The 144,179-nt window shown below is 29.7% G+C and overlaps 2 protein-coding genes across 3 annotated transcripts; both read right to left on the reverse strand.

Moving 5' to 3' along the window:
• Nucleotides 1–17,375: 17,375 nt before the first annotated feature.
• LOC142322449 (uncharacterized) lies at nucleotides 17,376–99,015 on the reverse strand. Of its 2 annotated transcripts, none has more exons than XM_075361549.1 (12): nucleotides 98,554–99,015; nucleotides 89,219–89,421; nucleotides 65,497–65,623; nucleotides 59,632–59,785; nucleotides 57,790–57,919; nucleotides 54,349–54,524; nucleotides 50,790–50,943; nucleotides 43,957–44,456; nucleotides 39,216–39,338; nucleotides 34,870–35,124; nucleotides 27,075–27,298; nucleotides 17,376–18,514 (listed from the first exon to the last, which is right to left on the reverse strand). In XM_075361549.1, the coding sequence occupies exons 2-12, from the start codon at nucleotides 89,367–89,369 to the stop codon at nucleotides 17,509–17,511; spliced, it is 3,000 nt and encodes a 999-aa protein (XP_075217664.1). In that variant the 5' UTR covers nucleotides 89,370–89,421; nucleotides 98,554–99,015; the 3' UTR covers nucleotides 17,376–17,508. The 2 variants fall into 2 exon arrangements, with proteins under 2 accessions (XP_075217664.1, XP_075217663.1); XM_075361548.1 differs by lacking the exon at nucleotides 98,554–99,015 and adding an exon at nucleotides 91,368–91,482.
• A 6,281-nt stretch (nucleotides 99,016–105,296) lies between these two features.
• LOC142321317 (T-box transcription factor TBX15-like) lies at nucleotides 105,297–133,136 on the reverse strand. The gene is made up of 7 exons (XM_075359309.1): nucleotides 133,052–133,136; nucleotides 124,931–125,093; nucleotides 119,312–119,431; nucleotides 117,255–117,417; nucleotides 111,794–111,955; nucleotides 108,537–108,604; nucleotides 105,297–105,722 (listed from the first exon to the last, which is right to left on the reverse strand). Exons 1-7 carry the CDS (start codon nucleotides 133,134–133,136, stop codon nucleotides 105,365–105,367), a joined length of 1,119 nt encoding a protein of 372 aa, XP_075215424.1. The 3' UTR covers nucleotides 105,297–105,364.
• Nucleotides 133,137–144,179: the final 11,043 nt, after the last annotated feature.

Below are 144,179 nucleotides of genomic sequence, written 5' to 3' on the forward strand. Positions count from 1 at the left end.
TATTCTTGATGAATAAAACACGCTTTACCAATAAACTTTATTAAGAGAAAATAAAATTCATCAAAGTTTGTAAACTTATTTTAAAAATATAAAAAACTAATAGCGATAAAAATTGCAAAACTGTGGAATGTTGTTTTTTTATTAATAAAACATTACTGCAGTTTTAATGATGACATAAATGGATAAAAAAAGAAAACATCTGCTTCGAAATTAGGGTAGCTTACCTCTATAAGTTTCATTATTGTCTCTTCTTGAGCTATAAGAAATATTGGGAATTAAGAGACGAGTGGAATAAACAAACAGCCATCATCATTAGGGTCTCTTCTATAAAAAAATGTTTAAAAATACATTAAATATATATTAATGTATTTCATTATACGTTTGCAAAGGGTTCCATTTACATAAAAAAAAGTAATTATACAAAAACACCTCCTTCTTCCATGTAGTCTCATGTTTTTGTTTGTTTATATTTAAGGATTCCAAACTACAAACGTAAGTAATGTTTGTTAATCTAAATACAAGTAACAAGATAATTATTTATCTTATAAATTATTTCAAGCAAAGGAAGCTTATACATAATATCAATTAAATTAAAAGTTTTTAAAATTAATCTATATATTTAAAATAATAATGTCGGGTTAGTCTAGTGGTTAAATTCGTCATCACAAAATCCACTGATTTTTGAAGTCGAGAGTTTGAGGTTCAAGTCCTTGTAAAGGCAGTTGTTTTTATATGGATTTGAATTCTAAACTGTGGATTCTTTGGTGGTCGGATTTCAATTAACCACACATCTCAGGAGCGGTTGACCTGAGTCGGTTCTAAACATTTACCATCTGCATCTAATACATTTACATCTGCAGCTATGTCAGGCCTGGCAAGCCAGTAGCAGCAATTGAATTTGCCTATACACTCACATCCGGCAGTCGCTGGAAAACTGATTGGAGAAAACAAATAGTTAAAATAATGTTATCTATATTAAAACCAAAGTAAATCAGGTTGATAACTATAAAAACTTAAATTTTTTACTTAGAAGGATTGTAAACCAACACTTAATAACTTACGTCAGGTCAATGCGACCCGATTAAATATTCTTTATAATCACCTTATTTTATTCAGTTTTGTTCAAGTGGAGACAACCTTCAAATTAATCCCCTATTGTAAAATATTCTTTTGATCATTGTTGCTTGTCTGCATGGATTGTAGTTGTCTGCTCAAAAATATTGACCCAATGCAAAATTTACACATACAGAATTTTATAGCTGACCCATTACAAATGCTGTTAAAAAAAAATTAAATATAAGTGGAGCTTCAATTAGATATATGTTACCTAATAGTTTATTGGCTCATTGATATAACAAAAGGAAACAGCAGGAAAATTCTTATTAACAACCGCTAAGAATTAGCTCTTTTGCTGTTGCACGCTAAATTAATTCTTGTTGATAAAATTGGAAAAGATTATGTGGCTGTTCCACAGGATTATATTATGATCCATTCATAACAAAGATTATACAAAGGTAATGTTATTAAATTAAAAAACATGACGTTTAGCTTCATCAACAAATAAAATTTGCATCATATGTGGTGGCCACATTATTTGTCTACCGATTCTTTTACTACTAAATAAACAATTACGAAATGAGAATAAAAAATAAACTTTTTATCAATTTAAAAAAGGATTAGGATCGATTCAAATTACAATACTGAAAGAATGGTCTCCTATAAATACATTTTTAAAATTGTAACACATTTTCTAACAGTAACACTTCAGAGTTAGACTGAACCAATATGATACTACTGTTTCTGTAGGGGTTTGGTATATACAAGTAAATACAGGTACAGTTTACACAAATACTACAGATACATAAAATAGTGGTACCAAGGAAATAAAGTCATGCGTATTAATATGCTAAATTTCACCAAAAATATGACAACCACCATATTGGAAAAGGTTGTCTGCAGATTTCTTGTGAAGGGGATTTTGATGGAGGAAGGTAGAAATATTTACATAACCTTTTTTCATCAAGAGCTGGAAGCAAAGCATGATGAGCCAAACTAATTTAGGTTTTATTACACTGTCCCCTAACCTGCTTTGAAGAAGAGGATACAAGCGTGTTTACTTCAGAATATCCAACAATAAATATGTAAGAGTAACCTCACTACCACCGCAAAAGCAGATACAATCATGATCCAAATTAATCAATATTGTTGATATTAATAATTTAGATTAGTGATTTCCAAACTGTGGACCGCGGTGCCTAGGAGAGACATGGCTCTTCATAGGGGCACCATGAAATATTGTATATTCATAACTAATTGAACCAAGACATTTATAATCATTAATTTAATGTTAATAAAGTAAAAAAATAATGAAGATACACAAGTTTTATTTATTTTTATCTCTTACTTACAAGTAGTTATGATTTTACTTACGGTAGGGCACCATGGAAAAATTTTAATTGAAAAAGGGCGCTGCAACTCGGAAAGGTTTGGGAACCACTGATTTAGATCATTGTTAAACACACCAACAAAATCAGTGGCTATAAATTTAGTCAGATTAGCTTTAGACTATTCTAACTACCTTAATAAAAGTACATCCAACCTTGACATTTTTTTTTACTTATGACTGGTTCAGATAATTTCAATTTATAGACAAGAAGTTTACCACATGAGAAGGATTGATTCACTCCTATTTGATATAGATAAATCAGGTTAGTTCCATCCAGTAATATAATTTTACATTTAGATGAAACAGAATTAAAATCTATGCCACTAAAACCAGTGTATAAACATCAAGTTTATAGAAAAGATCCCAACAAAATAAAAGCATGCCATAACACCACGATTAGAGGAAGGAAATCCTCAGGAAGTTTTTTTTTTTTCATTCTGCTAAAGGCGTATAACTATTGGTGATGTATATTATTTACCAAATGTTTCACAATCATTTAAAAGAATTATTCACATTATATGAAACATAAATTAAGTTTTTCTAACATGATAATGTTGGTAAAGTACAATTAGATATAATATAAACTGCTTACCAATATATTACTTGTTTCCCTCAAGCTCTTTCGGCTACCCTGGTATCTTCAGGAGGGATTATAATTTATAATTGAAATACATAAAATTTTAAAACTCACATTTTAAATGTACATAATAATTGATTGTCATTTTGTAAAAGTCTTAAGTTGAAGTAAGTGCGTCTGTATTGTAATAGTATCACAATTGTTATCTTGTAGTATAACAATTGTGATACTATTACAATACGGACGTAGTTATTTCGACTTAAGACTTCAACTTTTACAAAATGATGATCAACTGTTATGTATACTTAAATATGTGAGTTTTAAACTTTTATATATCTTAAATATAAATTATCCCTCCTGAAGATTGCAGAATAGCTGACAGCGTTTGAGGGAAATAAATAATATATTAGTAAGCAGTTTATATTATATATAACGTAAATTATAGTTGAATAATCTGTAACAAAAATAAAATAATTTTCTAATAGTATAGTGCATCTACACTTTTAAATTCTTAAATTGAATGCTCTGAGGAGTTGATTTGTGCAAAATGGTCACCTGCAGCCTGGTGAAATTTATATTATCATACTTCTGTCGGTTAATTTTTCTCTGTCATTAAACAAGTAGAATCTACAAGAGTAGCATCTTGAAAAATTCACTCTTTAGCAAGGATATACCAATTAATACTGTATGCACTGATTTGTTGCGCAATATTTAACAAAATCATTCTTAAATAAAGTTAAATTATGCTAGAAGAAATTTTCTTTTTTTTACCAGTGACAAAAATATTATGGGAGAAATTAGAATCGCTAATGACGAAGGAAGATGCATAAGAAGAAAATAAAGTAAATAACATGTGAAAGCGTAATATAAAAAAGTAATACTAAAGATAAATATTTTAAATGTGGATATTACTAATAAAAAAATAGTTAACTATAAAAACAAGGATGACTTTTGCAAGCAGTTAGAAAACTGTAATCATGCAGTCCTTCAATATCTATTTTATAAAGACATTATTTAAGCTCATTTCAATAAATTTATGAACACAATAACATTTTTATTAAAGGAAAAGGGAAGCAACATGAATGGTGAAAAATAAATTGTACTAGAGACTACACTGAATCACATAAATTCAGTTAATTAAAAAAGATTTTTTACCAATGAAAAAAAGGATTTTTTTTATAAATAATTTCAGACGAATACAAGTTATACTTTTGAAAAGAATAGAATGATTATAATGTAAGAAATAATTGTCAAAAACATGGTTATAGAAGAAAAAAGATTGGAAGCCAATTAAGTAATGCAAATTCATAATACTTTTCTTTAATATTTGTAATGCTAGAAATATTCTAATTAACAATGTATAAAGTGTACATAAAAGATAATAGATTAAGTGATACTGAAACACATATAATGCAAAGTGAACTTTTTTAGATTTAAGTTATTCTGTGGAAACTGGCAATATTGATAAATTTTTGTTTATAAAAACCAAGAAGGCCGTGAAAATATGACACCTTGAATGTGGAACGAGTAAAAATAAAAACAGTAGATAAAATTTCTAAACTCCTTCAGTACATGGATTGTTTCTTACCCTCCAGTAAAATAATTAGTCATATTAATTAATGTAGTTCTATACAGATAAAAAAAATAATGTAATGAACAGCAAAGAAAGCAACTAATCTTTTGTTTTGAACTGAGCAAGTAATCATTCAATACAATATCTTTAACCTCTATTATCAAAATTACCTTATACAGTCAAAGGCATCCCTAGTCATTCTAATACCACTCTTATTCTAGCATTAATCAGGTTTCACTGTTCCTGAAATAGCTTTATCAGATGTTTTCATTAATGTCTCATATAAATTGCAATGAAATTTCAGTTTTCAAAATCAGCTGATTTAAATGTTTTTGTAAATGCTAATTCTAATTAATTGTTTCAAGTACAAATATATATATATAAAGTAAATCAAACTTATAACAAATTAGTTGTTTAACAGCTGATTTTCTTAGGTGAAAGTTCTGAGGTTCAAATTCCAGTAAAAGTTAGTTGCTTTATACAGATTAGAATACCAGATAGCAGAAACCAGTGTACTTTGGAGTCGGGGTTGAATTAACCACACGTTTCAAGAATGGATGACCTGAGTCTGTATAAGACTACACCTCACTTACATGTCTTTATCTCATTGGGCCAGGGGGAGGATTGCTTATTGTTCACTAGCTTAACAGATTTCAACATACACATTAGGAAAATAAGTAATTAATTAAATATATGTATATATATATATATATATATATTTTAATCAATTCATTATTATTTTAATTTAATGATGTAACTTGAGTGAAACTAATTTCTTTGAAATGTTTGTGCTAGCAAAATAATATTAGATTAAATGATTATTTAATTATATAAATAATTATGAAAAAAGTTTAGGAATTTGGGGAAAAAGGTATTAAACCTAAGAATAAAGATTTTTATACATAATTTATTAATAGTAATTAAACATTACTGATATTACTATTATTGTAATGAAATATTAATAAATTTTAATAATTATCAAAAAAATTTGAAGAAAAAACAAAAATAATCTTTACAACTTCTATTAAAAAAATAAATTCATATATTACCAGCTGCGGATGTGTAAGAAAATGCATATACTATAAACATCATATCATCTTGTAACTCAAAAACAATGCATAACGCAATACCAAAGATTTAGTAAGAAATTATGGGTCTATATTTTTCAAAGGGTTGTAAGTTCTAATACTGGGATGCAATTTTTGGTCTACCTCTATTTTTAATACTAAAAATAATCTACATTGTGACAAGCTTATATTTGCCACAATGCAGATTACACGTGGGGGGGGGGGGGATGAGTTTAATAGCAGAATAAGCAATGTTGTACAAGTGTCATGTCCATGTAAAAATTTTAAAGTTATGTTATGCAGTAAGTAATTGCAACATAAACAATTAAATCTAACCTAAAAAGCAACCAAATTAAGTATAAATGTTTATAAATTACTTATCATTTTTAACTGAAATACAATTAATTATAAAATAAAGTTTAAATAATAAAATAAAATTTAAATAATGGATATTTTTAAGTGAATGAATGTCCTAAATATCTGAGACCTTCCATCTGTCACCAAAAAATTGATTATTAATTTTTTTTTACTCTAATAAGAACAAAAATGATTCAGGATGATCTGGAATTTTAGGAATTCAAAACAAAAAAAGTTGTTTATTTTCATATACTACCATTTTACAATTCAGGAATACTTTTTTAACAAAATACTGGTTTTCTATCTACACAACCGAATATTTTTATTTTATTAATTTCTAATCTACTCACAGTTTATATTAGAAGCTAATTAATAAATTATTTATATTAACTTCACATGAAATAAAAATTAACCTTATAGTTTCAAAGCCAGCATCATTTTCAAGTTATAAATATATTCATGCATATATAAATATATATATTTTTTTAAAAAGAAATAAGCAGTTATAACAATAAATTTGACATTATCTTTTTTTTTATTTTTAAATACAATAATAACACATTTAGATGATAAAGTTAATGAATGCATTTGGAAAATTAACAAATATCTAATGAGACTATATTTAAACACAAAAATCCTTTCTATAGAATGATAAATCTAAAATATATTAAATTTTCACCATAACAAAATAAAATGTATTTACAAAAACCTTTTTAGAGTGATAATGTAACAGATTAAAAAATATAGATAACTAAACTATAAAAAAAAGAAATAAAACTTGCATGAAAATTGTACAGCACAATCTCAATTAACTTGAACTGAAGCTTTTCTAATAATATTTTAGAAAGTAAGGATCTACATAGTCTTAACAATTTTCATTATCTCATTATTAAAAAAAATTCTACAAGATTTTGACTTTTTATCAAGTAATTATTATATTTTTTTGATATACAAATATTTATTTTATTTGTTAATATATAATGAATGTCACCTAAAGTAGGAAACAGTAAATGTAGTTTTACCTTTTTTTTCCCAGGAAGAATGTGTTTTGCATAAGTACTCTATCTTCGATAACTTTTCCTGCATCCAGATTTTAAAAACTCTGTTTAGTAGTATTATATCTTGTTGATTAATAATACAAAATGTACATTGATAAAGACTTTTAATTATTTGATGGTTCTATTATTAAAAAAAAAACTAGATAAAGGGGACAAAGCTGGATTAATACTCTGAAAACATGTTCTTCCCGTTATGCTAAAGAGAGTATTAACATATTTAATTAACAAATTAAGTTAACAAGCAGTAGTTTTAAAAAATTAATATATATATATACAATCTAATTTTGTATAGTAATGTGGTTGTGCTCCAAATATTAAGAAAACAAATAAACTTTAATTGTACAATATTATTTTTAAGAATAATACCATATCAATAATCTATACAGAAAAAAAAAATTATGACTATAAATAAATCAATATTAAATATAAACCAATAAATTTCAGCAATATATATTATATTAATTAAACATTAACAAAAAAAAATAATTTTAAAATTAATTTTACTAATAGACAAGGTGAGGCACATTAGATCTGGAGAGACAAAATTAGAGAAAATATTTTCCCATGTATGAGACCAAGTGGAAAGAGTCCCTAAAGGGTCTCATGTGTGGATTACATGAAACTCTTTATAAAAATATCTTGTTGCTATTTTTTTTTTATTATTTTTTTTTATTAACAAATTATTGTAAAAAAATAGTGTTTTTCAGTTTTTTTTTAATATATGTTATTTATTAAAATAGCAAAACGCCGCTGGCACCATTGGAAAGCTGAGAAATTTCTACACAATATTACTAGTGAGCTCTTTTTTAAGCAGTATTTATTACTCAAAAAGCCGCTTACTAAGTAGGCGCAACTGATGCAGCAGTATACATGCCATAAGTCGCACATGCCATAAACAAGTGCCTGTAACTTGTGATTTATTTGAGAAATTCAAAATGGCATGTGCGACTTAGACTAAACAAAATTAATTAATCATATTTTGAAAGTATTTAAAACATTTGAATTCCTGATTTTCTTCTTTAAGAGTCAAATTTTTCAATTTACTGATTAAAGCCCTGTATTTCAAAACAAATTTTAAAAAAACTAATAAGTCACTATTGTAAGTTACACATTAATAGAACATATGTTTATCTACAACTTTACAAAGATTAAAATAAAAATCTATTTTCATTATCTTTTTACAATTTCTTTACAGCAATATTTTCATCTTTTTGGAGATTATTTTAACTTTTTGCTAATAAAACTCACAGAAAAATTAAAGTTTTATTAAAACCGATTCCACCATCTGAAAGTATGTGTTTTACCTAACTCATAACTCCTAAATCAATTTTAAATCTAAAAGATTACAATAAATAGCGATTGCTTTTTCTAATTGGAGAGGATAAGATACAACTGAAATAATTTGAAAAAATAATAAATAACCTTTAGATATATTCCTTACAGAATTAATAGATAATGGCCTTGAAAAGACATTACAAACATGAATTCTTCGTTTTTGAAATCTGTTTATGATTACACGGCTTATATTAATATTAACAAATTGCAAAATTTAACACTTAAACAATAAAACCGAGAATTCAAACATTCAATATGATAACGTCTTCAGTACTTGTATACCAAATCGTCTTGGTACTTATATACCATTTTAAATTTCTCAAATATCTTTAATAAATCACAAGTTATGGGCATCTGTTTATGGCACATGCAACTCGTAAGTATATACTACTGCAGCAGTCGTGCACCTACTTAGTGAGTGGCCATTTGTTTATTAAATACTGCCAAATCTAGTGATCATAGAAAAAAGTGCTCACTATTAAAACTGTGTAAAATTTTCTCAGCTTTTTTATGGTGTTAGTGGCATTTTGTTGTTCTAATAAATAATTTACATATTAAAAAAAACAAAAGAAAACTGAAAAAAATAATTTTTTAAAAATTTGTTAATAAAAAAAGATTAGCACCAAGTTATTTTTATAAAGATTCATACGTTAATCCAAATACTTACTTTTACGAGCCTTTTCCACATGGTCTCATGCGTGGGAAAAGTTTTCTCCTATTTCGACCCTCCAGATCTAATATGCCTTATCTATAAATAACTGTTGAAAAATGCCATTCCATCATAATTAAAAAGATTTTTAAAATTTAATTTTATACTAATTTTTAATGTTTTCCCTCAATAAAATCTGACATTCTTTTTATAGTTTTTAAATTCTATAACTAAGAATTCGCTTTATTGCTTAAATAAATAGTTAAATATTACTTTATGGACCTTATAATGATTATATGCTGATTTAAGTTGTTTTGAGGAGAAAAAGTAAAACAAAATAAAGAAAATAAATATTTGATTGTTAAATTTTTCAAGGTCAATTTTGTTTGTTTTTAAGTAGCAATCAAAATATATATTTTAGTAAATTCCTAAAAAATATTTAAAGTATAAAAAGAGAACCTTAATTTTAGATATTGTAAGTAGTCTCCAAACATTATTTCAAATAATAACCGATAAAAATGGGAACTAAATATTAATTATAAGTAAAATTAATAATGATAAAAATGTTCATCATTTGTACTTGAAAATATAGATTTTATTATTCTCTTACTCTATATGAAATAAATATAAGTTTTTTCTTTAATTTGGCATTTTAAAGTTGAACATTTTGGTTGAAAATGAACAATTTTTTTTACATAGAATGTACAAAAGTTTTTAAAAATATATGATTAAAAAACAGAGATCTTTTTTAAAAATGTAAAACAAATATTGCTACTTTCTTTCTTCTATAAAAAACTCAAATTATTTTTGTAACTTGAAAAAACAACTAGTTAAAAGATTAATTATGAACCTGGAAAGATCAATCTGTAATGTCGATACTTTTTCCTATAAAGTTTAAACTTATTAAGTTTTGTTAAAATACAATTTATCTACTAAAGATTTTTCAAACCGGTGAGAAAAAAACATTGACTAGCTTAGTTAAGGAGTTAAGCTTCAAGATATTGACATTCATGATATTACACATGTTAACATACATGGTGAACAGTCAATGTGCACAAAGAATATGTGGAAAGTAATACCCGTTCGTGAACTGTAATCGTGATCCTGGTTAATTCAAGGACAACTAATCTCAACACTGTATTTCTCATATTCTGTACAAGTTTCATTATTTTAGAAGCTTATGTAATCAATATATGTAATAAAGGACTTACATCAAACTCTTGATGACATAAAAAATTTCCACATGTTTTCCCACCGTAACCCATGAAACTGTCCTGTTTATTTCAAATAAATTAAAATCTATGTGTGGTACTAAAATGCAATGCTATTAATCAATGTAGTAAAAAATACAGACGCTGCACTGTTATTTTTTGACTAATTCAGAAAGGAAGGAGATGAATATTTTAAGGACATCATGACAGGTGAACAACATTACTTTTCTTACGTTAGAAAGAAAGCAGTACACGTTAGTCAAAGAAATGGTATCACCTTATTTACCATTCTAACTTAAGAAGTTTCAGCAGAAGCTCTTGACTCAGAGTCTACATTTTTTTAGGATGCTTAGATGTGTATGTGAGGTACTAAAGCAATAGCAGAGAGATATTAAGAAATGCAAAAAAGGACTACTTGTCATACATTAGCAAGATCCTCTAAGATGAACCATCACCCCTCAGAAACAAAAAGACAACTTGATTATTTAAAATGGGATATTTTTGATTGCTCATCTAAGACTTGGACATGACCCTTCATAAGTGATTTTCACATTTTCATCAAACTGAACAATTGATTAGGAGTGCTTCAAAATAAATGAATAGCTGCAAGAACCACTCACTAGCTTCAGAATGGACAGTGTTGAAGAAATTCGGTGAGAGTATAAAAAAATTTGTTACCATTACAGAAGGTTCCAAAATTTTCAGGATGACTAGATGAAAAAATGGCATAAGATGTACTGAGATAAAGTGAAAACTTTCATTAAGAAATCTTTAATCGGTTACTTTATTATAGAAATGGTAATAGTGCTTTCTAATATACGACCCTCAATAACACAACTTTGTGCTCATTAGATGATACTGTAATTAAAGTACATCAGAGTAATGACTAGCTATTTACATCAACATTGTTTATCTATACTGTTATGATATGGAAAAAAAATCCATGAATTTTTCCATGGCACAGTAATGCCAAACTTTTGTGTTGTTTTATTTAATTCATAAAATTGTAACTAATGTTTAATTTTGTTATTAAGGATTGTTGTTATAATTGATAAATATGTTTATCCATAGTTCAATTCTTTAAGGTGAATTCACATTCTGAAAAACCCCCTTACCTTTCCCAGTCTACAATGCACAAGAGTAAATAGAAATTACAATCACTGAAATGCTTTCTATTTTGACCAAAGATAACACACAAGATTTCTGAGAGTTACTAAATATGAGATCAACTAAACAGCTACTTTAATTCAAACAAAATTTAAACTCACAAGTAAATCATATGTACAGAACACAGCATTACTCCAGTTAATTATTTCAACATATAAGTGTTACAACATAATGTAGAAATTAAACAAAATAAATCACTTAAGCGAATTCTTTAATGAAACAATTAAAAACTAATAAAGAACAGTTCACTTAAAAGAGAAAATTTATTAAAAATAAGTGAATTATATTGAAAAATAAAATAAAATAGAGACATTCCTAAAAAACTTAGTTAATAGTGTTGAAATTTGCGGAATCTATAAACTAATATTCAAAATAATCTTAGGCTTGTAAAATTATGAGTTTGCAGTTAATAAATGACAAATTTTGAGACAATGACAACAAAAAAAATCTTTTAAATAATTAATAACAATAACTTAGCTCAATGTTTATTAAAATTACCCATATGCCAGTACTTTTACATTTATTTATAACATAACTTAATAAAAAAAGAAAACTATTCTTGACATACATTACTTTGAGTAAATTTACAATAAATAAATAATTTAATAATAAACACATAAAATACAAAAAATCTCACACTTAATTCACATAAAACTCGATAATGTCACATAATATAATATATTGCTGTGACATATTACATAATATAGATGTATTGCATCACATAATATAAGGGAACTAAATACACAATCCTGCCAAGTGTAAACCAAGCTATGTTCTGTCCAAAGTAAAAAGCACCAATAAACAAATTGATTAAGCAGAATATATAAGTTTATACTATTATTACTCCTTTACAACAAATACCATCAAAATGATTTTCATATGTTTGTTTTGATGGCAATGCCATATTTTTGAAATAAAGTTACATATGTTACTTTAATTTTTTTCTAAAATTAATGAGAATTTTTCTCATAATTAGGAAGGATGTTCAGAAGGGTTAAAGAGAAATCCAATATACAGACTAAGATTACATTATACTATGCTAGTTAAATGCAATTTCTTATTTAAAGGGTTGTGGCAGCAGGAAATAGACAGACTTCTATAAATCTGGCATAAGTAATATTAACTTTAATCAGAGATTGGTTGAACTGCTAAGTAAGGTCCAAGCGCCAAAGCTAAGAAAAATTTTACGATCGGTGAAAAAATTATGACATTTATTAAAAACATATCTTGTTCAAAGTGCACACTGAGATCAAGCACAACACGAACATGTTACTTGATGTTCAAAATTAGTGAAATATATAGATATGAAAATTAAATGAGCAACTGATTACAGCAGTAGAACACGTTGTACTATGTTTCTGTACTCACCAAAGATGTGCTACAGTAAATTCTCAAACTCACAAAATTTACAGTAAAAACATTAAATAACAAATTACTTTTTTACAGTCAATAATAACAAATATCAAAAAACAATTGCTAAAATTAGTTATGTTCTTTAACTTTTTTTTTTTACAGAATATTTATTTTTAAATAGTTTTTTCTAATATAATAAAGTAAAAGGTCATACAATTTTAATTACAGCTGAGATACATAAGTTATCCACTGTTATTGTTTTAACCTTTTAATTTTAAATTCTGAATTCCAAATCTATTCACCAAGATGTACAATAGGAGGTCTGTTCAAAAAACTCTCTGAACTTTATTTAAATAGTGCTCCAACATGAAGATGTAGAAATGATTGCTAAGTGGTACCGTATAATGGTTTCCTTCATGATAAATGTCATTAGTTACATTCTCCCACTACTGTTTTTCATTGAGAAATAGCAAATTTTTCATGTATAAATAGAATATGGTTTGTGATACTCAAGAAAGCAAATTATTCACGAGGAGCGAGAAATATTAAATTTTGCTTGAACTTAAAAAAATATTGAAGAAGATTAACTAGTTGATGAACTAATCTTTAGAAAGTTTATGGTGACCGATGCACGAGAGACTGCATTTGTTTTGTAGATGAAAAATTTAGATGCACCTTAAATTCCTGTCACCTTGGATCAAAAAAAGTTTTGCCATGATATTATGTTTTAAAAATTATTACTTTTTAAATCGAAAATAATTCTTTGGCTAATTAAAAAGATTTTTGAAATAATAGGTATCAAAGTAACAGGGTACACCAAAATTGTTCTTTTCAATACAAAAACATCTAATGAAAATGGATTTTTTCATATAAAAAATGCTGAAAATAAACCTAAAATTTTATATTGTTTAAAAAATTTAACATAAAATAATTCAACATTTAAATAAACAACATTGTTTCAAAAGTCTTAGATGCATGATACAGTAATACTTAGAACATACATAATACTTAAAAATGAGTGTGTACATATATCTTTTGACAGCAGCAGATTAAAAAATAAATAAAAAACTGTTGAGATTTCCTTCTTCAGAGTTTCTATTAGAATAAAGTTGTAATTCAAATAACTAAAAAATATTATACCAAAACATGCAATGATAAAAACTTAAAAAAAAAAAACAACAAAGATTAGCACATTAAAAAAGATTATGTCACTCTTCATTAATAAAATTTGATAATTATCTGATACCAATCTTCCAATTTAATTAAGATCTTGTAGGAATGAGTGCCATAAGTTGCACAACAAAACTAACATTATATACAAATTAATGTGTTCTACAGAGGTTTTAATCTATAACTACCGAATGTTGTTCTGCTCAAATCGATTTCCTCCTTCAACTCCAAGAGACAAAAGATTGTCTATTATTCTACCTTCACTTAACTCTGTAAAATAGTTAAGAGGAAGGCAGAATTGTGATTTTATAAACTTTGGAAAGTAAACTCAAGAAAACATTCTGAGACAATCTCTTACTTTTACATGACGTTACATTAAACTTACATTAAAGTCAAAATAGTATATGGGGATAAAGTAAACTACACTTAAAACGTTAGTATAATTCCCAAATCATAGTTACCAAAATACTAACAAAGAACTGATAAATCCAGACGTTTTTATGATCTTATTCATGAATCAATAAGATGTAGCAATTCTAAATGTTAATACAATTCCAAACAAGCAATTAAAACATTGGGCACAATTTGATTAGATGTAATGTCTAGCGTACCTTTCACAGTTTTTCAGATTATAAAAATATGGAACAATATTATTAATAGCTACTGCAAAATCCAACTTATCTAAACACAGAGTTTAACATTTCATACCATTATAACTAATGTTATGAATAGCAATTACACAACTTTACTATATTTGTTAAATTTTTCACTTTTCTTAATCATTCTGTTTCTCCCAATCAAACAATATTACTAGCTGAAATCTAAAAAAAGAGTATTTTAATCTAATGATAAAAGTAATTCTATTTAAAAAACTAACTATTACACAAGATAAAATCCTTTCATCCCTGATACTGATTAGAATAAAACAGGCGACTGAATCCTCTAATTTGTTATACTGATATTTAAGGTACAGGCAACAAACATTACCAGATGTACTAGCTTAACACCAAACTTTATAAATATTTAACTGAATGAAAAAAAAAGGGTTATAGATAATTCAGGCTTAAGATATTTTTGTCTTTAAAATGCCAGAAACATTTAAAGTAAAAAGCTACAAGAATTCCACACCAAAAAAAAATGAAACGTATGCTATAAAACTTACACTTGTTCAGCCAGAAACTACAGAAACACTTCTGAATAGCTTTATTTAATTTGTTCCAAGATGATGTCGAGTTAAAAACAAAAAAAAATATTGTTCAGGTTATTTATTATATTCCATGATATCCTGCAGTCATTCAATACACCATAAACGGATTCTGCATAACATCCTTTAGTGTTGAATGTATTAAGCAATAACAACTTATGTCCTACTATGTAATGATTCCATTGCATATGGAATACATAATGAAATAACATCACATAATTATACTAACAAGATATTAATTAAAAATGTAAAACAAAATTTTATAAAATTGTTCCTAAAGATTGGCAAAATTAAAAAAAAAATAGGTCAATATTCTCATTAGGTAGGAGAGCGACTGTTAATATTTAAAAGTTAATGACCACAGCAGTCAATGCTACTTAAAATAAATTAACAATATGGTTAAATAAAATAGCAAAACAATTCTATAATAAAAATTATTTTCATTAGTCAGAAGCAATTATTTTCATGATGGATTTTTAATTTACTACAAACTTAAAAAGATACGAGTGAAGTAAAATTTCACAATATTAACATTCTTTAGCATGTACACACTCACTGCATTAATTAATTTACTGAAACTATAAACAAAATCATGAATCATGCATGAAGCATTTTTTTCTTTTAAATAATTTCCATTTTAAAGTACCATTCTAAATAATTTTTGGATCAGAAACACACATAACATTTGACTATAACAATAGTGAACCTTTGGAATGTAGCAATGCAGTTGTATCCTCTCATGATCTATTTACATTGCATGCAAAATTAAAAATACAGCAAACCAAAAGCTGTAATTTGTTTTTGTTGGAAAAAATTATTATGCTGCATTAATTCACGGGTAAATTTAATACAGCTATGAGCCAAATATTATAAATGAAAATAATGTCAAGACTACAGCACTGTCTGTTATGAGGAGGAGTTAATTTGTTCAATAAGGAAACTTTACGTTCATTATTTTCTTGAAACTCAAAACGAATTTTACATTTCCAATTTCTTGATTACGGGATCACAACTGATTCATAAGCGGTAAAAAAACTACTAGAAAATATTCACAACTAAAGATACAGAGAGCTTCAAAAGTATTATGTTTTTGCATGATAATTTTGCACAAATCTTTAATTGCTTTTCCTATGGCCCCTTGAATCAAGAAATCACATTTTTCTGTATTTTAAAAAATGGCTGTAGAATTTTAGAAATTATGAACTGAAACAAAATAAATGGATAGTTGAAATCACTGACAGGACAATTTTCTGAATATGGCGTGTGAAGAGGCTAGTGAGATATATACTTAAATCAATTTTTAGTTTTTTTTTTCATTTTATTTTTAATTCAAAATGTCCTTACTGAAAACATTTTTGCTGCTTGATTATAGTAAATCTACAGGGAAAATCCATTCAAATTCAGTTATTTTTTAATCATTGAGTCTGTTAATTTAGTAAAGGAAAAATAATGTATTCTATGTGTTTATTCAAAAAGGTATAACTACTTTCTTTCATTATAAAATATATTAAATAAATATATTTGATATATCAGATGTATTTAAAAAATACATCTGATCTTTGATGTACAAAAAAAATTACACTTTGGTATTAAAGTAATGTTGTATCATATTTAAAATAAATAACTATAATTAACATTTTTTTAAAATGCTGAATGAAAGTAAGTTGTAAATAATAAAATAATCACCATTTGTCTAATGGCTAAATCAATACAAAAAACCAGATGGTTTTAAAAGAACATAAATAAATTTAACAGATAATAAATTAAATACTAATACTCATAATTTAATTTATGAATTATTTTCTTATAAAATTTACATTATAACACTCATAATAAATAGCAAATTTTGCAAGATTGCAAATTAATTTTAAGCTTTTTTATTTTATTCACTTTCCTAGTGCTTCAACTTATTAGATCTGCATATAAAAAAATTGTAAAATCCTTTTTTATAAGTTTATAAAATATATAACTGCTATCAAAAAAACAAATAAACATACAAACATAGAATCAAATACAAAAAAAAAATTAGATAATACACTCTTTTTACAATTGTTTCATTGGACAAAATTTTCATTTGACTAAATGTACACAAACATACTTATGACAAAATTATATAATTTCTCAAATACATATTTATGTATTAACAGTATTAAAGAAAAGCTGTTATTCTCAAATAAAAGAAAAATGACATAGAATGACTCACTGATCCAGAATACGAGTAATTAGTTTATTTTTTAAAAACTATTTTCATTACTACTTGAATGACAATATTTAAAAATAAAATGTTAAGATATTTTACACAACTATATCTTTTTGTTTAATTTTTTTTAACAATAATGACTTACCAGTTATTAAAGCGTGGTCTCCAATTATTGTTTCCTCTAAAAAAAGGTCTAGGTCCCACATTATGTGTCTGTTGAAAATTTCCTGAAGGAGGACCGCCGCCAGAAGGTCTGAACCGAGGTGGCATCCCTCTTCTAGGACCTCTCCATGATTTAGGACCAGAACCTCTTGGTCTAAACACAGGGGGTTGTGAAATTAATGGTGGTGGTGCATTAAGAGGAGGAGGTGTATTAAGAAGTGGCATCCATGTTAAATCCTCTATCACACCGCCATCATCCTGTTCATCATTTTTTATGTTACTCACTGGATTATTTAAGTCCAAAATTTGGCAAGCAATGTTATTACCTTGTTCAACATTAGAAAAACCTGGCCCGGGCACTGGGTTCGGAAATCTTGGTCCTGCATTATTAGGACCACAAAACCTAGAGTTTGTGTTTGGAAACTTTGGTCCTGAACTATTATTTTGAGGTACAACATTTTCATCCTTTTTTGTAAGATGCTGTTCCGTTTTTAATTCAGGAACTCCTCTTTTATCATCTTCATTGGGGAGACGATTCACAGATTTCTGACTAGTGATTTCAACCCCGATGTTCCCTGGATGAATTTCTGGTTTAGTTGACATTGGAGGCAATGGAGGTGGCATTATTTCACTGAGTTCAATAATATTTTTTGGAGGAGAAGGATTCAACTTATGTAAAGGTAATTTCTTCTTAGGCTCTTCTTTTTCTTTCAAAGGAGACTCTGTTAATATTTTATTTGCTACAGATATATTAAACGATATGGACTGGCTCTGCCCACCAGTAAGAGGTTCCAGTGGACTACGTAAATCTGATTTATGAATTTTTCTGTTCAGCTGATTTTTCTGCAATGATGTCAACAATGTGGGAGGTGGTGGTTTTAATTTTACTGATGTAAAAGACCCTGGTAACTGAGGATCCTCTTCATCACTCATCTCCATATCAACACTTTCAACTATGTCTCTATTATCTGGCAATGGAATTTTCCTAAAACAGATAAAAAAATTTATAAATCACAGATTAATTTCAATAATCATGAAATCAGTTTAGAAATGAACACCTAATAAAACTGGCCAATAATATCATGTATACATGCAGTGACTTCTTTGACTTGAAAAACATTTGAGGTCAATTATCATACATCATACAACCTGCCATCTCAGCAATTACAAAGATAAATAGTATATAATAATAATTTTTTAAATAATTTTCAATAACCTTCATTTCCAGTAAAACATTTATATAGTAAACAGATCTTCAACAAGTCTTACTAAACTAATTTTATTAATTTAATTAATAAATTATAAATCTTCCTAAAACAGATGCCCATTTAAAACAAGCTTTTTTTATATGGTCCCAAAATAATTGTTACATACAACCAAATCTATGTTATTTGGAATAAAATGAAAAAACAGAATTTGCCAAAAGTCTGTCACAAAATTAAAGCCTACACTAAAATAGAATTTGGATCAAGATATTCAAGTTCCTCTCTTATCAATAATATAGCCCTTGATTATGGAAAGGTTTCAACTCTATATAGATTTCATAAAGACGGAGTAAACTTATTGTTTTAATGCTTCTAAAATGATGGTTTTTTTTTTTAATTTTACAAGTCAAAATACTGTTAAACAAAAACAAATTCCATTTTATAATTTGCACATTGAAACGGTTTTTTGTTATTATTATCAATAATAATAATAACTAGGAATTGACTTTGGTTATCAGTTTGTGTTTGCTACAATATAATCAGATTAAACAGCATTTAAGTAAAGGTACTTTTACATAAATTACACATATAAATACTATGAAGGCCAACCAGAAAATGGTACCAATTTTATGATAAAAAGAAAATCTATCAAATTTTCTGACCGGGGCAATCCTGTATCATATTCCTGTGTTCCCAGTTCACCAAGATAGTAGTCACTGTTTTAAGTCTTATCATTCTCTCCCAAACATTTTCCTCCAAAAAAGGTCTTTCAGTTTGATAAACAAATGATAGCCACTAGGGGTCAGGTGAGGGGGTACAGGTTGGCCGATTGAAAATTTCCTACTTCAGTTTTAAAAGCAACTGATGTATTTTCTTATTGGTATGAGACCATGAAATGTAACAGAGGAACAAAATGCTGCTAGACAACAGGCTTCTCTACAATTTCAAACAGTCTACCACAATTTTGTTACTGTTTTACAATGTGCATCAGTATTTACTTATGCTAAATGGACCATAAACTCAGCAAGGAAGGACGTTTTTGGTTCCAGAAGACAGTAGTCGTAACTATTCAAGTACAGACTCCTACTTAAATTTGTTTGGTTTGCATGGTGAACAAGGTAATCATATACTGAAGTTTACTCTCTGGTATAAAAATTCAGCTTTCATTCCCAAAAGGGTGATTGCACCCAAAATGAGCTAAATGTAGTATTTAGTTATTTCAGCAATTGAGAAGTTTTTCAAGGCAGCAGCTCAGAGGTAGAAAAGACAAAGGCCAAAGGTTGTTCGCAAGATAGAATGATAGGACCCTTACTCTAGTTTGTTGAATTCGATTCTTTGATGTGGTTCAGATTAATCAATGGGTTTGCGTCATCACTTATACAGATGATGAGCTTTTGTTAGTTAAAGAAATTCATGGAGTGAGATAGAGTTCAGGGCTTCTCAGGCTTGTAACATATTCCAGTTGTGAAGATAACAGCATAAGATGGTGTTCAGCCCAGAGAAAACTATTATGATATTGCTCAAAGGGTGACTGGTTGCTACACAACAAGCTTGTGTATCAATGTCATGTCATCCAATTAGGTATGTCCTGCTTCAGAAGTATCTACATGTTATCCTAGATGAGAATTTTCAATTCAAGAAGCTCTTTCAATATGTTGCCAAGAAAGTGTGATGCTGCTTTCTTTGGTATTTGTAGAGTAGCACAATTGGAGATAAAATTTTAGAACTAAGCATGATCTTTAAACAGTGTTTATGAGGCTATAATGCTGTATGCTGCACCTGTCTGGGCTCACCAAATGATGTCTGGGGAGCCCAGTGTCTCTTATAATTGTCAGTAATTGGTGGCTATACAACTGCCTCTTGCAAGGCAGTCCTTGTTATTCCGGATGTTAAGACTACTGATATCCTTGCCACTGAGTGCTAACTACACTATGATGCCAAAAAAGATAGGCCCCATCTGACCTCCAAGCACAAATGAGAAATTGAGAACCAAGGTTTCTGTTTGAACAGAAACCCATTCCATCCTCAAGGTAGGTCAGATGGGATGAATCGTCTAATGGCTGTCACGTTCATGGTATTTTCCTGTAGAGTAGTCATCCTGTATATCTGTCCAAATTACAAGTCTGTATGTACTAGAGTAGTAAGGGAACTTGCAAGAATTAATGCTGATTTGCAAGTTATTTGGAAAACCTGATGGGAATCGAATATACTTACTTAGGTTTCTGACCCTGCAGAGGATGGCTGAAATTTGATGCTCTAATAGCTAGAGCAACCTGGGTGGCTAGGAACCTGCTTGGGTGCTTTCTTCGCCAAGATAAGCATTTTTGACCAGGCATCAAACCCTGGTCAACTGAACTTATCATTTTCAGGATGAAGGTAGATTGTGTTAGGAACTCTGTGAAGACATTTGACTCGCTCTCAAAAGTAGACCAGCACAGAGAGAGATGGTAAATACGTTTTGTTAGAATTTCATTGAATTTCTTGTCTGACGAATTAAGAGTTGGATTTGGGTATCTATCTGTAGGACAAAATTGTTGTTGCAATCAACATTTGTTTAAGGGATATGGAATTAGAAATTAGATGTTTCTAGTAGATTGAAATGAATAAATTTTTTTGATAGTACATCTAGTTTGAAATTTAGTTATGGGAAATGGTTGTTTTGTGTCCATGTTAGATATAGGCGCGGAGATCGCATTTCCATAAACAGTTAATCAGTTAGTTGAAAGTACTACAAATTAAAGCAAGTGAGAGAAATTGGAAGAAGCCTAATGCGAAGATGAGAGCAGAGTTGAGTAAACACACAGATGGAAATGTTTGCTGAGGCATTTGCATTTGCATCGGTGACATTCTGAGAGAGGCCAAACTGATGACAGTGTTATGTAATCAGATTTAGAAGCTCTAAACGATGACCTCCGGTAAAGCCCATCAGTGCTAGAAATAGAGAGAGTGGTGTGTGGCAACTGGGATTGTCATGGCAGGAATCTTCTCTTACAGGGGTCAAAATGTCATGATATGTGCAAAGAATTCATCTCCATCTTTTGCATAATGATTAAAAAATTACAATGCAGCATCTTAATGGGGATTTTTAAATGTTTAACACCAAGTCTGCAAGAAACCAGCATAAATTTTTTTACAATTGAGATGAATAGTGACAATTCCATGGATAATGTTGGAAGAAGCAAATGAAAAATTTTCATTGATTTCATCAAATAAAATGCTGATCCTGTTAGATGAATTCATCAACATAGCACAACAAATCATTTATAATGGTGTCTTCAGCATAAACTTTCTAGATTTAATGGCAAATACCATCAACCTTCAACAATACGGAAGGTATTGTAGAAGGAAAACGTTCTACATTAGCGATTTTACAGTCTTTTAGGACCTAAGATGTGCAATGCACTATCAAGAAATATTACAAACCTACAGAACAGAAAAAAGTTTTGGCATTATTTAAAATATAGGTAAAAATTTAGACAGTACATTTACAAAAACTGAATAAATAAATACATTGGATTATTGGACATAATTTTTTTGTTCTTATTCAAAAATAACTTTATTTTATTTTAACCAACATAAAGAGGAATGTTCTGATAATTTAGCAAAATTACAATTATGTATTTTTTTTTCTGGATTAAATTTTATTATTGTATTTTTTTTTCTGTGAAAAATAGATATATTGTGGATTACTTCTTGTACTAATTATATTTCCATACTTGGGGCTTAAAATCTAAACTGAAAGTTACTTCAAAATTTAATAATAATATTTACATTATGCGTGTGAAAAATGAACATATCCACGTGTATATTTATTTATAAATCAATATTAATTGAATAGTGAATCCACCTACGCAGTAAAATATACCAAAGTATTCAAATCTTAATAATCCAAAATATGAATCCAATTAAGCAATAAAATGCAACAAAATGTTCTTACCTTATTTTGATCCATTATTTAATTGTAAATTAATATGGATTAAATTATTAAATAGAAACAGAGCTATGAAATGTTAAATAAAGTCTGAATGCTATACACTTTTATTTGCATACATTATTGTTGTATACAATACAATAATAATCTATTACATATATTACTGATGTACACGATACATCAATAATAGCATCAATTACAAAAATGGAAAATGTATATGATTCAGACCTTTTTTTTAAATAATTTAGATTGAAATATATACAAAAAGTCGAAACTTTAAACCAAACTACACTATAAATCTTTTATTTTGTAAAAAAATTATAAAACAAAATTAACAATCCACAATAAGTAAAAGAAAAATAATTAAAAGCTTACTTAAAAGCAGTGAATTAAGTTAATCAAGTTACATAATAATAAAAAATATAAAACTTTCATATTAATAACCGATTATAAAAATGAGATATTTAAACAAAATTTCATTTTATAAATTTGCCAATTAACTTGTAAAAATTATCTGGGTGTTTCAGAAAGTAACCTCCATTGTAGCTTAGCGCTACTAGTAATGTTAGTGGTGCCACTACTGAAACATCAGCGTACTCTCTGAATAAGTGCGCTTCCAGCTGTGTTAGTGTGAGCCGTGTACTTCAGCACGTTTGATTGTTATAACCTAAAAACATGAGCACTGCAATAAAAAATCCTACAAAATACAAGGTACATGCTATCATAAGATTTCTTTGAGCACAAAATGTTTTGCATCAGACATCCATCGTCAGTTATGTACTGTGAATGGCCCAAACGTTATGAATGACGCGATGTAGTGTGGCAATGGGTATGATTTTTTAAAAACTGTACCCCCTTTTTGGATACATGGATGTTTGTTTGAAAGACAAACATCCAGGAAGAAGAGAAGTGTGTTAGGCTTTCTATAATGTGAATGATGATCTTTTCAGTGAAACTGATGAAAAAATGCATCAAAATCGAAGATTTAACATCTCTGAACTTTCTGAACAATTCCCGCACATTTCTTGTATGGATTTGTACAAGATTGTCACCAATAAATTAGGCTACTGGAAGTTCTGTGCTTGGTTCCAAAAAATGCTCACAGAGATTCATCGAACCAAACAAATGGGCTCTGAATTAGACTTCCTTTCAAACTATGACATGGAAGGAGAAAGTTTTTTAAAGAGAACTGTGACCGGGGGCGAAACTTCAGTGGCCTACATGAACACCAAAACAAAACAATCGACTGAATTTTATGAAGGGAAGATATTTGTAAATTAGTGAAGCGCTATGACAAATTCTTGAGTCTAAATGGTGAGCATGTTGAAAAATGGTTAAAGTTGTAATTTTAAGTTGTATATAATAAAATATTTTTATTTATACAGGTTTTTTATATGTAGGTTACTTTCCAAATCATCCTCATACTTATAAAAGTAGGACGGTAATATTTTACCATTGGAGAAGAAATCAGAAAGAAATATTTGCTAACAATAACGCAAAAACAAAGCATTTCTGAAACTATATTTATAGAATAAGTAAACGACATGAATCCTTCCCATTATTCAGAGGCCTTAAGAACTTGCCACTACGTCATATATATTTCTATAGAATACTAATGACATATTATTAAGGCTGTAAACAGGATAGGATCCTTGGTACTCTGGCTATGAGGCCTTTGCGGCAAGCAGTTAGACTAGTTCCTCCTAGGCCAAGAATTGAATTATTTAAACATTTTTATTCATAGGTCCAAAAATATTTAATCACTTACCCAGGGAATTTAAATCCATAGAAGACTCTAAAAGGTTTTCACTATCATTTTATGATTGGTTGTTGTCAAATGAAGATCTAGAGAGTTTTTTTAATTGATTGGCCTGTGATTGTGGGTGGAATCAATGACTCTAAAATTTTCATATTTTTATTAATTTTTATTTTTGTTATTATTTTTGTTTCAATTTTTTATCTAGGATTAATTTCATTTTCAATTTTATCACTGTATTCTTGTATTGTATTTATGGTTCTGATTTATTTAATCTGTATGCATGTACATTTATTTAATCTTATCACTAGCTGCAATTTTAGTACTGCAAGATCTGTATTGTGTAATTATTTTTTATATTCACTTGGAAATCCATACTTGACCATTATTCAATAAATGGTTAGTTTATTATTTTGCTCATTGAAAAATAATGGATGTTAACATACAATACAATTATTACTATAGGGAGTACCTAGTTCCACAAGATTATGTAAAAATTGTTTACTTTTATTATTTTATATTGTTTGGTTGTATGTCTACTAAGCTTATGTATTAAGAATTTATAACTAAATAATTTTATTTTCATTTGTAATCTGTTTATTTTGTGGAATAAAGATTATTATTATTATTAATTCTTTTCTTTACTCTCAGCAGCCTAACATATCTTGGAATTATTTTTATTTCCTCATGAGCAATATAATAATATGAAAATCATAGAAATTTCAGATTTATTTGAAAATTAATAAGTTGTTCAAGCAGGAATATATTTTTAATTAGTTATAGAGAAAGTGACCAAGTCATCACAGAGGTATTCCTTTGATGACTCATACTTTTCAATTTTTTTAATTGAATTAAGGGTAAAATAATAATGTATTAAACGTAGTAACGTAAGTATTTTTGTAGAATAAAATTAACAAATTTATCATTAATGCAAAAAAAAATGTTTATATCTTTTTATTTTATAATGTTACAAGCTGGTTTATGCTTAGATTTTATTGTTATTTCTTTCTTTTACTGTAAGTGAGCTAGAAAAGCTTTAAAACAAATACTATATGTTTTGTTTTAGAAATAAAATATAATTTACTTTACTACACTAAGCTGTTTAATTAATTATAGGAAAGCAAAAGAAGTAAATGGTAATAATTCAAATACAAGACGAGATAAACAATTTCTGATGTCATTCTATTTACAGCCTCTGAATCACCAACAATAAGTTAACAAAATTTTAAAGAATTGATTAGGTTATATACATAATAACCCAAGGACTTCTTTAACTCCTTTCACTAATCAGATGAATAGCTCTTACAATATTCCAGTTAGTGATTTTTAATTTTATGTTTGTATGTTAAATGATTTCTTGGAATGTGTCCTCAGAAAAATTTCCAAGTCTTAAAATGTGATTTTGCATCCTACACCTTCTATACAATCTAGCAAAACTTTCTCTGTTCTATTTTGTTTTTGTTAAAAAAGTACATTAAAATTGTTTGTTTTTTTAGAAAGTAAGGTAAAAACTTGGGTTGTGACCTTATCTACTACTCCCAGATACTGAATTACATCTATTTGATTTCCTAGTAAAACTCCACTTTCAAGATTTGATTATTTTCCAGAATTTTCTTTTCTTCATGATTATAATCTATGTATAATATTATCATTTTTTTGTTGTAGAATAAAATATTGCAGCACAGTTATAAACTAAAATTGGACATTCTTCATTCTATTTCATTTCCTTCTGTATCTTTACAGGTCTAATGGAAGCTAGTGTTCTTATTTTTTTCATTTGGTTTTAAAAAACTTGATAAAACATGAAAAAAAAATTACATACCATAACAATTTTAAACTTGTTTCATAAATATACATAGTAAGAAAACCCATGTCATTCAAACAAAGAATGATACACGCAATGAAAAAAGTTGGATCATGTAACATACACCATAAAAGCACTGAAAAATATACACCAAAGTGAACAGAAACTAACAAGATGAACAGTTCCCTCACCAAAAACCCTGTTGGGTTAACAAAGTAAGAATTGGTCACAAAAGAAGATGAAAACATTAAAAAAAGTAACAATAACAGCTCAGGGCTAGAAAGAGGTCACAGGGTAAAAGAAGAAGTCAAGGAAAAATGATCATTATAATAAAGTGTGAGCTTTAGTGCTTACAAAACATTTTGGTTTGTAAAATTGGCATACAATTTTGTATGCCAATTATAGTAAAACAATTTAGTCTAACGAATAAATGTAAGGAAAAGATGTATATTGGTAATTACTTAAAATAATTATTAAAAATATTTATTAACTTAAAAATATTAACTTACTATATTATAAATAATAAATAGTATTAAAATCACATTATTCTAAATTCATCGTAAACTTTTCACTATGATTCCCATTGCTAATCTCACCATAACTGCTGTGTAACAGCAATATTTTCTTCAAAAATTCATTAATTTTTTGATAAACTACAAAATTCTCTTACACTGAATGTAAATTTTGGAACTCACAGCAGAGTATCCAAATAAAAAAAAATAACCCAAAAATCTAAAAATAAGACTACTGCTACTAAACAAGTTGTATTTAACCTCGTGCAAATATACCTCGTTCAGAGAAATTATTACTAAAGATAAAATTGTATTAAATTTTAAAATTAATTATTACCTATAATCAACATCAACAGGTTGTGGTTGCCATTGGTTATTGTCATTATTCAACGGAGAACCAGTCAGACTTATAAGATTTCTGTGGTCAATTTCAACTGCTGGTGGAGGCCTCAGCACATCGTCTTCACTACTATCTTCTGGTACTGGAATTTCATAGTCCAATGAGTTTCCAAAACCCTCTTTATAACCTGGTGGTGAATTAACACCTTCTCCCCAACTTGCCTAAACAAAAGTAATGGTAAGTTAATATGAAAAAAGAAACCTAAGAAAGGAAAAATAAAATATCTTAGCCATCTAAACAAACCTCATGTTACCAATTTGCTTTCCATAATCTCACAGGCTAATATTTTAATATATCACATTTGCTATTTTATTATTCTATTAAACCAGATCACCAGTGGTGATACGTTATAAGCTGAACTCTCTAAAATGATTAAGCACAAAAAAGTAATAAAAAGTAAATTCTTATAAATTAGGATTAGCTACAGTGATTAGACAATAGCATATTGGTTATTTACTGTAAATAAAAATGGTAATACAATGTTATCTTTAATGATAAGACAATCTTTTATTTGAAAGCAGGCAAAAATTTATTTATTTTAAATAAAAAAATATATATATAAAAACAGAAAAAATACCAACAGCAATGAAAGTTTAATCTCAACTTGAAACTGCTTTGAAGTAGGGAAATAGTTATAATTAGAGGCTTTTCAGTAGGAAATCAAAAACATCCAATAACTGTAAATAAAAAAAGTACAGCTGCTAAATTAAGCTACGTTAATGGTCGAATAAGAAAATAAATAATAGCATTACCTTATTTACTTTTTTAAATTATGTAGATTATTTCATTTTCAAAATGTAAGTACAAATTTAATAAGCAAGTGAACTATTAATTTATACAATGAATTACTCTTTAATTTACTAATCAAGACATACACACAGGTACTTTTGATACCTGCTGCATGCTCTATTGGGGACTGCAAGTTAACACACCCGTATATAAAAACTATATATATATAAAAATCCCCTACACTAATAAAATATTTGAATTTTCAGAAAATTTATATAAAATTCAATTTTTATATAAAGAATTAAATAATAATAAATTATAACATTTTTAATATTATTAAAAATAGTTATTATTAATATTATATAAATATATATACATATAAAATATAAACAAATAAACATCTAAATCCACCAGTTACAGTTCAATAAAAGGTAAGAATACTTGCCTATTTGTCTGTAGCACTTACAGAGCTTAACTCCATCATTAGCAGACCAATTTTTGTAAAATTCAAATATTATAAATAAAATATATAGTTAAAAATAGTTTTTTTTTTAAAAAAAAAACCATAGTTAAAATGTGAGATAGTTTATTTAACCATGGTGTGAACATAAGTTTTAAATATGATAATAGTATATACATCATACTAATAATAATTTTAAAATTTTAACTTTTTTTTACAAAAATAACTATATTTTATTTATAATTATGTGTATTCTTAAAAATGTCTCTGATGCTGATGGCACTGCAGACATATAAGTGAGTGTTTTACCTTTTATTGAACTGTGCATTTAGATATTTATGAGGGTCATTGATATGTAAACCAGAATTGTTCTGTGTGGATTGAGGAACAGCAGTAAATGTGGTAGGGCACTGTGGGTAGTAAGGTGGATATGTGTGGAGGGGAACAACTGGCCAGCCACATTCGTAGGTAACATTCCTGTCAGTAGCAGAATATCTGAGCAGAAGGTATCATCATCAGTTGTGTAACGAATTAGCATCTTTTGAGCAAAAATTAGCATTTTTTGCCAACAAAGGTGTCAAATTCTCTGAAATTTTGACTCAACTCTAGGCACAGTTTGGAGATGCTACCCTGTCAAATGTTTAACCGAGCCAAAAAATTTTGAGGTGGCTGTGATGCAGTGGAGAACAAAAGTCACGAATATCATCTGCAGACCATTGTCAATGATTCAGGAAGTTCATGACCTTGTGGAAGATGACTGTCACTGAAAATACATCAGAGGCGGGTGTAAGTGTGACAACATTATATGCACACTCCCAAGAGTGTGCATATAATGTTGTCAGACACTCTTGGATGCCCACTGGGCTGGTTTAGTGGTTAACTCATTGCAAATTAGTTGATGTCGAAGTTGAGAGTTCTAAGGTTCAAATCCTAGTAAAGGCAGTTACTTTTATACAGATTTGAATACTAGATTGTAGATATCAGTGTTATTTGGAGGTTGGGTTTCAATTAACCACACATCTCAGGAACTGTCGACCTGAGACTGTACAAGACTACCCTTCATTCACATTCATATATATCATCCTACGAAGTAATACATTACAGTGGTTCCAGAGGCTAAACAGAAAAAAGAGACACTCTTGGATACAAAAAAGTGTTGGCAAGGTAGGTTTCACGTATGGGTATGTGTGGGTTCCATGAGACATAGAGAAATGTCCGAAAAGATATCTGTCAACAGCTTATGAATTGCTTTGAGGTGAAGGGAGGCATTTAATGGCCGTACTGTGACCTGCGACGAAATGTGAGTTCACAACTGCACCCCATAAAACAAAAGAACAGTATGGAGTGTTGGAAAAGTGAGAGGAGCACTATCAAGGCCATAAAACACTTAGCTGGAAAATTTCTGGTAACTGTCTTTTGGTAACTAAAAAGGTATGCTGCTGATTTACTAACTGCATGAACGAAGAACCGTAAATTCGGCATATTACTGCCAATTGTTAGATGATGTCAGGGCTGCTCATAGCAACAAACGGTGCCGGCAACAGATTCACAACATCCTCCTACTCCATGGCAACTCAGACTCACGATAAACTCACTAAATTCATTGGACACTTCTTCAACACCCACAGAAAAGTCCAAACTTGTCACCAAGTGATTTCTACATGTTTGGTATGCTGAAAGAAGCTTTAGGAGAGGAAAGATTTAAAGACTATGCCGCAGTCGAGCATGCATGTGTGCAATTGGTTGCTGAGGCAGCCATCATGTTTTTTTGATGAAGGAATCAGGAAGTTACCTACCCAGTGGAGAAAATGTGTTCCTATTGAAGGAAACTATTTAGAAAAATAAGGTATTTATTTGTAATTTTATCTAATATTAATGAAGCTCTAAACTATATTTGAATGACCCTTGTATTAGTAATTGTTTGATATAGTGTTATACAATGTTCAAAATACACACACACACACACACACACACACACACACACACACACACATATATATATATATATATATATATATATATAAAAATTCTGTATTTTTTAAAAATTGGATAATAAATGAAATAAATAAATTCAGAGGATTAAATTCTACTTATTAATAGAAAATTAAGACAGATTTGTGGGAGCAGGCATCCCATAGAGTTTTATCATAGGCCCCACTTTATATCTCACATATAGATCAATTAATTAGTAACTAGTTTAATTCAAGGTAATTCTACTTACTTTATATGAAAATAGATAATGTACAGACATAACTGAACAACGATACACCAATCATCTGTTCAGGTAAAGCTTTATATCTGCAGATCACGAACTGTCACTTTTATAATGAGTCTACGAGCAATGTACATATAAGTAGAAATTGACTGAGCAAGAAAAATTTTCCTGAATTTTAAAATAAATATAACAAGAATACAATTTACAACATACACATCAACAATAACACACCAAATGAAAATGTTAGCAGTGAATTTCTGTGGATTACCACAAACAAATATTTTCACAGAATAGATACATTAATGACTTCTATGATGTGTATTTGATGTATATGAAACATAGGTTACACGGTGATGCAAGATAACAAACCATGTGATGATGCGGAATATAAAGATTGTCTAATTTTTACATTCCGAGCAGTGTTATTTCAACAATAATAAAGAAGGGTAACCTTAATACTAAAATAGAGGAAATAAAAATCAACTTTTCAAAATCAAATCTTCAACTGAAATTGTAGTAGCCAGAACAATCAATATAATAGTGGCTGAAGTTCTGTATTGTGATAAAAACTCTTTTAGTTATGCTAATTAGTATGGTATAAGCAGCTATCAAGTTTTATTTCATTAAAAATTATTAGTCAGAAAAATTAAATTTAAAAAAAATAACTTCTTTGACAAAAAAAAGATATTAAATAATTTTTAAAATATTGTTTCCTTTTAAATTAACAAAAATTATTTAAATTTAACACACCCAATCCCTTGCACACGCATGGATAGCCCAAGTTTTTATATTTGGCCTTTAAATGACTGCAAGGCTACATTCACACAGGGTATTTCACACATTCCAATCTGTTTGGATTCGATGCTTGGTATCTTCTTTAGTATTTCTATGGCATTTTATTAGCAGTACTGGAATAAAGAATGTTCTTATTTGTTTGCCCACAGCTTAGGTGTAACATCAATGTAATTTTATCATTTGCTTTTAATTACATTATTTTTTTAATGTATTTAAGCGCTATTCATTATTTTTGATAAGTCATAATAATTCATTGTTTAGTTGCTTTTCAATATTTTTTTACTAAACAATGCAAGGACTATTTACATTCGCACGATTAGATTTTTGTATTTTATAAATAATCACAATTTTATTGTGAATAAAAAGATTGATGCAGAATATTCATGTCTGGTTAACAGTAATAGCACATTATGAGTTGGTACCTGATAGCATTCCTACGGGATCTATCCTTGGGCAAATATTATTTCTGATTTATGTAAATGACTCGCCGAACTCAATATGTCTGTTGAGGCCAATTACCTTTGCTGAAAATACTACAATGGCTTTTACAAATCTAAATTATTCCATTTTCTCCAATTTAGTTACTATTGATCTTATCAAAATGAATGAATGGTTTTTGGCTAATGGCTCGCTACTTAATTCCAATGAAACACAAGCAACAAGGTTTCAATTGAATCATGGAACAGTTACTGATACCCCATTGAAATTTTCAAGCTCTGCTTATTTTTTGGGTCTCACAACTGATGATGCCCTTACTTGGAAGGTCTAGGTCCAATCTCTGTCATCTAAATTAAACTGGGCTTTTTCAGTTGTACTTACACTGTCATGTATAATGAACAAGAGAATTCTATTGATGGTGTATTAAAACATATGTATATTCCCTTTTAAATTATGTTGTTATTTCTTGGGGTAATTCTGTTAATAGCAAAAAAGATTTTATTATTCATAAAAAGATCATTCATGTGATTTTTCAACTATACTTGGCGATTCATGAGAGTTCTTTAAGATATTTTAGAACCCTCACTCTTCTATCATTTATATTTTCCAGGACTGTACTATTTACTGAAGATAAGCTATCAGAACTGAAACATAACTCCGACTTTCATACTTGTAACACCAGGCACAAAAATGTCCTGTCCTCTCCAAACAACAGGAAATTTTACGCATAAAAAAAGATGCTGGGTACTGATTTCACAGTATATCTAGAACAATATTACTGTATCTATTTTTTTTCAAACATTAATAAACATATATGCTAAAAAATTACACTAATGAACTAATCTATATTTTCAATAAACAATGAATAAGTAAACAAGAAAATGTACTGCAGCTAAACAATTTTTAAAAACATCATCTGTAGTCGATTGCCTGCCGTCTTTTATTAGGTCATTAATAAATCTCAAATAGTTATAATGTTAATGAAAATCTCCAACGTTAAGTTGGAGTTTCATTTCTTAGGGCTTCTCATTCTTCCTATTTGATCTTACCGGTAGAATTTCTTAGCAAACACGTCCATTGTCTTCACTCGCTTCTTCTTATATAACTTTCGATGTAGAAGATGCTTCATAAGTATCTTTCTCCAAGCGTTTTACACAACACTTCCACAATCATTTACTACCATCCATTTGCATGATAAAAGAAGTCATCTTTTTTTCATATCCAGAGGCAAAGATTCTTCTGCAATTATACCTTCTCAGCTTATAGCGGGAGAAAAATAATAATAGCAGTCAAGTGGGGATTCCAATAAACAGAATATTTTTAGATTATTTATACCAGTTGGTGAGGTCTTTGAAAAAATTATAACATTAACCATTTTATACACGATTATAAAAAATGTGGCCATTGTATGTTTGTATAAAACAGCGACTGCTTTGACATACTAGAAAAAACGGACGGTTATGTACAAAAAACTTAATAGAAATTTATTTTTGTAAGGTGTCAACAAATCAGCTGTATATAAGTAAGAAATTATATACTAATTGAATACCACAGAAACTTACCGGTTTACCAGCCCATAAGCTTGTTAAAGACCGGGGAAGTGAAACTGTTATTAAGAACAGTTCTTATTACAAAAATTACTTTTAAGAAGATTTAGAGACAAAGCGTTAAATTTTAAAATTACCAAAACTTTTATTCTGTGATTAGTTTTCAATATTTAGTTGAACTGTACTGAATGACTACATTAGTTCATTAAATTAAATTTATGAGGGATAGGGTGCCTGGGTTTACCCAGCAGCTATCTCAGCCTTGTTTGGTTTTTACACAATTCCTAATTAGGAAACAGTTCATAAACATGGAGTATCACGACCCCATAAAAAAGAGGCTCCTCTTCCAGAAATCTAGAAACCGCTAATATAATATCACAAATGGAACCGGCAAGAGAAGAATAAAGGAAATGATCAACTCACAGCAACTGTCTCTGATCACAATAGTTTCCCTTCTTCCACAAGACTATTAAGAGGTTATACTTTTGTAATGGGATATTACATAGTTATAAAATATTTCTCATAATGTATGGAGCATTTCACATTTTTCTTGTTTTCACTCAACAATGTAGATATTCCATCATATCCCTGGAATGTTGAGCGGGTTAAATTATATAAAAATACACAAAAAAAGGACATAATATTTAGTAATTAATTTTTTTAAGATAGTGTAATCTGAACACATGTTTATCATTTGGAAGGGAAAACTTACAAACTCATTCACTGTCAAAAAAAAAAAAATCCCACATCAGCCATAAATGACAAAATATATAATTTTTAACAGTATACCTAACTTATTGACTACAAAGAACACTTTTAATCAAATTATTAAATCGTAAGTATTTTCTTTCGATGTAATATATTGTATTCTGTCAAAAAAAAATGTTATTTAAAGTCAAGTTACTATCTGACCACAGTCAAATTTGTTTTAGACCTATATCACAGTTTTGGTTGATGAATGAAGATATTTTCAAATTTTAAAAATAATTATTTTTTTAATTTTAAATTAAATTTTTCATACAGGTTGGCAGTATTTACGTTTTTCACATGTTAGAAAAGTAGGAGTCATTATTAATGGCAATACATACTGCTAAAACGGTACAATGAATCAAGCCTTGTCGCTCTCTTTGTTTACTGTATTTAGAACAGAATAGAAGCAATATTATTCATAGCATTTGCTTAAAAAAGAAAAAAAAAATTCATTTTACTAAAATCAATTTGATATATTAATAAGAGAAGGACTGATGAAAACCATTAAATTAGATAGTGCTAAAAGTTTGAATTACAAGTAGTATTTTTATATGTTCATGACAGTGAATGGGTTAATCAACCGGGACATAAAATATAGCTACTTGTGAACACTCGTGTAATAATAAACACATATAAAAGCTGTATTCAGTGGTAGTCATGTAATAATAGGAGATGGTATCAAAATTCAAGAAAAGAATCCACACTGACAGTGTTAAGTAAAAGTAATAAAAACTGATTAAAATGACTCGTGACTAAATAAAATAATCATTTTGTTAAATGAGTTCAAACAATAAATACCTGTGAATCACTCCACGAAGGAAATTTAGGAGGAAGGTTTGAATTCCAAAGTTTTTCTTGGAAATTTTCATCGATATTTGGTGGAGGTACTGAAGTATCAATTACAGGAGTGTCTATACCAGGCGGTTCAATTTCATTGGATGTAACTCTATTTGCCTGAGTGTTGTCTTGCGATGGCATTAAGGACTTTAAAAAATCAGCTAAACTGAATCCAGTATCATTCTTTGTAGATGATATCACCTCTATTGGTTTACCCTTCACAAAATAACATACAACAAAAATTACAATTTAAAAAAATAAAAATACAAAACAATATGATTAATTTTCCAAAAATCTCAAAATATAGAATTAAACGTATGAAAGTGAATTAAATGACAAAAAAAATCTTACTACTTATTATAATCCTGTTTTAATATATAGAATAAGAGTAATAACTTAATGTTATTTATACTGAATATTTTGAGGTAATTAAAAAACAACCATCAATTATTTCCTTAAAAACCATTTATATTTTATAAAACACCATTTTCTTGTTAACCAGAAAATGCTTAACCTAATTTCTAATGAAATTAATTAATGACAATTAATAAAATTGTTCTCCCACTATGAATCATAAGACCTTGCCGACAGTGAGGGAGCATGAGTGCTCAGTAATACAGATTAGCTGGACCGAAAGTGTAACCATATCAGAGAGGTGTTTGAGAGCCAGACTAAGGAAAGATTCCTGAAAGAGGGCAGCATCTCTTTCAGTAGTTGTTAATGGTGTACATCAGCAGCACTTAAACAGCCATATCGTCACTCAATCTTCTGATTACTGCATAGCTGAAGCTGTGCAGTACTCAGCTCAATGGAAAACTACAGCTGTTTTTTTTTAAGGAAATGCAGCTCTCTGCTTTTTCATTTAAAAGAGATGGAAGCGCCTTCCTTGGTAAAATATTCGGGAGGTAAATTAGTCCCCCATTCAGATCTTTGGGTGGGTACTACTAAAGTAGGGGTCATCAGAAAATTAAAAAATAACATTCTACGAGTCAGAGCATGGAATGTTAAGACGCCTAAAATAGTATGGAAGGTTAGAAAATTTAAAGTAGGTTAAATGTAGATGTAGTAGGAATTAGCGAGGTTTGGTGAGAAGGGAAGAACGACTTTTACTCAGGTGATTTTAGAACAATTAACTCAGCGTCAAACAAAGGGCAGGCAAGAAGAGTATATTTCATAATGAAAAAGAATATACGGCAGACGGTAGAGTATCTCAAAAAACTTAGCAATAGAATCATTATAATCAGGATAAAATCAAAATCTACGCCGACAACAATTGTTAATGTCTATATCCCTACAAGTGCCCAAGATGACAATGAGTTAGAGTGCGTAGAGAAATTGATTAAACAATTAAACATATAGAAGGAGATGAAAATTTAATAATAACTGGAGATTGGAATGCAAGCATCGGAAAATGCAAGAAAGGAAATATTGTGGGCGAGTTTGGGTGGGCAAAAAAAAAATGAGAGGGGACTGATTTATTGAGTTTTGCACAAAGTATAGTTTAGTAATTGCTAACACTCAGTCTAAAAGTCATAATAGAAGAATAGTGGAAAAAGCTGGGCGATATTGCAAGATATCAGATAGATTATATCATGGTTAAGCAAAGTTTTAGAAATCAACTCGTCGAATGCAATGCATATCTCCAGGAGCAGACATTGATAGCTACCATAATTTAGTGGTAATAAAATGGAATGGGTTTAAAAACCTCAAGAAAAGGTGCCAGATGAATTGCTGGAATTTAGAGAAGCTTGAGGAAGAGGAAGTAAAGAAGATCTGTGAAGAGGACATTGCAACAGGTCTTAGTAAAAAAGATAAGGTAGAAAATACAGAAGAAGAATGGAAGAATATTAAAAAGGAAATACTTTTTGAAATCTTTTGAATCTTGGAGAGCTGCAACAAAATTGATGACTAAAAAAAATTGTTACTCTTTTGAAGAGTTGATTTTTACAAATTCATGTGTAGAACATAAAACGCTTGTTAAGAATTTATGTTGATGCTTGTTCTGAATTATTGCTTAAAAGTTTTTTTTTGGATAGTGGACTGTATAAATAATGGTTATGAATACCAATTGTAAATATATAAGATTTGTATTTTAATCACAATTTGAAGTTTATAAGTATACACACACAAAGTCTAATAAAGTATACATTGAATGCCTAGGAATACAGACTAAAAAGAATGCACATTTCAATATATGACACAGGGAGTATAAAACACCAACACAATGATTCTCCAGACACATACTGCTGAAGACCAGCAACACTCACTTCCACATGAAACTAACCCTCCATCATGAGCGTGCACATACACACACACATGCACATGCACACACATACACAAACCCTAACATAACTGAACTTCTGCCCTCCTTAAAATGCTTAAGCCAAACACAGCACTGTGTTCGACTCATGCAGTCATCCTTGTATGATTGGTTAAGCATTTAGAATGTTTCCGTGAAAGTTTCCCCAGTTTTACGCAAAATTTCACGGAGGTGCATTGTTACTCCAACTCCTTCATTTTTGCTTTCCACTAATCTGATGAGCAGCTTATGCATGACCTCACTCAACTGATAGTTCTCAATAACTAACGCATAGATCAGAACCCAGTAAAAGACAATATGTTAGCAAGATATGCAGCTAGGTATGCACGGTGGTCGGAGTATGCAATTTAAAAAGTTCAGCCAGTTTTTGAACAAACATCGTATATTCAGCTGCTAGAATGCAATTTGCTTACTATTTATTCATATAATATCGTATAAGTAAGAAACAGAATAACACAACTTTGAACACAAAAAATATTTTGAGACTTATGGTTAGTTTTATATTTATTAACAGTCAATTTATTTAGTTAAATAAATAATTAACAAATAATTAATTTAATAAAATTACATTAATTTTATTTATTTAATTCCATTTAAATAATTATAATAATCATTACCATAAAACTATGAAAAGTTTTTTAATATTGAACTTGGTGACTTTTTCATTTCACAATATTCTCTTGAATTAAATAAAATTCAATTTGCACAATAACACTGTAAATGTATTTATTCATGCAAGGTAAGGAATTTAGTTTACATCAAAACAGTTATCTTTCAACTTTTCACTAAATTCAATATACTACAACAGGAACTAATACTAATGGAAAACCTTAATGTAAAATATATACTTAAAAGAGCTAATATTACTGGACTACTGTTAGAATGGTGATTTGTTTTTGTACCATCATAATAACAGAATGGCTGCTCTGATTTCTATTAGTAATCAATCATTTTTATAACAAATATATACAAGTGACCAAGGAAACAAAACACTCTGGAAAAATAGAACGTCAACCTATAACCTATAATATAACCTGTATTTCTCAAACTGAAAACCAAAATTATTCAACATACATCAAGCGGAGAATCAAATAAATCTTGAAAATAGAACCGAACGTTAAAATTATTAAAACAGAATTTAAATATAGATTGTAAAATATTATTTTGTTTAATTTTCATGAATATTTCCAGCACAAGTTGCTTTTGTTATCTATTTTGGTATAAGTCGTACTTCTTATTGGATTTTACTTTAACAATTTTCTAAGATGAATTAGCTGATATTACTAAATTTTTATCTGTTAAAATATCAAAAGAGCACATGTACGTTAAAAAAAAGACCACATTAGCAAAAAAAAAAAATGTTGTTTCACCATGACAATGCACTAGCACATTTCATCAGTCATCACAATAGCTAATATCAATGAACTAAAGTTCAAATTGCTTGCTCATCTGTTGTATTCACCAGATTTAGCACCCAGAGACTTATTTCATAATCTCAAAAAATGCTTTCATGGACAACAATTTAAAAGAAATGAAAAAGATACAGATGCTGTTAAATTGGTATTTTGAGGAGCTTGACAAATAGCATAATAAAAATGGTAAAACTAAATTAAAGCACCGGTAGGAAAGATGTATTAGCTTTGTGGAGATTACATTGAAAAATAAAACCAAAAACATGCTGTTTTCTTCCCTCCCTTGTAGTTCTAATAGATCATTTAAAATGAATAAATTTCGTTACAGATATCTAGAGTACTGGTGCTTATAAAAAACTTAAACCAGAAACACATGGAACTATGTTTTGCTTCAACTCAACTATTTAAATGTTCAGAAAGAAATGTTTTAAACAGTCTATAATTCACAAAAAAAAATAAAAACAAATCTTTTAATTTAATTAGTAACTGTTCAATTTTATAGTAACATATCATACTAAGCTTTTCTACATGCATTTAGGAAAGGAGATACAGATAATACTGTAATTGTAAATTACCTCTTTTGAGACGTAACTAGATGACAATTCATCAGAAAGGCTATCATCAGCTAGATTTTCAGGAGGTGGGGATGCTGGTGTATCAAGATCGTTTTTCCCTACATCACGTGGAGGATCATTTTTCTGTAACAAAAACAATACATTACTATTATTATTAACAGCACAAAAAATTTATATGATTAAAAAGTTTTATTCGAATAGATAAATATTATGCCAATATAAATAAACCATTGATCGAAACTGAAAAAATAAGTCCCATTTTATTGATTATGCCAATTGTCTAAACTTGTAAAATCTTTTACAAGTTTTCACAAGGACTGAAACACTGACAGAACTTAAACTGGACGTCAACATTATTATGAATATTTGCAGTCCACCACTTGCCACATTAAATTATTTTTTTATAAATGCGCATTAGCTGTGATAAATACAGTTGTTTATGATAAATCTTGTCTGATCAACAAAGGATCACGATCATTCTATCATATATAATCTTTTGTTGTTATTCATGATATCTCATGCGGATTAGATATTATGCTGATCATAGACCTTTATATTGCTGTTATTTATTTTGATTCTACGCTACATCCAAGAAGTCCCACATCCCACCCAGCAATTAACATGTTGCTACTGTTTTGAAAGTAACACGGCATTTGGTTCCTAAGAAATAATTTGTTTGCTATGAATGGTATCCTTGCTCTCATGATTGTGATTGAAGCTCTCCAATCTTGAAGTTGTGCTGTGTGGAGCAGATTCATCCATTCTCGTGTTTCAGTTACAAATCGTGGCTGATGAACTTTCTCTTTGTTATAATTTCTAACGTGATCCTTTCTCATTTTGTCCATCCTCTTTTAGATGCTTTACTTATTTTGCTTTCCTATTTATTTCTCAAAGTCACACAGTACTTAAGAAGAAACAGACTGATTTTTTTCTAATAAATATACTTTTCATTATTAAATATATATATTATATAACTGTATAAATGTTACTCATTTTACAAATATAATATACAAACTTTAGTAGATTAAATTCTAACTTTTTTAATTCGATCATCTCCTCTTCTTTCAGTCTCTTCTTTTATTATACCATTTTCATGAATTATTATTCCTAAATACTAGTAACTTAAAATCTATTCTAGTGTTACATCTTTCTACTTTATATTCAATTCCTCATTCTCACATCCAATCCTGATTACTTTAATACTCCCAACGATAACTTTTATTCTTCTACGTTGTAACCCTACTCTAATACTGCTTCCTGAACATTGTTTAGTTTCTTCTTAAACAATATGATGTCATCTGCATAAAAAAGAAATTGTATTACACTAGTTTTAAATTGCAATTTCCAATTGTATAACACTTAATTCCTCTTTTGCCATTAAATTCATGAAACTAAAAAAAGTGAGCTCAAAATGTCATCTTATATCATTCCTTTTTCCAATAAAAATTTTCTGTTTTCTTTACTATTAATTATGATTCTACAATTTTTAAATGAACCCTGGGAGCATATCTAGAAAAGGTTTTGGATCCGGCAAATAGAGTGGTAATGTGCAAAGTTGTCTAATATTTGCATTGTAGCTAGTTGAAATCATTCAAGAAAACACATCAAAATACTCACACTTCAACTCTAAAACTTGATTTACAAAAAAGCCACACCTTACTCCTCCTAAGCCAAGTAGCCCAGCAAAAGGTTGGATAGCCAACCCTAGCAGAAAACAGAGTCAAGGACTTTGTTAAAGGCTGTAAGATTTGTTCTTCAGATTTCTGTTATCATCAGAACTATGCTGGATAAAAAACCAGGTCAGCAAATTCTTGTCTTGACAGTTATAAAACAACCTGAATATCTCAGGTACATAAACAAGGATAAGTTGAAAAATTCAGAGTTATTCGGGAGAAATTATAAACTTTGGTATTATTATACATTTAGGATTGACTCATAAGTATATCAACAAGATCAATAACACAAATTAGGATTTATTGTTACAAATTCTGCTAATTTTTCCAAAATTGAAGTAATTATAAGATTATTTAATTTTTTAATGAGAAGTAAACTACAAAATTTATTTATTTATAATCCTAATATAAATTACGAATAATTAAATAATCCAAAACAAAATGCTTTGGCATTTGAATTAAAGATATTATCTATCGCTGTACATAATTTTTCTGTTATTAAAGAAATGAATTTAATTTTCCACATTTTTATTTTATGAATAAATAAATCTTTAATCCTTTATTTTTTTTTATTATTATATTTTTATCTTGCACAACATAAGATGATAGCTTTTAATGAAAACGGTTCATACAGCAAACCAGGTGCCAATTAGCCCAGAAGCTCAAAATAAAATGAATTTTAATAAACATAAAGCTGAATTCAATGGTTTTATAAAAAAAATAATTAACACTATAAAGAAAAGAATTGACAAAACATTGAGCAAATACAGCAAAACAACTTTAGTTTCTCAAACATGGTACTGCTGATAAATTAAATGAATAAATTAACAATTAATATAATCCACCTTAACAGCATGTTGATATGTACTCTAGATCTTTCGGCTTACATGGAAGCCATCATCAGGATTTAAAATTAGTACATAAGTCAAAAGTTTAAAAAGTTAAAATTTAAAAACGGTCATGACTGTCCCTGTCCTAAAACAACTTTACTTAAAAATAATTGAGCAGCAGGATTGCAGAAAATGTGGACAAAAATTGCATATTAGCCCCGTTTATATGACAGCAAGGTAAAAAAATCTTTAAAAACTCAACTTTAATGTTCGGCTAGGTCTATGAAATTAGCCTCTGTCCTTCAAAAGCACTAAGATAAATACAACCATGTCAAAAGAGCAGAGCATATACAAATTAATTTGTAAGGAAAATAATTTTAATTTGGTATATACAGAGCAAACTAAAAGAAAGACTGAGAATATAATAATAGATTGGCTTATTACTGATATAAGACCAGAGAGATTAGCTTAGTCCAGAATTTCCTTGGTCACATAATTATTTATTATTATAAAATTAAATACTGAAAAATGCCTGCAATAAACTGGATGGGAAACTTACTTTATCCACAATGTTGTGAAAAATTCATTGCTGAATAACAACTGCCAACACCCTTTACTAATGTTAAATTTATAAAAAAAAAATGTGAACGTTTCTTGTGATTAGTTGGTTATTTCCTACAAATTTTGTTCAAACAAGGTATATCTGTCTGACTAGCTTAAGGTTAATGGTGCTACTCTGTCATTCTTAAGGTACATTTTTATTTTATCCAACCTATATAAGAATTATGCATTATGGTGGATGATCTTAATTGGAAATTTCAGTACTTTAAATATTTTTAAGATGCGATTCCCTAAACTGACAACAGTTGGTTTTGTTTGTTCTTACTCTAAAATGATTGCCAAAACACTCTTTTTTATTGTTTTGTGTTATTTATTTGTCAATTAATATCTAATAATTCTTCTTTTCATTTTATACAATTTTTTTCAGCATCTACTGATAATCAGGAAATATATATATATATATATATATATATATATATATATATTTTGCAAAGGCATGAAAATATTTTAGCCATTAAAGCAAGAGAGGTGTAATTAAAAAAGTATTTTATGCTAGCAAAGGATGGTTTGATTGATTTTGAATATCAAATACACCAGAATACATTTAGGTCAATACATTAAAATACTACATGAAGCTGAAAGTGCAGATATTTCAGACACAAGATTAGCTAGCTAGTAAGTAGCATGGAAAGGGTCATTTGACATTCAATATGGATGAAATATTTCTCTCTAAAAATGTATGGCATGTATATAGCAGCCATGTACAGATGTATATAGCCAAAGAAAAAAAAGTGTGCCTAGGTTCAAAATTACAAAAAACCTTGTCACTGTATTTTGTGCCATATAAAAATAAAATTAATTGTTCAATTAAAAAAACTATTATTTAATCTTATCTAAAATGATTCACCAAAGGAGGATCTTCCACCAGTCGAGTCTACAACAATATGGCTAAGGTATTATTTTTAAAGACAATTTATGAACAACTAAGTCATCAGGAGAGAGAAGCCATATATTAAATTTATACTAATCTTAATGCTGCAGCACTTTTTTCAATTCAGTAATGTAATTATTTTCTTTATTTTTTTTTCTTTTAATTTAGTTTTATAAATAAGGCTATTTAAAGTTCTTTCTTTCTGTTAGCCTTTCAACTCTATCAAATAAATAAATAATATGTATATGACAATTTAGAGCACTGCAGATAATAAAATAAAATAGATGACTGAATAGGGATTTAGAATAGATAGCACACAAGGCTTTTACAAGATCTATAAGAATGGTATATAATGAACATATAAGTTTACAGAACAATAAAAATGTAACTGGCATATAAGATGGAATCTTTGACAGACTGTGTGGAAAAGAGGGATGAATTCCTTAATTGATTATCAGTAGTAAAAATATAGGTCTTTGCCAATAGAATATAGGCAAACTAGAAATGAAACTTCAGTTACTCTACCGATAATACCACAATTTACAACGTTTTTTTACAAATATATCATAAATATTCAAAAAATACCCATCATAAAATACTTTTATCACTTTTACAACATAAATAATCAATCCTTCATATAGGCTAACTCATTAGCAACATTCATTTTTCGCACAGTTACAAAACATATGAATAAAAAGGATTATTTTTTTTACATAATACAACAAAAATTAACAAAATAAACTTACGTGAAAATCAAACTGAAAATCACTATTTCCAATAAAACTCAAGTCTGTTCCTAAAAAAGGAGGTATAGGTGAACGATTTCCAGTACTTTGGCTGAGAAATGAGTCATTTCCATTAACGGGAAAATCTTGGCCATCACCAAGAAGAGGTGGCACAACAGGACGATTGTATTGTGAAATGGGGGACACAAATGTTTGTTGTGTCTGGGGCTGTGGTGGGGGAATTGGACGAGGCGGTGGTGGTGGGGGAGGTTCATGGAGATTCGGTAATTGTAAAGGTACTTCTTCAAGATTATGGCTTGCATTATGAACAGTATGAGTGGAAGTTGGCTGATGGTGAACCGGTGGGTGATGAATTGGTTGGACTGGCGGGTGATGGATTGGTTGAACTGGAGGATGTTGAACCATACTAACAGGAGGTTGAACAGGTTGAGGAGTAGTTGACGGTTGTAAAGCTGCCCTTTCTGGAACAACTGCTGATCCAATAAATGATGACATATTTCCTGTAACAGAATGAATAAGCTATATCTTAATATTCACTTTTAATACAATAATAAGCTTTAAAGTTTTCTTAATTTACAAATACAGATTATTTAATGCCCCTTACAGTTGATGTAATCTACAGGCCATATACCAACAGACAGACAATTAGTTCTATTAAAATACTTATAATATATATCTTTATTGCAAACTACCAAACACAACATTTACTATATTAATTATAAAATCTCTAACATGCATGCAAGTTATTCAATCATAACTTGTGCAAGTGCAATTTGTGGGGAAAGAGGAATTTAAAGTTTTGTACAATAATGTAATGTAATAATATGTACTGTAATGACGTGTCCTATTGGAGGTTATGTTTTATCATTACACCATAAATAATGTTTATTGTAATGTTTCATGACATTGGTTCGTGTATATTATCCTTTGTAGTTATGAGTTTACTTGTGCAGTGTAATGTTTAATATTATTAACGTGTGTTTTTTCTTTCTGATGTTATGGTTTTATTGTACAGCAAATAAATATTGTAAAGTTTTAAAAATATTGGTGCATATTCTTTGATGTAATGATTGCATCTTTGTTGTATGGTAAATTTTGTGTAGTAATAACGTAATGTTAGGGCATGTAGTGAGATGTCTTAAATGTATCGGTAGTGTGCTTTGTATATTACAGTTAATTTTATATTTACTATATGCGGTTCTACACATATGGTCATGGTGGTGGGTCAATGTTAGCTACAGGTGAGAGGCTGCTTCAAAACATAATAAACCACTTAAAATTATGGTGTAAATACTGGATTCATGTTTTCCCCAGAAAAAACCAAGTTGATTTGCTTTTCCTGGTTGAGGGAATGTGTTGTCCCTCATTTATATTTACATGGTGAACCAGTAGAAGCATGCATGCAGGTTAAATTTCTAGCTATGTGTTTTGACCAACAACTAACATGGGTAACACATTTGAAGGAGGTGAAGGCAAAATGTACAAAAATGTTAGACATACTGAGAGTTCTGTCTAACACCTGTTGGGGAGCAAATCGTGTTTGCATGCTTACGTCAAGGAGCTCTGGTCTGTTCCTGCTTAGGCTATGGCTACGTGGCTTATTTGTCGGCATGGGCCACCACACTGACACTGCTTGATGCAGTCCATCATCATTCATCCGTCTTGTCACAGGTGCATTTCCAAGCCCCATGATAAGTCTGCTGGTGGACAGTGGTGAGCCATCTGTACGGAGTAGGTGGAAGCAGATTGTATGCTCCTATGTGGCTCGGATTAATGTGCAACCAACTCATCCAACCTTCGATGCAGTATTCTTCTACCAATATGTTAATTAGTACCAGGAACAACCAAGATCTACTGCTCCACTAGGCATCAGTGCTCAGCACCTTTTCTCAGCTCTAGGTATATAATTGCCTCCAGTACTTACTGCTGCTCCATGTTATTACCCACCTTGGTGGCCTTCTTTCATTAACTACTGCTTTGATCTATATTAGTATAATAAAAAGAATACAGATCTGGTTTTTCTGCAGAACAAATTTTATATTGTAAATTGCTGGATTCTGGATATTATGGATTATACGGATGGCTCTAAAAACAATAATTCTATTGGGTGTGCCTTTGTGGTTGACAATAGACAATACATGTTCGGTCTCCCCAATATTTTTGTTGCAGAGCTGTTTGCTATTAACAAGGCCTTAAGTATAATTAGTCCAACATAACAACATGTAATTGTTTGCTTGGATTCCTTGAGTGCCTTACAAGCGATTGGTGCCATGTAATCCAGACACCATGTTGTATGCGAGATTCAGTCTGCCATTTTGCAAATGAGGAGACATAATACAACAATGAGCTTCTGCTGGATCCCCAGCCATATAGGAATTTCAGGCTATGAGCATGCAGACAGTGCAGCAAAAGAGGCTTGTTTACAACTTACTTTCACCAACTGCATTAGTTCTAACGATCTTGTCTGTTCTCTGAAGAGGGTAATTCATCATGACTGGCAAAGTAAATGGGATGACATCATGAACAATAAACTTCGTCCAATTATAAACACTCTATCACTGTGGAACTCTCCCCATGCAGAAACAACCATCACGAGGAGGTTATTTATTATCTGCCATTTATGAATAGGGCACACTAGGCTCATTCATGGATATCTGATGACATGACAGGATGCACCCCTTTGTGCTCACTGCAACTGCCAACTAACAATGCACCACATCCTTGTGGATTGTATCTGTTATGTGCACTGCATTGCAAGTTTAACCTAGGGCCTAACATACAAACCATTTTAGGGTATGATGAACTATTGCTATCTTTAGTTTTACAGTTTCTTAGGGCCATCCAGTTACATTCAAGTATTGAAATTACTGTAGTGAGTTTCAGCTGTTCATGCCAATTGCTGTAAAGCAGTTAGTTATCATATTACTTTGAGATATATAATATAATATACATTTTGTTTACTACAAGAAATATGTTGTGTCTGGACGATGATAATGCAGAAGTGTTTTTGCCCAGGAAAACCTTCCACCCCCCAAAAAAAATATAAATAGTGTTATCACACTACTCATTACTTCATTTTTCACTTTGTTCTTTTAATCTTCTCCATAGCTAGATGTGAAATGCTTCCAGCCTTGTTTTCTCTCTTCACACATGCGCACGCGCACGTACATGCGTACAAATATAAACAAATTTGAAGCAACAGTGAGTAGGGTTTTCTCAAAAAATGAACTAAAAAATCTATTGAAATTTATGTTAAGATTTCAGATATTTAAAAACATTTGTCAATTTTGGTCACTCATTACCCTAAGCTATTGCCAGTTATGTTTATTTTAAATAGGTGTGCAGTTACCCAAGAGGACCAAATTACTAGGATTAATATAAAGCAAGTTGTTGTGAACCACTCATTCTGCGAACCTGAATTTAAGCTACGTTCCATGAAAAAAGATAATAATCAGAATGGATATCTACTTGAAAATGATTTCTGCATCACAAACTCTATCTTTAGAGTAAACCTCATTTCATTCTGTCTGAAATTTCTCATCATCACAATCTAAACTTCCCCTCCCCCCAATCAGAGATATGAATACATTTAATGTAATATATATATATATATATATATGACTATTCTATTCTATATGATAAACTAATTTCAATTAATTGAGAAATGTATTCTGTATGATATAATATTTGAAAGAAGGTAATTCTTTAAGAAAATTTAAATTATAAATTTGTTTTGAATTCTCTGTACAGTAACACCCTGCATTATCTGCCTCTTTAATACGGATTTATTACGGCAATTTTAGATTATAACTTGAAATGTTACTGATTTATGAGCAGAACTGTACCCCAGGAACAAGTGTACACCAAGTATGCTATGTTAACAATTAATAAAAAGTATTTTTCAATGTTGCAATATTATTGGCAACCACTTACAGCTTTCTGTGTCAAAATGAGAAATCAAAATAAGAGAAAACAAAATTAGTCATTCTAAACACAAATGCCAATGAAAATGAATCTGGAAGATATTTATGAAATAATCATACAAATGTTGAATTCACATGACAAGAAATTAAGCGATAAGAAATTGCAGGTAGTACACACAGACCAACCATTCAAATCTGAAATAGAAGAAAAACATGGAAGAAAGAACTGAGAACTGAATTCCTTCATAGTAGAATTATAACTACTATGTATGTACATTATGGATTAAGTTTGTTGTTAGAAACTCTCAAACAAGTAAGGATTTCTAAAGTGTGGGAATCCCAGAAATGTTATCTTTCTATTACGAATTTTAAGAAACCAAACATATCTTGGTTAAAAAGAAACAAAACCAAGATCTTCTTTCTGAAATACTTTATATTTTAACACACATTATATATTATGAGTAAACTTGTTAATTTCTGTTATGTATTTTTCAGGTTTCTTATATGGTGTTGTACGAGTGCAAAAAATATATAAATCAAATAAGTAGGGTAATACTATGAGGGATATCTCTAAAATAAAGACCGCTGGGAAATTTCTCTCCTTAAAGTTGGTGAACCTGTGTTGTTCATGGCTACGCTAGTAATGTACACACTGCATTACTGTTTGTAAGTTGTCACGTTGTAGTATCTTGATTATGTGCGAGTTATTAAGTTATAAAATGAATACGTAAATGGATGCTGCCGCCAACTGTGAAATACATATAGTCATATGTTTTTTAAACCATCAAAATGTAACGCCAGCTGAAACTCATAGGCAGTTGGTTGCTGTGTATGGTAATAATCTAATGAATAAAAGAAATGTCTGAAAACGGTGTGAAAGGTTTAGAAATAACAGAATTAATGTGTATGATGAAGAACATTTGGGGAGGGCCTCGATAATCATTGAGGACTTGTTGAAACACGTTGATAATGAAATCAGAAAAGATCATCGCTCAACAATTTCTGACTTGGCCCTTCTTTCTCCTGATGTTTCAAGAGCTGTTATTTGTCACACTGTTCAAGAACATTTAAGCTTCAGAAAGGTTTGTGCACATTGGGTGCCACACATCTTAATGGAACATCACAAAAAAATCCGAATGGGATCTGCATTGGAATTTTTGATGTGCTACATAGAAAATGGTGATGAGTTCCTTAATTCAATTGTTACTGGCGATGAAACATGGATTTTTTATTAGACGCCAGAGAAAAAACAGCAGTCAAGTGAATGGCATCATCCTCAATCACCAACCAGATCAACAAAGGTCAAGCCACAGCCATTTGGATGCAAACTGATGGCCACAGTTTTTTGGGTTCAGTTTGGCATACTGCTGATTGATTTCACGCCACGTGCAATGACTATAAATGCGGAAGCCTACTGTGAAACTACATAAGTTATGGCATGCCATTCAAAATTGGCAACGTGGGCAGCTGACTGATGGCATCATCCTGCTCCACAATAATGCATGCCCACATGTTGCGGGTCCAACACGTGATTTACTGAGAACATTTAGATAGGAAATTTACAATCACTCACCAAATAGTCTAGACTTAGCATCTTCTGATTACCATTTGTTTGGGAAATTGAAAGAATTTTAGGGTGGTAAGCAATTTGCGGATGATAAACTTAAAAATGCTGTTATCAGTGGCTAAATGGCCTGGCGGCAGAAGAATACGATGAGGCTATATTGAAGCTGGTGTATTGCTATAAGTGTCTTAATTCATGTGACGATTATATAGGGAAGTAGTATAAAGTATGTAGTTTAAGAGAAATAAAAAATATTTATAAAGTTTTCAGAATAAATTTTTTTGCTATTAAACTGTCTTAACTAGAGATAACCTCTCGTATAAATCAAAATAAGTATAAAAAAATCTGTACTTTTTTCATCGTGAGAAAGTAATGTTTGCTAATATGAGAACGTTCACATCAATCTGGGAATTTGGGAATTTTGTTAGACTTGAATGTAAATGGAGATTCCTGCGCACTCTGTTGGTTGGCGCACAGGCGTGAAGCAATGTTAAATAATAACAACAACACTCAGTCATAAAGAACATGATGTTCAATAAAGTGAATGAATATGTGAAACAGCACATTGTAATGAAATTTCTCGTGAATGAAGGTGTAAAACCCAATGAGATTTATTAGCAACTCCTTGTACAGTACGATGATGAGACTCTTAGTCTCAGCAAAACATTTGAGTAGTGCCAACGTTTTAAACAAGGCCATACATTAGTGAGTGATGATTCTGGTCAAAGTAGTTTGGAGCCACTATAGTTACGGCCTGAGTTTTTTGGGATACAAATGGCATCATCCACGTTGATTTTCTACCTCATAGTCAATATTCAGCGAGTACTACTTTAAAATTCTTCAAGATGTGCATAATGCTCTCAAGTAAAAACAGTCTAGTGGAATCACTAAAGCGTTCTATTTCTGTAAGACAATGCACGACTGCATAAAGCCCACTGCACAACATGCACGCTACAAGATCTTGGCTCAGAGTTTTATTGCCACACTCCGTGCACCTCATTCCATCAATTTTCACCTGTTCGGGCCCTTGAAATTGTTTCTGGAAGGCCAGCATTTCAACACCAATGATGAGGTGAAGCAATCAGTCCTATCTTGGTTTAAACAAACAACAAATCTTTCCACACTGTGGGTATCCAGGCATAGTGAAATGCTGGGATAAATGTAACAGGAGATTACATTGAAAAATAAAAGTATTTTTTATTATCATAAGTGTGTTCAACCATTTATTAAAAATAAATAGTTCCAGATTGACATGAACGCCCCTTGTATGCTGCACAGTGCCAACAGTTTCTTCTTAAAAAATAAAAAAACAATTTAAAATAAAAATTATGAAAAGTAGTAAATACCTTGCTTAACATCATCAGGTAAATCAATGTCAGACTCGGGTGATGGTGAAGGAGCATTAATATCAGGTGATGGGACTGGACTCACTAATGTTGGAATTAACTCATCTAATTTCCTTTTTAAAGACTTTACTCTCATCCCAAAATTCCGATAGGCCTAAAATAACATAATTATTAAATACAATGTACAAAACACAATAATTAAAATTTTTAATCCTTGTATAAAATAATAAAAACTAAATTATAAAGTTGGTAAACTACTTAAAAAAACAACCTTTCTGCCACATTATGTACATGCACAATGTGTATAAATTAACTCCTTTAATGGCTATGTAATGTTACGAATGGATCGATTTGCTTGGAATCAACAAGTAATTATTTTAGTAAAAGCAAGTTACCTTTACGAACCTCATTAAAGCCACAGCTTAAAAATTGTTTTTTTGCACCTTTTTAGCAACATCTTGGGCAAGAATATACAGATGAATAGTATTAATCATTAGGCACAGAGTATCATGATATATAATATGACTGAACATTGTATTTTTTAATTAAATCATGTTTAACGAATAAGCTATTTTAATGTTAAATACAATGTTACTAAACATATTTAATGCTGAAGTGATAACCCCCGTAATGGATCATATCATATTGATTTCTAGCAGCATTCTGAAAAACTGAACTCTCAGTGAGGAATCATCCATCGGTCATCATACTCTAAGTCATATTTTAGATGACAATTTTAGAAGCAGTGATAATTATGAAATTTCAATGAAGAAGCAACGTCAAAGAAGATTCTACCAACCATCCAGGAAATGTTGACAATAATTAAATGACTTACAGTTTCAACAAAATGAAGTGCCACTATCTTGATAAAAACAAAAAAATTTAAATTATACATTTCCAGATCATTGGAGAGATTATAAAAGAGCAATAAAGTGGTCTGTTAAGTCTCCAGATCATTTTTTTTTTTGGAAATGTCTGTTTATAAACCAAACCCAAAACCATGTCTAAGAAGACAACTAAGTAATAATGAAAAAGTTGCACTCACTTGTTTTTAAATATATATATATATATATATATATATATATATATATATATATATATATATTTATAAATCTTACCAAAGTGAAATAATTTCTATATAATTACTCGCTAGAGATTAGCTGCTGCCAAGCTAGAGGAAGAAACCACATAATACTGATTATAGAAAGATAAGTTTCCAAAATATGTTTTATTTACAATTTCGAGATAAAATATTTATATAAATCTTTTAAATTAATATATTTATCTTCTTACACTACTTAAAATAAATAATATTAGCTGACCTGTAGCAGTATGTCGATTAATTTAAAAATAATTTTCACACTATAACGTGATAATGTAAATTATCAATAACATGTTAAACGGTTTCAATAATGTTTCAGTTGTTTTACAACAGTAATTGTTACAAGTACATGACAAAATCCACTTTGAAGATGAAATATAATAGAAATCTTACACCATGTTTTGTTACTCTTGCAGAAATAATACTTTTTGCAAATCTTAATATATTTGTATTGTCTAATTACGTGGAGTTTTGCAATAATATTAACATTTTCGAACTCTTCTAACACTCTGTATAAACCAGAATTTCCATCTATTTATTGGTAAGTACTGATGTTTGCTTTTAAAATTCAAGAGTAGGTGATCCAATTTGAATGATTATTTTCTTTATTTATTGAAATTTGAGAACACTTGTAGGTGTAAAACTATCTTTAAAATTTCATCATTAGGTGAGCAGTATCACAAATATTAGAGCATGTAATTTTTCAAGTTGGAATATTTTAGTTTATCAACAACCATATTCTTTAAGAGCTGTACCCATGAATAAAATTTAGAAAAAAAAGTGATTTTTTTTTTTTTATATGTCACTTGTTAGAATCAGATTAACTACATAGAGGTAACAGATTTATTAGAAAATTTAATCCTTTTATTTTCATTGAAAGGTGAAGTTATAATTTTTACATACTCACATCATCTGCTCAGGTTGTAAAAAAAATATTCAGAAAAAAAAAATGCTGAAATAAAAAAACAAAATTAACACTGATAAAAACAAGAATGAAGAAATTTCTTACTGGATAATAATTTTATCTATGTGGATACTCTCAACAATTTGGTAACCTTAAAGATGGATTTAAGGAAACAACATTAACCAAATGAGCACAAATCAAAGGTTTAGAAGAAAAAATCTCAACCTAAGCTAAGATACTGCACTCAATTCTACAGCACATTGACCAAACTTCTCTAACCAGACAAGCTGTTAATTCAGAAAAATTCTTTATTATAAAACCAGTATCCTATCACATAGGATACAAAAGAGATAACTTAAATTTAAATTGCCTAGGATTTGCCAATGACTTAGCTTTATTAGCTAATAGTATCGCAGAAGCCAGAATACAAATAACAAGTATAGAAGAACTTGCGAATAAAATTGGACTTAAAATTTCTTACAAAAAGACTAAAATGATGGCTATAGATCGTTTAGTTATTAATTCTGTGAATATTAATGGAAACAAAATAGAACTTGTAGAAAAATTTTAATATCTTGGAAAGATAATTACTTGTAATTGTAACGAAAAATAAAATTTGACTGAAAGAAAGACTTAATAAATTATTTAAAGTGCTACAAGTAACCAAAAATACTTACAACAAAAAATCGCTCTCGATTAACACTAAAATTAGACATTACAAAACTGTGGTTAAACCGGTAATTACTTACGCGAGCAAGACTTCATTTAGATTAAATCAGAAAAATAGGACTGAACCTTTGCTTAAAGATGAACGCAGGATTTTTAGAGCCTGCATAAACAAAAAATATAAACATGAAAATCAGTACAGATTATCGCCTAATAAATTTCTGTACGAAAACTTGGAATCCTTAATTGATACTATGAAAAAGAAGTGAATTTCTTTCTGTGCACACTTGTTAAGATTACCGCAGGATAGGATTACTAAGAGTTATCGATCAATTTTGGTCTTTAAAAAATCCGCCATTATGGATCAAAGAAATTAAAGAAGACATGCAAGAATTAAATTTGACTTACAAAGATTTACTTAATAAATCTGAAAAATTAAAATTTGTTATTAAAGATCCGAATACCAACTTTAAAGTAAGAACTTTTAATTATACAAAAAGGGTTTATTCAGAAGAGGATCGTAAAGCAAGATCATTAAGAATGACTAAATATTGGAAGAAAGTAAAAGCTAAGAACTTAAAGGCCAAAAGATTGGCAAAAAAGACTTGAATTATTCTGACTAAAGTGGTCCTTTGCGGCCTTAAAAGTAAAAAAAAAAAAAAAAAAAAAAAAAAAATCAGTTAACTGAGAGCAGTAACTGGTGTTACTCCTTTCAGTAACTCTTTCATCAGTAACTGATAAAAGCATTTTTCACCATTAAATTTTTAAATGATCCATATACATAAATCAACCATAAAATTATACAGTAAGAAAAAGAAATACAATTTCTTACCAGAATAAACATTAAAGAGGCCATGAAAGAAATAATAGTAATCATATTTACTTACATTACAAACTATCCTTGCTTCACCTTTTTGTGTTTCATAAAAAACATCAGCAAGATCTAAAAGTTCTATCAGTTCTTGTCTCTCCTTAATTTCTAATTCTAGAGCTTTAATGTAAGCCTCCATTTTATCAATACCATCTTCAACTTCGGCCACCACATCCTCACCATGCCTACGATCTGTAAAACATTGTAATATTAGAATTTAAGTGCAATACAGATAATAATGAAAATACACAAATGTTTTACAAATAGAAAATTAGTTAAAAAATCTCTTTTTATAAATGATGATAAAGCAATTACATTAAAAATTTAATATAATATATATGTATTCACATAAATTATATTAATCCGATCAACCCAAGTACAGAATTAATAAAATAAAATAAAATAGGATGACATCTACCTTAATCCATAATCCAAGCAAGAGCGCTTTTGTGGGTACCACAAAAGTTTTTGCATCATCAGTTGCTCTATATAATTTTTCAAAATGTTCATTGAAAATTACGCATTAAAATTAAAATCCCTATACAATTCATGAGATTTAAAATTGTAAAAAGATCATTTTTAGTTAAATCAAAACAGAAACAAAACTAAGATTTTTTTTAATTCAAAAATTTTAAATTGTAAATTAAAGTTATAAATTACACACATGTAAAATATGAAGTCATTAATAAAATCAAATTAAAAGTCAAAATTAAAATCAATAATAAAAATAAAATAGAAATCCATGTAGACTAGCTAGCCAAAGTTATGTAATGTATAGAGTTGAAATATGAATTATCAATGTCTAAAGAAGAGCTGCTACCTACAGCAGCTTTTATGATTGTGTCATCATCACACTCTGTATGTAGGTTGATCAAATTAAACTTACTTTTTTATGTACGGGGACATTCAATAATTAAAGAGACAAATTGATGTAGAAATGAAACAGTTAGTAGGAGGAGTACTGTACTTTCATGATTTAAGGTTGGCATTACTGGGATGAGCTGGGAACAGCTGGCGGATAAAAATTGTTTTGTTTATAACCTCCATATTGCATTTAACAATGGCATGTTCATTTGAAGTTTCCACATTAGTTTAACAACGTTCAGGGATCTATGTTTTGCTTTCTGAAGGTGAAAAACCGGCTAAAATCCTTTCTTGAATGATTTTACAGTCAGGTGAAAGTTGTATGAACTGCGGAAATTTTTATAAGCGGGTAGAACAGTTCAAAAACGGTCGAACTTCAGTGACTGACGAGCAAGGTCCTGGCCAACCAGCTGAAGTGTCAACTCCTTTGCTTGAAACGCGCATTGACAATATTATTCGTGAAGACCGACATATAGTTGAACATATAGCAAAAACAATTGTAGTAAGTGTTGGCACAGTTTATAATGTTATCAGTAACAAGTTCAAGTACAGCAAAACAAGTGCAAGGTGGGTCCCGAAAGAGTTAACACAACAACAAAAGAAAGCAAGACCTTAAGTGTATACAGCCTTGAAAGAATGCTATGAAAGGGAAGGTGACTCATTTCTAAACAAGATTTAAATGTGTGATGAAACTTGGGTTCACCATCTTGAATCAGAGTCCAAAAGACAAAGCATGGAATGGAAGCAAATACGAAGCCCTGCTTCATATGATTTACACAATTTACGTGGTATTTATAAAATAAAGTGCAGTGATTGTGACCATATTTATAGAAGTAAAACCACTAGATCCTTTAAATCTAGATTTGATGAGCACTTTAGATATTATTATAAAAGTAGGAAACTGGTTACTCTAATATTTCTGATCATCTTATTGAAAATACACATTCAATATCTGATATTCATACAAATTTAGAAGAACTGGAAATTAAGAAATACAATATTAATACAAATAATAGGGTTTTTGACATTTTAGAAAGATTTTACATATATATACATATAAAAGTAAATATAATTTGATCAACCTACATACAGAGTATGAGAATGACACAATCATAAAAGCTGCTTTAGACAGCAGCACTTCTTTATATATTGACAATTCATAAAATTACCAAGCCTGTAAACTACAAGACTCGACCATAACCTTGAATTCATTGGAATAAAACAACTTTACGCGATGGCGTAAACATATAATACAGGGTTTTTAATTTTAATTTTAATGTGTAATTTGCAACGAACAATGTTTAAGATTATATAGAGCAACTGATGTTGTGAGGTACTTGTGAAAGTGCTCTTGCTTGGATTATGGAATAAGGTAGGTGTCATCATATTTTATTTTATTTTATTAATTCTGTACTTGGGTTGATCGGATTAATATAATTTGTATAGTGCAGAGGAATACGATTCCTGAAAGGATCAATTCTAGAAAATATATATATTAATGGTCCATTTGAGAACTGTTGGTGATAAAAAACCACAATTAATTAAAAAAAAGTCATAAAATAATATTAAAAATTGCCATATAAAAAATTAAACAATACACAAAATTATTTTTCAATTTAAAAAAAAAAACCTGATACCCTATTTTTGACATGATCACCATACTTTCCCATTTATATAGCTATTCATTCTAGCTATATTCACCAAGAAAGTAATTAAACAATGAAAAGAAGATTTTTTCAAAATTCCTGATTTAATTAATTTTTCAAAATAATAAATTTTTCACTAGCTATAACACAATCTTACACTGCATTACTGCATTCCAAAATTCTACAATCAATGAAGTCTGTTAATATTTATTTATGAAGCAATAATACATTTTTGTACAGCAAATTAAAAGAAAAACTCATATTTAAAGCACAAGACTACTACAATTAAAATTTGTGAAAATTCATAGAGTAACATTTTCTGAATGTAAGCAAACTCATAAGTCAAAGTTGATAAAGATACCATATAATACTGACACTTGTGATGATATAATAAAAAATTTAAGAAAAGGCAGCTTTTTTTTTTTAAAGCAAGTTTTAATTGAAAAATGTTTTTAACTTCATTGAAGATTTCTATTCTATCTATAATCAAAATTGGTGTTGTAGATTTTGAATTACATCTAAGTTTTTAACATTTGACTCACATTATACGCAACATAATAATTGTTAAAATTATTTTTATTTGATAATTGATTGTCAGAATAACAACTTCAAATTGTAAGTTTTAGGCCATTAATTTTAAATTGTTTAAAACAACATAATTTTACATGGATCTGCATTTATTAAAAAGTTCTTTAGAATGAGGTATTACACAACTGTTTCTTCCCACTGAAGAAACCTTAACTATTCATATACTTCAAACAGGGCAGAAAATAATCTGTTTGCAATCACATGGGATTTATTAGGAAGATATTTTATACCAAACTAACAAATTCTTCCTATATAAAATCAATATTAAAGCAGTATATAAATATTCTAGTATAGATTAACAATTCAATGAGATGTGCAAAACTTAATTAACAAGGTTTACCAGCATTAAAAATATATACCTTTCAAAGAAGATCTTAAAGCATCAGCATCTGATAATTGCAGATGGCTTTCGTTAACAATTTTCAGTCTTAAATCAGTGTCATCTTCTAATGTTTTGCAGCTACGTACTTTGGAAATAAGTGCTGATGGCTGTAATGAAATTATTACATAATATTTAGAAAATGGATTATTTATCTATAAGTAATAAAACATAAAAAGAATACGAGGGAATAAAAATTAGTAAACTATAATCATTTAGAGTTTTTATAAGCTGTAAAAAAGTGAAGGAAACTACTGAAGTATTAAAAAAAAAAAAAAAACAATAAACAAATTACCCACCTATAAGTTCCAGTTCAATAAAATGTTAGAAAAACTAAAATATAATTTTCCTATTACCAATTGTATCTCACTAATCAAGTTACTTTATTACTGTTTCTTAGATGTATTGTTTAGCAAAATAACTGTTGTTGCGTACCACCATTCCTAATACATCAACATAATCTATACTTATGTATAATCTGTATAGAGTTTTTGTTGTCATAAATTTAAACAGTTTCATCCTTTCTCCAGAAACAGTAAATCCACTCTCAAATTTATCCTTCAATTCTTGTATTGCCTCTTCTACATCCAAGCTAAAAAGTAAAATATAAAAATTCTTTTTGGTGTTACCTGTTCAGCAGTTAAGAATACAAGTAACATACTCTTTACATAAATGCATGCAGTAATCGATGACAAAGCGGTTAAACAAGAATAAAACATAAGTTAAAATGTATAATTATATTTTTATGAAGGAAATTATAAATATATATAAGTTTTGATTTTTTCAAAGTAATGATTTGATTCTAGTAACATATTACTGCAAGAGGAGGATACAAAAAATAAGCTGTTACTACACAGCACTATTTCTTTCCTAATATTACTACAACCCATATACAATATTTATCTACAAACACGACCTACAAGCAAATTTAAAACAAGATAAAATGAAAAAAAAATTTTCTTAAAATGAAGTATTATTAAATTATTTTCCCTGACTTTTCAAAAGTCACTTATTTATGAAACAACAGATCAATTCCAAAAGATATTTTTTGTTTAACAACAAACTTAATCTTACACAAAACTAGTTATGACTAAATGTCATAACAAAAACAATGCACATTAATTGAATGTTCATCCTGACATTATTTCAACAGAGGAAGCAACAAGTAAATATTCTACCTACCATTGTGAAAGGATTAAAAAATATAAACAGATGTTTCAGAATTTGGAAAATTGTACTAACCGAATAAAAAGATAAAAGAGACTACTACTCTTCTTGTGATTTAAATAACTGCTAAAATACATGTTTCAGACCATTCTAAAAAACATTTCACTTAATCTATTCACTGCCAATGTAAAAGAAGACTGATTTAACTATACTTTAACCAAAATAATGGAAATAAATAGTTTTTATTAGTATTTACAACTTGTTACTCTCAAATAATAACACAGTGATTTGAAAGAAATGAATCAATAAAGTATGACATTTATGGTATGAAAACAACGGTAAAATACAGTTTGTTGGTCTTTGTCTATTTGTTTACTATTTTGAAACAATGTTGGTCATAGAATACCCTTAAATTCTGTGTTTTATTATAAACAATTTTATAACATTTTTTTTAATAATGTATGTATTATATGACAGGGACTGATTTATTACATTCAATTTAATTGTTAATGAATCATCATCAGTAGATAATTCTATTTTAGTAAAAAGAATTGGCAAAAGAAAGAAAGATAAATGAGAATAATAATAATAATGAATTATATTTCAAGATTAAATAAATAAAAAACTCAATCATGTTAAGCATTATAGAAATTACCTGAAAATCTTGAGCATCAGGTACAGAAGCTTGTGCAGGCGTACGTGAACTGAGTAAGCCCACTAAGTCGACAAGAAATGATTCGTCATAAATGTTCCTTTCATTCCATATAGTAAATAGCCTTAAAACTTTTGTTCTTACCTTATCATCCCCTCTGAAATAAAAACCAAACAAACAATGCACATACAAAGTTGTTAGCTGCTTTGGCAGCTTATCAGTTTTCAGACCAGTAGATCTGCCTCAACTGCATGACACCAAGATAAAATTTTAAGAGATTAAATTTTGCAACAAAAAAATCTCAACTAAAACAATAAGGAAGATAAATAAAGTTGCTAAGTTTACAAAAAAAAAAGAACTATATTGCTATCCATAAAAAGGAAAAAAGAATTTGAAAGCAATTTACACATGGAATGAGCTGTAACCATCAACACATGTTAATATGCTGATGTTATGTAAAACAAGATAACAAGTTCATGTTTTATTAATAATAAGAATTAACTTGTAACCATTTAATACAACACAAATTAACCAATAAAATGTTATCTACTTGTACATGACATTAAATATAAAATTAAATAAGAATTAATTTTGGTAGTCATGAAACAATAACATTAGGAAATTGTTAACATTATTAGGAAATGATTAAATAATTAATCATTTTAGAACACCACTGAGGAGGGATGTTCCAGGAGGGAATGTTTTAATATTTCAGTTGGATACTTCTCAACTGGACACTCCACACAATTCTGGGAATGGATAAGTTTTTTTCCGTAGGAAGCTTTAGGTTCACCTTGTGTTATCTTTTAATACCTACAGGAAAAGCACAGGTTCACAGAGCATATGTTTGGGTATTCAAATTACAGGCAAAATCAATAATTATTAAAAGTTACCAGCATTCTGGGAAAATATTACAATTTCCAGAGGAATTGCGGTTGAAATATAGATCAAAGTTCAAAAGATAGCCTTGAGGCTTGTCTTTAGATGGTATTTCTTTGTCTCATGCTTCATCTTCTTAAAAGATTAAGGAGCATTATATATTTCATTTCCTTATTTTTGATCCCATTGATCTGGGTCAGATCAAAGCCAAGATGCAATCTTTTGCCTGTATGATCCCATCGATTACTGTTTTCTCTCTGGTGGGAAAACAATAACTAAAATTTTTACTGAATATAGATTCTTAATCCCCCACTTATTATTTATTACCATCGATTATCACCTTATAAGAGAAAGGAGAGTTTTACAAGTAAAATGTAAAATAAAGGAAAAAGTAACTGTTAACAAACAGTTAATGTCTTACTGCACTCTAATACTTCCAATCTCACTATATCTTAGTACGTAAATCCAAAACGGGATGTACAGAGCATACATATATCCATATACAATATACACAATAAACGAAAGGATCAATTAAAATCACAAGCTAAGGGAAAATATTAAAGGTGTTTCAATATTTGGACACGATAAATGTTTGCTTTTTTACATAGTTACAGTACCACTCAGTACCTGTTGTATTATTTTACTTCAATAATACAACTAGTGTTGTATTATTTATGTACTTTAATATTTTTCTTTGTTTGGTTAATAAACTGACTGAAATATACTGTTGTACATATTTTTATTCAAAAGCAAACTCATCTTTGTTACATTAGTAAATAATGATAGTATATTCCACGCTTATACAACTTCATATCATAAATACTCAAGGCTTTAATTGAAGTGCAAACTTCTGATGAACAATTTATAGTATTTTAATTAAAAATAGATTAACAAAAATGTTATTGTTCTCAATAAAATAACTGAATTTACTTTTTAAATTCTACCAAATGTAATTTACCACCGATGTGTTAAATTATAAGTTATTTAAATAACCACCGATTAGTAAAAATATCTCTTACAATTTTCCACCCAAGTTCTTTTATACTATTTCAGTTCAAATTTCCAAAACTTTAAAGTTAGATATAAACTGCTGAAAAATTACTTGTGCATTGATCACATGCTACTAAAAGTCTTTGTTTCTGGATGCTGTCTTGCAGTTGTTCCAGTAGAATGATTTTAAACATTTGTTACGGTTAGGGAGGATTTTGAAGAAAAAGTTGATATCAGGAGTTGGATTTAAAGAAAATTTTAATTGAAAGTGATTTAACTTAATCCTCAATATACTTACTATCTATTATATTAGAACATACTAACTGAAAAATGCTTGAACAAATTTTTAAAATGCACTCCTATTTAAAAATTGGAGATTTTATCAAAGATTGAGTATGCTGATGAAAGGGTGATGATAATGATAAGAGAAGATAAAAAATATTGTAATAACTGAAGTGTACATGCCAACCACTCAGCACACAGATGAGGAAGTAGAACGGTGTTATGAAAAGATAGAAGAGTTAATTGGGAAAGAAAAGAAAAGCATCTGTAGTAATACCAGGTGATTGGAATGCTGTAGTTGGAGAGGGAAGGAAAAACAAGACAGTGGGAAAATACGGTACACGAATGGACAGAGAAAAGTATCAAATTGATTATATTCTGATACCACAAAGATTTAGAAACTGTTTAAAGAATGCTAAAGCTTATCCAGGTGCTGGTATAAATTCAGATCACAATTTAGTTGTGGCAAGAGATTACTATGATTTGGAGAAGCTAAGAAAACAGGAAACAATTTAAGAAATGGAAAATGTGATGCTGGAAATAATGAGAATGGGAATGGATCTGCATTACCAAGTAATGCAGATGATAAATGGATGAAAATTAAGAATTTAAAGGAGACTGCAAAAGACACAATAGGGTTTAAAAACAGGAACAAAATAAAAAAAAAAGAGTGGATTATAAGTAAAATGTTACACAAGATGAATGAAAGGAGAAAGTGAAAAAGGTAAAAAAAACAAAAGGTAGAAGGAAATATAGGAGAATAATGAACTAAAAAGAGAAGCAGAAAGCTCAGGGAAGGTGGATCAAGGAAAAATGTACAGCGATAGAAAATTTGGAAAAGAAGGGAGATATGAGCTAATGTATAAAGAAGCATCAGAAATAGTTTTTAAACAGAAACCACGGAAGAAAATGTATTAGATAGAGCCAAAGGATTAGGAAACAATTAATGAGAAGGAGGAAATAAATAGGAGCTGGAAAGAATACACTGCGGATATATATGTGTTAGGAGAAAAGCCAAGAGAAATAGATATGGGAGTGGAAGAAGAGTACGAAGTTCATGACGATCAAAAAAGATACAGTATATTAAAAAGTGAAATAAAGGAGGCAATTAAAATGATGAGAAATGGAAAAGCTGAGGGATATAATGAATACCAATTTAACTATTCAAAGCACTAGGAGAAACTGGAGAATTGTTATTACTAGATTTATGGAATGAGATACTTGAAGGAAAATGGCCGGAGGACTTCCAGGACACAATAATGGTACCAACAGAAAAGAAATACAAAAATTTGGAAGAACATAGAATGATTAACCTAATATCACTGACAGCTAAGGTACTATTAAGGGTTCTAAATAAGATATATAAGAAATTGGATGGCAGTATTGAGGAAGAATAGTATGAGTTAGAAGAGGTGCAGGAACAAGGAATACTATATGACTGCTATGAGTAATAGGTGAGAGATACACGGAAAGGAGATGGGGAGTGTATGTTACATTTGTTGTTCTAGAAAAGGCGTTTGACAGAGTTAATGGAATAAATTACTGCTAATTTTGGAAAAGACGGGAGTTAACTGGAAAGAGAGGCATCTAATAAGAGCTGTACTATAATCAGACAATAAAAGTGATGGTAGGAGACAAAATGACAGGAAGAATAGGGATTGGAAGGTAAGTGAGGCAGGGATGCTGCATGTCACCAATGCTGTTTATCTGTTCATCAGGAAGAAATAATCGAATGGGAAAAAGGAGTAAAGATCGGGAGAAGAAGAATAGAAAGTATACATTTTGCTGATGACATGGTGCTACTAGCATAGAGCCCAAGTAAACTAAATGAAACGCTTGATGACTTAAATTAAGCTTGCGAAAGTCAGGGTATGAGGATCAACTAAAACAAGACAAAATGTATCGTATTAGGTGGAGAAGAGGAGGATTGAGATTAAGATAGGAAATGAAGTTTTAAAGCAGGTAAAGAAATTTCAACTTTATAACTGATAACCTGACTTGTACAGTAGAAATTAAAACAATATGAAGAAGTAAGAAGATATTTAATAAGAATGGAAGACTGCTGTGGGAAAGTTAAACTTGGCATTAAGTAAGAGATTAATGAAATGTTTTATTTGGAGTGTGATGCTCTTTGAAACATGGACGATGAGAAAGGCAAATGGAAAACGAATTGAGGCTTCAGAGATGTGGGTGTAGTGCAGAATCATAAATGTCACATGGTAAGACCATGCAACAAAAGAGGAAATATTAAGGAGAATTGAAGAGAACAGGAAAATGCTAAATGCCATTGAATATACGAAAAGCAACTGGCTAGGACATCGTATGAGAAGAAGGTTTTTATTAGTGGATGCAACAGAAGGCTTGGTGGATGGAATGGAAGGAAAGGAAAAGGAAGGAAAAGATTTCAAATGATGGATGGGATTATCGAAATATGCGGAAACAAAGTTGTTTAGCAAAGGATAGAACAAGGTGGAGAGCAGCAGCCGTGACGGGACCTGCCCTAATGGCAGAACACTATGAATGAATGAAGCTACCAATAATGAAAGCTTTATACATTATATACGTCAATCTAGGTATTATTAGTGTGGTCTAATGAAAAAGATTTTTATACAAAATTTATTTACTTATGTAATGAATAATGTGGGAATATACCAGAAAAATAAAATTAATTTCTAATTTCCAAACGACCGTGCAACAATGAGTACAAAGAATGTTTGTGAAATATAAAGTCTGAGTTTGGTTTTCTTAAACCTGAAAAGCTTACACGCAGAATTCAAAGGAAACGTTAGGGATTACAATCAGCTAATAGAAGATCTTTCTAATAGCTGGAGTCATCTAGTTACCACCATCTCTGTTTAATCTAGTTCTAGACTAAGAAGTATGTCAGTCCGAGAAGTAGCTGTTATAATCCCTGAAGTAACTTTTAATATTTTTCCATATGGTGAGGATGTATTCTCAGTGGGAAGGGATGAGCATAACATAAGGGAATGTTGTTTTGAGGAAAGTAGCTGGATTAGCAAAACTAACGATAAATGTGGACAAGACAAAGCATATAAATAAAGTATCAAAAAGCACAGTATTCAAAACATTCCACTTGGTGCAGGAGGTTTTGAAGTATTAAAATTTTAAATAGCTGTGTTTTATAACACAATGTATATTTCAATTTTATAAATATACATGTAGAAAATATATAAACATATATGTATATATTTTAAGTAAACAAGAAAATAAAAAGGCAATTTTATAAATCTTCAGTTTTTAGATAAGAGTGCTTTCTGAAAATTTGTTTAAGAATTTTTTCAACATTATTTTCCGATTAAGTATCGCATTCTAATTAGGAATCGCATTTGAGTAAAATTATCTTTGTCCAGCCCCTTCTGATATCAAGCACCACCTTAAAATTTTTGCCAACCAAAAACACATTCCTAAAACCATTTAACAAGACCAATCGGAAGATAGCATCGAAATACAATCCATTTTGTGCTTTACAACAAATTCTGTTAATTCTGTTTTATAACATCACAAGAAAGTTAAGGATATAAGTTTTAATTTAATGTTTGTAAATAAAATTAAAAAATAAATAAACATTACCAGACAATGACTTTTTTCGGTCTACTTTGTATTCCAAATAGAGAATATCTTTAATGATTAGAGTAGAATAAGTTGCATACATACGTAAGAATAATTTCATTAGTAATGAATAAGTTGCATACATACCTAACCATAGTGGTTGCTCTCTGCAAAGCAGTTCCCCAGCTTTCAACAAAATCATATCCTTTTCGTTTACTATACTGGATAACATCATTTGCCAAATAAAAGAGAGATAGCCGTTGTTCTATTTTAACTAAAATAAAAAAAATTGTTAGTTTAGTATAACAGAATTCCATTTAAAAGGAATAATATGGAATAATGTTTGGGCTAATAAATGGAAATTTTGGAAAATAAAATAAAAATTGAATTTCATATTGAATACATACATTCTTTATCAAAAAAGTTACATTACACAATAATAAAAATAATTAAATACAAAAACAAAATTATACATTAAATTCTATACTAAACTCATGTATAACTCCTAACATCTAATCACTACTTTCATGTCTCTAATAGAGAGAAAAGTGCTTTGCAAAATTTTTTAATTGCTGTTGGATTACAGGTTATAGGTACCTGGCATAGCTGTAAGAAAAAATGATAACTCTTTCCTTACTTTGCTTAAATCTGGGAGCAGATTGTTCTGATTTAACAGCTAATAATTAAACTCTGATGGTAATATTTTTAAATTTAGCTTTGTTTCAACATTAAATTAGCTGATCTTTTAAAAATTCCTTATGATTTCTTAAAAATGTATTCTGTAAAAAATTGCTGCCTCAATAACAGCTACAATGTTTCTCTACATAAAGTCAACTTTCTAATGTTATAATGCATTTTCATCTAGCTAACCATCTGGAACTATTTAAAAATTATTATAGTTACAATTAAACGTTATCTTACAAAACTTATCCTGTAAATTCTTTTGCTTGGCTGAAAGAACCAAAGTAAAAGTGCTTCATTTCATTGCTCATATTCAGCCTGTTTTTTATCTAACATTTCAATTGATTGCTTATTTTGTTTAATAAGGAATTATTATCATTTAATTTCATCCATCTAAACTGTGAAAAATCCTGATACTTGAATTGGCAACATCTTTTGAAACATTTTTACTACCTGTTTCTCCAATAGCTTCAATTATTTCCTTAATTGAAAAACACAAGCTTTTTTTGGCCATAATCACTATTTACTTCAAACCGCAAAAATAAACTAAGAGTACAGCAACATGAAACAAAAAAGAGCATTTATTGCAATAACTGATATATTAAATGGGGTTACTAAATTTAATTTCTTTGTTAACAATAAATGGATTTATTATTTATTCTCTGTAAGCCAAAATATACACAAAATGTAAATAATAAAAAATAGTAGGAATTATAATCAAAAAATGACAAAACTTAACTGCAAATTAAAAACTTTAAAAATTTCACACTATTATAAACAAAACATTTTAAATAAAAAATATTAATAGTAAACGAATGGATAAAAAGATGTGACATCCTGACCCCCATAGCGGAAAACACCCTCCATGTGGCAGTTTCAGTCGCCACACCACCCTCTCTGTACCTAGCTCTTATGGGCTTTACCGGAGGGTATCTTCAGAACCTCGGAAAAAGGCATCTCTCAACCTTGTTCTTGTCTCAGTCAGGATACCACCAATGACAACACCGCATTTGATATTACCATCGATGTACTACTAGGAAATGAACTTATTAAAACAAAACACATCTATGTAGTTTTTAACAAGACTAACTGTCATGAAGAAACTGTAATTAAAAACGCAACTACCTACTTGGTAAGTTAGAATTTGAGTTCAACATGCAACCATAATACAAAACAAAAAGTAAAATGAACTCAAAAATAAAACTACATAAACAAAACACTACAAAAACATCAAACCTCATAACACCAGAACAACAAATTCACAACACAGGAAAGACCAGGCGGAACCCTAAATTTCCTCGGCAATTCATTCTCTTGTCAGGTACCTGATAAAGTTTTCAACAATTACCCATTTGGTCAAATTTTTTCAATTCTCACAGAGATCTAATGTTGACCTGATAATGTCAAGCCAACAAATAGTTTCCATGTGCAAAAGTTCATATTTCACACATTTTTAAATTACATGGTATGCGTCATCTAGTTGTCCACAATCTGGACACACTCCTGAATCCAGCAGGCCAAATCGCTGGAGTGTGACTCAGAAGGCGTCATGACCAGAAAGAAATTGCATCATATACTTGTTAGGGTGGACCCAAGGGACGCCCTACAAACCAACAACGTCTGGGAAGAGATCATGTGTATAACGCCCACACGCTGCCTCATTCCATCTGGCCTGCCATAAAGCATTACCATACTGTTCTATTTGCAAATTTTTTCTGACGTCAATTCACCTGACTTCTTAGCAACACAATGCTGCTGCTTTTCTGAGAAAACTAAATCTATCGGTCTCACACCTGCAATCACCAAGATTGCCCTCCGTGAAATAGTATGGTAATCTCCCGTTACCAATAATAATATAAGACATTGAGCTATTAATAATATATCCTGATAGTTTTTAAATTTTAGTCTATGCGTCCAAACAGGTGCCGCATATAGCATCATAATTGCCTCGCAAAAACACCTTATACAGGATACTCATATTCTTAAAATAAGGACCCCAATCAGGATTGACCACTCATCAAATACCAAAGAAGGCACGACAGGCTTTCTCCACAAGACGTAATTAAGGTGCTTCTTGAACTGCAATTTCTTGTCAAGAAACACCTCAAGGTACTTTTGAACTTGAACATACTTAATACGAAGACCTGACATCAAACACGAACACTGATGCCTCATTGCCAAACAATCTTTAAGAAGCATCATCGTGGTCTTCTCCGGGCTGAACATCATCTTATGTTGATGACCCCACAACTCAAGTACCCTGCATGCCTGGGTGGCTCGGAACTCAACCTCCCTCCGCAAGGTTCCTTCGACCAGCAGGAGCCCATTGTCACCACAATGAGACACCCGCCAGGCAATCTCAGCCACAGAAGGGAATCAAACTCTACCACCCACAGTATTCAGATCCAAATAAAAGTAACTACCTTTACTTGGATTTGAACCTTAGAACTCTTGACTTCGAAATCAGGTGATTTGCGATGACAAGTTCACCACTAGACCAATCCGGTGGGTTAGCACATAGACTTGAATTAATCAAGTAACTGCACATCATTAAACTGCTGCTGAATCTGACAGCAAAAGTAGTAATAAAAAAAGAAGTACAGTCTTCTAGAAGACTATGAATATTGGATGAAAATGGATAAATTTTGTACTATGAAAACTGGATGAAGTTATTGATAGTCTTATCCTATCAATGACTTCATCCAAATTATATTATACTGAAATTCTTATAAAAGCAAAGCTAAATCACTGAAAATAAAATAAAAATATCATTTATTTTTTACCTATCAATATAAATCATGCTGGCTTAACTGTCCAGTGTCCTTCTAAGAACAATTCTTATGTTTGTTTGACCTTGAAGGGAATATCAGTTCCCTTTTGAAAAAACAATTTGAAACAATTCGAAAAAACATTTAGTATGAACATTTTTTAAAACTTTATTTGATTTAATTCTCATACTATACAATCTTTTACTAAAAGATTACATAAATTCCATTGCTGGTTATATATTTTATTAAAGATAAAGTATATAACCAACAAATAAATGACCAACTGTTCCAGCAGGATGAGAGAAGAAACAGATATTTTGTAATTTTAAAAAAGTTACAGCATAAATTCTTTAAATTTCTACTTGTTTGAATTTTCATATCTTGTAATTTTTCACTAGATTATATCCTGAGATATTAAATTAAAAGGCTATTTTGTCAAGAGTGTAACCACAGAACATTTTTTTTTTACTGAAATGTTTTACTAACATGCCTCCTGAACATGATATTAAAAAAACTTTTTTTCTAGAGCACAAATGAATTCATTATAAAAAGGAAGTGGCCTACTTGTAAACAGTTCAAATCAAGACAATGCTTAAGATATCAATTTAAAAATTACTATGTCTGGTTAAAATAAAAATTCATTCGGCAAGCTAAAATCAGTTTTATCATAATTTAATGTAAACAGCAAAAATTAATGGAGTAATAAAACTGAATTAATGGAGTAACATGATACTGAATACAAATTAAAACATGGGGCTCTTGCTTCAGTTTTGTAAGAAACGCAAAGGTAACATAGTAATAAAAAAACCTCTTCTTAGCAACTTACAAATAAACTTTATCCTGAATATAATAATAGTAGTTGTTATAAAAAAATTATGCCTCTCACTTATCTAAAGATGAAAAACAATAAAATATTTTATTAAACCTTTGATACCTTAAGAACTTTGATTTTCAATTTTGAGAAATTAATTGCTAAAATAAAATTTACGATATTTTCTAAATTTCATTCGTAGAAACCAAATAATTATCTCTTAAACATGATTTAGTCAGCACCTCAAAATAATATAAAATAAATATTCAGCCAGCTATTTATACAGATGGCTAAAAAAAAAATTTGCCTCAATTCTAACTTAATTAGTATGAGTTATATAGGTAAATCTTCACATAAAATCTTCCTCAAAGTTCACACTATTAGCAAAAACTGATGGTAAAAGAATTATTCAGATCAGCCAAGCAATTTCTAAATTTCAAGTAAACATCTGTACAACAGTAAACATGCCGGTATTCTATTCAGACTTATACATAAATGATGACGTCCTCATGACCCATTCATACTGTTTTTTCAATACTATTACAGTATTTGTTTCTCCACATGGTTACAGTTTGCTTAGGTGTATCACCTACGCAAACTATAACACAACATAATAGGAGATTCTGATCTAATTAAAACAAAACAAATCATTAAGATGTACACAAAAAGTTACTTAATTATACAAGCTTAATTATTTATCATTCATTCATCATTTAACATTAAAATAGTAAACACAATTAATTAAGAATATTAAGCAAAAATAATCCAGCACATTTAATTGTTAAACACATCTATTTTGGTAATATATATTATTATTATTATTAATAGTATTAATTGTTTTTGTTACTTTATGTATTTCTTTATTCAATTCAAAACATAAGAATGATTGTTTTTTGTCAATTGTTCCAGAGTAAAAAATATACTACTAATAAACTGTACATTGCACAATATTACTCAGTATATACATTACATTATTATTATAATACAATACATTATTTACTTTTTACTGTTTATATTATTTATCTTGATCATTAACTTTTTTCTTAGCTCTTTAATGACTTATCATTCATTTATCCATTTATAAAATATAATGCTTTTGTAGTTAGAAATAAATTTACATTTAAAAGTGATTAGCAGTAACTGCAAATGACACATAAGTGGAATAATAATTATATTTTTACAACTTATTTTTTATTGAAAGCAAACTAAATTTATTTTAATATAACATTCCTTTCCCTTTGTCCACTCAACGCAATGTAATGTAATGTGTTTGTTTACGACAACTCTTGGATAGTCACAAATGGGTTGCAAGGTCCCATCCTCATCCACCAGTGCAACTACCTTCCTACTCAATTAATACTATCATGCTACTCAAGTAATTGTTTATTCTGCTAAGTTGAATGATGAGGATGCTGATTTTAAAGTCACAAATTAGTATGGCAAAATTAATTCTAAAATACAATTATATCTATCCTTTCATAAGTAAACATTTAAACAGGGCAGCATTTGTAGCAACTGAAGCATTTGAAATAGATGAAGAAAAATTTTCTCATCCTGTTATTGAGGTTAGCCATAAAAGTAATGAAAATAATATGACAATTTAAAAAATGCTATACCAAAATAAACTTCTGAAATGGTATATTATTATTTAATTATTGATCCACACTAATTTGATCTTTAATATGCATTAGATGAGTGGAAACAGTTGATGTTAAGTATACAAAAAAAAAAAAGTAGACAATTTTATAGGTATAAAAGAAGTCTTATTTTTTAAAAAAGAATGTAAGCCTCCAGTAACAACCTCAATGATAGGGATTGAAAGTTTTGTGGCGGAAACTAACTGACAAGGTATTGTGCTTTAACCTTTGTTACTGACCAGTATTACAGATGAGATATGTAAAGAAGTACAGAAGAAAATAAAAACATCGAGACTGTTTTTTTGGAAGGAGAAGAGGATACAGTCCAAAATTGCATAATTGGTTAGAAAAGACAAAAAAAGGGGAGATGTAAATAAATAACCAAAAAGAAAAACAAAACAAGGAATGAACAAAACAGAAGGGCAATTTGTAAATATAAGTATTGGAAAATGTTAAAACAAAAAATGTTGGGAATTTTTTTTCTTTAAAGAATTTCAACATCATTTCCCTACTATAGGTAAGCCTCTTCCAAGTTTCTCCACTTTCTTCTATCCAGCATTACTCTTATCAAGTTTTCTCCTCCAATGTTTACAATATTGTACTCTATCTTCTTCCTAACCTATCAGCATTTCCTTTATGTGAATACCAATTCCACTACAATCCTAGTTCATCTCTCATACTTACAACAAGCTCCACATAGTGCAAACTACAATTTGTTTGTTTTACAAAAACAAATTGTTAGTTGTAAGAATTTTTTTTCTTACTTATCTCAAAAAATTATTCTTAATGACTATTTTTATTCTAAGTCTCAATTTTATTCCCAACACTCCTTTTTCCATCCTTCTCTTTAATTGCCTCAAAATTTCCCCTATTTCTTTAATCAGTATTTACGTTTCAGAGTAAACATCATTACTGAGAAAATACACTGGTTAAGGGGGACTTAGTTATTTTTAGAATAAAAGTACTTGATGGATAGTAAGATCAATCAGGAAATTAATAGCAAAGTGCAGACAGCAATATAACTTTATCAAAAATTTATAAGTTTTAATAAAGGTGCATGAATTTAATATTTTAATATTAAAGTTTTAATATTCATGAATTGCTATGACTCTTAACATATAGTTTAAAGAGAAGACAGTACAATGTAGGCAACCGAGATGGTTTTTAAGAAGGTTGATGGGAAATAAGTGAAGATCGATAAGGAAATGCTGTAACAAATGCATAGAGCATTAACATAGAATACTGAACAGGGCAAACTAAAGAAATTTGGATATACACAAAGAAAGCAAAGTAGAAGAGCAACAAAATAAATCTTAACTTAACCATACTTAATCGTACCAAAAAAAAAATTAGAGGAAGAGAAAATAAAAGCTGAGTAGACAGTATAATGGAAGAACCATGAAAATTACTTAAGTGGAGAAAGTTTTCAATGAAGAATGATTCAGGAATAGAATTAAGAGGAGGTCAATGTTTTGCAGACCACTAGCTAATTGTATAAAGAGAAAGGAAAATGATGAGTTTTATATAATTTTCTCACAAATTCAAAGTTTTGATAAAACTATAGTAAATTTTAGCTTTTTTGTTCTTCCTAGGAGAATAAATTTATTAAAATTAAGCAAAAATTCATAAGTTAACTTTTTTCTCAATTTATTTCTTAATTAATAGAATTTTAATCAGTGGATCAATATTTCCAGTATTATTCCAAGGGATATCAATATGTGCGAGCTACATCATAATAAAAAAGTTTAAGTTTTTCATTACATTTGAAAATAAATATGCAAGTGAAATATATGAATCAGTAAGGGATGTTATTACTAGGAAGAACATGAGATAAAAGATGTCTACAGCCACCTTAGTATAACACCAATAGCAACAGGAAAAATAATGAGAAGAACAAAACTATCTAATGTACAGCAGATATTATGTGTAAGCAAGCATAAAAACTTGATACAAAAGGTCTCATGATAACAAACTGATTTATAATGATGTCTAGGTTGGGATAGGATTAATCAAATGGAGGCTCATGAACTCTTCAATTCTGCTGTGGCCAATAGAAATAAGAATCTATTCCAACCAATTCTGTACAAATGTCTTCTACATATCAGTGTCAACAGTTCACACTTACAAAATTCATTTCTGAAGCAGTGTGCTTCAGGTCTTATCAGAGCTTCTGTGCAGTTCCTTTGATGTAGTTTTGCATACATTAATGGCATATTCATAAATACTAATAAATACTTAATTTGAAAAGTAAAAAATATAAAAAATGCACATAACAACAGAAAATATATTACATTAACATACACCTACATTCACACAAAATTTTCAAAAAATTTTAGAAAGGTTACTGTGTTCTTTTCATAGGCAAAATACACATTACGTTTAACACTCACAAAACATAAGTTTATAAAAATAGCATTCTACAGGGGTATATAAATTAAAACTGCAATGACAGCAGTAAATACTAAACTGAGCAGATAGAAACAAGATACTAAATGAATAAAGATGACAAACATCAAATATCTCTATTTACCGAAAATTAGAGGTTTTATAACCACTTTAACACGGGTGCTACTAACAACAGTGACACTTGCAAAATGTAACACAACTGATGTAAGAGCAAATAGTTTCAAAAAGATCTTTCGGAAATACAACCCCAATTATTAAGCAATTGAGTTGAATTTCATACTTGATAATTTTTTTTTTTTTAAATTAACTACTTTTCATCATTTTAATCAAAGACAATAGAGTCTGGGAATAAAGTTTCCTAGCAATAAAGGAAAAAGATGCAAGAGGCCAACACCTTAGTGCAGACAGCATAATATATGATAAAAGAAATGTGAAACCATATTAATTTACATGGTGTTTCTTTCAAAAACTTGAAATTTAAATAATCAAACAACTATTATTTTGCAAGTTTTTAAGTCTACTTTATTGTTTTCTATGTGCATTTTATGAGGTGTGGTTCAAAAGTAAGAGCCAATTGGTAACAAAATGAATACAGTTGAAACAATGAAAAATATATTGATAGTTTAAAATGCTTACATATTTACTTTATTTTTCTACATAATCACAATTTCATTCCAAACACTTTTGATATTATGAGAAACAAGATTCTTCAAACCTACTATGTAAAATCGACCACCTGCAATTGTAGCCTCTTTTGCACAGAAATTTTCAACTCTTCATTTTCCTTAAGTCTTTGAGATGCAAGCCAGTTTTTGAGGTGTATAAAATGGTAGTCACTGAATGTGAGATCAGGATTAAAATGGAAATGATAAAAAATATCCCGTGTGAATTTTTGAATCGTTTCTGTTGTGCACGTAAGTTATCATGAAGAACAATTCCTGATCTCAGTATTCCCCATCAATGGTTTTGAATGGCATGACCCAGTTTAGAAAGCGTTTCACAATAGACTTGTGGTGTGATGGATGTTCCAGGTTCCATGAAATCAATCAAAAGCACATCCTTTTGTTTTCAGAATACAGTTGCCATGATTTTCCTTTGAGACTGGATTTGTTTGAATTTTTTCAGTTTAGGTGAACTAAAATTACACCGCTGAATGGATTGTTGTTTTGTCTCAGCAATGACATATGAAGTCCACGTTTCATCACCGGTGAAAGATACAGGACAAAGATTTTATCTTTCTCATGGTAAAGGCAGTCAAGAAAAGCACATGTAGATGATGTAATTCTGTGAGCTTTTGGAGAACTTATCAACATTTTCATCACCCATTGTGCACACAGTTTACTATAGCTTAGAGTGTCGGCCACGATTCTCAAAAATGTTGTCTTTAAAACTTCTGGAAATTCTATAGAAAGACTGCTAATTGTAAAGCAACAACTTTTCTCACTTTTGAATTCACACATTCAATAAGATCATCGGTCCAGAAATAGGCCTACCACTTCTCTGTTCATCGTGAATATTCGAACAGCCTTCCTTAAACTCATGACACAATCGCCTCACTTTTCCTTCACTCAATGCGGTAGACCTATATATTCACACAACCGACAGTGAATTTCAGCAGTATTACATTCTCTTGTATTTAGAAATCTAATCACTTCAACTGACAAAATTTGATATTACTGCACTCATTTTAACAGTCTCGCAAAGGCAAACAACAATGAACTGATGGCAATGAGGAGGTTACATGCCTATCAAACCAATCAGTGCTGCCAATCACTATTTATAACTTATCGACCCTAACTTTTGAACTGTGCCTTGTATTTTACACATTTAAAAAAAATAAATAGATCTATGAAAATTGCTAACCACGTTGAAAAAAGAAATACAAAAACAAAAACCTGCATCTTGGCAAAAATAAGAAAAGGAATGCAGATACATCAAATACTACTGGTAGAAGATAAATCTCTCTGGAATGGAAAAATAGTCATATTTTCCAATTATTTTTAAAAAACAATTTTTTAATGAAAATTACATCATATCATATTATAAAATTTAATACTAAGCAATAACAATAACGACAAGCAAATAAAAATTATCTAAATCCTATGCATGACTGTATAATTTTATATTAAAAAAATATTTCATTCAAGATACCCGGGAAAACCTCTGGCAAACAAGAGGAGATCTCACCAAAACTATTTTTTATCATAAAAATCAATGCATTGGTCATTCATTAGGCATGAACACACATGCGCACACCAGCTTAAATGAGAACTTCCACCCTTTTTTGAATTGGTTAGCAACTGTAAGTTAGTAAACTTAAAAAAATCATTTGTACAGAATAATTTTCACATCTGCACAGATCAAAAAATTTAGTCCTTCCTCCAATGATGAAATTAAAAAAATTATTTATAATCAGACCGAGACTAACAAGCAACAAATTAAATACTGAGAAATTAAAAATTAGTCCTTTAGGTCAACTGTAAAACTTTTGGATGATCTTATTGATGCTTTTAATCAATGAGATCTTGATGCAACTTACAAAATTATGAGAATGTTTTAGTTTTAAGGTAAAAACTATTCTAACGTTATTCTTAGAAACATATGCTTGTACAAAGATCTGTAAATGGAAATATCAGTGAACAGTACTGATACTGTTCTCAGGAGCCAATAAGTGTAAATTGGGTCCTGAAGGTAAAGAACAACACTGTGGATAGTATTATAATGTTTGTAGGGTGGCCTAATTTAATAGGATTCTTCATGCAAGGTGCAGTAAAAATGATTAATCATCTAGACATATAAATTTGGCTTCTGGCTGTGGAGTCTCTATTAATCTGTTGTTATCCAATCATTAGGAAACCAAATGATTGTTTCTTAATCATTGTTTTTTGTTTCCTAATCATTGGGAAACTTCTATTAGCCAAAACTAGACAGATAAAGAAAACAAATTTTAATATTCAAGTTCTGTAGTTTTGTTTTTTTTTTGTAATTATATAGATGCATGTTTAGAATTTGGTCAAAAAGTGTAATCACATTGTAACATAATTGAACATTATGAAATACCTCAACATATAAAAACACAATTATATACTAAGTGAATATACACTATCCAACACACTTTTTAAATAAGTTTTTACCTAATTAAAAATCCACTAACAGTAACATCAGACGACATCAGGATGAGAACAACAGCACTAGTCAGAGAGGTTGGTTGCAAAGATGTATGAAATCATTCTGAGGTAAGTTTTTAAAAAGATTTTGCAACAAAATTTTGTGCTATGAGAGTTTATATTTTTAAATTAATATTGTGGAGAGAATTATCTTCGATCTGTGTGGCAGAGTGGTAGCATCATGTGTTCATCTGGGGATCTCGGGTTCTAATCCTCATCAGATGGCATTTTTTATATGCTACAAAATTCCATTTACATCCTCTCAAATACAAGCTTCAAAGCTTCTGTAGTGAATTAGTTGTTCATAAAGGCAAAAAAAAAAAAAAAAAAAAAATATAGCAGAGAATGTTGTATCTCTATGTATATTATTTTACATTTATTTTTTTTATGGCAATAAATACTCCTATAATTACAGGCTTTACATGTTAATATTAAAATGCACATCTAATGTCCTTTCCTAATAAAAATTAACACAGGATGTTTATCATTTTTCTTCAATATTCTACACACACTGTAGCAAAAGTTTTATCTACATTAGATTTTCTAATCACTTAGTGACACAAATATGATAGAATTAAAAATATTTCATAATGTACACTTTTAAAAAATTCAAGAAGATTGATATTTTGTTTCCTTTTGAAAAGTATCAACTCATTCTAATCTAATATTTTACAAAAAAAAGAAGGTTTTTAAATAATAAATAAATAAAACAAGTTTTAACTCACTTCCCACTGTGATACATTATGAATGATGAGACCAATCTTCATCAAATTTTCACATGCAAACTTCATATACACTACCACAGCATACATAAATCTCAACTAAGTTGATCAATACAGTGTTCCAGGACATATCTACCAAACCTCTGGAACTGATTCAGGACACCAAAAAAAGCAAAAAAGTTCATATTGATGAAGTCCTATTCTGCTTTGATTTCCTTCTGAACACCGTTTTGTGATTTTCAACAAAATAATAATTATTTCTCAGGAAAACCTACTTTAATTAAATCTGACAAATCTTCGACTAGTATCTTATTCTAAAAAATAAAAAATTGTTAACTTCACCTTCAAAAATTTCAAAATGGCGGCCATTTAAATTTTATTAATTTTCAATATCTTTGTAATTATTAGTCTGATCAAACTTTTTACTTATTACAAAATTTATTAAACATTTTATTTTGAACAATATGAGACCTCATTTGTAAAATTCTGTTGACAAACAATCGAGCTATTGCAGACAATTATCCTGGCAATAAGCTTGCGTACCATAATGCAAGCTAATTTTTTGCCTGTTTTTATTTCTTCCACTAAATATAATAAAAATTATTAATAACAAATAATAATAGTAAATTAATAAAAATTAGATTTGCAAAACTTAATTAAATAGGTTTACATGTTCCTGAGAAATAAATTTTTTGTTGAAAATCACAAAATAGCTTCCAGAAGGAAAACAAAGCAAAATAGGGTTTACGTTGATATGAACGTTTTTGCTCATTTTGGTGTCTGAATCAGTTCCTGAAGTTTGGCAAATACGTCCCAGAACACCCGTGTATATACAGGTGTCCCATAAGGAAACTGATATACTTCACAGCTGTATTCCTCTCATCAAAATAATGAATAGACATAAACATAAGTCCAGAAACGCTTCATTAGCAAGTTACGGCTAGCGAAAAAGTTTGCCCACAATTTAGCTCCCCTAGTGAAATGAGGTTGTACTGAAATTGTAAAGGTTGTACTTTGATTGAGAGGCAAAATTAATGGTTTTTGAACTAAAAAATTGAATGAAACAGGTTCCAGAACTGTATCTCCAGTAGTTTTCACAATATCCAAAGTAAAACTGAAAAATTTGTTGTCCGGAAACTGTATTTTTCAGTTTGCAATATAAGTTTGTTAAATGCCTAATAAATATGTAAAATTTATTAACAAAACTTGTAAAGAATTTAATTCTAAAAATAATGATGCAAATAAGTCTAATAAAATACAAATTTTACTAAAGAAGAAACAGAAAACAGAACAAAAAATAAATGAAATGACTTATTCTGGAAATTTTTCCAATCCATTTGTTTGTTTAAAAAAGAAAATTAATAATAAACAAACACAGTACAGTATTTAGTTAATTACTTACAAAACAATTAAAAAACATTCTACAAAAACATGATTTCAAGAATACTATATTACTTGATGTACTTTAAGTTTATTGAAAACCTAAAGTTGGCAACACTATTCTTTTCAGAAACAAAATTTGAATTGAAGTTATTATATAGCTGTTCAATTAACTTATTATTAATCATAACTAGTCTCTTATCTGTGATTTGTGTATTTTTGATGATTTGTATCTATTTACAAAGTATTCATGCATTTTTAAAAAGTGAAATGCCGTTAAAATTTTCAAATCAATACTATGCAGATATTTTTGTTTTGTTTATGGTTTTACTAATAGATAGTCAGGCTGCAAAACATGAATGTGAACAAAGATTTCTGAATAGAAGAATACCTACTCACAAAATATTTTCCTTAGTTTTCAATAACTTACAAACTGATGGATCTTTTCCAACGGTTGCTTGTTCCATTAAATATCCTATATTTGAACAAGAAAATGTCATTTAAATGATACAGCACAGTCCTAAACTCAGCACTCACCTAATTTCAAATCAAACAGGCTTATCGTGCAGTACAATCTGGAGAACACTAAAGAAAGAGAACTTTTATCCTCATTGTGTGTAAACAGTTCAAAATCTTCAACCGGTTGACAGTGAATTAAGATTAAATTTTTGTTGATGGGTAAAGAAAATCAAAATATTGCTCGTTACATTTTATTCACAGATGAATCTATTTTTACAAGAAACGGAATACAAAATTTGAATAGTCACAGGTGATCAACTAAAAATCTGAATTCAATGAAAGTCAAACTTTCAAACCCGATTTTTGATAAATTTACAATGTGGTATAATTAGGGACCAGTTAAATCGACCATTTATTTTTCAAAATCGCCTTTCTGGTATTGTGTACAAAGATTTTTTTACAAAATCAATTGCCAGTTCTGCTAGAAGATATACCTCTTAAAAAAAGGCAGCAAATGTTATTCCAACATGATGGTGCACCACCTCATTATTCACAAGATGTTAGACAGCATTTAAAGTTTTCTGGGCAGATAGATTGGTTGAGGTGGACTAATTAATTGGCCTCCTACGTCTCCAGTTTAAATCCCTCTGTCTACTATTACCTTTGCAATCATTTAAAGGAACTTGTTTACACAGAAAAAGTTAATTCCAAATAATTATTGGACCAAATTTTAAAAACTTATAAACATCTTAAGAACGACCATGATACTATTAGAAAAGCTTCCTTTGATGTTATACATTGCACTAGAGAATTACCATAAACTATCAAGGAGATCATTTGAACAATATCTGCAAGGAATGAAAATTAAATTTGAAAAGATAAAACAAAATTAAATACAATAATTTTTTTTCTGTGTCAGTAATTTCCTTTATTTTTTGTTCTGTTTTTTCTTCAGTAAAATTTGATTATTTAAAATATTTACTTCATATTATTGTACTTATTTTATTTTTTTAATTAAATTCTCCACAAATTTTGTTAAAAAATTTTACTTATTTGAAAGTCATTTAATGAAGTTATTGTATTGCAAACCTAAAAAAACTGAAATCATGAAAACACATAACCAAAACTACTGGAGATACAGTTATGAAACCTACTTTATTCGATTTTTCAGGTAAACATACGTAAGAAATCACTAATTTCGCCTCTCAATTAACATCCTAAAAACCGCAGTACAACCTAATTTCACTGCGGGAACTAAATTCTGGACGAAATATTTCCCGTAACTCGCTAATGAAGCATTTCGAGACCTATGTTTATGTGAACTTTTTTCATTATTTTGATGAGAGGAATACACCTGTGAAGTATGTCGGTCTCCTCATGGGACACCCTCTATATATATATATATATATATATATATTTACACGTTATGCAGACACTTTGGTAGTCCATTCTACATGTAAAAATAAGGAAAAAAGTGCATATAACAATAGGTCCCGAAATGTTTCATTAACACGTTACTGCTGGCAAAAAATATCACTAAGATTTAATCTTCTCCAGTGAAATGACGCCATACAGAAATTCTTGTGACGCAAAAATGTAAACTAATTTGATGGTGTCAAATGAAATCCAATCTGAAAAAAATTAGTCTGAGAACTGTATAACTTCTGTAGTTTTTTTAGAAAACTGGTGAAAAATGCACTTTTTTGACATTTGACTTGTAATAATTTGTTTAAATTGCCAATAAACATATAAAACTCTTTAATAAGATTTTTAGGAAAGTTAATCCTAAACAGAATAGTATAAATAAAATATACAGAAAGCGAATGAAAGTAAAATTTAACTGAAAAATGATTTTTATCGAAACAGATTTATTTTTCAAAACTGGGAAAAAATAATAAAAAACAGAAATTTCTGGTATTCAAAATTAATAAAAGAAGTTTCAAAACAAAATATTTCATATGGGATAGTACTGGATCAACGATCATAATGGTGTATTTAAGTTAAAAAACCATGATTTTTTTTCAAATTAAATTATTAATTAAAATAATTGTTTTAGAGAATTTTTATTTCATAAGTTGGCAATACAATAACAGCTGTCCAACAATTATGTTTTGTTGAATTGTAATTGTGTTGTTATAAACAAAGATCGTGTCCTCACTTTTCTGATGAATGATCTGATTCCAGATGATACTGAGGTTGCTGAAACTTCTTATCACGTGTTCGCAGGGAAGTCGTAGGTTTTTGCTCAGAGAATTTGTCTTCTGGGATCACCGAGGCGGAAGTCCACCGAGTAATCTGTAGCTTGGCTAGGAATAAAGCCCCTGGAAATTATGGTATCACAGTGGAACTCCTTGTTCGCATGTTGGCAGTAATTCTTGGTCCCTTGACAAGGATTTTAATAGGATGCTTTTTGCTGAACATTTCCCAACATGTTGGAAACATGGTGAGTTGAAATTGCTCTTCAAAGTTGGCAATAAGGACCCCACTGTAAGTTCTTGTTACTGCCCTCTGATGCTCTTGCCTGTAGCAGGTAAGGTTTTTGAGGTCTTGTATCTCCGCATTAATAGTAGGTTGACTTTTAACCTTATGCTGATGGACTACCAGTATGGTTTTTGCCCTGGCAAGGGTACAGAGGATGCAATTCTTCAGGTAATGGATCTGACTTCATCCAAAGAGTGTAAGTATGTACTTGGTGTCTTTTTAGATACATTTGGGGCCTTCAATAACTTGTTGTGGCCCTCTGCCTTGTTTCAACTTCAGCAGCATGAGTGGATGCTAAATGAGATTAGGACTCTCTCGAGCTTCATGATGTCGGCTTGGAAGTAGGAAAGACCCTGTCAAAAGGTTGTCCACAGGGCAGTGTTTTAGGCCCACTCATCTGGGTTGTTGAGTTCAACTCTCTCATGCGATTGCAGATGCCCAGTGGCTGCTGCATCGTGGCTTATGACGATGATGGGTTGCTGCTGGTCGAGGGCAATTCACGAGGCAAGATAGAACTCAGGGCGACACAGGCATTCAAAGTTCTCAGGTTGTGGAGTCTTCAACATAAAATAGTTTTCAGTGCAGACAAAGCCACTATGTTTCTTAAAGGACTTCTAGCCGCGACTTGTCACCTACGTGTCGTGATGGATGGCCTTCCGATTAGGTATGCCACCATTCAGATATATCTGGGTGTCATCCTTGAGAGAGGCTTCAATTCAAGGGGCACCTTCAGTTGTTGCAAGGAAGGCCACTGATGCCGCCTTTGGTGTTCGTAGTCACCCATCCTGATTGGGGGTTGAATTATTGTACAATGCATATTTTTTACAAAGGTGTCTGTGAGGCTATAATGTATGTTACGCCCATCTGGGCTCATCATTTACAATTCCAATGTACATGGACATTTTATTGCAATTCCAACGTCTTCTATTGTTAGCTGTTGTCGGTGGCTATAGAACTGTCTTGAGAGGCAGTTTCTGTGATCGCCGGCATTAAACCCATTGATATTCTAGCTACGGAATGTAGCTAGGTTTAGGACCAAAATTTTGACTCTTGGCAAGCTAGTGGGACAATTCTTCTACTGATCGATACATGCATGGTACTTTCCAAATGTTAGGAAGCTGCGAGCAATTAGGTGGGTCTCCCCCAATCAGTACACAACTCAATTCCTTTCAGGACATGGTGATTTTAGGAATAGTTTGACTAGGTTTGGTTTGATTGATACAGGCTTGTGCACAGATTGTTGGGTCGATAACACTGTGGACCATGTCCTTTATGTTTGTATAGTAGAGTAGCACCCAGCTGGCTAGGGACCGCCAGGGCAGCTGATTGGCTGGAGGTAGGCGTGTTGGCATCGAGCCACGATTAGATAGAAATTGTGGTGATTTATTATTGAATGTTAGCTGTCGGCAGAACAGCGACTGCACTGCTGAGGGTATGGTTACCATGCAGGCATGAGGTGTAGTGCTGTTTTGATGGCAGTTTTTGAATGAACAAAATCACTGTTGGCAGGATGGCGACTGCACTGCTAAGGGCATTGATTTCCATGCAGCCATGAGGTGTAGCAACATCTCAACGATGGTAGTAAGTGAAGTAAATGGCACGCGGGACTCTGCGATGGAGCTGAGAGGGAGTAGGAGATCTGTCCTCCTCTCCCTGGTAGACCAGACCGGAGTCCGTAAATTATCAAGTCAGGTTATGAACTGCAGTTGAGTTCACTACGGGAACTAGGGCTAAATTTTCATTGTTGCAAACATTTTTGGTGGTATGTTATTTTTCAATTTGCCTTGAATCTATGAGACATTTACAAGTGGCTCAGTAACGGTAGAACTAGGCGCAGGGTTTGTGTTTCTCGGTTAGCTAGTTCAGAGGGCAACGATGTAGGGCATTCAAGATGTCCGGACGAGACCTACAGCAAAGGCAAAAGCTAATTTAAAAATTACCAATGTAAATGTCTACCGGGGTATTTACATCGGTGGCATCCCAACGAGGCGTAGCTTATTAATATGAGATGTAAAAAGTTACAAGGTGAAAGATGACTCCTGTTAAACCCCATCAGGGTTATGAACAGGGGGAGGGTGACTGGAAGTGTCACAAGGCAGGTGGTCTTCCCGTACGAGGTTGGGATGTTAGTACAAGTAGACAGATGCATAACCATTTTGAATCTGGTTGGTTATTGAAATAATAATGCCATACTTATTTTCAAATGAAGAATATGCCAATATGGCATTTACTTATGATGTGTGTGAAGGTAGTGCTACAGCCACTGATGAAGAATATCGGCAAAGTTATCCTAATCACAGGATTCTAAATCCAAGAACTATTAGTGCGGAATTTTGTATGTTATGAAAAACAGGAAGGATCTCTTCCAAGAAGTAATCGTATCCCTTATGACCGTTCTCTCCAGCATGATATTAATGTCGTTGGAAGCATTAGTGCTGCCGTTCAGCGTAGTCCCGGTGTCATTGCATGACATATTTCTAACCGGTTGAGTTTCACAAACTAAAGTATGGAGGACACTTAAGAATAACAACCTTTATCTGGAATATAAAAAAAAAGTACATCTACATGCATGAGACCGTTCCCTTTGCTTGGCATTCTGCAATCGGTTAAATACTCATCGACAAATCTTCAAATTACATTTTGTTTACCACTGAGTCACAGTTCACGCATGATAGCATAAACATGGGCAGAAGTGAACCCTCATGCAAAGGTGGAATGTAACTTTCAACAGCGATTTACCATTAATGCATGGTGTGGGATTATTCATAATCAGTTGATTGAATCGTTTATTTTCCAAGGGTGCTTAACTGGTAAGGAGTACTTACAGTTTCTTCAAGAACAATTACAGCCATTACTTGAAGATGTTCCTCTTGCAGTACAATGCTGGATATACTTCCAAGAAATGGCGCGTCTCCAAATTTCTCTCATATTGTTTCTGCCTACTTAAATCAGCAATTCCCAGATAAATAGATTGGATGAGACGGTTCACAATCCTGCCCACCCAGGTCACCAGATGTTACGTTGATGGATTTTTGTGTATAGGGTTGGATGAAGTGTAATGTTTATAAGTTGAAAGTAAATACCTGAGAGGAGTTACTTGCCTGCATTACTAATGCTTTTGGGCTGTTAAAGAACAGTCCCAATGAACTAATAACAGCAACATGATCAATCCACAAACATACAGCAAAGTACATTAAAGAAAAGGGAAACATTTTCAAAAATTTACTGTAAATTTTATTAATTTTTTACGTTAAAAATCATTTTCAAACTAAATTTAGCTTTGTATTGCTCAAAATAAAAGTTAATTTTATTTAAATGTTATTCACTTACTGTTTACTTTATTTATATTATTCTATTTACAATTAAATTTTCCTACAAGTTTTATTAAAGAGTTTTATCTCTTTATAGACAAATTAACAAGGTTATTACAAATCAAACATAAAAAAGTGCATTTTCAACTCGCTTTTTCACTGGTTTTCAAAAAAAAAAACCACAGAAGTTACAATTCTCAGACTCATTTTTTTCAATTTGTCAGACTGAATTTCATATGAAAACATCAAATTAGCTTACATTTTTGCATCCCAAGAATTTCTGTATGGCTTCATTTCACTGGAGGAAATGAAATCTGGGTGAAATTTTTCACCAGCCATAAGTTAACGAAGTGTTTCCAGACCAATGTACTTTTTTCTTTCTTTTTACTTGTAGAATGAGATGCCAAATTATCAGCATAATGTGATAAATCACACTAAATAAAAATATATATATATAAGAAAACCATATTTTTAAAAACTGGTATTTTCATACTCCTACTTCAAAAAGTAAAGAAAATTCATTTTCACCCCCCTCCACCCCATGCAACTGAAAATAAAACCGTACTTTTCTTCAAAAAGTTGGTAAAAAAGAGGGATAACTCTTGTTATCACTACTAAGAATTTTTTTTATTTCGGAAATTTCAAGAGCTTAATCTTTCAAAAATCATACATTTTATTGTTTAAACCTACATTAAAATGGTTACGCGTTTCCAATTCCAATCACGTGCAAGGAAATAATTTTTGTAAATAAAACTAAATTCAGAAAACAAGAAGTTTTAAAATTAGTTTGCAGTTTGCAGTGATGGGATAGATAAAAATGCAAATTTATAAATAATTTAATAATTATTTAATTCATTAATGCTTAATCATAACATAATTATAACAATTTTAGTAACAAAGTATTGAACAGAAAAATTAGATCATTTATGGGTAAGTAAACAATGAGTCCCTGATATCAATTTAACTATTTAATGTAGATTAGAGATTATTGTTTATCTAATGAATCTGATAAAAATGGCAGTAATTTTTTATATTATTTTAATAATTGAAAAACCAATTAATCAAATAATAAATAAAAAATATATTAATGTTTTCATTAATAAACAGTAAATATATTATTGTCAAAAGAATACAATATGTTAATTATTTCATTGATTACTATTACTAATTACATATTAGTAATAATGTACTATCAAGAACACAAAATATTAATTTCCTTATCAAAAAGGAATTTTTGGATTTACAGGTGTCCATTTAGTTTTTCCATGGTTATAAAACTCTATCACAAAAAAACTATTACAGTTACAGCTGTGCAATTTGTGACAAAAGTAGGAAAGATTTACAAAGTTTTTTTTAATATTGGTTAGAGGCAGAGTAGAGGGCAGTGATCAATTTTTGATAAAACGGTGTCAATCCAGGAGAAAGCACAATGTGTGTTGTGGTATCACTAGTCGAAATTACAGATTACTTTGCGGCAAAATTTTAGAAGGGCATACAGACGACCAGCACCTGATAGCAAGAGTATAGTTGTGTGGTATTCAAAGTTTAAGGAGAGTGAGAGTGTAGTCAACCTTAAAAAACAGGGCAGTGAAGAGAAAGTTGAGGTTGTGCAGCAAACATTTCTACATAGCCTTCCAAATCTACCCGTTACGCATCTCATGAACTAGGGATTCCCTGGTCAACAGTCCACAAGAAACTAAGGTTGCACGTGTATAATGTTCAGATACTGCAACATCTATCAGATGATGGCCCTTGTCATGCTGCCTTTGTGACTGAGTTTTACAACGGATTGATAATAACAATGAGTACCTGCAGCGTGTGTGTTATTCAAACAAGGCTACTTTCCACACTTCAGGGAAAGTAAACAGGCATAATGTGAGAAGAAAATTTGTACTTTACCAAGAAAAAAGTTAGAGAAATCCCCTAAAGTGGATGTGTGGTGCGGTTTGATGCACAACAGAATCATCGGTCCCTTCTTTTTCATTGAGCGATCAATAAATAACAGCTACCATTTACCTGGATATTCTGCAACACCTTTCTATAGCTCAACTAAATGACTTGCAGCTTAGGGTGGTTTTCCAACAGGATGGTGCACCACCACATTGGTGATTACTAGTTCGAGATTTTCTGAATGAATCATTTCATGAGAGATGAATTGGGCATGACGGTCCCACTCTCTGGCCACCACGATTACCAGACATAACTCCCTTAAACATTTTCCTCTGGGGTTATGTTGAAGACAGAGTCTATGCAACACCCGTACCTGATCTGGAGAGAGAGACTAACAGCTCTCCTGACTGGAGAGTTGTTAGTGGTACCGAAGAAATGTTGACCAACACATATTGTTTGAAATTGATTATCAGTTGGACATTCTACAAGTGACAAAACATGCATATGTTGAAGTTTATTGACATGGTAAAAAAAAATTGATAATTTTTTCTTTCTTTAGCCACAAACCACACACCTGTATCTGTAATAGTTTTTTTTTTGTAATCGTGGAAAGATTTTATGGACATCCTGTACATTTTGGTCTTCATTATGTTAAATTTTTCAGTACAATTTTATCTCCCCATGTGACATTTTTTTTCATTTTCTATTTCAACTACAGAATGGTGTGTGTGTGCATGCGCATGTGTATGTATCTTTTTAAATAAAAGTTACACATTTAGATTTTTGCAGTTGCATCATTGTAAAAAGTTTTATATCACTGCAAATATCTTATGTGTATAAAATATAAAGAAATTTATTGTGACTACGAAAGTACAAGCCCACCTGGTGAGATTCATGTACATACTAAAATTATATGTTGAGATTTATTGTATGGTACCGTGCAATATATACTGTATAGTCAGTCCATTACTGTAATAATGGACTATTAATATGGACATTATTATAATAATGACCATAATAGAGGTACAAAAAAAAACAGCATAATTTTTTATTACATGATGTTTGATATCAATAAAAGACGAAAAACTAGTGACAGAAAAGTATAAAAGTTATGACCAAATGAAGAAAAATCATAGTACACTTTTATGAATGTATATGTGCACGCATACACATACACACACACACATATACATGTTTGAGATCGGTTACAAGTTATTTTTGACAGATTACAGAGGTTTTATTTACTATCTGTAAATCTAAAAGTACATATTAAATGATTAGAATTTTCTAAAAATAGTGATACATCTTAGATCAGTTGCCACTACAATGGATAAAAAAAGCCTAATCCTTTCACTGACCAAGGCTACACAACAAAAAAAAAGTTCACTAAAGTTAATGCAGTAAAGAAGGAAGTTAAAAAGAAATGTGATAAAAAAACAGCTCTGCTAAGCAAAATAAATAACACCAACATAAATACTGATATAAATATTCCAAAATACTTTCATTTTTACTCAGGCCAGATGTAATTTTTAAGGCTATATCAATTAAGTTATGTTATACTATATGGGAGAAAATTCAAATTGTAAAACCATAAATGAGATGCACTGTAATAAAGATTTGACTTTTCTAAGGATTCATAACTTACCCTAACACTTCACAGTTAACAGAACAGCAAATAACAAACAGAACTGTAATATTGTAGGTGTCGTAAGCAAGAAAGATATACCTGAGATCCACTTTTGCAAATTTAGTAGCTATTCTGTTAAAATACTATGCAGTATATTATTGTTGTTATGAAATGATAAGCTGCCGCAGTTCATTTTTTCATAATAAAAGATAAAATTATTTAAATACATTACTGTGTTTATATAGAAAAAAAAAATAGAATTTTATCTACAGTGGATGCTAAACTTTTAATTAATTGAATCTACGATTCTCAAAATTACTTTATTCACTAAATTTATATAAATGGATTTTTTTTTTGAAATTGACTCGACTGGATTCACAGTTGAAAAAATGCAAAACTTGTACCACTTACTTAAAAGATCAACATTTCAATCTTTTATTATTTTAATATATTTGCTAAGATCTAAACAATAATTTAAACAGCTTACATAAAATAAATACAGAATTAAATAATTATAATTTTAGATTACCTTTCTTTAAAACTTGAAGCCAGATTTGCACAATTTTTTTATGATGCTGTGGCTGTTGAAGACACCATGATGACAGTCCTGATATACTATCCTGGGTGTCTTTGAGTCCCAACAATTTTTTCTCAAACAATTGTTCATTAAAACCGGCCATAATACATTTCAAAAATGCTGTGTAGCAATAACTAATAATTCACATACCAATCCTAAAAACAGATTTGAAAAAAAAAATCACAAGGTTTTAATTTAAAACAAGTTCATGAATTAATGATTAAGTAATAAAAATGTTATGCATATTATACATTATAAAAATGTATCAAATTCTGTTTACCAATTAGAAACACCATACCAATAGCCATTCTGAAATTATACAGCAATACAAATGCTGTAAATCTAACTACAGTTCACAAGTTGTGTCTTGCTCAGTATTATGCCACATAAATAAATTTATCCATTAAAAATTTAAATTTTAATCTTTACATAAAAAATTAAGTTAGAAAACAAACATTAGTTATAATTTTTTTTTTTTGTTCACCAATCTTTTGATAGGAATAATGTATACTTATTAATTTAAGGAAGCTCAAAATAACAATAACTACACAAATGGGATTTAAAATACTGGACTGAGGTTGCAATACCTCAACCAGTTGCAGCACCAAATCCATACAAGATATCCGTGGCTTCAAAATGGTGTCGTTCAACAGTGAAAATTTAAACAAATTTTAGACATGGCTTTTCAAGCCTGTGTTTTTTTAATGAATATGCTCTATTAAACTAATTTGGACATTTTAAATTTAGCGCTTCAGCTAAAAAAATTGGCATGTGGAGAAGATATTCTTACATTATTTTTCTTGAATGTCAAAGAAAGTTAGTCATGTAGTGCAGAGTTCTGGAGTTACAGGAATTTTAAAATAGTGTAAATTTGGGAAACACAAAAATAATTAAGTTCATTCAAAACTCATGTAAAGTTATACAGCCCTTTTCCTGGCTGCTTTATTGTTCGATGGCAAATCTATTAAACATAGTTTTTTGTTCAAAATCACAGTGATTATCATTGATCTAAATATAGTTCTACATTTATTATAATATCTATTACAAATTCGGCATCATCTAGCATGACAACAATCTCATTCATAAAAGTCTTCAGAATAAAACTGAGTTTTTTTTCAATCTTTTAAAAATATGTATGAACTACATTAATTTTTTATGTTTTAAATTATTAATTCTTTGTTTAAGTGTTCTGTATTACATGTCTTAAGTGATTCCCTTATTTATCAGGAATACTGCTGTGTAAAATGTAGACTATAAACCAAAATGAAAATTTATGTGGAAAAGAAATCTATTTAATTGAAAAATATTTTTATTTCCTAACCAAAACTAAGTAATAGATTTTGTATAAACTGGTGGGAAGATCTTTTAAATGAGTTAGAAATTTATTAAAAATAGTAACAACAAATTTTAATGTGGTCCTTTCTTATAAGCACTCTGCAGAGTTAAATGAAAACAGTTCACGTTTTCATGATTCTGTGGATAGAGATAATGTTAACTGTTTCCAATAAGTGTCAAATTTTATTTTTATTAAAATAAAAAATCCATAAATATAAATGATGGATAATTTAGAATTTTTAATTTATCAAACATTGTTCTATGGTTCTTGATTTGTATTCAGGGATACCAAAAAATGATCTAACTGCCTATTTTTGATCTGAAAACTTATTCTGATTTTTTGAAGGAGTTTGAGAAATGGCATTATATGTCAAATGAGAATATAGATAAGCTTAGTATTTAATAACTTCATTCAATAAGGAATTACAGGCATAGTTAATATTTCATGAATTTGTTTAAAATTCCACAAATAAGTTTTCAGAGTATTTCAATAACCTAAGTATTGTAACTTCTGCCTACTGGTTGTTTCCAACATTTTTGTGAGCTTTGATCAATTTAATAAGTACATTCTCCTTTCTTTAGGAAAATCTGGTTTTTGAAATTAACAAAACAACTGAGGTATAATGAAAGCAAATACTATTATGGGACTTAGCATAATACTGAAACATACAAAACATTAAATAAATGATATTTAAAAATATTGAAATATAAAATAATCTAACACTGTAATAAAATAATTAGACCACGATTTTTTTTTTTACTATACCTTAAAAATTTGATTGCTATTACGTTTTTCAAACAGAAAGTGCATTTTATACTATTCTCAAGTGATTAAAGTTAAATAAAACACATGAAAAATTACAACATATGAACAAAGTTACTGATTACTGTGGTACCTGAAAAATAAGTATTACAACACAAAGTTAAAAAAAGTATTGTAAAATTATCTTAACTTTAATATTAATTATAGTTTTAATAACTCAATAAATTTTTCACCATAGAAAAAATAAATGAAATTAAATTGGATTATTCTATATTAATTCTTCTAGTATTTATCATTTAGTATTTAGTAAACTAAATGATAATGTATGATGTATACTAGCATACATCTAGCATTTATTTTTAAAAAGCTTCATACATAAGTAGGTAAAATGAGGGCATTTCAGAAGATAATTTGATCCAAGTGAAATAAAATTCTAATGAACACTACCCAGTTATAAGACACTGAATTTGATAATTACATTGCTGAAGTTTTGGATAGATGGCATTTATATTTAGAATTGCAGCACGTTAGCTATATCACTATTTTTATAAGATAAATCTGAAAGATATACATAGGAATTCAAATTAATGTTACATAACCGATTACTTATTTTCAATACAAAGAGCAAAAAAAAAGTTATTTATTTTCTTTGTATTGTTTATTACACTAAGAAAAAATTATTCATGCAGCTACACATTACTTTACGTATTTTTATTAATATTTTTAAATATTCACTCAGTATAAATTCATGTGATACAGTGTACAACAAAGTCTGGAAAATATTTCACTTTTAATAATGAAATGAAGCTTACTGTAAAATGTAATAAAAAGTTTGAAAAATCATTTTATAAACTTCAAGAAAAAATATACTTTTAAATACTGCAAAACACATCTATCAAAAAAGAAGTTTAAGACCTATTGTGTCATATTGTGCACTACACTGATGTTCAAATGTTTCAAATATAATCATTTTCCTTCCAGAATGATAAATAATGCAAAATCTTTTATAAATATTTACAACTGTTTTTTTATCTGAATTTATAAATTATTAGCTTTTAAAGAAAATATTATTTTAAAAATAATTCTTGTTTTAGCTACTGAACATTTGAATTAATGAGACAATAGATTGTACATGTTTTATAACAGCACAATCGGTATTAAAAAAAAGCCAGCAAATTGTCAACTACTTATTCTTTAATAACAATAATTTTATAGAATATATAAAAATAAATTATTTTAAAATTTTCTTTTCTTTTTGCTATTATCATATATCCAACACTTATACTTAGCAAATAATTTTAAATATTTTGTTTTTTAAAATCGACAAAATTAAATTTTATTTCATGTAATCATGGGTCAATACATGTTGAATAATGTAATGAATCTATGAATATGTAATTCAAATGTCAAATAAGATAACACAAGAATTAAGTACACATTTATTAAGTATTGGGCATAGTTTGATCTAATTAAGATGTGATTTTCTCAATAGCGACAGCTAGAGCACATCCACCTTACAACATAGGATGCAATTTTTAACTGAATTAACTGCAATGTATCAGTTTATTCATTATTACTTCTTTCTTCTTACATATGTTTAGCCTTATACTTCACAATTTGAGCAGATTTCATTTCATTGATACAGTAAAGTTGTCTCAGGACATTAAAAATCTCCTAAGTTCATTTGAGAATATTGAATGTGGATGGGTTGAGTTCAATCCAGTTCATCCAATTTGATTGTAACTATATCTACTATCGACTCTGATTCCAGATTAGGAAAGGAAACACCTTAATGGTATCGACAGCTTCCCTATAACAAACCAAGAAAATAAAGGTCTACAAAGCCTGTACTCTTTTCATCTGGCAAAAGCCATGTAGCATCTGAGTGATGCTACATTGCCTTATGCAGCATTGTTTGGAGTCAGACTACCATGTAACTTTGGTGATCCTCCGCCTTTTGTACTTTATGAGGCAGAGACACTGTCTATGTGTTTTACTCTACAGATCATAGTGCAATTGTCAGTGATACAAATGTCATCAACAGACTGCTGGCATAGCTCCCAGGTATTGTAATGGAGATCAGGAGGTTGAATTTAATATGAAAAGTAATGTTATATACTGACATCCTTCAATGGTTTGACATTTTAGTGTTTGATGCAATCCAAAGAAAATTGAACGGTCACATGAGAAGACTTATTGGTACAATGCTGGTTATCTCTTGTTGATCCAAATTTGGCTCTCACATATCACGGGTTGCATTTAAATTTCGGTGACAAAGCAGTTTTGAGTGAATCCTCGTCATCAGAAAATCTGAGAAAGGTTTTTTCATAAATAATTGTCAGGGTAGATCCTTTTCCCGCCTCCGAAGTGACTCCTCTCTTAAATTTTTCATATACCTCTTATAATAGTAATCTGATTATTGTTATTACTCTACTATAATAATTAACATTAACAACTCTGTTCCTAAAAATACAATATATTCTAATAATATTAATTCACATAATGTCAGCAGCCAAGTTGATCTTAAAATAACAAAATGATTCCTCCTTCCCGAAAAACTAAGCACAGTAACGTTAAATATCAATGCAAATATCAATTCCTGAGAAATAAAACCGAAGAAGTTGAAATATTTCTTTCTAATCAGTCACCAGATTTTGCATTTTTTCAGAATATTAGCAAACCAACACAGAAGCCTATCTATACTAGCTAATTTCAAGCTTGCTGAAGTTGTTTGTAGAACTGCATATAAAGCAAGTAATCTAATTTTTTTTTAATGAGCTACCTTTTATATAATCATACATTCAAGGAATTCACCTCACACCTCAATCCCACCACTTCAATATTTCGAAAGACACAATCCCTCACAACCAAGAGAAAACTATTTATTTTATTTATGTCACTGCTGTCAAGTATAAAAATACAAAAACTTTCTACAATTTATGTTTCATAAAACTGATTTTAGAATTCCTACAGCACATGACAAGCGTTCATTTGACAGACTTGGTGGCACTATAAAAAAAGTATAATAATATTACAAACTATATTATAATAATATGACAAATGACCAATAAGAAACTATAGCATCCTAGCCATGTAGAACAATTACGTCCAATAAAACATCTACATTTAATGTGTTGTCATACTTGTTATTTGAATTACCTCTTTACATGTTCACTTGATACAGTATGTTATTCAACAGATATAATCCACAAAATAGAATATAAATAGAATAGAATACAAAATAGAATTTAATTTTAAAGACTACAAAAAATGGGCAAACTTATGAAAATTACAACTTTATTCAAATATGGGTAATATCATTCATTGAGAAGGCTATATTATATCTTCATAGAACCTGATGGTTCTCAAATATCTGAATATCTCAGTTACAACATCACAAAAATAAAATTTAACATTTTTATAATAAAATGCTGTATCCAAAGCCACATTTAATCAACAGTTTCCATAAATCAGCAAAGTTAAACAAGACTGACGCTTACTTACAAAGTATAAACGTTTGATATGTGATAACAAAAATAATAGCAATCAACACTAAAAATATATTTAAAAAACTATCAACATTTGGTTGTCATTGTAGAGGATATATAATAACTGCATTTGAAAAATGTAAGCTTCATTGCAGTACAATTATTTCTATATAATACATTACATTTTGGACTTCCATTTTAATAAAATTACTAATATTAGTTACTAAAATAAACTCTTATTATCATATAAATTCAGATATTATAAAACATTAAGAAGTAAATAAACATTGAAAAAGTACACACAATAATTACACATGTTTTTGGGATAGAAAGAAAGACATACCTACATAATAAACAAGAACAAAATACTTCATTAATCTACAAATTTTTTTTAAAGGTAATTAGAAGTTTAAAATTTTGTTGATACCGTGAAGATGTGATACTATTTATCACATAACCATCACTTCAAATAGAACCTTTCTAATTTAAAATAATGATATAGTTTGATATAATATTTCACGCATTAATATAAGAACCAGATGAAAATTTATTTAGCTTTACTTGTGAAAGTAATGATAACCTTGTAAAATAGCTGAAAGTTTTTCTATGCAAGTTAATTAAAACTAAATACCATAGAAAATGATTTAAATAATCGTACTTAAAAATACGACAACGGATCTTTGTTTAATCATAATAAATTAAGCTTAAACACATTTTTCAGTAAACCAGCACTCATATAATGATGTAGGCATCACTACAGTATAGAACTCTTAAATTCTTATCAGTTACAATTATTATATTCCATAATATTGTGATTACTAAACTTTTTCTAACTTCTGTGGTAGAGAGGTATCAGAACTTCTGTGGTATACTGTCTTTTATCAGAAGATCTGGGTTCAAACAATCCTCTATGCTCTTATACATCATACATTATAAAAATCATTTCTCAACATAAAAAAAAGATGAGAGTATAGCTCTGCCAGTAATATAAGCATACATAGTACATAAGCAGGCCAATGAACCAAAATGTAGAGTATAATATTATTAAAAATTATAACATTAGCGACACTTATGATAAAATAAGAAATGTTGCAATGCTTTACGTTTTACAGCACACACTATTAAACACACGGTACTTATGTATTAACGCCACCGCAGCTACAGCTTTATTTAAAAACAAAGTAGTCAATCGGATTTCGGTGGAAAATTGGCCGATATAGAATTTAGCATAGATTCAAAACAGTCTCTTTATTAATGGTTATTTATATTTATTTATTTTATAAATATAATTTAACCAAACTTAATCTACGCTCGCTAACCTTGACTAATTAAAAGGAGTGTTTTGATTATTTAAATAATAAATAATTGCAATAACTACTGAATTTATTAAATAAATACTCAAAAAATTACGGTGTTAATTAGTCAAGGTTAGTGAGCGAAGCGAGCGTAGGTTAAGTTTGGTTAAATTATATTTATAAAATAAATAAATATAAACAAACATTTATTAAAATTAATAGACTGTTCATTTTCCACCGAAATCCAATTGACTACTTTTTAAATAAAGCTGTAGCTGCAGTGGCGTTAATACGTAAGTACCAAACACACTAACTAATTTAAAAATGATAAACGACAATAACTACTAATTTATTAACGTAATAACTAAAATGTATAATGGATATCATGTTTTCATTCAATAGTTCAGTAGCTATGTGACCTCAACTCCATAAATTACTCCACAAAGTAATAATAATAAGAAACAAAATATAAATAGTCACTAAATGTAATCAAAAGGATAATAATCATACAAATTAGTAATCTGATATCATGCAGTCAATTAACTCTGGCAACACCCTGCTTACTTTTTTATAACAGCATAATTATTATTGGCAACACTGTGCATTATTACAACAGATACTATTCACAGATTGAAAAGCTATTGGTTTTAAGCAAAGTATACCAATTACACAATTACCCATTATCCAATTGTTAATACTACTATTGAAAACTTTATTAAAATATGTGTAATATCATTCATTGAGTAAGACTATATTATATCCTCCTAGTAACTGATGGTTCTCAAATATTTGAATATCTCAGTAAAAACATTACAGAAATAAAAATTAACATTTTTATAATAAAATCCTATATCCAAAGCCACATTTAAATAACAGTTTCCATAAATCACCAAAGTTAAACAAGATTGGTTATAAGTTTTATTATACTTAAAGTTGGCATTTATTACAGACTAATGACTATAGTAATCAGCAGATTATTAATATTTCAAAATAATAAACTGGAAATAACAATAATTTTTACATGACAAGTTTACATTTGACACATTATAGATTAATACTGAAAGCTTATAACAATAGTATTGACATACACAGTAACAAATATTGCTCAAGCACAGGTATGATTTATAAATTACTCTTTTAATATATTACTTTCAAGCAGAAAATACTTCAAAATTGCATCAATAAAATAATTATCAAGTATTCAGTTTAATTAATATTAAATAATTATTTTATACACATTATTATTTTATAGCAAACAAATTTAAAAAATTAAATATACACCTAAGGAAACACTAGAAAATATGAAATTAACAATTAAAATTAAAAAGTCTGTGCATAATGGTGCATAACAACAGAGAAAGGATAATTATGAGAACAGATTTGAAATAAATAAAACAAATTTTATGTGGAATTATTATTTATTTACGATCTCACAAAGTTAGTTGCGGTAAAACATCATAGGTAATTTGGATATGGCTACACAACTAATGCATGATTATTTTCAGTGAACTCACTATCCACTTAATTAAAATTATTTTAATTCTTCAAATTAATCATCCTAGTAAATACATGAGATTTTTGTAGGTAAATTTATGTGGTTTTACTGCAATTAAAGTGGGTGGTTTAGAAGTTAATAATGGTCAAAATTAACTAAGAATTACAATTAGGTCCTGAAATACAAATGCAGCAAAGTACTTGATAGTTCAGGTAGGCCCTCACACATTAGAAACTGAAACACTAACTTAGACGTCACAATTCTTCAACTAATCACTGATTAAAAACAAAAGTACCATGATAAATCCTACAAAGAAGAATATATAAAGAATACATTACATTTATTTATGTAAAATAAAGTGATTATTATCTTAATTACGACCCACCTATTTTCTGACAACAGCAATTTGAGAATGAAGCTGAGTGCTGTTCTATGCTCTATAATCTACACTGTAATAAGATTTTCTGACAAATAATTTTTAAATAAAATCTAAACTGCTTAGGCCCAATATAAACTACAATTTTAAAAGTTGAAAATAACAAAAAAATGTATACTAGAATTTCATTTTATGATTACAAAATTGTCACTAAACCAATTAATAGAATAAATTAGGAAAAACCATTCAATAAAATCTTAAGAAAGACTCTCATTCATCGTTATTGGCTTAAGTTCGCTGTTTATTTCAAAGATGTGATATACTAACAGAAAATAAACCTTATTAAGTTCCAAATTAAATAACAACCAATCATGTCAAACAACTCTGCAATAAACGCCTTCAAACACAACGATATACTGTCCAGTAAAAAACTACTGAAACAAATTTGGTTAAATAAAGCATACGGAAAATAGAAGACAAAAATAATCTATGATAAACATACCTTCAACACATAACAATATAACCTAAAACTTACTTTTTTTAAATAAATATAACAGTCACTTAATTAACAAAAGAACAACATCAAATTGTCATTAGTTATCACTGTTATCTTCTTAAAAGATCTTAACAGTTATTATAACAATAATTCATTAATACAAATAACATTCTTCAAATACCAAACTTCGGCAGAGATTAGTCCTATGCTAACTAAACAGTAAGTGAGAAATACCTCTGATCATAAGAAATAAATGAAACAAATTTTCACTTTAACAATAAAGCCCTTTTAGGAACGTTTATCACACCAACTGCACTGTAAACATACGCTAAAGTACTTTGCTGTAACAAGAGAACACTAAATTCCCAAACATCTGATTTCGCGGCGGCAGCCATTTCAACATATACATAAGCATAGATATAACACAACACAACAAAAGAGATAAAAAAAAATTCAAAGGCAAAAATAATAAACTATAAATAGGTAACTGTTAGTTTTATAACAAAATAGCCCACTCTTTAATTTCAGGGAACAATAAAAATGTTACTTCGTGTAAAATGCTAATACAATTCAGTTATTGAAAATTAGTTATACATGTTAATATATACCTCTACTAAAACAATCAACCATCAATGCGTTTTTTAACGTAATCACTAAACCAACTTTACAGTGTGTGTTGTAAAAGACCATAATACAATTAAAAAATAATAATAAATGGAATAAAAAATTAGTAGTGTAATTATTTCTTTACGACTTGGAGTTAGCATCTTTTATTAAAACACAGAATGGTACTCTCGCGGGTAATTTAAACTTACTGCCTTTAGTGACTTAGGTCACTAAATCTATTCCGACAAAAAATATCTTAAATTATAAAATAAATTGTAATTTTTATCATTTTAAAATCCGTTTCATTTTGCATCATGTTGACAATTATGTGCCTACAAACAAGATGTTAATTAATCCAGGTAATTTGATAAGCTCCATATAATTCATTCAGAAACTAATAAATTTTTTGGATTTTGATTTTTGCTTTTTGTTTTCATTAGAAGATGAATTCTGGTGAGATGATTAAATTAATTTTGTCTGAAACAACATCAAACACGACAGCATAATACTTAACTGTTATTCTTACCATGACTGTTATAACAGGTGATACAAAAAGGACTCCACAACTTTAAAAGCATATAAAATTTATTGAGATAACAGATTCGGTTGAGATCTCATTTCATAGAAAAATATAGTTTTACATAATGTTGGGTGAAGTTTGTCACCCAACATTCAGTTTGGTTCAACATGTTTTCCATTTGTAATGCAACTCACATCCCACTTGAAGACAATTTCATTCCAGACTATAGCCAGCAAGTTGTACATTACCTCTGCAGCTGTGGCATTAATTTAAAGTCTTAGTTCAACAAGATCAGCAGGTTAAGGTGGTACATAAACCCAACCTTTAATGAGACAGCACAAGAAAAAACCTAGCTGGATCAAATCTGGGGAGCAAGGTGACTGCAATTGGACCTTCATTACCAATCCACTGACCTGAGAATCAAGTATCAAGAAAATCTCAAACTTCTAGGCAGTAGTAAGGTGGTGCTCTATCTTGCTGATAGTTGTGGCATCCATCCTGGTCATCATCTAACTGAGGAATTAGAAAATTTTGAAGCATGTCCAGATAAACTATATCATTTATGGTTGCCTCCTGGAAGAAGAACGGGTGTACAGTCATTGTTTGCTTATGGAATAAAAACCTTTCTCATTGAAGGGTTGCTGCCAAGAGTAAATTGTATGCCGTCTAGGATGCTCCATACTGTACTCTAAGAAAATTATGTTGAACTGCAGTTGCTGATTGCAAATCGTGAAACTAAAACATACAGCGAGTATGTTCTGCACCAGTAAATTTATCCATTTTTAATAACACTGGTGGCTGAATTCGGTACTAATGAACTATCCAAACAAAACGTGATGTGTTTTGCTATGAAATGAAAACTCAACCAAATCTTTAAGTTATCTAAATAAAATTTTATATGCTTTTAAATTTGTTGAAATTAATTTGTTGGAATATGCTTTTAAATTTGTTGGAATATTAATTCCTTTTTGAATTACCAGGTACAATTTTATGGCTACATATCTTCTGCAATATGTATTGGAATTAATTCAAAAACTCAAAGTAGTATCAGGATAAAAAATGGGCTGTCAAATCATTGCTTGATGTTTGTAAATATTAATCAAATAAGCCAACATTTAATAAGTTAAAACTTCTAAATTTTCTGTGCATTTATTTTATGAATGAAGAAACTTAGCTTAAACATTATTTATAGCTTTTTATTGCTACAAAATTTCAGTAAGTACCATCCAGACAACAGAAACCAGACAGCAGACAACAGAAATATTTTCACATAATATAGCACAATACTTTGTCCTATAAGAAAGGGACTATTTATGAGTTCATTAATAAACCAACTAACCATTTAAAGGTGTTATAGATAAATTTCGATTCAGATCAGTAATACTTATAAATTATAAGAAGGGAAAGGCTAGATTCATGGATGAACAAAAAGGAGCTAGCCCAGTTACATCAAAGAAAATTGTGGTAAAATGGTAAAACTTTGGTCAGAACAGTATCACAAAATGCAAGATTAATCATAAAAAAAGATAAGCCAATATCATTGTGTAAAAGTATAAATTTATAAAATAATCATAAAAGAAATGTGCAAAGATAATAAATTAATAAAATTAGTACAAAATAAAATAAGAATTCAAAGACAAATAACATTCTAACAGTTGAATTAATTTCAGTCCATGTTACTTATATGTTAAAACAACCATAAAAAAAAATAATAAAAATATGCTATTTATAAAAAAAATTAATTTTGCATATTAATTCATCAGCAGAATGACATTAGTTTTATAAAATAATAACTTTCAATTTAATTTAATGATTAGAATTGATGAGATCATCAGAATTTATTAAAAATGACAAGAAAATATAGTAAAACCCTTTATTATAAGCCAAAATATTGAACTGATTATGCAAAATTAATTTTGTTGCCTGGTTTGGTAAGAGAGAATCGTTATTTTTTTTAGAAATGAATAACTATGATTTTTTCCAAGATAGTACATTTGTAAAAGTATACCAATCTGCCGATCCGTGTGGAGAGTGGTAGCGTATTGGCCTTTCATCCAGATATTCTGGGTTTGAATTCTGATCAGGCATTGCATTTTTTATACGGTAAAAACTTCCATATTCATATTCCCAGGCACAAACGTCTGTAGTGAATTAAATCATCCGTCAAGGAAAAAAATATTTAAAGCATGAAAATGTTAACATTTATTATACATCAGTTTGCGTAACACATATTTTTGGATCCCAAAATCCATATTTCCCAATTCATATCTGTTGGCCAAGAGAAAATACCAACTTTGTAGTTAGCTGAGAGATGGATTGGGATCCATTTCTGGATTCCAATCCATATTTTTCAACCAAAAGATCATTTTTATGACCCAACAACTCATTTCTTGATCTGATATTAAGATGGTAAACAAATGTTTCTTGTTTCTAGTTTTCTGATTTTTTAAATAGCTCTTTTTAAATACAATATTACATTTGGGATGGTAATGCAATAGGAAAGCATGACTTCTCACTAATTTATTTGAAATTAAACTAATTTTCTTTTGTGGAACTAATATTAATCTGTTGATGTGTTTTTTAAATAGTACTGAATTGTCTACAGCCCTGTTTAACATGTGCAAATGAAATTACATTCTACTAAGAAAAGACATAACAAAATTATGTAACATATTGTTACATTATATGTTAGTAATGTTGTTTTCCTGTAATGAAATTATATAACATGCACAAATAACTTTCATTGAAGCTTTCCTTTTTTAATTATGTTAAAGAATATTGACTGATATGTTCATTAGTAAATAAGAAAATAGTCAATAATGTTCAAAAGACAGCATTGTTCCTAACTTTGGTAATCTATGGGGAAAACATTTCACTGAACATGGTTTTGGCTGTAGACAGACTATTCAATTTTAGGATGCTTAGGTTGTAAAGAAACGTTACAACTAGATAAGATATTTGTTTACCATTTTACTGAGAACCCAAATTTATATTGCTGTTTTCTTTTACTGATCTTATAATTTACTATATTCACATACCTGCTTAACTATTTTTTTATTCTTATTACTTTTTATATTTAATCAGGCTTTACTTATTTTTATGTGGAATAAGACTTATATATTGATTAAGATTTTCCAACAGTTTCTCTTGGTCTGAACAGATAAATGATAGGATAGTACCTATTCTTTAATCATTGAGTGGAACACTGAATCAGAATCTATATGATATTAGTAATATACTGATTTAAATAAAATATTTATCAATCTAAATTACTGAGGTAATAAACACACAACTTACTTATTATAAAATGTCAAGTTTCTGGTTTACATTTAACAGAATATTTTCATCTATAGTTATTTTTTAAATCAACATGATAGAATGTGGTTTAAACTTTTAAAAAGAAAAAAATATTTAAATAACTTTTTTTTAAATACTGGTTTTTATGAATATTCCCTCCCAAAGATTTTTTCAGATCTAAGGTACATTTCCTTCCTCAGTATCATTCCAAATGCCCTTTCATTAACAAGTATCCTAAAGAGATCAAGAAATCCAGTTTGTATATTGTTGGAGAGTACATTTGATCAGTGTTATAGTTGTTCATTTAATTTTTTTAGTCAAATTTAGTTTGTAAATTTCATATTTTTTTTATTGTGTGTTTACCATGGATCTTTTAAGCAATGCTTAAAATTTTAATTTTGTCATATCTTTGCATGTGTGTCTAGTTTCCATAATATGACAGATGGTGATATAAATAAGATAATATCTTTTCAGATCAGCACAGAAGTAAATGTTTTGAACTACGTAGAACCTTGATATTAAAAACATCACAAAATTCAAAATTAATTATAAAATAAATGTGGTTAATTCTGTATTAAAACACAAAAGTAATAAATTAATACATGAAATAATAGTGAAACAAATAAACGTGTGAAGGTGTTAAATATACCATTTTGAAAGCTCTAATAATAGAAAACGGGACTTACTTATTTACTTTTTAAAGTTGTGTTTATTCATGAAATAATCTGTGTACTAATCATGTCATTTTATATATAAATTTTTATCAATTTTAGGAAAAGGAGGAGGTTTTTTTGTTTGTTGAGATGACAGGCATCAACTGCTTTGGTTATTTTGTTCTATGAGAATGGAAATTTGTTATATATGAAGTTTTTAATTTATCATATATGAATTTTTTATATATCTATATTCAAGCCTTACTCTTTACTAGATGGCCCAATTTCATACTCTTTTAAATTTATGGAGGAAATTCCTCTGCTTGTCTTTATATGCTTTTCAAGTAATTTAAGTGGACAATTTTTTAAACACAAAATCATATTATCTACATACATGATTTGAAGATATTTTTCATTTTTTGTCACAATCATTAAGGTTGTATTTTTGTAGTGTAGTGATATCTTATCTTATCTTAGCACCTTCACAATCTTATTTCGTTTAAACACTCAGAGTATTTTAACTCAGAAACTCAAGAAAGTTAGTTGCAAACTCTAGGTATAAGAAAATATATATTCCTACATCCTGGACAGCCTTAGATCATGTTTTTAGCAGTCTCTTTGCATTGTTTCTCTGCATTCATTTTGATTATTTTACATTAAGATGTAATAAGAAAATAATACTTATTTCACATTCCAGACAACTTTAGCTCACACTTGACGGTTTATGTAATTTTTCTGTATTCCTTATTTTTTATTAAAATGTATGTTTCTTGCTGTTGGGTTTTTTATGACTCACTTGGTTAGCATTGTTTGCATGTATACCTAGTTTTTAATAAAAGTTATAAAATGCAAAATAAAGAAAACTTAACTTAAAAAATTGCATTCAAACAAAATATTAATTTTTCAGTTCTTTTAAAATTTGAAATGCCAAATTGAGGGTTGGTGTAAGTTGTTTGGCGTTGAATTCTAAAAACCAAAATTTAAAGAATTGAAAAAGCTTTTTTTCAGTTGTGTATGTTGGTATTTTTAAAGCTTATTTTATTTAAATCTAAGTGCCAAAAACCAATTAAAATAAAATTTGAGTGTAATTTCATTGTTTAATGTTTGTGTATAAAGAAATTTATAAGAAAATTATTATGAGTGTACCAGGTAATCAGACTGAATGAAGTATTTTATCTCTTTATCATAAACAAAATAATGTACAATATAACAAAAATATAATTTAAGAGTACATGTTCAGTATAAATGTAGTAGTGTTTACGTACAAAATAATACAGTATAATTATTACTTAATTTTACAAGTATCAGCTTTCTTGTAATTAAATTACTATTGTGAAATAATGTATGCAGATAAATAAATAAAAAGCTCTTTCAGTAAATACTAGCTTATGCCTAATTATAGGAACAAGTTTGAACAGGATTCAAATTCAAAACCCTTTAGATGAAAGGTTGAGATCTCACCATTCTGCTGCAAAGATTAGCATGTCTGTATTTTTTAATGAGTATACTGTATAAAATTAATATTTTAAGGAACTTTATGATAATTTTTTATTGTTCTATTACAGCTACAATACACACATTTAATGAAATAAAGAAATTAAGAAAGTTTAATGAAATAAAGTAATTATTACTACATGAACTTATTGTTAGTTCTGCATAATTAAATTAATCAGCAGAATTAATTATTTACTTATGTATAATGTAGACTAAGCTAACATACTTGTTACTATGATATTTTCATTGTGTATATACAAAATATATATATATTCTTACATTATACAATGGAAATATCATTGTCATAAACGTACTGATTTCCATTTACATTATAGTGTTCATTACAGTAAATTTTTGATGATAGTTCAGAAGTATGTTTTAGGATATACTTTCCAGATGCAGCATAGGCAGTTGGAAAGTTTTTAGTAAGTTCATTAGGTGATTGTTGATTTAAAATAATTACATTTTCATAAACATTTCTTACACCAAGGTAATCACAAAAATCTCTGTCGGAGGTGGTAGTTTTTTTTGTAATGTGATTTGTTTCATGGGATATTTGTTGGCTAATATTTCTTAAGAATAAATCTGATGAATAAAATTCTTTTCGCTTTTCTTCAGTTTGTTTTTCTCCACACAACCTGCAACATGAAGTTTTCCAAGGAAAAAAAATTATAAAAACAAAAAATAAAAATAAAAAACATTGAATTTTAATATCTAAAAAACATTACAAAATAACAAGCTTACAGGGTCATGTTAATACAATAAACTATATCCCTTTCTACTGTCTAATTCTGCAACATCCAAAATATCTCAGAAAGTAGCAACCTGGAAATTGAACAGCCTTAATAAAAAAATCTGATGTGGTTACCACATGACTTCCTTGTACACCTTGTATGTGTAAATTACATATATACATTCTTTTAAAATGATAAGTTCATTAATAACTTCTGATATGTTTTCATATTTATTATTATTATTATTATTATTATTATTATTATTATTGAATTATTATTTATCATAAAAATGTTTTTACAATCAAGAGGTTAATAATTATTAATAAATAAATATATTTAAATTAAAAAAAAGTTAAAAAAGAAAGCAAATGAAGTCTGATTTGAACCGATATGCCTTCCTCTTTTACAATCCAACTATTCCATTAATTAAGATTTCATTTGGTTATAACTCTGGAACCAATGAAAATAAGTACCACTTATGACCAAAAGTGACTTGTTGAAAAGTTCTCAGTGAGGGCTTATTACTATAGTTATGAAAAAGTTCAAAATCCAAATTGTTTTGGCTTTTGGGCTTTTTTGGACACTTTTGATTCAGTTGATTACAATCAAAAGGGGAGGTGGATATCTAGATATTACAACAGTCCTAAATCCCAAAATTTCAACATCCTATGGCTAATCATTTTTGAATTATGCAAGATACATATGTACAGATGTCACATTGAAAGTAGTCAAAATGGATTCAGGGAGAGTCAAAATGGATATTTCCACTGAAATCTGAAAATCAAAATTTTTTGCGATAACAATACTTCCTTTACTTTATATAAGGCAGTAATTAATATTGAAGAAGTACACAGTACACCTAACATGGGAGTTAACTTATTTAATTTTATAAAACACCACTTTGACTTAAAATTATACCAGTTTGAACTTTATTCTAATTGCTACTCAATTAGCATTGGTGAATTTATTGACACATTAATAAATTGTGTTAAGTTACAGTTTATGTAAACAATGTTTGTGCATATCATGCAGTATATTTAACAAGCTTTATTATGAAGTTCAATAAAACACAAAGTTATTTTTTCTAAACATGATTATTTCAAATAGTAGGTAGAATATTTAGCCCTATGTCTGTCCTTAATAAATAAATATGATTGATTTTTGTTATTGTATGAGTTGTAGGTTATTGTAATTGTTTAAAGTTTTTTCATATCCATTTGTTTAGTAAATTAATTACAATTTAATTACTACCTTTCTTTGTGAAGTTAGGCTGTAAATGAAAATGATAAGGTTCAAAACAGACCTTGGTCTTTACCTTAGAGAACAGGTGCATTCTGGACTCTCAAATGGTCTTTTCCATTATGTGACCCAAAATTTAAATTGAAGTATATTATGGAATCATTATTAGAATTATTATTTATATATTCTTAAACATTATTTCATTTCATTATTTTTGTTTTATTACAATTTTGTTATCTTATTTTGGGTTATAAAGTCTAATCATTTTAAGTATGATATATGAATAAAAATGTTACAAAAGTTAGTTAAGTTAAGTTAGTTAATGTTATAAATATTATAAAAATGTTCTGCTTGAACCATACAGGGTTCAAGACACTTGCTTGATTCACATTGTGTAATTTATATGGTGGAAAAGAATCATATAGTATTAATATTATATCCGTAGAATTATATTACTTCTGTGTGAAATGTAGATTTCACATAGATCAGCATTTTTGCTAAACTATTTGTTTAAATTTTGAATGACACAAGCATTTTAGCTGCTAGAACATAAACAAAACACTTTTTTCTTCTTTGGATTACTAGATTTAACTCAAAATTAGTGTAGGTTACTGTCAGTTAGTAGTTTGTGGGAATATAGTAGTTTAAGGGAGTCTTGTTACTTTTTTACATATAAAAGTTCCATACTAAGAATTTATGTCAGTTGGGTAAACCATCAACTTCAATTACTATTTAAACCTTTCTTTGAACTTTCCATTGGGAATCTAATCAAATGGTTTATAGTTCAGCTATTTACTTCCAAATGTCACACGACTTTGGTGATAATCAAGGCTTTTTTTTGAGGAACCTTGAACCTGCTTTTGGTAGTCCTGTAGTATCTGGAGTAAGTAATTTTGTTGTATCTATTATTTTCAAACCTGATCATTTTTTCTTAAAAAAATAATTTAATATTGTAAAAAAAGTTATCAAGGAAATCAGTCATATAATAACACTGGACAACACTGTACAAATGCAGAAATAATGTAAAGGAACATGAATGAACAGTGAACTATACTGATGTTTTACACAAAACATCTTTTGTTTTATACAAAAAGTACATCTACATACATAATGTATTATAATAAGGTTCTAACAGACCTTGGTCTTTACCTTAGAGAACAGGTGCATTCTGGATAATTCATGAGTACAAGTAGTTATGTTTAAAAGTTTTTATTGATCATTGTTAGTTAAAACTACACAAAAACTAACTTTTGCTCTAAGAAACATTTGTAGAAAAAGTAGTTAATAAAATGCAAAAAACCAACAATTCATATTTTTAATAAAATTTTCACTAGTTTCAGAATATAGATTTTTTTCTATTTTTCAAAACTGTGAACAATTATTGAAAATTAAAAGTAGGTTTCACAAAGTATAACAGCTCTAAAAGAAAGCTATTCTTTTAGTTAATAAGAACATGATTTACATAACTGTGATTTATACCTATTCTGTCGAGTTGTTTCTCGGAAGCCTTTAGCAAAAGGATTGCAAGCAATTTTAAGTTTTGTAATCTGTAAAAGAAAATACATATTATTTCTAATTCCTAAATATATAAAAGATGTTACAAGTACAAAGCAAAAGAAAACATACCTAAATTTGAATGTACGCATTGATTATACTCAAGCAGTTTGTACTGATTGAACATTTGAGAATTTAACTCTTTTTATTTCCCCTATCATCATGATAAACTATCAAGATTATTTATGATGTATTTAAGATGATGTAAATATATACTAAACACCTCATAAACGTATGTACATATGAAATGTGTTTAATCAGCTGAATTTTTTTAAAGCAGCTATTCCAAAACAGATTACCTCTTGAAAATAAACCAGTTTATATAGTCATTAAATTATCTGAAGTGGCCACTATGAATCTATAATCACGCCCCTTCTACTATTCAGAATGTTCAGTGTCCCATCTATCCATTTAGTTGATAGACTGGATGCCATCCATTCAGCTCACTAAGTTACTTATCACTGTTGCTTACCAATTGTGATGTGGATAGAATGATTTGTTATTTAAGAGTAGAAGAAAGCAACACTTGCCAAATTCAGTATTTGTGTCAACATATGGTACTGTGGTAACTGAGAGATTTTTTAAATAAAAGAAAGAAATGTTCATAATAAATTTGGTAACATATCTTCATTTATAATTAAATCATTTTCTTTTTTGTGAGAAACATATTTTTGTATAATAAATTCTTACACTTTCTGAAAAAAGTGCAAATTCTGCAAAAGCTAGAAGTAAATACAACAATAAACCATCATCGCCAAAGGATAAGTTTTCCATTTATTCGATATTCCCAATCCATCATCAAGATCATCAAGTTATCTTTAATTAATCCATCAGGTTTATATTTTCATAATCTTTCATTCAAAACACTGTGAAAGTACGAGGGCTGTCCAGAAGGTAACTTACGTTTTGAATTAAAAAACCAACCAAATAAAAAAAAGAAATTTTATTACATACAACATATTTTACTACATATTAAATATTTTATTACATATTTTTTAATATTACATATTTTATTTGAAAGGAACAATCTTAAACTATTTTTCTACATAGTCGCCATTTAAATTGAGGCACTTATAACGATGCACAAGCTTTTCAATTTCTTCCTGTAGAAATCTGCTGCCGTAGATTTTTGGTACCTATCTTGCACAAAACTTGTGATAACCAAGCTTCCCCGATGCAATTTCATGCAGTAAACTTTGTGAAATTTGGGGGATATGAAGCAAGAGTTCCATTATTGTAATGTGGTGATTTTCATGAATTTTATCTTTGATTTTCATTTGTTCATCAGTCACAAGGCTAGGACAAGACAGCGATCCTCATCATGAACATTGGTGCGGCCATTTTTAAATTGAATGCATCACAGCCTCACTCCACCTTCACTCATTATTCCTTCTCCATACACCTCATAAAGTTGCAGATGAATTTCAATTGGTTTGAGGTTTTTTGCCAGTAAAGTCCTAATCAATGAATGTACCTCACAACTTGTGGGATTTTCTATTGAAGCCCACATTTCAATAATTCACAATGAACAAAGTAGAAAAATCACAGTCCACATGTTACGACAGCTTGATGTATACTGAGTGTAGAAACGTTTTGACGCCAAAATTTACACCTCACAAAATCTAACAAAATCTCTATCTCCACCCATCTCCATGCTAGGCACAAATGTTAAGTTACTTTCTGGACTGTCCTTGTAGTTACTTAATGGTATGAAAACATTCGCAGTTAAAGGTTTAATAAGGATGAAGTCTCTTTAAAACTTTTACTTTTTTATCAAGATTCTCTCAAAATTTCAAATATTAAGCTAATCTGCCTTAAAATCCTTAATTTTAAACTGTATCAAGTTACTGCCTTTTGAACATTTACCTCCTAATACTACTGGTATTAAAATCCTACTTTTTTTCATTCTTTATATGCTAAATTTTTTTATCCATGAGATTTGAAAGGTGTTATACTGTCTTTGTAATTATACTGTCAAACTTCCTTTCTTATTATTTAACTTGATCCCACCATTATCATCTGCAAGATGATTGTATGATTATTAAAGAAAACAAACAAGCATAACTTCAAAAGAAGCATCCCACTCATGTAAGTTTAGTCTGTGGAATTCTGTCGCATCCTTTTTTTTTTCAAACAAACAAAGAAATGTCAGATAATGTATCTAATGCCCTCACTATAAATTAACCAATGTTAACTCTTCTTCACTAGTAAAGAAGAGAATATCTAAAAAATTGAATATTTTAAATATGGAAAGTAATAACAAGGAAAGTTGTCATAAATAATAGACATCCTAATAAATAATGTATTTGAATTTTTTTAGTAAACTATTATACTTTATTTTTAGGTGAATGTTATAAAACATATATGTTCTATTCAACACAAACTTTGAACTTTCAGAACCATACTGCACATACTGTGCAACATTCTATTTTCACAAAATGACTATCAGAATGGACTATTTATAATAAAATATTTAGCAAAGGTATGAATGTAGTAGAACACTCTTCTACATAAATTGTAGAATAAAAAACAAAATAGGGCAGATGATAACAAAAAATTCATACAACTCACGTATATTTCCAACCAGCTTGAAAAAAATGCTAACAAATTCAAAAAAAGAGCAAGCTACTTCATTTTGCAAAGAACCATTCATAAAAAATGCATATTGTTAGACAAAAATTCATATAAACAATCAAAAAATTTGTTCACCTGTTACAAAATTGTCTTTTCAACTTTTAATAAGTTCTGCATAGGGTAAATAGGATGCAGCTTTTCACAATGATACAAAGAATTCGTAAAAGACTTGACTTCATCACTAAAACTATTTTTGGAAAAATAAACTCCATATAAGATGAAAATCGTATGATTTGAACAGTACAGGATGGACACATATCACTATAAAATGCATTCTCATAAAAATAAACACATAAAAGCTACATTCTAAACGAACAAATACAATTTAAGTAATACATACCCTTCAAACACATCATTAATATCAAACATCCTTCAAGACTCAGTGACACATCCAATAGCACCACAATAGACAGCACTCCTAGCAGGAGTCTGAAGAAGCTTAATGTTATTGCTATAGTATTTTTGAGTGAAAGCTAGCAGTCATGGATATCAAAATTGAAACAATATATATCAAGTACTATTAATTACTCTTAGTATTAAAATTTTACCTGCTGATTTTGGTAAGCTGTAACTGTAATAAATGATGTTTCTGGAAAGGTGAATGTTATACACTCTGTAAGGTGATGAGGCTTAACTTCATAAACATTGTGATTCCAGTTTGGTATTACATGTATTCGTGGTATATATTTATGCATTGAATGAAGTGATATCTGTAATATGTAACATGTATTTACCATATTGATTGACAGCATATTAATATTAAAAATTATGTTAATTTAATTTGATATTATGAGCAGAAAATGCAGCTCATTTCTGAAAAAAAAATCCGTTGAATGGCATCCCTAGAAGTGATAAATAAATAAATATTTATTTAGGTCAGTTCAGAATTTACATTTTATTAATGATTTTCAAAGTGTGTGCAGTGGCACTCACCACACTTAACATCAATGTTACAGCTACTAATGTTAACATCAATGTTAATGTTACAGCTTATCAATTGTAACAAACCATAATTGACTAGGAAAATTTCATATTACAACGTTCACTAGCTAGCTTGTACCTAGTATGGATTTTGTAGTGGCACAAGGATGGAGCTATCAATTCCTGAGACAGAAGTCCTTCCCAGCAGTAACATTAAGGTGTCATTCATTTTCATTGGAGATGAAGCCTATCCACTTCTTCCTTATTCCGGTGCTGTCTTACCACTTGAAAATTACTATCTTAATCAAAAGTTGTCAAGAGCTAGAAAGATCATAGAATGTGTATTTGGAATTATTTTTTGATAAGTGGCACTTACTTTCCAAACTTATTGAAATGGAAGTTAATTTTATAGAAAGTATAGTGAAGTGTATCATATTTATATATTTTGTAGATTATGGTAATAATCTACAAAAAGTTGATATAGTTCCTTCTGCTATACAGAGAGTGGTTGTAACGCCTCTTCAAATGACTCAAAGAGTATTTGATAAAGCTTTACCATGTATTTTTTAAACAATCCTATTGTGCACAAACAATAGGAGACTGCAAGTTCTCAGTAGAATATTGAAAGCTTCCAATAGTTTGCAATTAAAATTTGACTAATACTAATGTTAATTGTAAGTATATTTTGTAATTGTAATTGATAAGTTTCCTGGAAGATACAAACAAAATACTAACTTATAATATGCATACCTCCTACTTTCATTATTGTAGCTATTTCTTTCCAGTAACATAGCAATTTCCTTGATCTTTCAATTTCCTATCCCACGTTGCAGCGCATTCAAATGCTAAAGATATTGTAATAAGACCTCTATAGCGGACCTGAGTAATGGATTCCTGCCAATAAGAAGAAAATAGTAGAAAATATAATAATGGGAGGAATCCAAAAAGAGACTAAATGAAACCCTTTTAGTAAAGGTCCATTTAACAATGATCCTTTGTAATACTGCCAACTGACACACTAAACACATGTTGTTCCGTGAGAAGAGTTATTGGACCAAGGTTTGGAATGCATGGGAACAGAAGGGCTCGGTCGATCGTTCTCATGCTTTGAGTTGGGTGTGATCCAGCTGGGAAAGAGGAGAGGAGTATAAATACTCCCGGGAAGAGCAGTTAAAAATTAGTTCCATGAGGAGAGTCTGCAGATGTGAATCTGTGAGATGAAGTTCACAATGTGAGTTCTGTGAATCAGTTCCGCAAGGAGAGTCTGCAAGATGTGTATTCTGCAAGGAGGTCAATGAAGGAGAAAATTTTGAGTGCAGGTTCGATCCAACTAAGGTGACGTCACAAGTAATCCCGGTACATGAAAACAAGAAGTGGTTCACTGAGTTACTGTAAGATTCTAAGTGAAATAATGTACTACATTTCATTCATAGGGTAGTTTTATTTGTGAACAGCAATGGTATTTGCAGTAAAAGAATCTTATACTTGTCTTATCTACTGTTAGTACAAGTGATCTTAAAAGATCACTAGTGGTTAAAAGTGCTAAGATTAGCGGTCATGCTATGTCTTTTGTCAATGGAACTGAATTCTGGTTTTCATTATTTATCTACTTGTGAATAAATCCTCATGACTACTTTATACTTTGTTTTGAATGTAATCTCTGTTTTTTATTATTATTATTATTATTGACATTTATAATTATTTGTTTGTTAGTGACATTTTTTTTTTTTTTTTTTTTTTGTATACGGGCATCAACTTCTAAGGTCATTAGCCCTCATCAGATTCTTTAAAAGATCACCATCATCTTTTAAAAGAATATTCTTTAAAAGATCATTCTTTAGATCACCATCAGGTTCATATGGTCATCAGGTGACAGCCTCCATTGTGGAATTTTTTTTTATTGTCTGTTGTTGTTATTACTATTATTCTGATTGTGATTACTGTCCTTTTTTTGTTATTATTTGTTTTATGATCGTCTTACTATTATTATTACTATTGTCATTATTATTGATTTGTCTTGTTTTACTTATATTTTAAACCAATTAATTGTAATTATATAAACATTTTCAATTGTTAATCTCTCAATATTCTGATCAAGCTGCAAACACGCAACAATATATTTAGTTCAATATCAACTATACAACAATTCACCATTAAAAAACAATATGTTTAGGAAAATGCAATAGTAATTTGACAGAACAATTAACTCAACAGCAACCAGCCAATAACCAACCAATGAACAGGAATAGAAAAATCATTCCGCTAGCTGATTTGAGTAGGAAGCGAATGTGTGTAAGTTTCTGCTCTCACTGTGGTTCCCATGTCTACTTTGGGAGGTGTGATTTAAAAACTGTGGCACATTCCCATTGGCAGGCTGTCGCTTGTCAGCAACCTTCCCTTCAACCAGTGACCTGCAACCAGCATTCACTATGCGCTTACACTATTCTCAATCGCTTTAAAAAGTCTGGTTACATGTATTTCAAGTTTCCTAAAGCTTTCTGGCTTTGCATGCCCTGAATAGCAGACTACACTTACACTTTGATAGCAGTGTTCAAAACAGAACACTTTGGTGTACATTTTAGGATATAGAATATATTATATTCATAACAAATAAGATGCAAGTGTGCAATGAGAATATGTAAAGATAATAAAATTAGTAAAGATTAAAATCATAATTTTGGAGCTGCTTACAAAAAATACTTGAAAACATGTTAAATCAATATGCAAAAAAATTCATGTCAATTTTATCAACAGAATAATATTGTTTTTGTTATTTGAGATCTTTTAGTTTAGTTTTAAATAAATTGACGGGTAGATCTTTGTGATGATTAGGCAGTTTATTATCAATGATAAGAGAAGGATAATAACTCCTTTCTTATACATAAAGATGTTATATTGTTTCTTCTTTGTTTATTGAATTTTCTTGGGTGAAAATCTATCTTTTGACTGATTTTAACTAAATGTTAAAATCTGTCAACCTACTTTTCTCAGTCCTAAGTGACATACTTCATTTCTTTTGTTACTTCCCTCCCTAATATTGTTACCATCAAAGTTCTTCTTCTTTCTTATCCTTTCCGTCCTTCCATTTTCCCTCTATGATCCTTTACTAAAATCAATTCCTATATGGGATATGCCCCAACCAAGGCATATTTTTATTCTTTATTACCTTCATCAGATCTGCTCCTTCCTAATATTTTCAGTATTCTCTCATTTATCCATTCTCATTTTCTCCACAGTCAAATTTCAAGGCTATTTAATCTTGGAATCTTCTTTTACAATATCCATAATTTTTCTTCTTTTTTTCTACAATTTAGATACATATGATAACCACTCAACTAAGTATTTGACATACCACTTCTTCAATTCAATTGGGAACCTTCAACCTGTCAGTAATCCTCTCACTTCTTCAAATGATCTTTTTCTTTTATGTATTCTACCTCTTTACATAGCTTCCATACCAAATTATATTCTCCTGATTAAAAATGCCTTAATTGTTTTGTCTACACTTGGATTTACCTCCATCAGGTAGGTCTATATTTCTTTGCATTACCAGTTTTTCTTCCTCTTTACATTACCCTTGCATCCTTCCTGAACTGTTCAGTCTCCCTTCTCATTTAATTCACTTTTCTATATCTTTTCCATTTCCTACATTCATATATATTATCTAATGCCTTCTTTTTTAATCATTCTTCTTATTTTACCCTCATTTCTCCAATTCCATCATTTATGATTTTTAACAATGCATTCTTAGTAAAGGCTTTTACCATTTTTGTACTATTTGTGAAACTTTGGTTGGGTATAACTATTTGGAATCTACAGTTATCACCAAGACTCTTTCACAATATGGTATGTGATATGTAAATAGTGCTTTCCACTTGTTTGGTTTGATAGAAACAGATATTTTGATTTCTTTCATTTCTAAATATAGATTATGTGTTTATAATTAAATAGAAATATTCTAACTTACATATGATCTATATGATTCAAATTTACTGTCTGAAATAACGGTCTGACAACCCACTTTTGTAGCCTGAAAACATGTTCTTACTCTTTGAAAGAGCCCCAAGATAGAATGTATTTTTAAAATGAAATATAAATATTTGTAATAAAAATTTGATAATAATGATAAGTATATTATTTTATAAGATCCCAAAGAAGAAAACTTAAGATCCCAATATCAAAGAAGCAGTATACAACAGCGGGTTGTTGTGTCATACCACATATAATCAATGTTACTACTGATTTGAAGAATATGTTTCAAAATACATTGACATTATTCATGAAACTTTATTTTTTTCTTTGAACAGAGAAATTCTATATTTTGCATATGTAGTTGTACATTTGTTATCGACTAGATTTACAAAACTGGATCTGTTGTAGATAGAAAGATTATAAAATAATATGAAACTTTTTTACAAATTTTATTCCCAGCAAATTCTGAAAACCCTCTAAGTATGAATTTCCAGAGATAAATGGTAATACTAAAAGCTGCCAGCCTCTGATAATGTATAAAATAAAAAAATTAACCTAACATTAACACCTAACATTAATCTTGTGGGTTGAGTTAGTTGGAGGAAGCCACATACAAAACATACAAAATGAGCTTATTTTGAATCTTTTATATGACAGCATCGCCTCCAAAAGAAGACCAATTCCTTTAACATTATGTTGTATCACCTCCAGAGAAAAAAATTGGTACTGTATTTATAATTAAATGTGTTTTAATGAAGTATACTGCATTACAATTTGCAGGGTTTAACAGCATCGCAAAGTTTATGATAATTCTAATGGAATAGGATTTCCTTCTCTGAATACTCCTGGCAAAGCTTACAACTTCATCTTTCAGTTGTTCAGCTTTGCCTCTTCATGTATTCTCTTTACTAAGAATGGAGTAGACTTATCCTCTGAGCAAATCATCCATCTAACGAAGGAGCTTGTGAGATATAATTAGTATTTAAATCAACCTAACAATAGATAAAATGATATGATTAACTTTATTTGTAACCGTTAAGAGGTTACTTGTATTTAATAACACAAGTTATTTTTTGTTTAATTTGAAAAAATGATCAGATATTTACTCAAATTTACCTGTCCATGAACAACAGGATCTTGATTGTTTGTCAGCTTCAATTTATCAAATGTAATTAAACCTCCTTGAGTCATCCATAATTGACCGCTTGCTGGAGAGTCAGGATGTATGTATATACGTGAATTAGAAGCATCTCCATTACCAGATGGTATCCACTGAGAACTAAAAATTTAATAAATTATTACTTTTTCTTATTGATAAATCTGACTTAATGAATAACAAGGCTGTTTTACTGTGTGTTTCTTGTTTATAGATTCATTCAAATGAAATTTATTACAAATGTTTCTACATAATTACCATATAATGTGAAAAACCAAGAATAAGAAAGTGTATTAATTCTGGTCAGAATCTAAAAAAATAGAGAAAAACTCACCACAAACTAGTCAGTTTGTGGTGTTTAACATTTTCTGGGTACAACAAATCTGTTATTTGATGTTAGTACTGTACTTCTAAATATATAGTTTCCAAATAACACACACACAAGTGATCTGTTAATAAAACCATGCAAATGGTAGCTACTATACTTAACTTTATTTAGTTTTATAGACATAATTACTAATATGGATACTATTATTTACATAATATTATGTGAAGCCAGAGTTGGATTTCTGAACAGCATGCAAACTTTAGTAGGAAAGTAGTATTTCAAAGGTCCCAACTTCATTCTATGTTAAAACGGCAATAGATAAATTCAAGAATGTCTTGAAAATAAAAGTTAGTAATTGGCACATTTCAGAATTATAGAAAATAAGCAGCACCCTAAAGAAAATAGCTTAAGTGCTCAGTTACATTCAAATTGATTGGCAGACCTGCCTGGCCATTTAGAATTTTGGAATAAGTTAATACTACTACTATTAGATTTATTTTGAAGTACAGGACATTATCTTAAAAAAAAATTATTATTATAATCTTTTAAAAAGGGAATTACATTTTCTTACAAAACAACAGTCCTGAATTGCAGTTACAACCCTTAACATTCTCACATTGTGAAGCAAATTAATATTCTTAACCAAATACCTGAATATGTTTACAAATAACTCAGTTATGTTAATGCTCTGAAATATCATTTAAAGAGAGTCCCAAGACCCATACATTGATGGTAGTTTGATATGACAGTCCACACAAAGAACTGTCACTTGTAGAAAAATGGATGAAATCTTCTCACAGTTTTGGAGTAATAAAAAAATCCCAATATCAAATCCTCAATATTTAACTTATGATTTCATGGGTGTAGGAGTCTTAGAAAGGCTTTAGGCCTCATTGAATACACTGTCTGCTAACTTTTTGATGATTTTCCTGTTGTGATACTTTTCCTGTTTTGTATTACATTTTCATGGTAACACTCAAACTATGTTCAGAAGTTTGCAAGTAGAGTCTGTGTTTAACAGCCTGCAGAGCCTGCTTTGTTTTCCTATCAGAGTTGTTCTCATCATTCTTCACTGGATTAGATTTTACAATTTCTGTAATTCACCCAGTCATTTTGTCATAGTCTTTTAGCGATTCACTTGTAATTGAAAAATGTTGCTTTAACTTCCATTGTGTCAAGTAATGCATTAGTATATATTTTATCAATCATTATTGAACTTTACTGTAATGCAATACATTTACTTCAGTTTAGACATTGCAAAACAACCAGAAAAAAGATTCTATTATGCCAGAATAACTTTAGGTATAATAGATGTTTTTTCTCCAGACTCCTGGACCAAAGGTACAAACAACTTTGTAAAATGAAAATGCACTGATCCAAAGGCTCGTTAATGGCTCTCATAGGCTTTCAAATATCAGTGTTAATTGAAATTTAAAGAGTAAAAACAGCCTGTACAGTAAACAACTGACATTGTAAAATTGGTTAATATAACCAACTATTTATTTTTAGTTAATTTAAAACTGGTTTGACTGCTGCAGCTATTTTGAAAATTGGTTTTACTGCTGAAGCTATCACCAATGCTGCAATCAGCTTCCACACACAGCCTAGGAACATTATAGCTCTCTAGCTGTAATAGAAAAAGAGAAATAAGTCAAGTTATAATTCTTTTATTGAATAGTTAAAATATACCTGTGATAGATGTATCTATATCGTTTATCATCTACTGGAATTATATCCATGAATATCATATATTTAATATTTTCATTTAAACCACTCAGCTGTACTTTTACTGTTGGGAACATACGTCTACTGAAACACAATCATACAAGGCACATATTACAAAGTATAAAACTTTGAGCAAATTTTAATCCATTATAAATTCTTGATTACAGGTCATTCAAAGATCAGTGCTCTGCTATTGCAGTATTTTTGTAGAAATTCTTAATTCATATTACAGTCCAGAACATAGAAGTTAAAATTAATTATTAAAGTACAGCAAGAATGAATGTTGGAAAATACTTTTTTTAGGAATAATGGAGTGAAAGAATCCACTAACATTTGAAAGTTATATTCATAATGTGAAAAAAGTATAGCACATAATTAGTTTTAAATAAACATATAAAAACATATAAAATAAAACATAAACACATGAGGAATATAATTATTTTTATTTATATAAGCAATATAATAAATAAAATCAGTAGCCTGAAAGTTTATATCCATTAATAGTATTTTAAATATTAAAAAAAAAAAAACAGCACAATGTACTTCAAATGAATGTAAAAATTATGAAACCTTTACCCATATCTCAATTATCTTTTTCTCTATTAAGCATTTTAAGTGCTCAGAGCTCTGAGTATTGTGACACTGTTGGATGTGGCATAGACATTTGAATTATATTTTGAAAGAGGTCTTTCTTTGTATGATGTGTTGAAAGTGACTGTGCATTTATAAAAATTATGTTTGTTCACTTAATATACAAAGTTAACTTGGTGGGATAACCTAAAAATAAACTTCACTAAAAACCAAACTCCTATTGATATGTGTGTGTTTTTTTTACATTATGTAATGTTGTAATTAAAACTGACTTTTGTCAGTGTTTAAGTGTTTGTATATTTTGACTTGCTGTGACTGTGGCTAATTTTATTTTGAAAGTGTACTGCAGCTAATTTTTTGTCAAACCTAAAATAAAAACATTAAATAATTAGAAAATTACGCACGTATATACAAATAAAAAATTAGTTTTTATCTGTGAAATCAAATTCACCAAAACTATTGTATGTTCTGAAAATGCAATCTACATGCAGAGTAATTCAGGAGGAAAGGGAAAGGGAAATGATTCTAGAGATTGAAATAAGAAAAATGTTCATACAAACATATATCGAAAATGCTTTGTTATCAAACAAGGTCAGCAAAATATTTCACCTGATTTCAGTTCCTCTTGTAAAATGAGTCATACTGAAATTTTTAAGGTTTATTTAGAAATAAATTTAATGGTTTTTCCTCTTTTTTGACCTGAAAAATTGAATAAAACAGATCCGAGAACTGTATATCCCATAGTATTAGTCCCATAGTAATCATGGTATCCAAAATTAAACAGATAAATTCACAAACAAAAAACAAATTTTTTTTAGGTTTGAAGTACAACAGCATGTTAATGACTAATAAATGTGTAAAATTATTATAAAAACTTAATTATTAGAAAACTGATATAACAAGATTTATGAAAAACAAAAAAAATCAACTTTTATTACAAAAAACAAAATAGAATGAAATTTAACTGAAAATGTTAAGTGTAAAAATAAAAAGCAGCAGTTTTTAATACAATAAATTCAGAACTTTGAAAAATTAGGTTGGCAACTAACTATATGCTTAGAAATTAATTTCTACACAGAGTGTTCAAAAAATGGTACAACCTTATGGGAAAATGACCAAGTTACAATAGTAGTTGAAAGTAGCCACCGGGTTGGTCTAGTGGTGAACGTGTCTTCCCAAATCAGCTGATTTGGAAGTCGAGAGTTACAGTGTTCAAGTCCTAGTAAAGCCAGCTATTTTTACACAGATTTGAATACTAGATCGTGGATACTGGTGTTCTTTGGTGGTTGGGTTTCAATTAACCACACATCTCAGATATGGTCGAACTGAGAATGTACAAGACTACACTTCACTTAAACTCATACATATCATCCTCATTCATCCTCTGAAGTAATATCTGAACGGTAATTCCCGAAGGCTAAACAGGAAAAAGAAAGAAAGGATGTGTAGTAAATCAGAACCGACAACAATCTGTAGCTGTGATATACGAGTATATAAGCGGGCATCCAATAGCTTTAAAATTCAGTGACTTTGCCTTGAAGTCAGGAGGGAATAAATCAGGAGACCAAGGGGGCAGAACACCTTCAAAATCACTTTTCAAGAAAACACTGATCCAAGAAAGTCATAATATTGTTGACTGTATGAGCTGTAGCACTGTCCTGCTGAAACCATGTGTACTCCAGTCGGTCTGCAGGTATAGTCTTTTCAAATTGTTGCCCCATCTGTATGGAGCGCTCACTGTTCACTGTGCAATGAAAGAATGTAATGAAAATTAGCCTACATGACATTGCACATCAAACACCCACTTTTTGTTTGTGCAGTTGATCTGGATTTTTTGTACACCGAATGACAGAATTTTGTGCAATCATGTATCCCCTCAAGGTGGAACCATGCCTCATCAGACAAAAATCAATCGAGTTCTTCCCCATATGGCGCTACAGATGACATGGACCACTGACAGAAAGCTACATATTTTCCAATGTCTGCAAGTAACAACTCATGAACAACACAAATTCTGTATGGATGCATCTTTAAACACTTGCTCAATGCCTTGTGGGCACTACCAATGGAGAAACCAGACAGGTTAGATAGGCATCGCACAGATTTCTTGGAACTCACTGAATATGCAGCTTGCACATCGATCAACTTTTCTGGTGTTAGCACTTTCAGTGACCACTTTTGGTTGCATCTGCCACATTCCCTGTCTCTTAGAACTTTCCGTACAGCCGCTCGATGGAGAACTTGCTTGGTGCATCCACACCATACTTTTCTGTGAAGGCCTTCTGGGTCTGAACATAACTGGCACATCTAATATATTGGGAGACAATGAATATTTTCTGCTGCATTGTGTAACCCATTTTTCTGCAATTAAACATGCAACAAAGAAGGAAATATTTTTCCATAAGGTTGCATCACCTTTTGAACACTCTGTACTACTCATTGTTACATGTTAATAATAAATGTTAGGTGGTTTAGTTTTTTTGACATAATTTTAATTGTGTTTAGTTATTTTTGAATATCTCAAGTTATGTAGTGTTCTTATATTTGTTTTGTTCTTTAAACAACCTATATTTTCCAATTGAATCTGAATTTTACAAAGTGAAATTCATTTTTAAATTCTTTGTTCTAAAAAATGCCACAACTGCATGCGGAATATGCTGATATGGTTTTTGTGTACAGCTTTTGCAATGAAAGTGCTCCAGCTGCAGTGAAAGAACACTGACATAGGTATCAGACATCTGACACAGGTACAAGTAGTTCCAAACCTAAAGTATTTTGTAAAGTTTTTAATAGTCTTTGTGAGAATTGTACACTTCCTAGCACTCATGTTTCATCTGAGTGTCATATGGTTCATGGTGATAAAACGGAAAATATTCTTCAGATGGTACAGCTTAGTCCTACAATAAACACGCAAACAATTTCTACACAACTCAATATTCTACAAAGTACAGTTTGGAGGACACTGCATGCTAACGGACTGTGTCCATATTGTATTCAGAGAATTCAATACCTTCAGCTTGGTGATCATGCCAGACATCTGCAATTTTGTCAATGGGTTTATAATAATAACCACTTAATTCCATTCATACTCTTTTTCAAACAAAGTTACTTTTACCCGTAATGGTATAAACAACACACAGAATTCACATCAATGATCTGAAGAAAACCCACATGCTGTAGTTGAATAAAATTTCCAGCAGTTTCTTTTGGAGGACAATTGATATGGAATGATCGATAACCATATAATAGGCCCTTTCATACTAGAACAATGTGTTACGGGGAGAACTTATCTGGAATTTTTAACAATGAATTGCATGCAATGGTTGAAAAGTTCTTATTGGAGAAATGAATTGAAATGTACTATCAACTTGATGGAGCTTAGAACACTAACACATTTCACGAGTGAAGTCAGACATTTCTTAGATGAAAAAATTTCTGGTTAATGGATTGGATGGATGCATAGGGCTGGTAAATTGGCCATTGGACCTTAATCCCTTAAATTCCTAAGATCTTTGCTTCCTGACATTTACATAATGATACCCTAACAAACAAAATTTTATAAAACAAAACATTAATGTATTTTGTAACAGTAAAACAAAAAAGTAAAAAGTGAAAACTAATGAATTTATTAAAATTTCAACCAGCTGTTAATGGGGATGGATGAACTGCAAGGTACACAAGGAAAAAGTAGACAAAAAGTAATGAACGTATCGCTCAGATTCTCAATGCTGCTGCCCTCATTAAGGAGATGTCAAAGATATCATCAGGTTGATGACACAAAACGTGAGGAAATGAGTTTCCTTATTACATTAGTCTTTATTATATTCCTTATTGTACTAAAAACAGCTGGTTTTAATTTTTATAAATACATCAAATTTTCTGTTTCGTTTAGTTGTTCTGTTTTGTTTTTAATAATAAAAGTTGATTTATTTTTGCTTTTCTGTAGACTTTATTTCATAAATTTTCTATAAGTAAAATCATTTAGCAATGTTACTTTACTTTACATCTAGATAAATGAGTTTTTGTCACCAAATGTTTTTGTTTTACATTTGATTTCTTGAAAACTATGGGAGATGCAGTACTGGGATGTTTCATTTTGGTTTTCAGATCAAAAACAAAAGAAAAAAAGAAATCATAAAGTTTACCTCTTATATAATCACTCAAAAATTTCAGTATGATCTTAAAAATTTTTAGGGGTAACTGAAATCTGGATGAAATTTTTGCTAGCCATTATTCAATAAGAAAGAGTTTTTGAACATATGTTTTATGAACTTTCCTAAATTTTAAGCCCTAGAATAAGTTCCAAATTATTTCTCTTTACTTCTTAATCATTCTGTATAAGCATGAAATAAAATAGGAAAATCATTTAAAAATTGTCTTAATGTATACAATATTGTAATATAATTATTTAATACTTGTTAATGTACAAAATAAAATTTATAAAAAAAAACATGTTAAAGTTGATTTAAAAAAAAAATTAAACAATACATTTCTATTTTTTCTATATATTTGATTCTTTTTTTTAAAGCTGACAGATTTAAAACAGCTAGCAAAAGCTATATTTTTAGTGCAGTTTTTTACACTTTTCAGTTTATCCAGTCAAAAATTATTAGGCTTCACCGTACAGTATGGGTTAAGAAAACCCATGCCCCATTTTTTGACTGATTACCATACTTTTCTTCTTGCAACATAGCTCTAAGAGCTATGGGTAAGTAAAAATTACACTAAAAAGTGAAGTATAAAATTTTTAAATTTTGATTTTTTTTTAAGTTAGCACCAAATTAAGTCTTAGTAAATTGTCAGCAGTTGCTATTAATTTGGTAAAGACTTGTAAAATTTGAAATTTGAAATTTAAAGAAGGATTGAAGTATTATTATTTCTTATTTTTCAGTACAGATTTTTTAAGTTCACTTTATTTTGTTTATTTCATACATCACACTTTGACTTTATGTTTAAATGAAATAATTCTAATACAAGTAACAATAACCATACCGGCCTGCCTTAGTTATTATCATTTCAGTACCAAGACTGTAGAATTTTTTCCATAAATCCTGACAACAAAGTTCAACTTTTATTGAACTGCATAAGACTGAAAAGTTAGCATCTTCAACAGAACATGGTTTTACTTCATTTGAATCACTTCCTGATCCTTCATCTGTAACAAATTTCAAAATTACAGTGAAAATTTAGCTTGATGAAAAACAAAACACTGTATAAATTAATATAATTACTTGCTGTCAAGGACAGTTAAACCTGCATTGGTTTTTTTAACTCTCATTAATGCCTTCAATTTTCTGCTTATTTATTTCCAATCTTCCTGTATCTGCTCTCACATCTAAGTCTTGATCTGCTAGGAATTTTTTTTTAATTTTTAGTCAAAATGATACCACTTTTTCACTTACCTTGCCCATCTTGATCTCTGCTTCTTAAATATACTAAACAGCTGTTTCAATTCTTTTTTTCTTTCCGATTCTTCACGTGCTACTATCCCAAAAATCTTCATTTTCAAACACAGTCTAAGTTCTCTCCTTCTGTATAATGCTAACCTATCTTTCTACATGATGATACATCAAGGTTGGCTAATGTAACTATTGAATAAATTGTTAAATTGGATTTGTATGATGGTTTTTTGCTAAATCAATTAAACATTTATTAGCTGTGCTTAATCTACTTTGAAATTCTATATTTTCTTTATTCTTATTATTTTGAACAACTCCAAGTTACTTTCTTGGAGTTTTGTATATATTTTATGAGTAATAGTTGGCCACTAAGATAGTTTATTGGGTTCTGACTTATTGCAATTGATTATTTCACATCAATGTAAACCTTGTTCTATACTTCAGGTGTAAAATATAGTTTTACAAAATAAGTTGCAAAAAACTGCTAAACATTTGTTAGTATTCCATTGTTTTTTGATGATGATTATAAATAAAATTTTAATGAACGATATACAAATTTAAACTACTGTATTTTTTAGAGATAACTGATTTACAGCAATTAAAAGCAAAGGTGAATAAGGTATTCTTGTACTTGTACCATTCATTTTTATTGCCTCATTCTCCATTTCATTTTTAAAATGCTAATATTATGTAAAGATTAATGCAGAGTTTTGTAAGACGTAAACTAATTAAATTTTAAGAATATTTATTCAATAAATTTACTGTGAACAATTGAATCTTGCAAAAAACAATAAGTTGCATTAAAAATAAATTCAATCCTTGCTTTCATTTCAAAATTAATGGATGAATATAAAAAAAAATTCTGAATTGTTTTCTTTTTTTTTTTTTGTCTTCAGTCATTTGACTGGTTTGATGCAGCTCTCCAAGATTCCCTATCTAGTGCTAGTCGTTTCATTTCAGTATACCCTCTACATCCTACATCCCTAACAATTTGTTTTACATATTCCAAACGTGGCCTGCCTACACAATTTTTCCCTTCTACCTGTCCTTCCAAAATTAAAGCGACTATTCCAGGATGCCTTAGTATGTGGCCTATAAGTCTGTCTCTTCTTTTAAGTATATTTTTCCAAATGCTTCTTTCTTCATCTATTTGCCGCAATACCTCCTCATTTGTCACTTTATCCACCCATCTGATTTTTAACATTCTCCTATAGCACCACATTTCAAAAGCTTCTAACCTTTTCTTCTCAGATACTCCGATTGTCCAAGTTTCACTTCCATATAAAGCGACACTCCAAACATACACTTTCAAAAATCTTTTCCTGACATTTAAATTCATTTTTGATGTAAACAACTTATATTTCTTACTGAAGGCTCGTTTAGCTTGTGCTATTCAGCATTTTATATCGCTCCTGCTTCGTCCATCTTTAGTAATTCTACTTCCCAAATAACAAAATTCTTCTACCTCCATAATCTTTTCTCATCCTATTTTCACATTCAGTGGTCCATCTTTGTTATTTCTACTACATTTCATTACTTTTGTTTTGTTCTTGTTTATTTTCATGCGATAGTTCTTGCGTAGGACTTCATCTATGCCGTTCATTGTTTCTTCTAAATCCTTTTTATTCTCGGCTAGAATTACTATATCATCAGCAAATCGTAACATCTTTATCTTTTCACCTTGTACTGTTACTCCGAATCTAAATTGTTCTTTAAGTTCATTAACTGCTAGTTCCATGTAAAGATTAAAAAGTAACGGAGATAGGGAACATCCTTGTCGGACTCCCTTTCTTATTATGGCTTCTTTCTTATGTTCTTCAATTGCTACTGTTGCTGTTTGGTTCCTGTACATGTTAGCAATTGTTCTTCTATCTCTGTATTTGAACCCTAATTTTTTTAAAATGCTGAACATTTTATTCCAGTCTACGTTATCGAATGCCTTTTCTAGGTCTATAAACGCCAAGTATGTTGGTTTGTTTTTCTTTAATCTTCCTTCTACTATTAATCTGAGGCCTAAAATTGCTTCCCTTGTCCCTATACTTTTCCTGAAACCAAATTGGTCTTCTCCTAACACTTCCTCCACTCTCCTCTCAATTCTTCTGTATAGAATTCTAGTTAAGATTTTTGATGCATGACTAGTTAAACTAATTGTTCTGTATTCTTCACATTTATCTGTTACTGCTTTCTTTAGTATCATGACTAACACTTTTTGAAGTCTGATGGAACTTCCTCTTTTTCATAAATATTACACACCAGTTTGTATAATCTATCAATCGCCTCCTCCCCTGCACTGCGCAGTAATTCTACAGGTATTCCGTCTATTCCAGGAGCCTTTCTGCCATTTAAATCTTTTAATGCTCTCTTAAATTCAGATCTCAGTATTGTTTCTCCCATTTCATCCTCCTCAACTTCCTCTTCTTCCTCTATAAAACCATTTTCTAATTCATTTCCTCCGTATAACTCTTCAATATATTCCACCCATCTATCGACTTTACCTTTCGTATTATATATAGGTGTACCATCTTTGTTTAACACATTCTTAGATTTTAATTTATGTACCCCAAAATTTTCCTTAACTTTCCTGTATGCTCCGTCTATTTTACCAATGTTCATTTCTCTTTCCACTTCTGAACACTTTTCTTTAATCCACTCTTCTTTCGCCAGTTTGCACTTCCTGTTTATAGCATTTCTTAATTGCCGATAGTTCCTTTTACTTTCTTCATCACTAGCATTCTTATATTTTCTACGTTCATCCATCAGCTGCAATATATCGTCTGAAACCCAAGGTTTTCTACCAGTTCTCTTTATTCCGCCTAAGTTTGCTTCTGCTGATTTAAGAATTTCCTTTTTAACATTCTCCCATTCTTCTTCTACATTTTCTACCTTATCTTTTTTACTCAGACCTCTTGCGATGTCCTCCTCAAAAATCTTCTTACCTCCTCTTCCTCAAGCTTCTCTAAATTCCGATTCATCTGACACCTTTTCTTCAGGTTTTTAAACCCCAATCTACATTTCATTATCACCAAATTATGGTCGCTATCAATGTCTGCTCCAGGGTAAGTTTTGCAGTCCACGAGTTGATTTCTAAATCTTTGCTTAACCATGACATAATCTATCTGATACCTTGCAGTATCGCCTGGCTTTTTCCAAGTATATATTCTTCTATTATGATTTTTAAATTGGGTGTTGGCAATTACTAAATTATACTTCGTGCAAAACTCTATAAGTCGGTCCCCTCTTTCATTCCTTTTGCCCAGCCCGTATTCACCCACTATATTTCCTTCCTTGCCTTTTCCAATGCTTGCATTCCAATCTCCACTATTATTAAATTTTCATCTCCTTTTACGTGTTTAATTGCTTCATCAATCTCTTCGTATACACACTCTTACCTCATCATCATCATGGGCGCTTGTAGGCATATAGACGTTAACAATCGTTGTCGGTTTAGGTTTTGAATTTATCCTTATTACAATGACTCTATCGCTATGCGTCTTGAAATACTCCACTCTCCTCCCTATTTTCTTGTTCATCACGAAACCTACTCCTGCCTGCCCATTATTTGACGCTGAGTTAATTACTCTAAAGTCACCCGACCAAAAGTCGCCTTCCTCTTCCCACCGAACCTCACTAATTCCTACTATATCCACGTTTACTCTATCCATTTCCCTTTTTAAATTCTCTAGCCTACCAACCTTTTTTAAGCTTCTAACATTCCACGCTCCAACTCGTAGAATGTTATTTTTTACTTTTCTGGTGACCCCTTCCTTAGTAGTCCCCACCCGGAGATCCGAACGGGGGACTATTTTACCTCCGGAATATTTTACCAAGGAAGGCGCCTCCATTATTGCTTTTGAAAATGCAGAGAGCCACATTTTCTTGGAAAAAAAAACAGCTGTAGTTTTCCATTGCTTTCAGCTGCGCAGTACTCAGAGGACTGAGTGATGTTGATATGGCCGTTTAAGTCATTGTGACTCACGCCCCTAACAACTACTGAAAGAGCTGCTGCCCTCTTTCAGGAATCATTCCTTAGTCTGGCTCTCAACAGATACCTCTCCGATATGGTTGCACCTTCGGTCCAGCTACTCTGTATCCCTGAGCACTCAAGCCCCCTCACCAACGGCAAGGTCTCATGATTCATAGAGGAGGAGAATTGTTTTCTATTACTGAAATAAAAATTTTTCAAAAAAATGGATAGTTGCCTCTTTTTTTGTTACCAGTATTTCTATTTAACCTGTTTAATTATTTAAAGTTATACATTATATCACAAAATTTATAATACAGAGGAATAAAAATTATTAAAACATACCAACCAAAAGGTTTGCAAGAAGACTTTACACAACTTTTTTCTTTTAATGATGGATCTAGCCAATTGAAAAAATTACAAATTGTAGGTCGCTCCCATTATGTATTTTCCCTATTTTACTATCAAATTTCACGTAAATGAAAACTAAATCATTATTGTCTTATAAAATCAGTTTTATGTCATAAAAATAGCAATTTTCATTATTTCTCTTTTTTTAAAATTTAAATTGGAAACTAGTTAGAATTAACATATACATCCTAATTCCTGTAACAGAAGACACCCGCCTTGTGACAGTCCCAGTTACTACTCCACCCTCTTCATTCCTATCTCTGATGGGCTTTATCAGAGGTCGTCTTTTAGACCCTCTAAACCTGATAACACATGACGTCATCAATTTTGCCTCTGTCAGGATGTCACTGATGCAAATGCCTCGGCAGAGATTTCCATCAGTGTATTTACACAACTCACTATCGCCTTTGTATGTCCTGTAACAAACACAACCATCTTCCGTAACTTATAACCCTCAACTACCAAACTAACTGATTCACAGAAGCACGATCCCAACACCTTCCTCTAACACCAAAGGTTTCACAAAAACTTCCTATATCTAACTTCATTTAGATCTAACTTCATCTACTCAGATCATTACTTGATTGAATCTATAAACACCAAAATATTATCCTCATACCAACAAAGCAAGTGTTAATCGCAACAATGACAATTCAATTTACTCATAGTCAGGTCCATGTAAATACTGGGCCAAACAACCATTACAATTACTGCAGAGCAAATCTGTGCAATTCTGTGCATTGGATAGCAGAAATATATTATCCCATTAGCTCTTACCATTTCTGAAGTAAATGTACATACACATTGATCCACTAAGACACTTTGTAACATTTATTTTAAGTAAATGATTTTTGATGCACAATGTGATACGGTGGATGGAGGTAATGCATATTTTTATAGCAGTAAAGTAATAATGCCTTTTGTTTCATGTCTGTCTGTCCATCCAGCAGTTAACAAAATAATTTCTGTATCCAAACATGATCAAAATAACATATATCCATTGTATTACCTCATCTGTATTTCAGCAAAGTTAAAAAATGAGCTGATAATAATTACTAGTTAATTTTAATTTTATATTATTATATGTAACATAATATTATTAGTTAATTAATTTTTTTTCTGTTTAACCTCCAGAACCACCATAGGGTATTACTTCAGAGGATGATATATATGTATGTAAATGAAGTGTTGTCTTAGGTCAATCATTCCTGAGATGTGTGATTAATTGAAACCCAACCACCAAAGAACATCAGTATCCACAATCTAGTTAATTACTTATTTTAACTCTTTTAACCCAAAATTTATGTACAAATTTGTTATACAAATATCAGCTGTATGTAGTGTATGTAAACATTTTCATACAGCTTCCATTATTTCAATAGCCATAAAGGCTAGTGTATTGTTGAGGCACTATGTTTGCAGTTTGAAAACACTATATACAACATTTTTTTTAACCAAATTAAAAAAAAGAAGAATTTCTTAATTCAATGTTTCCCTCCACCCTTTTTTTATGTATGTTTAAGCCTTACTTTTACCAAATGCATAAATTTTGATGATTTTTTTTTTTAATTTTGTACAGGAAGATTCTCATTCCATAATGTTTCTTTCAAATAACTTTTGTAAAAGAATCTTTGAAACAAAGATTTTCGGCTAAATAAGTGGTTGTTAGTTTATAAATTACATTTAATTTGCTATCTTCGTTATCGCTTAATTTGAAATATTACTGTATAATGAAATTTTTTAGTCTATTCTCATATTCAGTTTATTTTTATGTAAAACTTGAAAAAAATTTACAGGAAATTGATGTTTCTTAAACGTAAAATAAAATTTAAAAACTCTTTTGACATAATATTCTATTATGAAATGCCCTTGTAAAAATTTTAAAAAGAATATATATATATATATATATACTCCTGTATAACTGGAAGTCTTAGCTCATACTTTATATTAGACTCTTTGTGCTGTTTTTCTGCATTTTTTCTCATTTTTATTAAAATTCAGGTTTATCATCTTTTACATTTCTTGCGAACAGTTCTTTTTTTCACAGGTCTTAAAATAAAAATTTAATGAAATTTTGAAAAATAATAAACTGACACAAGAGTGTAAAAACTCATACTTTTCCAATTCTGCTTTTTAAATTTCAGATTTGTGAAATCGATGAAAAATTAAAGGTTAAGTTATTGATAGTTGTTTATGGTGAATTTTATGTCTACCTCTAAAAGTAAAAATTTAATAAAGAATTAAAGTATTTTTTACATTTTAGTATCTTTTTTAAGAAAGTTTTATTAGTCATTTACTTTTAAGGTTGATCTTGTTAACGCTAAAATATTGTTTAACTAGCTTAAAATTTTATTTTATATTTTTTTTTATGGATTACATTTACTTTTTTAATTGCAGTAATTTTCATTTGTTTTATCTTCACTGAAATTATCATTCCTTTGAACAGTCAATAATTTAAACTTATATAAATAAAAAAAAAAAAAACACTCAAAACATATTTTCGAACTTTAAATGTTAACTTTAGAAGCCAACTCCAAATTAAAAAAAAAAAACTTTTTGTTCCTTAATTTGACACACTTCTAGAAATCGAAATTTAAAGAAAAATTTAAAATTAATTATTTTTTACTTTTTGGTACACTTTTTACTATTTTATTATTTAAAAAAAAATTATTTTATTCTAAGTATCTTAGTTTAATTTTTAATTAAAAATAAGGGTAGACGTACAAAAACGCTAGTTAAGAAAAAATTCCGTCCGCTAAAACCGAAAAGGCACTTAATCTGTCTGGATAAAAGTAAGAAAAAATGTAGAGGTAACTTAAAAGATACTGTTACGAAATACGTATTATGTTTTTAAACCCTGAGTTTTCCAACTAATTTTCAAATTAGCGGGAAAATACTTTAAATATCATAAATGATATCAGGCAACATCAATGATATTGATACAAAAAAAGAAGAAAGCAATATCGTTTTACCGATTATGTATATAATGTAATTTTCATTTAAAAAAATTAATTTTATCATTAATTTGATAATTTTTCATTAAATTTTAATGAATCTGTTTTTCATTTTTCGTAATTTTTCATTAAATAATGGAGGAAAAATCTGGAACGATTTGAGTAACATTTATAAAATAAAAAGTCATCAACAATAGTTAATTTATTGAAAAATAAGAATTGGAATGTATAAAAAAAAAAATATACATACGGGTCGAATTGAGAACTTTTCCGTTTTTTTTTTTTGTAGTAAATTAAAAAGTATATATAATCTCTTTATAAGTTATAATTTTTTTCTCATTTAATTTTTAAATAAAAAGTTAGATTATTATTATTTTTAGCATCTTACCTGATTTTAAGAAAGTTTTTTCTTGTTGAACTCCAAGAATTGCATCCACTAAAAATGCTCTTGCTTTTTCACTTAGTGCGCTCATAATTAATTTTTTAAAGAGAAAAAATTACCTGTTAAATATTGTTCCTTTAAATTTTTTTTAGCCTAAGTATCGTTCTTCAATTACTAATACTGAAGAATTGAAAATTAGTTTAAGATTAATTATTTTTACTAGTTTAAGGTTTGAAAAATTAGTTTTTACAACGTAAATTTGTATTTTTATTATTTATTGAAATCTGACTGCTAATAAAAGCCCTCAATTAATTACGCAAGAGAAATAAAAAAATATCACATTTTAAAAGGAAATAAATTGAAACTTTTTTTAATTAAATTCCCTAATAAAATTTCTTTAATGAAGAAAAATGAATTTTTAGAATTAAAATTAACCGATCAAAACTTTATTTAAAAAGGTAGAAAAGTCAAACAATACTTTTGTATTCAGTTAATTTAATTGAACAAATAAACTAGTCTTCATTATTTTGTTTATTTATCGAATATTTATTTTGATCTGGATTAAGAAAAAGATTATATAACTAATTATTAATAACCTAAAACAGATTACTAGATAACCTTATACAGGTATAACACATTCCACTTATTACGTACGACCTGTATACCTAACACTGCAAAGTACGGTAATAAAGATATTGTGCTAAAAAACAATACCCTTTTCATTTATTACGCCCATACTTCCGTCCCCTACTCTTTTAACAAAAAAAAAAAAAAAACTACTGCAGCCCCAAAACAATACTCATCAAAATGTTTATTTCTATTGGTTGTTGATTAAACACATTGGGCGTGACGTATTAAGTCATAACAAGGGCGAATAGTTTATTAAACTACTCAAGCTTGAATTTTTTTAAATTAATAGAAAATTATATCTATATATTTTATTATAATTAAATAAGCTGTAAATAATAACTTAGAATAGTACATTTTATTTATTTTTTAATTCATTAGTTAATTTGGTGATATGATTTAAATAAATTAAAATAATAGAAATATAAGTTAATTGCAAATTTTTAACAGGTTGGAAGTTATTTTATAAAATCTAGATAAGAGTTTATAGACTCCGTTCTAGGACAGAATCTAGGATAAGAGTTCTAGGACAGCTCCGTACCAACATTTTCCTCAGTAACCCTGGCCAAGAAATACGGATATCGTCCATCAGAATCAATCGCATCCCGGATATATAACCAGCCTTTTCCATCAGTCAATCCGACTCAAACAACGCAAGCGGCTACGTAAAAGTAGTTTGTTGTAACTACTTTTATACCTAAAAGCTATAATTCCTTTACTTTCCTCCTTAAAGTCAGGTATTATTAAAAGATCCACTTTTATATTCGCTACAAAATTAATATTTATTCTTAAAATAAGTTAGGTACCGTAGCTGAAAATTAATTCTAAGGTTTATGATCTCAAAGGACTTAATGTTTTCGGTTTTATAAAACATATTTACGCTTTTTTTTAAATTTATATATTTAATAGTTATAATTGCAATAGGTAAAATACTATTCTTTTAATTACAAGAAATTATTCGAATACGTATAATGCAAAAATGTAATTTTACCTTTTACCGTTACGTAAAATTTCGATCGTAAATGTTAATTTTGGCTTAAATAGGGATATTAAGCAGATTATATTTTCAACTTAATAATGTAAATATGTTAGCTAATCTTTGAGACGTATTAACGGTGGACTTCACCTTCGTTTCTTCTCGAGGCACACTACAGTTTTCGAGTAGCGCTAATAGTTCATAAAACCTCATTCTGGACATCCGAAAGTAACTGAAAAACTTTGCTCGTCGTACTTCAGATCTTCAAAAAGTATTTCAAAAGTCCCTATAGTGTTCCTTTCTCAGAGCATAGGAGTATACAATATTTCTGTTTCGCCGTTTTTGCCGACGGCGATACCGATTAAAACCATCACAACGCGAGGATCCACTTTTACGCAGGCAAATTACTTAAAAAACCGAGACCGGATTTCCAACACGACTTTGATGGATACGTCAGATTGATGTATAATTCAGAATAGCGGAATGTGTTAACAGAAGGCTCTCCCTGTCAAAAACACAATCGTCAAAATGACGTAAAGTGTGAACTAAGTGTGTGACGTAAGTGTGAACGCAAGCCTAGCCATTACGATCGGTCAGCGATTCGTTTAATAAATTATTTCGTAATGCCGAGTAAGCAGAAGAATATTAATTTCAGTAAATACAGTTATATTTTGTTTTGAAAGTGTACAGTTTAACGATAATCACAATATTTCTGATAATAAAGGAAATTCTAGTGCAAAATTGTTTATTAAATATTTATTTCGCACATTTAGTGGTGAAATCCTATTTATTCTATGCGCGCGCGGGTGTGTGTTGCGTGTGTGCGCGCGCGCGCGTGTGTCTAAGTGAGAGGATAGATTTGCTTATTCATGCGTAAAACTGGTGACTATGTTATGGGACCATGTGTTATTTTGAAATCAACCGACTATGAAATTACTTAATTAAGTAGTAGGCCTACCCATTGTTCGTAGATATTTGTTTTACGTTAGATAAGTCATAAAGAAGCAAATCGATTTCCTTTTATCGACGTTCTAAAAACACAGTAATATCAAGTTTCCTAATAATACTAATAACAACAGATAGTCACGCAATAAAGTAACGGTACCAGGAATTTAACGCTTCACAAAATAGTATCTTCCTCAGAAAAATATATTTATTTATTATAAAAAAATTTAACTGAATCTCAAAATATGATAATTAAAGATACAAGTTATTTTAAAGAATGGTAAATTGACTATACGAATAAACGCGTATAAATAAAACGGTGTACATATTTCCTAATTTATCCGGAATACTACTAGTTAATCCTCTGCTGAAAAAGAGAATAGAGTACATAATGTTTTATACCGCAGAAAGAAATGTACATTTCTTTGCTTTTCTACATTATTTGTTCTAACCCTTTGTATAACCTGTATATGAGACATGTATGTACTAACATTGTACGAATAAGACATTCGTACGTGCCTGCAGAAGAGACACATACAGAATTGCTGTTTCTGAGAATAATAAGCGTATACGGCCGATTCCTGTGATATACAGAGAGAATATATCGCGTGTAGGGTTGTATTCCACCTAGATTTCGAAAGACTTGGTCTACTAATATAAAATAGAATAAAAAAGCAGAAAAAACATTGCAAAACTTTCCAGAAATCGCCATAGAATTAGTAAAAAAAAATTCTGTGGTTTCGATGTACTTTTCCATTCCTTCCTATTTAACAGTAATCATTTTTCCCCAGCATTTTCTGTTCTGTACATCCATTTATTAATCAATGAATAATCACAAGAATTGTATTATTTCTGTAAATGTGATATGTATTATACGAGTAAATGAAATCGGGCCGGTTTGAAAAAACAAATTTTTCTATTTTTTACTTATTATATGGAACGCTTAAACATTGTTTATTATTTTTTTTTTTCATATATTCAGTTGAAATTATTAATTTTAAAAAAAAATAATTTTTTTCCCCAGCAGAGTTATTTATATTTACAAAAAAATGACAATGAAATTGTAAACCGTACGGTAGGATTCTCGCAGATATCATTTCTTCCGATCAAAAAACAAAAATTTCTTTAATATAAATAAAACTGTTTTTAACAAAATGATACTGATATAAAAATATCTGATGTGGATATCACATGATTTCCTTGTACGCCTGTTAAATTACATATACACTTTTTGCTGCACTTCATTTAAACTTATTTCATTTGAAAGTGAGATACGAGCCTCAATTTTTAATAAAGCGGGCAGTTACACAATTTCTAAAATATCAGTTTTTATTAACATCAAACATTTATACAATTATTAATTCAACAGTCTTACCTGAAATATTAGGCTAGAGTAAAAGTTCCTTTATTGCTATTTAAATAAATCTAAGTCTAATATACAGAGTTATCATAAAAGAATGGTGCGGTTTCAGTAATTCATAGGAAGATTGTAGGGAAATTTCTAAATGTTATATTGGTATCCCTGAAAGCCTCCAACCCAAAAGTTTGTTTATCATAAGTTGTAACCACAACGTCAGTTCTTGTATTGTTGTTACGGTGAGTTTAGTGAGTTACTATGTTCTCGGATAAAGACAAAGCAAAGTGTGTTTTATTGATGGCTGAATTAAAATCCGTAATTTTAGTTCAACGTGCGTTTCGACGTGAATTCGGAAGAGATCCACCACACAAAAATAACATAACACGTTGATTCAAACAATTCGAAGAAACTTGATCGGTTAAGAAACAGAAATCAACCGGCAGATCAAGTGTACCGGACGAAACGGTTGAACTAATTAGACGATCGGCGATTAGAAGTCCTGGGAAGTACATCCCCCGTCGAAGCGTCGAATTAGGTATTCCAAAATCAACAGTTCACAAAGTTTTACTTAAAAAAACTGAAATTAAACGCTTATAAAATCCAGATACTGCAGGAATTGAAACCCGATGATGGTGTAAAACGTTACAATTTCGCTGTTGAAATGTCGGACAGAATAAATGAAAACGAATCATTTTTAGACGATGTAATTTTTACAGACGAAGCTACATTCCATGTGAATGGATGTTAACAGACACAATTCACGAATACGGGGCTCTGAAAACCCACACGCAATTATTGAGAAACAACGCGATTCGCCTAAAGTTAATGTTTGGTGTGGTGTGATGAAAAATCGTGTAATAGGGCCTTTCTTCTTTGCTGAAAAACAATTAATGGAGTTGTGTATCTTGACGTGTTTTCTTTCCTCAATTATTGCTTTAAGCAATTATTGCTTTCCTCAGCCGGATGAACTCGAAAACATTCATCGACTTCATTTCCAACAAGATGGTGCTCCCCCGCACTTCAATGCATTGGTCACGGACGCTTTGAACGAAAAATTTGGAGATCGATGGATAGGTAGGCAAAGACCCATACTTTCGCCTCCAAGGAGTCCAGACCTGACACCTTGCGATTTTTTCTTGCGGGAGTACATCAAAAGCGTTGTTTATACACAAAAAATTCGCGACCTAAACCGATTAAAAAACAGGATTAATGAAGCAATGACAACCATTAACGAAGAAATGTTAACTAATGTTTGGAGAGAAGTTGAGTATCGTTCGGACGTTTGTCGAGCGACTAAGGGCGCACATATAAAAAATTTATTAATTATGTAAAAAAATGTTTGAGACGACAAATTTGAAAAATAAAAAACATAAACTGTAAGTAATTCTGTTTTAATTTAAACCATGTTCAAAACCGCACCATTCTTTTATGATATATACTAAGATCATGCTTAATGTGTAAAAAAAATTGTTTTTCGTAAGCAAATTATTTCTAATTCTGAAAGAAAATAACTATAGTGACCTTTTTCAATAAAAAGTTAAATCAGCATGAGGAAGCTATATTACTGTAGCTAACAGGGGAAGGCACGGGCTTCAGGACACCGATCTGAACCATCTTGCGTGTGTGAATAGTACACTATATGTCTTCACAAAATACTAACACGCAATATTCAGTTATACTTATGAAAAATGACCCTAAAAATTTCCTTAGCATTTTATATTAGTTTATATATTAATTTTGTTTCACTTCGCTCAAGCAGATGTAAAATGTAAGAGTAAGATAAGATGTAAGTAGTGTAAATGAGAGCGCGTCGGATCCGTAACCATGCATGCACACATCGGTTCAAATCCGATTTCATATACGTAAATATATTTTTTAAACTTTTTTTTTAAATTTAAATATACTGATTTATTAATAATTACTAACCTCTGATCGTAAAAATTGTTGAATTAAAATGATGTGTATAAAGTTTTATTTAACTAGTAACTATTTTTCATATTTTCTTTTGTATCGTAATTATTGAGTTATTATTTGTTGTTAATTTTTTTTACAATCAGAGGTTAGGTTAATAATAATTATTAATAAATCAATGTATTTAAATTAAAAAAAAAAAGTTAAAAAAAAATATGTAATTGAATTCGGATTCGAACCGATGTGCCTTTCCCTTGTAAGATCTAAATATTTCATTAATAAAACTTTTATTTGGCTATAACTCTGGAACCAATGAAAATAAATAATACTTATGATATATCGTTGAAATACCCTCAACGAGGGCTTATCACTGCAGTTAACAAAAACTCCTAAATCCAAATTTTTCAAAATTGTAACCTCACTTTATTAGACTGTATACACATTTTTGGCCCAGTCGATTACAATCTAAAGGGGAGGTGCACAACTAGATGTTACAACAGTCCTAAATCCAGTATTTCAACATTCTACGGCTAATCGTTTTTGAGTTACGGGAGATACATATGTACGTACGTACAGATGTAACGCCGAAACTAGTCAAAATGGATATTTCCGTTGAAATCTGAAAACCGAAATTTTCCACGATTACAACAATACTTCCTTTACTTCATACAAAAAAGTAAAAATGATAAATAAATTTGTCAATAAAAAATAAGTTTTACTATTGCTTATGTTGTGTTTTTTTTATCACATCTCAATGAAGCTTTAAACCATAAAATTAATATCACAATCTACGGTATTATTGCATGATAAGTAGATTTTTATTAAGGATCTATACCTAAAAAACCTGAGATTTTATCTTTCCTCTAGTGGCAAGATCTAGTACAGAGGTTCCCAAATTTATTTTTCTCATAGACCACTTTCAAAATTTTGCTGGTTCCGGTGGACCCCCTGCAGCTACGTTTCTACCATATTTCCAGTCGACGGAAAATGTGAAGATTAGATCTAACTATGAAAATTTGCGTTACGGCTGAGTTCCACGAACTAACAGCTTCCGAAAAAAAAAGAGAATTGATTGGTTAATTTTTGATCGACTGTGCTTGTGAGTGGATGTCAAAAATGTAAAGTTGGCCGATCAAAAAAAATGCTTCCATCCAACTTTACATTTTTGACATCTGCTCACAGCACAAGAAAGCAATCGATTCTCACTTATTTTATTTAGAAAACTTCCCATTCAGAGTGGTAAAAAGCAAAAGAAAAATAGTATATTTTTTTGTATTGCATTTATTCAAATATGTAATCATTACGCTATTAATTATTATTGTTATCGTATTGAAATGTAATATAATAAAATTGTCGTAATATAATTAAAATTAAACATTAATAACGTAATGTAACTTCTACAATGACAATCACAAAATAGTTACAATTTTAATGGGAGGGATGTACTTGATGGATTGACAGCAAGTTATCAATATTTGGCTTCAGTTTTGTTAGGAATAAGCGCAAATCTCCCCGTTCTGTCATATTGAATCTGCTCCTTTTTTTTTTGATAAAAGGTTTGTAACGACACTAAAACTTTTTTCGACAAGATATGACGAGGGAAACGCTATCAAAAGCTTTCTCGCAATTCCCCACAGTCCAGGATATTTTTCTGGTATTTCTGCCTGCAGCCAAAATGTTTGATACCCTCTTTTAAATTTCATCTTCAGCTCCTCATTAGTGCTAAGCTCGAGTAGCTCCTCTTGTCACATTCTCCACTTCTGTTTCATTAAATGGATTTATGATCCGTGGTGGTATTTCCATCGTCAGAATATCTTAAAATCTGATTTTGAAGTCATCATGCAGGACAATTAAATGTTCAACGTCTGTCTGAATATCCTCATCAAGGCATTCTACCGGAAACAAATGAGTAACGTTTATCCTTGGCAATCGTATTTATATTAGTGAAGAATCAAACAAGTTCATACAAGATTGCTAGCACACACACCACAAGTCGTATTTCGTCCCTTTGCACGTCTGAACAAGCGTTGCGGACAACAGCGGCGGCGCTTTGCAAGTCTCGACACGTTCGTTGTACTGAATATGGATTATGCAAGTTTTTACAAGTAACAGTCGCTGAGCTTCTCAAAGCATTATCTGCCTAGATTGATACGCAAAGTCAAGCCAACATTTTAGTTCTTTACTATCGAAACCAGATGAATTTTCGTGGACCCCCGCTTACGAATTGTGAACCCCCATTTTTTTGTCACGCCAACGTAGACCCCCGTCGAGTCTCCCGTGGACCCCTGGGGGTCCACCTAAACCACTTTGGGAATCAATGATCTAGTATTAGGATAAATTAAGGGGAGTGATTTCACCGTTAAAATATAACTAAAATAAAATTGTATTGTTCACTTTCAATTAATATCTTGGAAATAAATATGAGCTAGAAATCTACACAAAACAACATAGCGGTTTAGAAGAAATATTTGTAATTTATAAAGAATGGTTGCCGAAAAAAATAAATTTTATTTATTTTGTTGTGAGAATTCGCTTGAATGGAATTTTAAAATTATTCCCGAATCTGTTTTTACCTACTTTTCTTCGAAAAGTTTTGTATTACTTTCGGTCGCACGATGGGATTGGAGGGTATATATATATATATATATATATATATATATATATAGGGTTTTGTGTAAGATTTATGACTCGAAAATCTCTTGAAAATTATCTCAAAATTACTTGATCAATTTCATTGAAATTTTGTTTTGACATGCTATGTAGCGTATTTTAAGTTCTGCGTGTGAAAATTTGTTGAAGATTGGTTGAGTCGTTCTTCAATTACGTTCACTTTAAGGTCGACAACAGGCAACATAACCTCAATTTCAGGTTATGAGGTCAGTGGTGACTGAGGTTAAACTTGATGCTTATGTATAGGGTCTACTCGTTTATCGAATGTATGTACTGCTTTCTATTCTGAAAATCAGTGCTGCATTTCTGATTGCCAAATAGTTACTGAAATGTCGATCTTCTTGCCCAGTTATATGAAAGAATTTTTTTTTTAAAGAGTGTTGTTCTCTGTACTTATTTTTATCAAAACGCTGTAAACAAATAAACAAGGATTATTCTGTTTTAGACACCTTAGTCACTCTCGGTAGTAGTCTCTTTGAATCGATTCTCCCTTTTATTTGTTATAATGATTTTATTCAAAAGCAGGTTTTTCACCTTTGTTTTTCCATGTTAGGTGCAATTTTGTTAGCCTAACCAAATTTTATATAAAATTTAAAAAGTGTCTTACTCTCTTTTACTCTTTACTCTTGTCTTTATTCTTTTTTGAAGACATTTTACGTCTGTAAGACGTAAAATGTTTTCATTATGCATTAAATCAGCCCCCCGCTAATTTTCAATGTTCTACAACAGTAACACGTTTCAAAAGCCTCTCTCCTTTGTAGATTTTCTATAGTGTGTGTTACACTTCCATGAAATTATAAAAATGTTTTAAAGAATTTCTGCCCAATTCTTAATTTACGTTTGATACTTTTAATAAACAATAGTTTTCTTCTGTGGACAGCTTTTCTAGTGCCAGTCTACTTTGATGTCTTTCTTAATTTGTATATTCTTGAAAAACGTTTTTTTTTAATAAAAAAATTTTCAATTCCTATTATTGAAATAGGAATGCAAGATACAAGTTAATTTAATTTGAATTAGAATTTGTTATTGTTAAATCTAACCTTTATTTAAAATAAATTTAACTAACTTTTCTTTTAAATTATTTTCTATTAACTTAATTCTAAAAATAGTGCATTACACACTGGATTTGTTGTTACTGAACTGTGAATTTAAGAGAAAATATAAATAAAAATTGCATTTAAACATTAAATTTACTCGATATATAAACATAAACGGTTCTTAAAATCATTATATTCATTTTAACTGCTGAAAATCCATTTTGCCCAAAATATCAAAACATTTTAAAAAATTATAGTTTTCCTTTCCTTTACTTGGTGATTATGTATAAGGAATATTGTCAATAAAAAACATTTTTATCGGCACAGCGGAAGGCGGAGGTTGATTTCACCTTTGTTAAGTAGGGGGATAAAGAAGATTTCCACCTTAAAGTTAAGAAAAACTTCAAATTTACTCAGCAACGGTTGCATGTGAAAAAAGTTTCAGATATTTAGCATACGATAAGCCCCATCTTCTTACAATTCCAGCAATATTTTGTTCATTGCTTGCCGTAAGGGTTAGTGATATCAAAAATTGTTTCAGACAAAAGTTTTAGGTATTGCTTAGAGGACTAACGAACACTAAACAGATTCGATGTTGGGCCTATTAGACGAGGTATGATTTTTCCTCGAAACCATTTTTTCCACCCCGTGGGTCATAGGCCCTTATCCAAAGAATAGTAGGAACTTTAAACGAATCCGATATTTTACTTAATAGGAAAGTTTTAGCGATATTCTGTTTTTTCGAAAAAGCTCTCCCACCATTTCCACTCCCATGGTCCGATTTTGCCCATTAACAAACACGACCGAGATTTTGGGTCGTTATATTTTATGTATCAATTTGAAAGTGATTGGCACAAAATTACGGCAGTTGTTGTGTCCACAAGAAAGTGAAATATAAATAAATATACATATAAAATTTTGAACTGCTGTGGTTTTGGGATCTGGGGGATGTGAAACGCGAAGATATGTCGAAATTTTCCGAAAGTCGAATCATGGTACTCATGGTAGTTTTTTTTTTGACAAATATTTACATCTGGACATGAGTTTAGCAACTGGATGACACAGGTATAAAAATACCTAAAATTTAATTAACCAACCACGGTTGGGGTGTCTTTATTATTCCGGCTGCAACCCTATTAAAATTTAATAAATTTTGTTGTAAAAAAATAATCTGTACTAGATCAGGTCAGCTAAAAAGGCATTATTTAGTCATTTATATTATTTACAGGAAGAAGAATATCTTAATAGAAAAAAGGTAGCTTCCATATAAAAATTATTTATCCTACAATAATTACTGATATATTTATGATATAAATTATACTACATTAAAAGGATGCTTGTTATTCTTTAAAATGACTATGTTGACCAGTTTTACACATAACAATCAATAATCATTCCGATTATTGCAGATTAACATAAATATTAATTATGGGGATTAAGAAACTTGATTTTCAATGCTTGCAACCATCTCCTTTTGTTTAGTCTCCGGAACCACCGTAAGGTATTACTTCAAAGGATGAATGAGGATGATATGTATGAATGTAAATGAACTGTAGTCTTGTACAGTCTCAGGTCGACCGTTCCTGAGATGTGTGGTTAATTGAAACGCAA

This window comes from Lycorma delicatula, chromosome 3 (genome assembly GCF_047948215.1).
Source record: "Lycorma delicatula isolate Av1 chromosome 3, ASM4794821v1, whole genome shotgun sequence".
Lineage (NCBI taxonomy): Eukaryota > Metazoa > Arthropoda > Insecta > Hemiptera > Fulgoridae > Lycorma > Lycorma delicatula.

Bases quoted from the DNA above. Each gene is read 5' to 3' on its own strand.
- LOC142322449 (XM_075361549.1), bottom strand. From the start codon at position 89,369: ATGGCCGGTTTTAATGAACAATTGTTTGAGAAAAAATTGTTGGGACTC. The intron at 65,624-89,218 runs GTAATCTAAAAT...TTTTTATTTTAG, and splicing joins GCTTCAAGTTTTAAAGAAAG to TTAAAATAGAACAACGGCTA. The intron at 27,299-34,869 runs GTATTTATTGTT...ACTTTTGTTTAG, and splicing joins CTTCGTGGAGTGATTCACAG to GCAAGTTGGGGAGAAGGTGT.
- LOC142321317 (XM_075359309.1), bottom strand. From the start codon at position 133,136: ATGAGCGCACTAAGTGAAAAAGCAAGAGCATTTTTAGTGGATGCAATT. The intron at 119,432-124,930 runs GTATGGTTATTG...ATTGTGTTTCAG, and splicing joins ATAATAACTAAGGCAGGCCG to TAGACGTATGTTCCCAACAG. The intron at 108,605-111,793 runs GTAAAATTTTAA...TTTCTTTTACAG, and splicing joins CAGCTTACCAAAATCAGCAG to ATTACAAAACTTAAAATTGC.